This window comes from Oncorhynchus keta, unplaced genomic scaffold (assembly GCF_023373465.1).
Source record: "Oncorhynchus keta strain PuntledgeMale-10-30-2019 unplaced genomic scaffold, Oket_V2 Un_scaffold_3531_pilon_pilon, whole genome shotgun sequence".
In the NCBI taxonomy this organism is placed as follows: Eukaryota; Metazoa; Chordata; class Actinopteri; order Salmoniformes; family Salmonidae; genus Oncorhynchus; species Oncorhynchus keta.
Genome location: NW_026290920.1, coordinates 639,479 through 783,657, shown reverse-complemented (window position 1 = coordinate 783,657; position 144,179 = coordinate 639,479). Strand labels below are relative to the sequence as shown.

General features: G+C 43.2%; 4 protein-coding genes and 1 long non-coding RNA gene across 13 annotated transcripts; 2 read left to right on the top strand and 3 right to left on the bottom strand.

Annotated features, from left to right (window-relative positions):
• Nucleotides 1–4,811: 4,811 nt before the first annotated feature.
• On the top strand, nt 4,812–42,192 carry LOC118377706 (aggrecan core protein-like). 3 transcript variants are annotated; one of them, XM_052515952.1, is made up of 20 exons: nt 4,812–5,045; nt 13,624–13,733; nt 13,961–14,052; nt 14,993–15,284; nt 15,658–15,832; nt 16,985–17,112; nt 17,389–17,682; nt 18,583–19,059; nt 19,438–19,612; nt 20,145–20,272; nt 21,487–21,780; nt 23,083–23,181; nt 23,329–25,686; nt 25,939–26,052; nt 27,416–27,529; nt 39,349–39,507; nt 39,638–39,720; nt 40,011–40,155; nt 40,425–40,607; nt 40,955–42,192. In XM_052515952.1, the coding sequence occupies exons 2-20, from the start codon at nt 13,631–13,633 to the stop codon at nt 41,029–41,031; spliced, it is 5,490 nt and encodes a 1,829-aa protein (XP_052371912.1). In that variant the 5' UTR covers nt 4,812–5,045; nt 13,624–13,630; the 3' UTR covers nt 41,032–42,192. The 3 variants fall into 3 exon arrangements, with proteins under 3 accessions (XP_052371912.1, XP_052371911.1, XP_052371913.1); XM_052515951.1 differs by having other exon boundaries at nt 40,952–42,192; XM_052515953.1 differs by lacking the exon at nt 27,416–27,529 and having other exon boundaries at nt 40,952–42,192.
• Nucleotides 42,193–46,755: 4,563 nt separating this feature from the next.
• Nucleotides 46,756–72,275, bottom strand: LOC118375047 (hyaluronan and proteoglycan link protein 3-like). Of its 3 annotated transcripts, XM_052515930.1 has the most exons (9): nt 72,147–72,275; nt 61,087–61,227; nt 60,573–60,795; nt 59,350–59,495; nt 58,219–58,521; nt 57,488–57,766; nt 50,596–50,898; nt 47,755–48,033; nt 46,756–47,463 (listed from the first exon to the last, which is right to left on the bottom strand). In XM_052515930.1, coding segments are annotated over exons 1-9 (1,683 nt in total). In that variant the 5' UTR covers nt 72,148–72,275; the 3' UTR covers nt 46,756–47,455. The 3 variants fall into 3 exon arrangements, with proteins under 3 accessions (XP_052371890.1, XP_052371889.1, XP_052371891.1); XM_052515929.1 differs by having other exon boundaries at nt 46,756–48,033; nt 72,147–72,274; XM_052515931.1 differs by lacking the exon at nt 72,147–72,275 and adding an exon at nt 63,002–63,448 and having other exon boundaries at nt 46,756–48,033.
• LOC127928700 (uncharacterized) lies at nt 68,506–70,730 on the bottom strand. 4 transcript variants are annotated; one of them, XR_008131915.1, is made up of 7 exons: nt 70,567–70,730; nt 70,335–70,494; nt 70,176–70,295; nt 70,012–70,131; nt 69,715–69,914; nt 69,221–69,420; nt 68,506–69,141 (listed from the first exon to the last, which is right to left on the bottom strand). It is a non-coding gene; the product is annotated as an uncharacterized LOC127928700 (long non-coding RNA). The 4 variants fall into 4 exon arrangements; XR_008131916.1 differs by lacking the exons at nt 68,506–69,141; nt 70,012–70,131; nt 70,176–70,295 and having other exon boundaries at nt 69,163–69,420; XR_008131917.1 differs by lacking the exons at nt 68,506–69,141; nt 70,012–70,131; nt 70,176–70,295 and having other exon boundaries at nt 69,163–69,420; nt 69,715–69,954; nt 70,375–70,494.
• Nucleotides 72,276–75,769: 3,494 nt separating the features above from the next.
• Nucleotides 75,770–99,475, bottom strand: LOC118375045 (lactadherin-like). 2 transcript variants are annotated; one of them, XM_052515932.1, is made up of 10 exons: nt 99,290–99,475; nt 93,444–93,569; nt 92,684–92,815; nt 86,107–86,220; nt 85,739–85,920; nt 85,017–85,172; nt 84,624–84,768; nt 82,116–82,318; nt 80,272–80,427; nt 75,770–77,588 (listed from the first exon to the last, which is right to left on the bottom strand). In XM_052515932.1, exons 1-10 carry the CDS (start codon nt 99,366–99,368, stop codon nt 77,445–77,447), a joined length of 1,437 nt encoding a protein of 478 aa, XP_052371892.1. In that variant the 5' UTR covers nt 99,369–99,475; the 3' UTR covers nt 75,770–77,444. The 2 variants fall into 2 exon arrangements, with proteins under 2 accessions (XP_052371892.1, XP_052371893.1); XM_052515933.1 differs by having other exon boundaries at nt 82,116–82,300.
• A 1,654-nt stretch (nt 99,476–101,129) lies between these two features.
• LOC118375044 (monoacylglycerol lipase ABHD2) lies at nt 101,130–129,473 on the top strand. Its single transcript, XM_052515970.1, has 11 exons — nt 101,130–101,342; nt 103,021–103,110; nt 103,681–103,905; nt 111,129–111,304; nt 112,368–112,535; nt 113,702–113,885; nt 116,556–116,648; nt 117,125–117,223; nt 118,467–118,536; nt 118,758–118,842; nt 124,173–129,473. Exons 3-11 carry the CDS (start codon nt 103,688–103,690, stop codon nt 124,382–124,384), a joined length of 1,305 nt encoding a protein of 434 aa, XP_052371930.1. The 5' UTR covers nt 101,130–101,342; nt 103,021–103,110; nt 103,681–103,687; the 3' UTR covers nt 124,385–129,473.
• Nucleotides 129,474–144,179: the final 14,706 nt, after the last annotated feature.

Here is a 144,179-nt window from a genome sequence, read left to right as displayed (position 1 = left end):
TATCTTACCTCATTTGCTCACATCGTATATATACTTGTTTAAACTGTATTATTGACTGTATGTTTGTTTTACTCCATGTGTAACTCTGTGTCGTTGTATGTGTCGAACTGCTTTGCTTTATCTTGGCCAGGTCGCAATTGTAAATGAGAACTTGTTATCAACTTGCCTACCTGGTTAAATAAAGGTGAAATAAAATAAATACATTTAAAAAAGTGCCAATGTGACTGACTGGGTTTTAGCCCGTGTCTCCTGTACGCCACATGAGGCCAGTTTACGGATCACACCAGTGTGGGTCACCAGCCCTGAACTGGGATTGGACTAGTCTAATGTACTACATACAAATCATGGATGGACCACTGGAGACCCAGGGAAGGAACATCTGCCCTATTCAAATGATATTAGTGGTAGAAGACTACATATACTCAACGACAGCAGATAGATCTACTTGTTCATAAACCGTACAGTACTGACAACAAGCTACTGTACCTACTGTGGTTTGAATCACTGTCAATATGTTCTGTCTACCACTGAAACGTATAGCTTCTCCCAAGAAGGTGTCACTTAACAAAACCAAAGTCCACACGAGGAGTGCCTGCTGAGCCTTAATTAAACTGAAAGGTGTTACTGTTGTGGTTTAAACTATTAACATAATTCCATAATATTTCAGTTGAGTCCGTTTCCTCTCCAACCTTGCTTTCCAGACAGTAAAGCAAACAGCACAGGAGAGGGGGCAGTAGGTATGAGAGAGAAATGAGAGAGAAGGTGAGAGGGAGTAAGGGGGAAAGAGAGAGACATAGAGAGGAGAGGAGGGGAGGGGAGGGGGGGGGAGAATGACAAACTGGTCTGATTTACTGTACTCACTGTACCAGAGGGGCTTGTGAGGGAGCGTTGTGTGTTCTTCTCTCCTGCTCAGCAAGCTGCCTGGTGGCTCTGAAGAACGTGCTATTTTGCAGTGAAAAGAGCTTCTGAATGAGGGTAATGTCCACTGGTCCCAAAGGGTTTCATCTGAAGCTGCTACGTCAATCAACCCTGTGTCAACTGTTACAACAAACTCCTCTATCTGTCTATCTGATCAGTGACTGACTCTATGGCTGATTCTGCTGATAGTAACAGATAGGAGACCTGTTCTGTCAGGGCCTGGGGTAAATATAATCTTTAGGATTTTCTTCCACTACTATAGTATCGGGTATACAGTTAGACAAAAGGTTCCATAGGGTTCTTCGGGTGTCCCCATAAAAGCACCATTTGATTCCAGGTAGAACCCTTTTTAGTTCCAAGTTCCCTTTTGGAACCCAAAAAGCTTCTACATGGAACCAAAACGGGTTCCTCAAAGGGTTATCCTATGGGGACAGCCGAAGAACCCTATTAGGTTCTAGATAGCACCTTTTGTTCTAAGAGTGCAGGACATTGACCTGATTTTCCTCTATGCAATGTGTTTCTCTCAACAGTTCCTAAAACAGGGTTACATGTAGAACACATGATGTAAAAACAGTGTGTGACGTGGCTATGCCTCTCCACTCTGGACTAATTATGTTATTAAAACATAGTTAATCCCAGTGCAGTATATGTCCGTAATTGAAAGGAAAGTAATGGCGGTAACTGTCTAGAAGAAGGGGTCTCGTTGTAGCCTTTTTAAGTTCATGGTCACCACAAACCTTTGAGATGACCTCACAGTTGATATTATACCCATTGACAACAGGCCATGGAGGGTTTCAGTTCTAAAACAGTTTGTGAGGACTTATTTGTATTCACGAAGGTGTTGTTTCCAGGTGTAGCACTGCTTTTAAGAGGTCAGCATATTATTCCTCTGTCTGAGTCAGCTGCTTCTAACCATCACCTGTCCTCAACTGTGTATTTCCACCTCACTTTCCCTAAAGTGCCAGTTTGCCCACAACTCTGACTAATATTCCAATTACAACATGATATAAATGTACATATGACTAGTCCATTTACAGCACATGGAAAATGTGAATAATGCAACTGTAGCTAAGGTCAGTTAGTCGTACCTAGCTTAAGCTCGAGCACTGACGGCACAGTTCCTGAGACCTGAAGTAATTGAGCCCCGAGCCCGAACAATAGCAGCTGATGGGCAACATTTTTATAGTGGAAAAGCATTTTGCAAAGTGCAAAAATGACCATAGGCCTAAACCAAATTCAAATCTGGCAGCATCATTTAATTGTGAAACGGTACTTCAACAATGTGCCATATAATTAGACGTTTATTTATATATTGCTCAGTTTACTAAACTCCAGTTAAATAATCGCCTCCTTACAACCTTATAGCATACATTGTTGAAGAAAACGTTGAAATGTAATCAGAGTGTGAGATTATAATGAGGTTTACGGTACTGTTTGGACAGAAAGGTTTTGCCTGATTTGTAAAGGGTAAAACACAAACATTGCACAGAAGTGAGTGATTGAAGTCAGAGCATTTCACACAAACTTTTAAGAAGAGTAAAATGTCACCGTAGAGGGTGTATTTAAGAAATAAGGCCCAAGGGGGTGTGGTATATGGCCAATATACCATGGCTAAGGGCTGTTCTTAAGCACAATGCAACGTGGAGTGCCTGGATACAGGCCTTTGCTATGGTATATTGGCCATATATCACAAACCCCAGAGGTACCTTATTGCTATTATAAACTGGTTACCAATGTAATTAGAGCAATACAAATAAATGTTTTGGCATACCCGTGGTATACGGTCGGATATACCACGGCTGTCAGCCAATCAGCATTCAGGGATCGAACCGCCCGGTTTATCATTTCAAATAATGCCTACTTTCAGTATGACCGGTTACGGTTGGAGCTAGTCCCTTGGCGTTTTGTTTTTGTATAGGATGTCACGCTGCATGCTGAGCAAGTAGTACCTCCCCTAATCGGCTCATAGCGAGACTCGATCTCAGACTTGCAAACACACGTAACCGCCCTCCTGAAGCATTCCGACTATAAAAGGTCTTCTTCAATGGCACAAGCAGCAACACTGAGTTTCACACATCCCCATCTGCTACACTGTTCATTAGTGAATTACACACGGTATTCACACAGGAAAATAACTGTAGCAGTAAGGAGTCACATTAAGCATTTGAATCACAGTGAACTGTGTTGCTAACCCCTAATCAGAGCAGATGACACAGAAACCTAAATCTCATGGAATTATTGTAAATGCAGGTATTGTCTTTTCCTGTTTTTCCTTTTATTTGTGCATTCAGCTCTTCTTTTTATGTTCTGATGTGAACATTGTATTGGACAAAATCTAAGTCTGTCCCTTGGATTGGTGACACAGTGCGGACATACAGGCCCGCTGTGGGATACCAGAACCGCCCCTTACGAAGTTGTCTCCAGACACTGTTCAGCTTAAACACATGTGAGACAGATCGGCCGAACACACCCCTCCCCAAACCTTAAGTCACATTCAACATTTCCCTCATGCCTTGACTCCCTTCACCTCCTCTTGTGTGATGCTTTCTTACAGAAAGGGAAGCAGAAGGAAAGAGCAGGTAAGTGGGTGGGGCAGGAAACACTGTTCCCTTTTACACAGCCTCAGTCATACATGAACATGACACACCCTGTGGGTTGTTGGGAGGGCTGGCAATGTAGAGGCTGCTTCCTTTGGAGTCAGAAACCTAATTGGACAGGGTCCTCTGTGTTAGACTTGCCAGCAACTATGAAGGTTAAGAGACTTAATGAGAGCAAAAGACAGTAACAGAATAACCGTGGATGCAGGACAAAGGATGAAGCTGCCACATAATAAAATGGATCAATTTTGCACACAAGAAATAAGAATGTAAATGTACTCCTTAATAAGTCAAGTCCATTATTGAATGCAATATATTATCAGCATAACAATTAAGACCAGACAGAATGCTTCGGTGGATAAATCTTCACTTCATCTTCCATAACGTGTCATTTTTTGTAATTGTATGTGTTGCTATTTCCTGCCCCAGTGAGCATTCAGTGGTGCCACAGGAGGGAGTCTGGACCTGAAAGGGACTCTGTTTGACCCCCGTTTAGGGTTTTCTACTCTTTTATCAGCACGTTGGGATCCATTTTGATACCCCTGTGAAACAAGATATGAGTAATGAGAAACAGCGAGAAAAAAGGAAGTGGGTGATTTAGTCACATTAGGCCGGAGTTTGACCTTTCACCTCATTTATGCTGAGAGGAATGACATAATAGAGAGAAGGGGACACAAGATACATGTTTCTGCTATACATAAGAGGCAACAGAGCTATAACTGTAGCACTATGTACAGTACACCACATACATAATCCATCATTGACTTCTGTAGCTGCCAAAATGAATTGGGTTCCCAGAAACATCATCCAACCATTCCAAGCAGTGCCCTTTTCCATGCACCCAAGAGATGACATAGTTTTTTTCTCCATTTTACAAACCCAGATGGTTTACTGAGAACAAATATGAATAGGCCTACTATGGTGACAATTCCTCATCATAAGGAGTCAGTTGACCAAAATATAATCAGAGGGTTGGTGCCCTCTAAACTAGGTTAATTCAGGTGGTTGGCTCTGAAGTTGATACCTTCAAGTCTTTGAAATGCTATGGCCAAAACAAATGGTATGGAAATATGACTAGGCCTATATGAATAAATCACATAAATGTAACTCATGTCATTTGACCTATCTGGATCATTTGACTTGTGTCTGCCGTTACCTAATTTCACTGGGAACAAGAGTTTGGTGTCATGAGGTAGCAAGTTTGAATATGTTTTCTCCATCCTCCCCCTCACTCACTACATCACCCCCCTCCAGGTTTGTTACAGCTAAACCTGCTCTCGGTGTGAAAGTGGATTCTTTTCGCTCTCCACACTTGCGCGGCCCATCGTCCTCTACCGCTTGTGGGCTGTCACTGGGATTTTAAACTGGTACACGCGACCATCAACGGGACAAGAAACATTTACGATAGAAAACTCACTGAGAATAAACGTTCCTCGAAGAAATAAGAATTCCAGAATAATTTACATTTTCTGCAGGTGCAGTTTTTATCTTTGAGCTGACGGATCGCGGAGAGAGTCTGCATTTCTACAGGTGAACAAAACTTAATTATTTGGTTTGGGCTCATCAAATTGCAAACTTAGCTTTGTGCTGTAGTGTATTGTCCACGAGCGCACGTAATTCCTCATCTTCACACTACCTAAAATGACGCGCAAGTCGTGCGTGCCGATAATGCAACCTCCTAACCAAGATTAATCTACACATTAGCTATCTGTAAAGATGCCGCCCTACTCCCTCCTCTATGTTTAATATAACACACATACATTCATTATTCATTTCGGTTGCCTGACGTGAAGTTTGTTCTATAGAAAGTATTTGAATCTGATGTGTGCCACAGAATCTATTTGACTCTAGCCACAAAATTAAGGAAATTAGAAGGGGGGAGATTTTCGGTGTGCCGAAAGTACTATTATAACATAATAGTATTTCTTTTGGGGGTGCTTATATTTGTCCTGTTACACACAAATGTGTAATGGGAATGTGATTTTTTGCATATCCCAACCCCCCCTGAGACACCCTGAGGGAGTGGGGTCACAGCCAGGGATGCCATTGTACAGTCAAGGGCACAGCAACAGATTTATATATTTTTCTCCTTGTCAGCTCTGTTATTTGAATCAGCAACCTTTCGGTAAGTGGCCCAACACGTTAACCTCGAGGCTACTGCCAACCCTAAATGTGATAGATAGAGGAATCTAGTCCACTTCACTCACCTCAGCCCCACCTAACAGTTAGCCTAGCTAGCGACCTCGTCAAGAGGTTTGGACCTCTTAGTGTAACTTTTAAGGTGTTGGGACTGACAGTCAGAGGGACCTGTAGATGAGTCCCAGTCAGGGCTATTCACCACATTGGTGTCAGAAGTGGGATGGCACCTCGGTGCAGCCATCCAAAGCATGTCCCATCAGTATGGACATAAGGGACTTACAAGAGTGAAGCGTTGGTACACTCTTTCTGAAAGAAGGGTTATTCTGTATTGACCTCGTACAACACCTATCCTTTTTACATCAGCAGTTGTCAAAATGACAACGTGCTTTACAGATTCCCAGCCTAAAACCCCAATGAGCAGGCAATGCAGAGGCAGAAGCACAGTGGCTAGGAAAAAACTCCCAGTAAGGCAGTAACCTAGGAAGAAACCTAGAGAGGAACCAGGCTTTGAGGGGTGTCCACTGTCCAGTCCTCTTCTGGATGCCTAATGAGTGACTTTGTTCCAGGCATTCATGCCTCTTGGCATAATGATGAAGGTGTAGGACATAATACCATGCTGGTAGTGTCTATGCCTTGTTCCTGTTCCACACTACTGAGCTGAACCGTGCTGAGCCAAGCCAGACTGTGCTATCCTGGTTAAACATCCATCATAGTTGCTGGGACCGTGCTTGGCAGAACAATGTGAAAACGTGCCACAGCACAGTGCGGTTCAAGTCTCCATGATGGTGTGAAACAGGTAACAGTGCAAAAGAGCCTATAATGGGATGAGTATAAGCTAACCTTGCCTGGTACCTGCAGATTAGCCTCCATAATGCCAAAGCTTGAACACTGTCATGAGTTTCACCAATGATGGACACTGCTGTGCCAATGCTCGTCAATGTCCAAGCAGTCATCATCGACACAAACGCCAAATGAATTGACAAAATGCTCTCTAATGTGGTTTCTGTTAGATTCTAATTTACAAAAGATGTGTCCCTCTCGCTTTCAAAATCCTATATTCACTATGAGAGCTCTGATCCAATCAGTGTGTTAGTCAGCAGTAGCCATCACTTCCATTAGCTATGGACCCTAACTGCTGCCATCATGTCTTACACTGCTAGCTAACCTCTCTACCTGAATGTGAGCAGTGTTACCCTGCCACTGGTCTCTCAGTGGAATGGAAAAGGCCTCCAAGTGTTTACATTGGGCCTAATGTTGTCAGAGCTCCTATAATACCAGCTTCAGGGGGAACAGACCGGTTCTTATGGGCCCCAGCCTCACCGGGAATAGACCGTACCACAGCAGCTCAATGGAAACACTGTGGGGGTTAGCTGTTAGCACGGCGCTCAAATAACCTGGCGGCTAATGAACTGTCACTTTTTTTCTCCAAACAAGACGTTTTTAGTCCCTGTTCGCCTGAAACGCCCTGGTCCTGCCAGGTTTGAACATTGATTCCAGGGTTGGCTATGTCTTTCCATGCACGTACCAGTTAACTCTTTGCTAGTGGTTGGTTTTTAGATGTCTGATTCTGTTAAGGTTTATGGGGTTTGACAGTATTGAGAACAGCCATTCTCTTCATATTGACCCTACTACACTGATTCAAGGAAGCCAGCAATATGTTAAACAATGATTTAATTGTTATGCAGCTCAAGTTTTTCTAGAATGATGGAGCTTATATGATGACCTTGCCTCTTTTTGCACGTACTGTATTAGATCATAGAGGCAGAATGGAGACAGTAGTTACCTAACTTAATGGTGGGTGTTAGACAGGGTTTGAGATAGGGAGATAGTTGAGAAGGCTGAAAGGTTGAGGTGGACTAATGGATTGAACTCTCATCTCCAGGGGCCGTATGTGGGTTGGAGGTGTCAGTGATACCGCTAGATCAGCCTCCTGCACTACTGTCCCATAGTGTCTCTTAGAACTCCTCCGCACCACATGTATCATCATGTCACAGTAGAGTTTGCAGGGACGTGCAGAATCCATGGGCTCTGCCAGAGTGGGATCCCTCTCTACCTGACTGGACAAATCTTGGCTGTCGTCCTGGGAGGTTATCCCAGGACAGTGGTCTAATACTGTGATTATTCCTGTCCTGCTGAGAGGTTATCCCAGGACACTGGTCCAATACTGGTATTCTTCCTGCCCTGCTGAGAGGTTATCTCAGGACACTGGTCCAGTACGGGGACTATTTATTTCCTACTGAGAGGTTATCCCAGGACACTGGTCCAATACTGGGATTCTTCCTGTCCTGTTGAGAGGAGTATCTTCACACAGCATCTGAAATGGCTTCGTGCTGTTAGGAGTATCTTCACACAACATCTGAAATGGCTTCATGCTGTTAGGAGTATCTTCACACAACATCTGAAATGGCTTCGTGCTGTTAGGAGTATCTTCACACAACATCTGAAATGACTTCATGCTGTTAGGAGTATCTTCACACAACATCTGAAATGGCTTCATGCTGTTAGGAGCATCTTCACACAACATCTGAAATGGCTTCATGCTGTTAGGAGCATCTTCACACAACATCTGAAATGGCTTCGTGCTGTTAGGAGCATCTTCACACAACATCTGAAATGGCTTCATGCTGTTAGGAGTATCTTCACACAACATCTGAAATGGCTTCATGCTGTTAGGAGTATCTTCACACAACATCTGAAATGGCTTCATGCTGTTAGGAGTATCTTCACACAAGATCTGAAATGGCTTCATGCTGTTATGTTATGGCTATCTTCACACAACATCTGAAATGGCTTCATGCTGTTAGGAGTATCTTCACACAAGATCTGAAATGGCTTCATGCTGTTATGTTATGGCTATCTTCACACAACATCTGAAATGGCTTCGTGCTGTTAGGAGTATCTTCACACAACATCTGAAATGGCTTCATGCTGTTATGTTATGGCTATCTTCACACAACATCTGAAATGGCTTCATGCTGTTAGGAGTATCTTCACACAACATCTGAAATGGCTTCATGCTGTTAGGAGTATCTTCACACAACATCTGAAATAGCTTCATGCTGTTAGGAGTATCTTCACACAACATCTGAAATGGCTTCATGCTGTTATGTTATGGCTATCTTCACACAACATCTGAAATGGCTTCATGCTGTTAGGAGTATCTTCACACAACATCTGAAATGGCTTCATGCTGTTATGTTATGGCTATCTTCACACAACATCTGAAATGGCTTCATGCTGTTAGGAGTATCTTCACACAACATCTGAAATGGCTTCATGCTGTTAGGAGTATCTTCACACAACATCTGAAATGGCTTCATGCTGTTAGGAGTATCTTCACACAACATCTGAAATGGCTTCGTGCTGTTAGGAGTATCTTCACACAACATCTGAAATGGCTTCATGCTGTTAGGAGTATCTTCACACAACATCTGAAATGGCTTCATGCTGTTAGGAGTATCTTCACACAACATCTGAAATGGCTTCATGCTGTTAGGAGTATCTTCACACAACATCTGAAATGGCTTCATGCTGTTAGGAGTATCTTCACACAAGATCTGAAATGGCTTCATGCTGTTATGTTATGGCTATCTTCACACAACATCTGAAATGGCTTCATGCTGTTATGTTATGGCTATCTTCACACAAGGGGGTAAACACAGTTAGGTACTCAGAAAAGATGGAACAGTACGGAAATTGCATTTGCTTTTTGCTCAGAAAAGGACTTAATTCTGGCGTGACAATATAGCCTAGTGGTGGGCGATATGGACAGCAATCCATATGGGGATAAATTGCCTGAATTGATGCGATAACGATAAATAGAAATATAAGTTTATAACATTAATGTACACCATCGTTTTTTACTACTAGTTTGATGGTTGTATCCATCAATTGTCCCATTAACAATCACACATATTATCAAACTTATTAGTGTTATTAGTGTTCTGTCTGTTCGGTTATCGATCATTTTCAGTTTATTGTCCCAGATCTAATATATCCCCCCACCTGTAACCCGCTATAGATAGAATCAGTACCCTGTCTTCTTCTTATGTTAGGATACGTGTGGGAAACATGCTGTGTTAGTGGGTGTAACCATCCGGCATGGTCTGGTAATAGCATGGTGCTCACAGTGACCCCAGTGTTAGGTTAGAGTCTTAGGGTGCATCCCACATGGCACCCTATTCCCTATATAGTGCATTTATTTAGACTATTTTGACCTGGTCAAAAGTAGTGCACAATAAAGGGTATAGGGTATCATTTGGGATGAAGACTTACTGTCATGGCTCATTTACTGGTCACATCCCATCAAGAGAACAACTGTGATTATTTCATTACCATTAATCTCGGCAGCCAGAACCAAATAAACTACTGTTAAAGATGTCATGAGAGATTAGATCACCATAGCTTGCCACTAGATTTGGTTTATATTGAGTTATTTAACCTTTATATTCAGGTTTCTATTGTTGAGATAAAATATATTTAGCAAAAGTGACCTGGTCCAAATGGCCCTAAACCAGGAACCATATTCTGAATAAAAATATACATTGAAAATACATCATTATATACTTAAATCAGTGAGGGACTGAACCTCGGTGAGACATGCATACACACACATATGCACTCACACACACAAGCATGCACACACACACACGCAACCACTCACACACACAGACCCACACACACTGCTATTCTAGTCAGACTTATGTACTGACCAAATCATGAAAGACAAAACTATAACTGCTCTGGGTTTACCAAACTCATATTTTATTGGTCCATGTGTTTGTTACCATTGCACTCATTACTTTCCAGCCATTATGATGAGCCTGTCCTCCCCACTCCCCATTTCTCCCTCCTTCCAACATCCTCCATTGATCCTGCTCTGGGAAATTCACCCTGGTCGGGTATTGGAAGTTTTGAGCAAGAAGCCACCTCCCCTCTCTCTCTTCAGAAAAGTTGTAGTCTTTACTTAAAGAGGAGGGAGGGGCTGTTACTCAGAAATAACAGAATCGAGCTCCAACGCAATAACACAAAACCTGAACATTTACTTCTGAAATAACTGAGTAGCTCTTTGTTTATGGTGGGAGAACAGGGAGGTTGTGTATGAGTGTGAGTACATGTCTATATATCTGAGGATGTTACTAAGCATTTCTGTTGACTGCTTTTGTCCCTGGCCACCCCCTCCCTCCTGTTTAGAGGTTTGTGTTTTAGGCCTCCACCACACTGACAACGTTACTGCGTTTTGGTGCACCAGAAATACATTCATTTCCAATGGAACTCTGTGTTTGCCTCACAGCGTTGTGTTGCAGAGGCAGGTGCAGTGCGTTCTGTGTGCTGCATATGTTGGATCTATTGAACATATGCATTAAACTGTATGTTGAATGTTGAACTTATGTTTCACACATATCAGATGATGCTGCGTACTATTTTGTACAATCAGGCTGTCGGTGTGATCGAGGCGTTAACAACAGAACGGACTGCTGTGTGAGATGAGGAGTGACATTTGTAATGCTTTATTTCATGAGCTTGGAGTTGCAATACACTAACGCATATAACACTTACCACATATCAAACTCTTTGAATTACATGCAGAATTACAGGATGTTGATATTATCATGGTATTATTAGCCCTTACTTGTAGCAGTATCAATACTGATGTTACAATGCCTTTGCCTAAACAATTCACCTTCTAACTTTATACTGTCACAAATACTATTTGCTTTTTGCTTTTTTACAGTATATTAATTTGGTTGAATTTCATACAATGATGACTTATATGCTTATTTTATTTCTATGAAAACTGGGCAGAGTTCATCGGGGGGGTAACTGAGCTGCAGGCAGGGGGGCTTCATCCATCCAGCCCTTGTTTAAAGTTGGCTGTAACGAATAGGCCACTGTAACTTTATGTACACAGTTGTTAAACTATAGCCATTCATTCACTCTAACAATATATCCCTTTGTGCTTCCAATTCAATCATAATTAATTGTATAGTTTTGATACAACCTACGTAATGAAAGTGTTTATCTCAGTGAAGCTAGTAGTAGAGGACGGCGTTTCAGTGCTTCATTCATTCTGATGTCATTAATGCCCAGAGTGAACTGGTCTAAAAATGGATTTTAAAAAACAGGACTGGATTTACTGCAGGTATAATGGTGTACTGTACATGCCTTCCACACAGGCACCTCTGAGGTAATGGGTTTGTTTGGGAGGAGTTGGGAAACTAGTTCACAAATGTGTGGGCCTCTGTAGCTCAGTTGGTAGAGCATGGCACTTACACCGCTAGGATAGTGGATTCGATACCATCCGTACGTAAAGGTTATGCACGCATGACTGTAAGTCACTTTCGATAAGTGTCTGCTAAATGGCATATACAGGGCATTTGGAAAGTGTTCAGCCACCTTGACCTTTTTACACATTTTGTTACATTACAGCCTTATTCTAAAATGGATTAATAAAAACAAATCCTCATCAATCTACACACAAATACCTCATAATGACAAAGCAAAAACAGGTTTGTAGACATTTTTGCAAATGTATAATAAAATAAAAAAACAGAAATACCTTATTTACATAAGTATTCAGACCCTTTGACTCGAAATTGAGCTCAGGTGCATCCTGTTTCCATTGATCATCCTTGAGATGTTTCTACAACTTGATTGGAGTCCAACTGTGGTAAATGTAATTGATTGGACATGATTTGGAAAGGCACACACCTGTCTATATAATGTCCCACAGTTGACAGTGTATGTCAGAGCAAAATCCAAGACTTGAGTTTGGATGAATTGTCCGTAGAGCTTCGAGACAGGATTGTGTCGAGGAACAGATCTGGAGAAGGGTACCAAAAAATGTCAGCAGCATCAAAGGTCCCCAACAACACAGTGGCCTCCATCATTCCTAAGTGGAAGAAGTTTGGAAGCACCAAGACTCTTCCTAGAGCTGGCTGCCCGGCCAAACTGAGCAATCCAGGGAGAAGTGCCTTGGTCAGGGATGTGACCAAGAAACCGATGGAGCTCCAAAAGTTATTCTGCGGAGATGGGAGAACCTTCCAGAAGGACAACCATCTCTGCAGCACTCCACCAATCAGGACTTTATGGTAGAGTGGCCAGATGGAAGTGTTTTTTTACACTGGCCAGGGACTGGGGGAAAGGGACTGGGAAACTAGTCAGGATCGAGGGAAAGATGAACGGAGCAAAGTACAGAGAGTCTATGAATGTCCTTGAGTGGCCCAGCCAGAACCTGCACTTCAACCCGATCGAACATCTCTGGAGTGACCTTAAAATAGCTGTGCAGCAACACTCCCCATCCAACCTGACAGAGAGTATGAGAGGATCTGCAGAGAAGAATGGGAGAAACTCCCCAAATACAGGTGTACCAAGCTTGTAACGTCATACCCAAGAAGACTCGAGGCTGTAATTGCTGCCAAAGGTGCTTCAACAAAGTACTTAGTAAAGGGTCTGAATACTTATGTTTTAAAAAATTATACATTTGCAAAAATGTCTAAAAACCTGCTTTTGCTTTGTCATTATGGGGTATTGTGTGGAGATTGATGAGGTTCAAAAAACAATTTAATCCACTTTAGAATAAGGCTGTAACGTAACAAAATGTGGAAAACGTGAAGGGATCTGAATACGTTGCGAATGCAATGTATTACTATTGTATTATGATGATCTATTCTAGATGTAGTCAGTGGACTGGGGCCAGAACCTGAGGCAGCCTGAGTGCCTCTAGTTACATTAACAAGCCATTCTAGTAGAAGTCAGAGGCCAGGAGAGGTACAGAGGGTTTGTGTGGAAGTGATCCTTAATGGTCGACATTCTTAGACATAACTGGTCTGTCTTTGATTTTAAGGTCTTTTAATGAATTTGCATGAATTTAGGCCAATCAATGCCTTTGAATAACATGAACCTTAAACTACAATGTAACAGAACACTTCCCAGGGTGCATAGTCAGCGTTTCTTCTTTTGATTTCAGGTAAACTATGACCAGGTGGATTGTATTACTTTGTGTTTGTCTGTCCGTCACCTCGGCAACATTCAACAATTATCAGCAAATCAGCAGCTATGAGGAGCACTCCTTTCTGGGTATGTGGACATATTACTCCTCACTATACAGTGCATATGAAATGACATATTTATCTGTGTCTGGTTACATGGCTTTTTGTGTGTTCGTGTGACTGTGTCTTTACCTGTGTCTGGTTGTTAATCATTGTGTGTTAATCATTGTGTGTTTATATATATATATATATATATGTGCCTGTGTGTGTGTGTGTGTGTGTGTGTGTCCATCTCTCTGCCCTCTTCCCCTCCAGACCCTGAGGACACACTGAGTGTGAGCGTCCCCCTGGAGCTGCCTCAGCGCCCTCTACTGGGCAGCACCTTGGTACTACCCTGTTACTTCCAGGTGGGTCGGGCCTGGCACCAATATCAATACTACACAGTTATGAGAAATAAGGATGTTGGATTTAGCAATACATATCATATTATTTTTTATATTTTCATTTAAAATTAACAAGATTACTATCTCCTGTTTCAGGGACCCTCCCTCCACTGTTTTAACTCCCTCCACTGTTTTAATTCCCTTCACTGTTTTAACTCCCTCAACTGTTTTAACTCCCTTCACTGTTTTAACTCTCCACTGTTTTAACTCCCTTCACTGTTTTAACTCCCTCCACTGTTTTAACTCCCTCCACTGTTTTAACTCCCTCCACTGTTTTAACTCCCTCAACTGTTTTAACTCCCTCACTGTTTTAACTCCCTCCACTGTTTTAACTCCCTCACTGTTTTAACTCCCTCTACTGTTTTAACTCCCTTCACTGTTTTAACTCCCTCCACTCCACTCCCTCCACTGTTTTAACTCCCTCCACTCTTTTAACTCCCTCCACTGTTTTAACTCCCTTCACTGTTTTAACTCCCTCCACTGTTTTAACTCCCTCCACTGTTTTAACTCCCTCCACTGTTTTAACTCCATTCACTGTTTTAACTCCCTCCACTGTTTTAACTCTCTCCACTGTTTAAACTCCCTTCACTGTTTTAACTCCCTCCACTTTGTTTTGACTTGTTTTCATGTTTCTCATAATACTGTTTTATGTATCAACTCTTTTCACATATTTGAGTCCTGGTGAGGAGAAAAAACTCAGTTTGACAGGACTGCAGTTCAATTGACCAATGATGAGTTACAGTGATACAAAGTTCCATGATAAGAAACCTCATTGTAGTTCCACCATTATGTGACTTGATGTGTTTTATTTCAGAGTGGTCATCAACATAAAAATAGTATTTAATATTGTATTGTAATGTAATTATGTTTTTCTAATAAACTTGAACTTTAACCCTACTTCCAGGACCACACCGTCCACGACCCCGGCGCCCCCACCATTGCCCCCCTGTCCCACCGCATCAAATGGAGCCGCATCACCAAGGAGCGTGTCTCTGTCATCCTGGTGGCCATGGACGGAGAGGTCAAGGTGGAGGAGGACTATCTGGACCGGGTCCACATGGTGGGCTACCCCCAGACCCCCACTGACGCCAGCATCAAGATCACAGAGTTGAGGTCCAACGACACCGGCACCTACCGATGTGAGGTCCAGCACGGCATCGAGGACAACCATGACACTGTGGACGTCCTGGTTCAAGGTAGGGACAGAGGGTAGTGGGAGTGTGACGACCGCTTGCTGCCAAGGAATTCATCTTTGGATATTGCTCTCTTTGTAAACAAAGTTGGTGCTTAAAGCTACCCCTGTACACACGTGAGTTTATTTTGATCTTTTGATTTTAGGACATTAAACATTTTATTTGCCTAATACTAAGGATTTGTATGGTTTCATTAGTATTTTTGTTGTTGTTGCTATTCTATAATTTGCTCTCTGTACTTTATATGAACCATACTGACAACTTTGAAGCAAAATAAATCATGTATCTTTAAGCCACACAGATAGGCAGTAATCTAATTATTTTCTGGAGACATTAGTGGCTGCTCTGTCGCTGTTACACTGTTGTCTCTCTCCAGGTATCGTGTTTCACTACCGGGCCATCACGACACGCTACACTCTGACCTTTGAGAAGGCCAAGGCAGCCTGTATCCAGAACAGTGCTGTGATCGCGACCCCAGAGCAGCTCCAGGCCGCGTACGATGACGGCTTCCACCAGTGTGATGCCGGCTGGCTCTCTGACCAGACTGTCAGGTCAGCCTATATCCCTCTCCTGCATCTGCACTGATCTGAAATCAGTTGCTGTTTTCAGATCAGTGCCAAAAGCAGTGAAGTGAATGAAGTGACTGGAAATAACTGAACTGATTTCAGAACAAAGTGAAGGAGGGAGTCTATAAGGCTTGTCTTCAAATAGTGTTTGTTTTCTTTAAAATACTAAGTGAGCTTGAGTGAGCTTGCCTGACATAATGGAGCCAATGGAATAATCCCAAAAGTGCAAGCTCTACCTATCTGGCACTCCAACTAGGCTCAATCGAATGCTTTGAAAGACAACAATGGTCTAATTTTGAACCCATATCTGCAATCTATCCAATGTTTGAAAATAAGTTAAAATATCTTATTTAACAGTTTATAATGACTGTGCATACAGTTCTCTAAGCATCATGAGGTAATTTACTTCATATAGGAATTATAAATAGAGTTATACTTGACGGTTCGTATTTCAACATTGTCCATTTATGTAATGTTTACATTTTCACGTCAGTATTTGGTTTGATCCTCCATCTAAACACAGATGTCTGCCATACAGAACTTCCTGTAGAATGTTTGACAGCTGAGCCTCTGAACATGTCACTTCCTCTCGACACACAGCCTCTCTTGTCCTCCATGCATCCCTCCTTCCATCCCTGGCAAAAATCTAGAGGATTGTGTTTACCTTTCTCTGATCTCACCTGTATGTTTTTTTCAACACCTGAGAACGAAAGCCCTCATTCCATAAATCTCCTCTAGTTGATTTCTCAGAAGTACTAGAAAGTTTAGAGGAAAATTGTGGACCGGTTTCCCAGACACAGATTAAGCCTAGTCTGGGACTAAGAAGCTTTTTAAAGATTTTTAACCTTAAAAATATGTTAGAAATGATATGTTACCCAGAAAGGAAGACAAAGGCTCCGATTGAATCAATAAACTAACACGGCTCTGCCTCAACTGATTCACTCAGAATGTTGATGTTGTAATGGAGGTGTTTAAACCAACACACTGAATTGAATAGAATGTATTTGGATCAAAACATATACAACGAGATATACATCAGATCCCCACAGGATAGCACTTTAAAGTATCTCTCTGCAAGGTAGGCCTATCACTCTGCACTGGTATGGATTTTGCACTCATTTCTGTTTTCTGTGAAAGGTACCCAATCCATGATCCACGTGAGAATTGCTATGGCGACAAAGACGAGTTCCCCGGGGTGCGAACCTACGGAGTGAGAGATGTCAACGAGACTTACGACGTGTACTGTTTTGCCGAGAAGATGTCAGGTAACCAAGGAGACATCCCTGATCTTTTTTTCATAATGAGTGACAGGATGAGATCAGGACATGTTCACTTTGGAGAATACAGTCGTTTTCACAGACTCCTTTTTCTGACTGATGGGAAAATTGTGAACATTTTAATTGTGATTAATGTGGATTGCCTTAATCAATTAAATGAGTTACATTGACTCAAATATTGTTAACTACACAACTATCAACCTCAACTAACACTGAACATGTCACTATCTTACGTCCATCCTCCCCTGTACTCTCCTCTCCCAGGCAGTGTGTTCTACTCTGGCTCTGTGGCTAAGTTCACCTACTCTGAGGCTGAGGAACAGTGTAGTAAGCAGGGGGCCCTGTTGGCCACCACAGGACAGCTGTACCTGGCCTGGCAGGCTGGTCTGGATGTGTGCAATGCAGGCTGGCTAGGAGACAGGAGCGTCCGCTACCCCATCAATGTCCGGAGGCCGCAGTGCGGAGGGGGTCTGCTGGGGGTACGGACCGTGTACCTCCACGTCAACCAGACGGGGTACCCCCTCCCCGAATCCCGCTATGATGCCTACTGCTACACAGGTAGGTTGCATTTAGCCTGGTCCCAGATCTGTTTGTGTCGTCTTGGCATCTCCTATAGGAGTTGGCTATATAGCGCAAACAGAACTAGAACCAGGATAGGTTACACTGTGAATCAACCATAGACTGGAATGCGTTATCATTGGAATGAACCTGTTTTAGTGTCATATTAGTAAGCGTGTGTGTGCGTTTTAGTGTCACATTTGTTAGCGTGTGTGTGTGTGTTTTAGTGTCATATTTGTTAGCGTGTGTGTTTTAGTGTCATATTTGTAAGCGTGTGTGTGCCCGTTTTAGTGTCATATTTGTAAGCGTGTGTGTGTGTTTTAGCGTCATATTTGTTAGCGTGTGTGTTTTAGTGTCATATTTGTTAGCGTGTGTGTGTGCCCGTTTTAGTGTCATATTTGTAAGCGTGTGTGTGTGCGTTTTAGTGTCATATTTGTAAGTGTGTGTGTGTGTGTGTGTGTGTGTGTGTGTGTGTGTGTGTGTGTGTGTGTGTGTGTGTGTGTGTGTGTGTGTGTGTGTGTGTGTGTGTGTGTGTGTGCGTTTTAGTGTCATATTTGTAAGTGTGTGTGTGTGTGTGTGTGTGTGTGTGTGTGTGTGTGTGTGTGTGTGTGTGTGTGTGTGTGTGTGTGTGTGTGTGTGTGTGTGTGTGTGTGTGTGTGCGTGCGTTTTAGTGTCATACTTGTAAGTGTGTGTGTGTGTGCGTGCGTTTTAGTGTCATATTTGTGTCATATTTTTAAGCGTTTAATTGTTTCATATTTGTCAAATGGCTGAATTTGTTCAGGATAACAACAGTGTTAAGTGAAACAGTAAACAACCATTCTCACCACACGTTTCCTGTTGGAAACCGTTCCCAACAGTTTAGTGATCACGTGCATGAACCCTTTCTTCGGTCTCCTCTAGAAACGGACGAGGAGGGCTCAGGCATGGTGGTGCCCACCGAGGCGGGCAGCGGTGTGCTGAGCGTTGCCACAGTGACCCAGGGTCCTCCCGAGGTGTTCTTCAGGAACATGACCACAGAGAGTGAGGCGCTGGGCGAGGGCCTGGCCACCCAGAAACCCACTGGCGTGGACTTCACCTTCGGCACTGAGTTGCCCCTGCCACAGCCGCCCAGTGTCACCGAGCTGCCACAGCCGCCCAGTGTCACCGAGCTGCCCCTACCACAGCCGCCCAGTGTCACCGAGCTGCCCCTACCACAGCCGCCCAGTGTCACCGAGCTGCCCCTACCACAGCCGCCCAGTGTCACCGAGCTGCCCCTACCACAGCCGCCCAGTGGGACAGAGTTGGTTGTGGATGTGGTGGGGAGAGTAACGGCCAGGCCGGATGTGGGGAGTGAGATCGGCGAAGTGAGCAGATCAGGATATTTATTTTCTGCTACAGGTCAGTGACTGGATATCTGCTGGGTTTGACTGTAAATAGCAAACTTAGTCACTTTTCATGGGACCCTGTGTTGGGAAAGTTGTTTCTGGAACAACTGAGTGTACAAGCCCTACTTTCAATAGTACTGAGTGTTTGCATGTTGAAATGGAAAGAGAAGAATGGCAGTCATTGCTGAGGAGACTAGCAAGCTTTATTGGTTGACTGTGAGAGGATATTTGCAACGTGGTTTTTACAGCACACTCTGAAGAACACAACAAATAATTGATCAAAAAATCTGAATGATTACAAACTGTGAATAAAAACACACTGGGCTGATTAATGTGTTTGGTGCATGAGATCAACCACATTATATCAGCAACATTACCTCTCCATCTGTAGGCGTGGTGTTTCACTACCGTGCTGGATCTAGTCGCTACGCCTTCACCTTCGTGGAGGCCCAGCTTGCCTGTCAGAGTGTTGGAGCCTCCATCGCCACCCCAGAGCAGCTCCAGGCTGCCTATGAGGCTGGCTACAACCAGTGTGATGCAGGCTGGCTTCTGGATCAGACCGTCAGGTAGGCGGGAAGACACACACACACTTGTCTGTTTACATGGGCACACAAACATATTTAAAGACAGAACTACAGACAGATTAATACACACACACACACACACACACACACACACACACACACACACACACACACACACACACACACACACACACACACACACACACACACACACACACACACACACACACACACACACACACACACACACACACACACACACACACACACACACATACTAACTACAGGAGGCTGATGAGGGGAGGATGGCTCGTAATAATGGCTGGAATGGAGTCTGGAGTGGTATCAAAAATGTGTTTGATTTGTACGATTCCATTCCATTTATTCCATTCCAGCCATTACTATGAGCCATCCTCCCCAATGAAGGTGCTGCCAGCCGGCGGCCACCTGTACCACATGCAGATACTGTACTTGTTTCTAGTCCTTGTCACTGTTCTTTACCATCAGTACAGCAATCTTCTTCTTCATTATACTCCCATTCATGGCTGTGAATAAAGGTTGTTTTCATGCACAGGTATCCCATCGTGTCTCCTCTGGAGAAATGCTCTGGGGATCTGGAGACTTTACCAGGAGTGAGGACCTATGGACTGAGGCCCGCTGAGGAACACTACGATGTCTACTGCTACGTGGACAGACTCAGGGGTGAGAAAACACACTAGGTTTTGTTCACTCAATTTGCTCTTGAATCACTTTGTAACCCAGAGATGTCATACCTTGTGTCTATTTCTTGTCTGTCTATTGCAGTAGTAGTCTTTAAAGATAAGTCAAGAGGTTGGGCTAGTTTATTATATTTACACTGTCTTAACTATGTGGGAAATGAATGGCAATTGAAAAAGAGGTTTGACTTATCACAAACCACATCGCTGTGGGAGTTGTTTTGAGCACTGACTCGACTGTCCACGTCCTCTCTTCTCTTCTCTTGTCACCATCCTCTCATCCCTTAACCTGACTGTCCTCTTCTCACCATCCTCTCATCCCTTAACCTGACTGTCCTCTTCTCTTCATCCTCTCATCCCTTAACCTGACTGTCCTCTTCACCATCCTCTCATCCCTTAACCCGACTGTCCTCTTCTCACCATCCTCTCATCCCTTAACCTGACTGTCCTCTTCTCTTCATCCTCTCATCCCTTAACCTGACTGTCCTCTTCACCATCCTCTCATCCTTTAACCCGACTGTCCTCTTCTCACCATCCTCTCATCCCTTAACCTGACTGTCTTCTCTTCTCTTGTCACCATCCTCTCATCACTTAACCTGACTGTCTTCTCTTCTCTTCATCCTCTCACCCCTTAACCTGACTGTCTTCTCTTCTCTTCATCCTCTCATCCCTTAACCTGACTGTCTTCTCTTCTCTTCATCCTCTCATCCCTTAACCTGACTGTCCTCTTCTCACCATCCTCTCATCCCTTAACCTGACTGTCCTCTTCTCTTCATCCTCTCATCCCTTAACCTGACTGTCCTCTTCTCACCATCCTCTCATCCCTTAACCTGACTGTCCTCTTCTCTTCATCCTCTCATCCCTTAACCTGACTGTCCTCTTCACCATCCTCTCATCCCTTAACCTGACTGTCCTCTTCTCTTCATCCTCTCATCCCTTAACCTGACTGTCTTATCTTCTCACCATCCTCTCATCCCTTAACCCGACTGTCTTCTCTTATCTTGTCACCATCCTCTCATCCCTTAACCTGACTGTCTTCTCTTCACCCTCTCAACCCTTGACCATACTGTCTTCTCTTCTCACCATCCTCTCATACCTTAACCTGACTGTCCTCTTCTCACCATCCTCTCATCCGTTAACCTGACTGTCCTCTTCTCACCATCCTCTCATCCCTTAATCTGACTGTCCTCTCTTCTCTAGGTGATGTGTTCCATGCTGGCTCCAGTGAAGGCTTCACCTATGACGGTGCTCTGGCTCACTGTCAGGAGCTAAACGCTACCCTGGCCTCTACTGGCCAGCTCTACGCCGCCTGGAGACAAGGCTTGGATAAGTGCCGCGCAGGTTGGCTAATCGACCGGAGTGTCCGGTACCCCATCACCAACCCCCGGGCGGCGTGTGGTGCAGGGAAGGCAGGGGTGTACACAGTATACACCCACAACAACCAGACGGGATACCCAGACCTGTATTCCAGATATGACGCCTACTGCTTCAAAGGTTTGGACTGAAATGTGTTGAATCATACAGTGGGGAGACCCAGTATTTGATACACTGCCGATTTTGCAGGTTTTCCTACTTACAAACCATTTAGAGGTCTGTCATTTTTATCATAGGTACACTTCAACTGTGAAAGACGGAATCTAAAACAAAAATCCAGAAAATCACATTGTATGATTTTTAAGTAATTAATTTGCATTTTATTGCATGACATAAGTATTTGATCACCTACCAACCTGTAAGAATTCCGTCTCTCACAGACCTGTTAGTTTTCTTTAAGATGCCCTCCTGTTCTCCACTCATTACCTGTATTAACTGCACCTGTTTGAACTCATTACCTGTATAAAAGACACCTGTCCACACACTCAATCAAACAGACTCCAACCTCTCCACAATGGCCAAGACCAGAGGGCTGTGTAAGGGCATCAGATATAAAATTGTAGACCTGCACAAGACTGGGATGGGCTACAGGACAATAGGCAAGCAGCTTGGTGAGAAGGCAACAACTGTTGGCGCAATTATTAGAAAATGGAAGAAGTTCAAGATGACGGTCAATCACCCTCGGTCTGGGGCTCCATGCAAGATCTCACCTCGTGGGGCATCAATGATCATGAGGAAGGTGAGGGATCAGCCCAGAACTACACAGCAGGACCTGGTCAATGACCTGAAGAGAGCTGGGACCACAGTCTCAAAGAAAACCATTAGTAACACACTACGCCGTCATGGATTAAAATGCTGCAGCGCACGCAAGGTCCCCCTGCTCAAGCCAGCGCATGTCCAGGCCCATCTGAAGTTTGCCAATGACCATCTGGATGATCCAGAGGAGGAATGGGAGAAGGTCATGTGGTCTGATGAGACAAAAATAGAGCTTTTTGGTCTAAACTCCACTCGCTGTGTTTGGAGGAAGAAGAAGGATGAGTACAACCCCAAGAACACCATCCCAACTGTGAAGCATGGAGGTGGAAACATAATTCTTTGGGGATGCTTTTCTGCAAAGGGGACAGGACGACTGCACCATATTGAGGGGAGGATGGATGGGGCCATGTATCGCGAGATCTTGGCCAACAACCTCCTTCCCTCAGTAGGAGCATTGAAGATGGGTCGTGGCACCCTCTCACTCCGTCTTCACTCGCTCGCATTATCATTCACTCTCACTCAGTTGTTCGCTTGCATGGTCACTCACTCACCTTCTCTCACTCACCCACCCACCCACCCACTCACTCACTCACTCACTCACCACTCACTCACTCACTCACCACTCACTCACTCACTCACTCACTCAGATCTTTTTGTTTCCTGTAGTGGACATCTTGTTTGTCGCCAATGAAACTGGATTGAACATCACAGAGATAGAAGAGGCTTTGGTTAACCTCACATCCATCACTGATTTGCTGAGGCCTGGTAAGAGCCATAGTCACTTCACTTGCCTTTAATAAGCATTTTATGGAATTCTACACTGTATATACATTACTGAAATATGTAAATCACTTTTCTTTCTTTCTCTCTCGCTCTCTGTGTCTCTCTCTGACTCTCACTCTCTCTCCACAGTCCTGCCTTCCATCACTCCTCCCATCTCTGTGGAGTCCTCAGGCTCTGGTTCCGGGGCCTCTGGGGCGAGTGGATCCTCCGGAGATCTCTCTGGTGATCACTCCGGTGAACTGCCTCATTCCGGGGATCTGTCCGGGTCAGGTGATCTTTCAGGCAGCGGAAGCACAGAGATTCCCAGCGGATCATCTGGTCTGAGTAGTGGAGATGCGTCCGGCTCGGGGCTGAGTGGAGACGGATCAGGAATAACGGTCACTTCAGGGAGGGGCAGTGTTTTATCCGGTTTGGGCTCTGGGGGTCCTCAGGAGGCTGGAGAGGGAATAACGGTCACCTTCTCTTCAGGGAGTGGCAGCGTTTTATCCGGTTTGGGCTCTGGGGGTCCTCAGGAGGCTGGAGAGGGAATAACGGTCACCTTCTCTTCAGGGAGTGGCAGCGTTTTATCCGGTTTGGGCTCTGGGGGTCCTCAGGAGGCTGGAGAGGGAATCACTGGGATCCTCACCTTCCCCACGGAAATGGGATTGGGAATGTTCAGTGGCAGTGGGTTCCTGTCGGGATCGGGAAGTGGCTCCGGTGTCAGTTCTGAGGAGAGCGGCTCTTCGTCTGACAGCTCCAGCAGCTCTGGGGAAAGTGGGGAGTTGTCTGGAATGTCGTCCGGCTCCAGCTCTAGTTCCAGTGAGGAGTTTTCCGGATTTCCCTCAGGATTCTTTCCCTCAGGAGGCTCCAGTGGTCATTCGGGAGAGGAGTCGGGAAGCGGAGACACTCAGGTCCTGCTGATCGATGGTAAACTGGTGGAGGTTTCCACCTCTCACACACACAAAGAGAAGGAGCTGGGTGGAGGGGGCCTGGAATTCAGCGGTTCCGGATCTGACAGCAGTGGCTCAGGGTTCTTCCCGAGTGTGACCTTCTTGGGGTCAGGGTTTACCGACCTCACAGGGTCAGCCTCAGGGGAACAGGAGGCCTCGGGGTCTCTCCACTACGGCTCCGGAAGTGGTGATATCAGCGGTTCGGCCTCGGGCAGCAGTGGCTCAGGGCTCTTCCCGAGTGTGACCTTCTTGGGGTCAGGGTTTACCGACCTCACAGGGTCAGCCTCAGGGGAACAGGAGGCCTCGGGGTCTCTCCACTACGGCTCCGGAAGTGGTGATATCAGCGGTTCGGCCTCGGGCAGCAGCAGCAGCTCAGGGTTCTTCCCGGGTGTGACCTTCTTGGGGTCAGGGTTTACTGACCTTACGGGGTCAGCCTCAGGGGAACAGGAGGCCTCGGGGTCTCTCCACTACGGCTCCAGAAGTGGTGATAACAGCGGTTCGGACTCAGGCAGCAGTGGCTCAGGGTCCTTCCCGGGTGTGACCTTCTTGGGGTCAGGGTTTACCGACCTCACAGGGTCAGCCTCAGGGGAACAGGAGGCCTCGGGGTCTCTCCACTACGGCTCCGGAAGTGGTGATATCAGCAGTTCGGACTCAGGCAGCAGTGGCTCAGGGTTCTTCCCGAGTGTGACCTTCTTGGGGTCAGGGTTTACCGACCTCACGGGGTCAGCCTCAGGAGAACAGGAGGCCTCGGGGTCTCTCCATTACAGCTCCGGAAGTGGTGATATCAGCGGTTCGGCCTCGGGCAGCAGCGGCTCAGGGTTCTTCCCGGGTGTGACCTTCTTGGGGTCAGGGTTTACTGACCTTACGGGGTCAGCCTCAGGGGAACAGGAGGCCTCGGGGTCTCTCCTCTACGGCTCCAGAAGTGGTGATAACAGTGGTTCGGACTCGGGCAGCAGTGGCTCAGGGTCCTTCCCGGGTGTGACCATCTTGGGGTCAGGGTTTACTGACCTCACAGGGTCAGCCTCAGGGGAACAGGAGGCCTCGGGGTCTCTCCACTACGGAAACGGAGTGGGAAGAGGTGGATACGCATCAGGGTTCGGAACGTCGGGCTTCCCATCCGGGGACATGTCTGGAATCTCCAGATCCTCCACCAGCGATGAGGAGGACAGCTCTGTCACCTTCCTGACTAATGACGTCATTACAGAGGTTTCCAAGGCGACCACGGTTTCCATGGAGCTGGGGGCTGGGCCAGTGCAGTTCAGCGGGCAGGGAAGTGGGTCCCACACATGGAGCGGTGCTGACCACCCAACCCAGGCTAGCGGTGTCTCATCTGGGGCACACTCTGGAGATCTGCTCCCTGCGGTGCTGTCCTCTCCGCCCAGCAACAGGGAGCTTATGGAGGGCACAGAAGGGCCAGAGGAGGCCATGGCTGAGCTGGGGGAGACCACCAGAGAGTTTTACGTGACCTTTGCCCCCGACCTTGCTCCTGCCGGATTGGCTGCCCCAGCCATCTCCCTGCAGACCCCTGCCGTCATGGAGAAGCCATCCTCAGAGGAGGGTGAGTCAGCACACTTTCAGTCGACTCCATGTTCATTGCTATGGACAGTTAAAAGAATGTTTGTTTGGCTGTTACGTTGTCGAGCCAACAGACTTATTTAAATTATTTAAAGTGGCATGGTGTTTTTATTGAACAGGCCAATCAGAAAGGTCACCCTATTCCCTATATAGTGCACTAAATAAGGAGTATGGTGCCATTTTGGTGCTAAGGTACACACTGTATTATATTCATCCTAATTGTATTCATGCTTAGGTATCCCTGACCCATGTGACCCTAACCCGTGTGGTGCTGGGTCATGCTCAGTGGAGGATGGTGTTGGGTTGTGCCAGTGTCCGCCCGGGAAAGTGGGAGAAGGGTGCCAGTATGGTGAGTCCTGATGCAGGGGTATCATTATCTCTCATTATCTCTCATAAGACGTCGTCGTTCCTTCGTTCCTAGCAAGGTCTTCGTTCCTAACTCTCTGCGCATCTCTCTTTCTGATCCATTCTGACTCCCTCATAAGTGTTGTAAATGTTTTACTGGAAAGTAACACACCTTAGTAAAGAAAGTTTCTAACAATGCTTTTCTCATCTCTCTACTGTATGCCTGGACATCGGTCCCTCTGTCATGATTAGGGTTGCGAAATTCCGGGAATGGTTTTTCTGAAATCCTGTTTGGAGGATTCCCAGAATCAGAAGGGAATAAGCAGGAAATCCAGAATCCAGGATTTCTGGGAAACCAGGGAATTTATTGAAAGTTCCTGGAATTTTGCAACCCTCTGTCCCGATGCTGCTATTTGATACTGTACATATTCAGACATTTAGCAATATTCTATAGGCTGTATTTGTTATATTTTTTAGATGTGATTCACTAATACTAACAATGCATTTTGTTCCCACTTTTTCCTGTCTGTATATTTTGTGTTGTAGTGTGATGTTTTCTCCTGTTTTGCCTGCACCTGGTTTTGGGTCTCTCGTTCGTGTTTGTCAGACAGTCGCGGGGTCTTTGGCGTGTATGTGTGTATCGTGTCCTTGCCTCGAGATCTCAGGATCTCTCCACCATACTTCTTGATCATGTTTCACTCCATCCTGTGTTGTTTTTGTTCTGCTGTTGCCTAGGCTACAGTAAGCCTACCCAACTGGCAAAACCGGTTGAAAGGACGTCATAATGATGCCATTTCAGACAGATTTGTCTGCTGGTTCTATTCTCTTTCCTACTGCATGCCTGCTAACCCCTGGTACACCTACCAACATCCTGGTGCATACTGGGTACATGCTGGGTACATGCTGGGTACATACTTGGAACTTCTGCCTCTATGAATCTGAACACAAAGCTGCCCTAAGAATTAGAATTATCTAGTCATTCTATTTCTATGCGTCTGCCACCCAACAAGTAGCTGATCCAGACTTAACCTTACTTCAGATCTTAATACATTTATATGATAAAGTATCTTTCTTCTAAAGTGTATGAATCAGAAGTTCAACATTTATGAAAAAAAGTAGTCAAATATTGTGGTCTAAAGAAAGGTTAACATGTACAGGAATGAACATCATTAAGATGATTATTCATCTTCCTTTCAATGATGATCTGACACAGTAAGGCTGGAGTCTGAATCACCATGTTGCAGCATCTCAGACTGTTCCGATTCCATGACTTCCAAGATGTTGTTACCCAGCTCCCCCCTGCCAAGGCAACTGCCCCTTCACCCCCTGAGGCACCAGTCTCACCCCGCCCCCCCCCTTTTTTGCAGAGGTTGATGTGTGCCATTCCAACCCTTGTGCCAATGGAGCCACCTGTGTGGAAAATGCAGACTCTTACAAATGCTTATGCCTGCCCAGCTACGGAGGGGACCGCTGCGAGATTGGTACGAGGTCGGCTTCAGCTAATGTTTACTAACCAACAACAACCTCTCAAAAACAACAGGAGTCATAAGGATGCAAAGGAAACTGTTATCGCTGGCAGCTTGCATCATAGCAGGGCTTCGTTCAGGAGGACAAATGGCCGAAAACGTTTTTAAATGGAAAACCCCAATTAGGGTTATCATCAGCCAAGTTTGGGTATACTTCCTATATTTCAAAAACGTTTTCTCCTGTTTTGTGCATGCTGAACGTGACCCAGGTGTGGCAGTGAATTCTTCTGTCTGCTCCAGAATAAGTTGATTGTATCCACAGATCTAGGATCAGCTTTCCTTTTGCCAAAACCTTACCATTAGGGGATCAAACGCAAAACTGACATTAGATCCTTGTGAGCAAACATTTTAGCGGCCCCCTTCTTGACAGAGGAGATCATTAAAAAAATCTACAATTAATTTCCTGCAATTCTACACATTTTGCTATGGGGTGTATAGAAAATGTTTGAGTTTTAAAGCAAGTTTGCTGAAATTCTGCGCCTTTTGCCATGGGGCGGAGAGACTAATTAGCAGTTTTACAGCAACTTTCCTGCAATTGTACACATTTTGCCATAGGGTAGAGAGAAATGTTTGCAGTTTTTAATATGATATTTCAGTGAGAGTGACTAACAAAATCAATGGGGGAGCCTCGGTCTGTAATTCAACTATGATTACTACAAGTTTAGATAGCTGGCTGGATTAATTGACCAATAAAATGGTTTGTCTCACACGGGCTAACAAGAGAAACTGTTGCAGCCACATGCAGAAATGGCACCTTGTGTATTCTTTTATTTTACATTTTTTTTACCCCTTTATTTCTCCCCAATTTTGTGGTTTCCAATTGGTAGTTACAGTCTTGTCTCATCGCTGCAACTCACGTACGGACTCGGGAGAGGCGAAGGTCGAGAGCCATGCGTCCTCCGAAACACAACCCAACCAAGCCGCACTGCTTCTTGACACAATGCACATCCAACCCGGAAGCCAGCCGCACCAATGTGTCGGAGGAAACACCATACACCTGGCGACCCGGTCAGCGTGCACTGCGCCCAGCCCACCACAGGAGTCGCTAGTGCGCCTGCCAGCCAAGCCCTCCCTAGCCTCGATGACACTGGGCCAATTGTGCAATGCCCCACGACAGAGCCTGGGGTCGAACCCAGAATCTCTGGTGGCACAGCTAGCACTGCAATGCAGTTCCTTAGTCCACTGCGCCACCCGGGAAGCGCACCTTGTGTATTCTAAGTGTCAACAGTAAGTTAAGACTGATCCGCGGGTGTAAAGTGGTATAGGGGCATCCGTAGTCTAGGGGCAATGTCATCATACTTCTCCCTGTCCTTTACTCAGGACTGTGCTTATATATGGTGGGTGGATTTTCTCAGCCAGGTCTACACACAAAACAAGAGGTTCTGTATAATGCCAAATAAGGGTTATTTGGCTTGCAACCATAGTGGATCCCTTTTTGGTGCTATATATAACCTTTTTTTGAAGGTTCTATAAAAAAACATGCACATAAGGTTCTAAATGGAACCTTTATGGTGCTATAAAAATCATTTCCCCAAGGTTCTATAAAGGATCTATATAGCACCAATAAAGGGTTCCGCTATGGTTAAACCGCCTTTTTGGGGCCACATAGAACCCCATTTTTATGGTTCTTTATAGGACCTTGATGGAGAATAGTTCTATAAAGAACCTTTGTTAGTCTAAAAGGTTCTTTGTAGATCCTTTTGAAGAACCATACATGTTGTTTTATAATATTGTTGAAATTCCTTCTGCGTTATTATTGTTTTAGCTGACACGTTGAGGTAGGTGTTCTAGCTCTGGGAGTCACTAAGGAGAGAATTGACAACCACCTATTTAATAAGTAGTCAAATGTTCTCAATTGACACAAGGTCATTGTCTTTTACAAGACACTGTCACTGGCCATAGTCATATTTAACATGTAATAGCATAACACAACAGATTAGATCAACTGGAATGACACTCACTCACATTTGTACAAAAAGCTATGCGCAAGCCACGCCCCAAAATATTCTAATTAATACATTTTAATTTTCGCAAAACTGCAAAGAACCATTGAAGGGCTCAAATGGTTCTTTGAGTCATTATGGTTCCACATAGAACCATCACCCTTCCCAAAGAACCCTTGAGGAACCTTCTTTTCTTAGTGTGTAGTTCTATTGCTGCTCCTAGCAAGCAGGTGTACGGAAGTAGCTGAAGTAGCCATTTTGTGAAATTGTTTAGTCATGTAGGTGTGGTGAAGGAATGAATGAAGCCTTGAACATTACAGTGAAGGGGAAGAAGGTATTCACCATGTTCTGTAAGCAAGTATACAGAGTACATTTCCCTACCGCAACTCTCATTAACTGTTGGGAGAGACTCACTACAGAAACTCTCATTAACTGTTGGGAGAGACTCACTACAGAAACTCTCATTAACTGTTGGGAGAGACTCACTACAGAAACTCTCATTAACTGTTGGGAGAGACTCACTACAGTAACTCTCATTAACTATTGGGAGAGACTCACTACAGAAACTCTCATTAACTGTTGGGAGAGACTCACTACAGTAACTCTCATTAACTATTGGGAGAGACTCACTACAGAAACTCTCATTAACTGTTGGGAGAGAAACTCACTGTTGGGAGAGACTCACAGAAACTCTCATTAACTGTTGGGAGAGACTCACTACAGAAACTCTCATTAACTGTTGGGAGAGACTCACTACAGAAACTCTCATTAACTGTTGGGAGAGACTCACTACAGAAACTCTCATTAACTGTTGGGAGAGACTCACTACAGAAACTCTCATTAACTGTTGGGAGAGACTCACTACAGAAACTCTCATTAACTGTTGGGAGAGACTCACTACAGAAACTCTCATTAACTGTTGGGAGAGACTCACTACAGAAACTCTCATTAACTGTTGGGAGAGACTCACTACAGAAACTCTCATTAACTGTTGGGAGAGACTCATTAACTGTTGGGAGAGACAGAAACTCTCATTAACTGTTGGGAGAGACTCACTACAGAAACTCTCATTAACTGTTGGGAGAGACTCACTACAGAAACTCTCATTAACTGTTGGGAGAGACTCACTACAGAAACTCTCATTAACTGTTGGGAGAGACTCACTACAGAAACTCTCATTAACTGTTGGGAGAGACTCACTACAGAAACTCTCATTAACTGTTGGGAGAGACTCACTACAGAAACTCTCATTAACTGTTGGGAGATACTCACTACAGAAACTCTCATTAACTGTTGGGAGAGACTCACTACAGAAACTCTCATTAACTGTTGGGAGAGACTCACTACAGAAACTCTCATTAACTGTTGGGAGAGACTCACTACAGAAACTCTCATTAACTGTTGGGAGATACTCACTACAGAAACTCTCATTAACTGTTGGGAGAGACTCACTACAGAAACTCTCATTAACTGTTGGGAGAGACTCACTACAGAAACTCTCATTAACTGTTGGGAGACTACTCTCATTAACACTACAGAAACTCTCATTAACTGTTGGGAGAGACTCACTACAGAAACTCTCATTAACTGTTGGGAGAGACTCACTACAGAAACTCTCATTAACTGTTGGGAGAGACTCACTACAGTAACTCTCATTAACTATTGGGAGAGACTCACTACAGAAACTCTCATTAACTGTTGGGAGAGACTCACTACAGAAACTCTCATTAACTGTTGGGAGAGACTCACTACAGAAACTCTCATTAACTGTTGGGAGAGACTCACTACAGAAACTCTCATTAACTGTTGGGAGAGACTCACTACAGAAACTCTCATTAACTGTTGGGAGAGACTCACTACAGAAACTCTCATTAACTGTTGGGAGAGACTCACTACAGAAACTCTCATTAACTGTTGGGAGATACTCACTACAGAAACTCTCATTAACTGTTGGGAGAGACTCAGAAACTCTCATTAACTGTTGGGAGAAACTCTCATTAACTGTTGGGAGAGACTCACTACAGAAACTCTCATTAACTGTTGGGAGAGACTCACTACAGAAACTCTCATTAACTGTTGGGAGAGACTCACTACAGAAACTCTTATTAACTGTTGGGAGAGACTCACTACAGAAACTCTCATTAACTGTTGGGAGAGACTCACTACAGAAACTCTCATTAACTGTTGGGAGAGACTCACTACAGAAACTCTCATTAACTGTTGGGAGAGACTCACTACAGAAACTCTCATTAACTGTTGGGAGAGACTCACTACAGAAACTCTCATTAACTGTTGGGAGAGACTCACTACAGAAACTCACTACAGAAACTCTCATTAACTGTTGGGAGATACTCACTACAGAAACTCTCATTAACTGTTGGGAGAGACTCACTACAGAAACTCTCATTAACTGTTGGGAGAGACTCACTACAGAAACTCTCATTAACTGTTGGGAGAGACTCACTACAGAAACTCTCATTAACTGTTGGGAGATACTCACTACAGAAACTCAGAAACTCTCATTAACTGTTGGGAGAGACTCACTACAGAAACTCTCATTAACTGTTGGGAGAGACTCACTACAGAAACTCTCATTAACTGTTGGGAGATACTCACTACAGAAACTCTCATTAACTGTTGGGAGAGACTCACTACAGAAACTCTCATTAACTGTTGGGAGAGACTCACTACAGAAACTCTCATTAACTGTTGGGAGAGACTCACTACAGAAACTCTCATTAACTGTTGGGAGAGACTCACTACAGAAACTCTCATTAACTGTTGGGAGAGACTCACTACTCACTAGAAACTCTCATTAACTGTTGGGAGACTCACTCACTGTTGGGACAGAAACTCTCATTAACTGTTGGGAGATACTCACTACAGAAACTCTCATTAACTGTTGGGAGAGACTCACTACAGAAACTCTCATTAACTGTTGGGAGATACTCACTACAGAAACTCTCATTAACTGTTGGGAGATACTCACTACAGAAACTCTCATTAACTGTTGGGAGAGACTCACTACAGAAACTCTCATTAACTGTTGGGAGATACTCACTACAGAAACTCTCATTAACTGTTGGGAGAGACTCACTACAGAAACTCTCATTAACTGTTGGGAGAGACTCACTACAGAAACTCTCATTAACTGTTGGGAGATACTCACTACAGAAACTCTCATTAACTGTTGGGAGATACTCACTACAGAAACTCTCATTAACTGTTGGGAGATACTCACTACAGAAACTCTCATTAACTGTTGGGAGAGACTCACTACAGAAACTCTCATTAACTGTTGGGAGAGACTCACTACAGAAACTCTCATTAACTGTTGGGAGATACTCACTACAGAAACTCTCATTAACTGTTGGGAGAGACTCACTACAGAAACTCTCATTAACTGTTGGGAGAGACTCACTACAGAAACTCTCATTAACTGTTGGGAGAGACTCACTACAGAAACTCTCATTAACTGTTGGGAGATACTCACTCTCATTAACTGTTGGGAGAAAAACTCTCATTAACTGTTGGGAGATACTCACTACAGAAACTCTCATTAACTGTTGGGAGATACTCACTACAGAAACTCCCATTAACTGTTGGGAGAGACTCACTACAGTAACTCTCATTAACTGTTGGGAGAGACTCACTACAGAAACTCTCATTAACTGTTGGGAGATACTCACTACAGAAACTCTCATTAACTGTTGGGAGATACTCACTACAGAAACTCTCATTAACTGTTGGGAGAGACTCACTACAGAAACTCTCATTAACTGTTGGGAGATACTCACTACAGAAACTCTCATTAACTGTTGGGAGATACTCACTACAGAAACTCTCATTAACTGTTGGGAGATACTCACTACAGAAACTCTCATTAACTGTTGGGAGATACTCACTACAGAAACTCTCATTAACTGTTGGGAGAGACTCACTACAGAAACTCTCATTAACTGTTGGGAGAGACTCACTACAGAAACTCTCATTAACTGTTGGGAGATACTCACTACAGAAACTCTCATTAACTGTTGGGAGAGACTCACTACAGAAACTCTCATTAACTGTTGGGAGATACTCACTACAGAAACTCTCATTAACTGTTGGGAGAGACTCACTACAGAAACTCTCATTAACTGTTGGGAGAGACTCACTACAGAAACTCTCATTAACTGTTGGGAGATACTCACTACAGAAACTCTCATTAACTGTTGGGAGATACTCACTACAGAAACTCTCATTAACTGTTGGGAGATACTCACTACAGAAACTCTCATTAACTGTTGGGAGATACTCAACTGTTGGGACAGAAACTCTCATTAACTGTTGGGAGATACTCACTACAGAAACTCTCATTAACTGTTGGGAGATACTCACTACAGAAACTCTCATTAACTGTTGGGAGATACTCACTACAGAAACTCTCATTAACTGTTGGGAGATACTCACTACAGAAACTCTCATTAACTGTTGGGAGAGACTCACTACAGAAACTCTCATTAACTGTTGGGAGATACTCACTACAGAAACTCTCATTAACTGTTGGGAGAGACTCACTACAGAAACTCTCATTAACTGTTGGGAGAGACTCACTACAGTAACTCTCATTAACTGTTGGGAGATACTCACTACAGAAACTCTCATTAACTGTTGGGAGAGACTCACTACAGAAACTCTCATTAACTGTTGGGAGAGACTCACTACAGTAACTCTCATTAACTGTTGGGAGATACTCACTACAGAAACTCTCATTAACTGTTGGGAGAGACTCACTACAGAAACTCTCATTAACTGTTGGGAGAGACTCACTACAGAAACTCTCATTAACTGTTGGGAGATACTCACTACAGAAACTCTCATTAACTGTTGGGAGAGACTCACTACAGAAACTCTCATTAACTGTTGGGAGAGACTCACTACAGAAACTCTCATTAACTGTTGGGAGAGACTCACTACAGAAACTCTCATTAACTGTTGGGAGAGACTCACTACAGAAACTCTCATTAACTGTTGGGAGAGACTCACTACAGAAACTCTCATTAACTGTTGGGAGAGACTCACTACAGAAACTCTCATTAACTGTTGGGAGATACTCACTACAGAAACTCTCATTAACTGTTGGGAGATACTCACTACAGAAACTCTCATTAACTGTTGGGAGAGACTCACTACAGAAACTCTCATTAACTGTTGGGAGAGACTCACTACAGAAACTCTCATTAACTGTTGGGAGAGACTCACTACAGAAACTCTCATTAACTGTTGGGAGAGACTCACTACAGAAACTCTCATTAACTGTTGGGAGAGACTCACTACAGAAACTCTCATTAACTGTTGGGAGAGACTCACTACAGAAACTCTCATTAACTGTTGGGAGAGACTCACTACAGAAACTCTCATTAACTGTTGGGAGAGACTCACTACAGAAACTCTCATTAACTGTTGGGAGAGACTCACTACAGAAACTCTCATTAACTGTTGGGAGATTACTCACTACAGAAACTCTCATTAACTGTTGGGAGAGACTCACTACAGAAACTCTCATTAACTGTTGGGAGATACTCACTACAGAAACTCTCATTAACTGTTGGGAGAGACTCACTACAGAAACTCTCATTAACTGTTGGGAGAGACTCACTACAGAAACTCTCATTAACTGTTGGGAGATACTCACTACAGAAACTCTCATTAACTGTTGGGAGATACTCACTACAGAAACTCTCATTAACTGTTGGGAGATACTCACTACAGAAACTCCCATTAACTGTTGGGAGAGACTCACTACAGAAACTCTCATTAACTGTTGGGAGAGACTCACTACAGAAACTCTCATTAACTGTTGGGAGAGACTCACTACAGAAACTCTCATTAACTGTTGGGAGAGACTCACTACAGAAACTCTCATTAACTGTTGGGAGATACTCACTACAGAAACTCTCATTAACTGTTGGGAGAGACTCACTACAGAAACTCTCATTAACTGTTGGGAGATACTACAGAAACATTAACTGTTGGGAGAGACAGAAACTCTCATTAACTGTTGGGAGAGACTCACTACAGAAACTCTCATTAACTGTTGGGAGATACTCACTACAGAAACTCTCATTAACTGTTGGGAGATACTCACTACAGAAACTCTCATTAACTGTTGGGAGATACTCACTACAGAAACTCTCATTAACTGTTGGGAGAGACTCACTACAGAAACTCTCATTAACTGTTGGGAGAGACTCACTACAGAAACTCTCATTAACTGTTGGGAGATACTCACTACAGAAACTCTCATTAACTGTTGGGAGATCTCACTCTCACTACAGAAACTCTCATTAACTGTTGGGAGAGACTCACTACAGAAACTCTCATTAACTGTTGGGAGATACTCACTACAGAAACTCTCATTAACTGTTGGGAGATACTCACTACAGAAACTCTCATTAACTGTTGGGAGAGACTCACTACAGAAACTCTCATTAACTGTTGGGAGAGACTCACTACAGAAACTCTCATTAACTGTTGGGAGAGACTCACTACAGAAACTCTCATTAACTGTTGGGAGATACTCACTACAGAAACTCTCATTAACTGTTGGGAGATACTCACTACAGAAACTCTCATTAACTGTTGGGAGAGACTCACTACAGAAACTCTCATTAACTGTTGGGAGAGACTCACTACAGAAACTCTCATTAACTGTTGGGAGATACTCACTACAGAAACTCTCATTAACTGTTGGGAGATACTCACTACAGAAACTCTCATTAACTGTTGGGAGATACTCACTACAGAAACTCTCATTAACTGTTGGGAGAGACTCACTACAGAAACTCTCATTAACTGTTGGGAGAGACTCACTACAGTAACTCTCATTAACTGTTGGGAGATACTCACTACATAAACTCTCATGAACTGTTGGGAGATACTCACTACAGAAACTCTCATTAACTGTTGGGAGAGACTCACTACAGAAACTCTCATTAACTGTTGGGAGAGACTCACTACAGTAACTCTCATTAACTGTTGGGAGAGACTCACTACAGAAACTCTCATTAACTGTTGGGAGATCACTACAGAAACTCTCATTAACAGAAACTCACTCTCTCATTAACTGTTGGGAGAGACTCACTACAGAAACTCTCATTAACTGTTGGGAGAGACTCACTACAGAAACTCTCATTAACTGTTGGGAGAGACTCACTACAGAAACTCTCATTAACTGTTGGGAGAGACTCACTACAGAAACTCTCATTAACTGTTGGGAGAGACTCACTACAGAAACTCTCATTAACTGTTGGGAGATACTCACTACAGAAACTCTCATTAACTGTTGGGAGAGACTCACTACAGAAACTCTCATTAACTGTTGGGAGAGACTCACTACAGACTCACTACAAACTCTCATTAACTGTTGGGAGATACTCACTACAGAAACTCTCATTAACTGTTGGGAGAAACTCTCATTAACTGACTCACTACAGAAACTCTCATTAACTGTTGGGAGAGACTCACTACAGAAACTCTCATTAACTGTTGGGAGAGACTCACTACAGTAACTCTCATTAACTGTTGGGAGAGACTCACTACAGAAACTCTCATTAACTGTTGGGAGATACTCACTACAGAAACTCTCATTAACTGTTGGGAGAGACTCACTACAGAAACTCTCATTAACTGTTGGGAGAGACTCACTACAGAAACTCTCATTAACTGTTGGGAGATACTCACTACAGAAACTCTCATTAACTGTTGGGAGAGACTCACTACAGAAACTCTCATTAACTGTTGGGAGAGACTCACTACAGAAACTCTCATTAACTGTTGGGAGAGACTCACTACAGAAACTCTCATTAACTGTTGGGAGATACTCACTACAGAAACTCTCATTAACTGTTGGGAGAGACTCACTACAGAAACTCTCATTAACTGTTGGGAGAGACTCACTACAGAAACTCTCATTAACTGTTGGGAGATACTCACTACAGAAACTCTCATTAACTGTTGGGAGAGACTCACTACAGAAACTCTCATTAACTGTTGGGAGAGACTCACTACAGAAACTCTCATTAACTGTTGGGAGAGACTCACTACAGAAACTCTCATTAACTGTTGGGAGACTCACTACAGAAACTCTCATTAACTGTTGGGAGACTCACAGAAACTCTCATTAACTGTTGGGAGAGACTCACTAACAGAAACTCTCATTAACTGTTGGGAGAGACTCACTACAGAAACTCTCATTAACTGTTGGGAGAGACTCACTACAGAAACTCTCATTAACTGTTGGGAGAGACTCACTACAGAAACTCTCATTAACTGTTGGGAGAGACTCACTACAGAAACTCTCATTAACTGTTGGGAGAGACTCACTACAGAAACTCTCATTAACTGTTGGGAGAGACTCACTACAGTAACTCTCATTAACTGTTGGGAGAGACTCACTACAGTAACTCTCATTAACTGTTGGGAGAGACTCACTACAGTAACTCTCATTAACTGTTGGGAGAGACTCACTACAGTAACTCTCATTAACTGTTGGGAGAGACTCACTACAGAAACTCTCATTAACTGTTGGGAGATACTCACTACAGAAACTCTCATTAACTGTTGGGAGAGACTCACTACAGAAACTCTCATTAACTGTTGGGAGAGACTCACTACAGAAACTCTCATTAACTGTTGGGAGATACTCACTACAGAAACTCTCATTAACTGTTGGGAGAGACTCACTACAGAAACTCTCATTAACTGTTGGGAGAGACTCACTACAGAAACTCTCATTAACTGTTGGGAGATACTCACTACAGAAACTCTCATTAACTGTTGGGAGAGACTCACTACAGAAACTCTCATTAACTGTTGGGAGAGACTCACTACAGAAACTCTCATTAACTGTTGGGAGATACTCACTACAGAAACTCTCATTAACTGTTGGGAGAGACTCACTACAGAAACTCTCATTAACTGTTGGGAGAGACTCACTACAGAAACTCTCATTAACTGTTGGGAGATACTCACTACAGAAACTCTCATTAACTGTTGGGAGAGACTCACTACAGAAACTCTCATTAACTGTTGGGAGATACTCACTACAGAAACTCTCATTAACTGTTGGGAGATACTCACTACAGAAACTCTCATTAACTGTTGGGAGAGACTCACTACAGAAACTCTCATTAACTGTTGGGAGAGACTCACTACAGAAACTCTCATTAACTGTTGGGAGATACTCACTACAGAAACTCTCATTAACTGTTGGGAGAGACTCACTACAGAAACTCTCATTAACTGTTGGGAGAGACTCACTACAGAAACTCTCATTAACTGTTGGGAGAGACTCACTACAGAAACTCTCATTAACTGTTGGGAGAGACTCACTACAGAAACTCTCATTAACTGTTGGGAGAGACTCACTACAGAAACTCTCATTAACTGTTGGGAGATACTCACTACAGAAACTCTCATTAACTGTTGGGAGAGACTCACTACAGAAACTGAAAGTGTTGCCAGTCTTCTCAAGCAGTGAATCAAGTTGATAGTTAATAGGTCCTGGAAAATGCAGTATTTTCACCAATGTGCAGTAATATTTATCACACCATAGGTTGGACTGAAAGAAATCAATGATTATGGTTGGACTAATAATGGAGCATAGAAAAATGGCAGCAGTTCTAGAACAAACACAGCCTCCATAAAACCTCTATGGTGTCATATGTGGTGTTGATCAGTATTCCCTCCTATCTAATGTAAATGTATTTGAGTGTCTGTAATAAACCGGGCTTCTCCGGGGTCTGGTAGCCTCTGTCTCATTATCGCCCCCTGCTGTTGACGACACAGACGAGCAGGATTGTGAGGAGGGGTGGACTAAGTTTCAGGGCAACTGTTACCTGCACTTCCCCGAGAGAGAGACCTGGCTGCAGGCCGAGCAGCGCTGCCGAGACCTCAGCGCTCACCTGGTCAGCATCATCACCCCAGAGGAACAGCACTTCGTCAACTGTGAGTAAAGGCCTGTGTGAGAGAGAGAGAGAGAGAGAGAGAGAGAGAGAGAGAGAGAGAGAGAGAGAGAGAGAGAGAGAGAGAGAGAGAGAGAGAGAGAATATCCCTTCACTCTTTCCCCCCCCTCTAGCCAACGGCCAGGACTACCAGTGGATTGGGCTCAATGACAAGACCGTGGAGAATGACTTCCGCTGGATAGATGGCACACCACTGGTGAGTCAGGCAGACAGACGCAGTACAGAGAAAGTGGGTTAGCACAGAACTTAGTCCCCACTCAGAGTGCTCTCCCCCAGTGGTTCCCAACATTTCCTTTCCCGGGACCACCAGATCACCAAATGTTGCCTACCACTGTTCATGCTGTACCTGTATATTCTGATCTGCATGCCATAGACTACTTACTTACTCTCCTGATTTCTGAGTTTTCTACATTGAAAACAAGAAACCAACCGAAACATAAATGGTCTTTGTAACTTCCTACCAATGTTGCTCTCTACTCCCCTCAGCAATTTGAGAACTGGCGGCCGAACCAGCCGGATAACTACTTTAACTCTGGAGAAGACTGTGTGGTGATGATCTGGCACGAGAACGGCCAATGGAACGACGTTCCCTGCAACTACCACCTGCCCTTCACCTGCAAGACTGGCCCAGGTACGTATGGGTCAGGGGTTAGGGTTCAAGAATTGTGTTCTAGAGTCTGGATGGGCACTGGTAAATGTTTTCTTAAAAACTCATTTTACTGTACCTTCGCCATCATTATGTGTGGTTATCTTATACCTGTGTTGGTGTTCATTCATGTTTTATAAACTCGTTAGGCAGGTACCCTTCAAAATAAATTGCTACCAATAAATATCATCAGTTGTAATTTGATGGATTGATTAATTTGTCGATTGATTGATTTACTGATCATTGTTCCCCAGTCTACTGTGGCGCACCGCCAGAGGTGGAGAATGCCAAGATGTTTGGCAGCAGGCGGGAGCAGTATACGGTGGGGTCCATCATCCGCTACCAGTGTAACCCAGGCCTCCTACAGCGCCACCTGCCTGTGGTGCGCTGCATGGCAGACGGACAGTGGGAGAAGCCACAGGTGGAATGCCTGGGCGGTGAGTAGTGCACACTCTTTTACTCTTTCAACACTCTATAAACATACCTGTAGGTTAGTCCCACATTGACACACTTCCAATTCTCGTTAAGAACTCTGCTATTGAAATGATCGTTAGAAAGGTGGAAATCGAGGTTCCTTGTAGGTTGATGAAAATGTCACTGTATTTTTCAGTGAAGCTTTGCATTATTGTAATTTTGTCTGATGCTATGAAATTACTTTTGAATCATTGAAGGTAATGTATGAATCATTGGAGGTAATGTATGAATCATTGAAGGTAATGTATGAATCATTGGAGGTAATGTATGAATCTATGAAGGTAATGTTTGTTTCTCTTGCCAACAGCAGTGCCCTCCCCCAGTAACAGAATACAGCGCAGATCGATCAGAAGACGAGGAGAATCAACCAGCAGCAAACGTCACTAAGCAGGGAAGATTAAGGGAGATCTCTTGAAGATAATTATTTTATAAGAACATTTACAGAACACAGAAGCCATTTTCTAACTTACTAACGAGGTTTGAATGTTTGAAGTACCCACCTTGTACATAAGACCAAATCAACTTTGAGCAGTAACATTGTCTTTTCAGTTTGTCACTCTGACTATTTAAAAAAAAGTATAAATTAAGCCATTATGTAATTGTATGTTTTTGTCATTCTTGTCCCAAAATAATGACATGTTTTCATTATATATAAGAGTTGTTTATTGTTTGGAGTTTTATTATTATTATTAATATAATTGTTGGTTTTGGTGGATTGTGATGCCGTTGATAAGGCGTGAGTTGTTGCTAAAATACTTTGTCCATGTCGCTAACCAGACTGGATTATGGGAGACATGGTGTAGGGTGAAGTTTCCGCTAGACACTGATCTTGGGTCAGTTTTACTTTTCCTCCACAAATGGTTAAGATTAGGGTTGGTGGAGGGGAAGCTGATCCTAACTCTGTACCTAGGGAAAACTTCACCCCGGAGCATGTACTCATAGACAGTGCATCAATCAGACTCTAGTCTGTTCTAGATCTTTGCCAAACCAGACAGTGTGTGTTAGACTGTACCACCCAGAGGTAAACACCCAATCTGGCCAGCCGGTATTTAGTGGGGGTTTGGCACGTTGCTATGAGCCAAGCAGAGGCTTGGTGAAATTCACCCATGAGGAGATACTAGACAGTCAGAAGTATGTTTGTATTCTGGAGGTGCCTACGTAATATACACTCACTATGGGAGATGCATATAGGTCTAATAATCCATGAAGGACTGTGAATTTGATAGAAAAAGTCTATTGAGTTACTTTTGAGCGCTGTTAGCCTAGCAATGTTAGCATAGCAATGTTAGCCTAGCAATGTTAGCATAGCAATGTTAGCCTAGCAATGTCCGGTAGCAAGATGAAGTAAAGGGGATGAGATCTTGTGCATGTATCTACCAAACAAGCATTTATGAGTCACCAAATTCTCACCTATCTTTAAAATAGTAGATGCTAAAGGGGAAAACAATATCTATAATTGTCAGATGTCTTCATACATCAAAAGTGGTGTTGTGTCAAACCGAGAAATATTTTACGCTTCAATGAATAAAAATGTCTGACGAGTTTTGATTTTGGGGTGAACGATCGCTTTCACCTTTTACTGCAGTGGGCTAAATCAGAGTCACATAAATCTACTTTGAAACAAAAGTATCCACCTCACACACATGGTTATGGGCTTAAAAGAAATAAGACACCTGTACCATGTCACATAGAACATGTCATAGTTGAAATGTATTAAATGTTGAGTTTGAATCCCAATATTACACTTTATATACATCACAGAAAACTGAAATATAACAAAACCGTCTGACATAGAAAAAATTTGTTCAAAATAATGCTTATTAATTATGAAATTATGAAAAATATGAATAACATTCCACCCATGAGGCCACTAGGTCATTTGACTGCAGGAAAGGGCTATGGGAGGGGATAATAAGGGAGATATTATTTATTTAATCTCTAAGTCATAAAGAGAACGCTAGCGAAGCCGACACAGCAGGCTACTGTGTCTGTCTGTATTTCAAACCTACATCAGTTGTTTAGAGCAGAAGGGAGACAGAGTGCCTGATGTGAATAATACACAGCAATGATAGAATCTCTGCCTGCCACACTGGAGAGGCAACATCATGCGATCTACTGAGGCTGCCCTAAAATAAGAGTGAAAGAGGACTCAACTTCTCAAATAAGAGAGAGAGGACTCAACTTCTCAAATAAGAGAGAGAGGACTCAACTTCTCAAATAAGAGAGAGAGGACTCAATTTCTCAAATAAGAGAGAGAGGACTCAACTTCTCAAATAAGAGAGAGAGGACTCAACTTCTTAAATAAGAGAGAGAGGACTCAACTTCTCAAATAAGAGAGAGAGGACTCAACTTCTTAAATAAGAGAGAGAGGACTCAACTTCTTAAATCAAATCAAATCAAATCAAATTTATTTGTCACATACACATGGTTAGCAGATGTTAATGCGAGTGTAGCGAAATGCTTGTGCTTCTAGTTCCGACAATGCAGTGATAACCAAATAAGAGAGAGAGAGGACTCAACTTCTTAAATAAGAGAGAGAGAGAGAGGACTCAACTTCTCTCTCAGGTTCAGTAGTGACACGATAGAGTAAAAAAACAACAGGCTTGGGGTCAATGCCATTTAAATTTCAGTCAGTTAATTCATTGAAGTTCACTGTATTTATTTCCTGAGGGGATTGGAATTGAATCGGAATCGACCCCTTGGTTTGTCAACAATGTTGTTGGCCTAAGCAGGACCAAACGGATGAATGTCATTGGTCGGTTTGACACTTTCGTCGTCTCACACAAGGCTATGCAGTGCATAGCAACTCCATGGGATCAGTTTTATTAACAACTGCAGTAGCTTTCAGATCAAATGTTTCTCTTCATTGTCTGTTTTGTTTCACAGAAAAACCTCAGCGGACACATTTATTTCTACTCCAGATCCATCGCCATTTTAATCGCTTGTAGTCCTTCAGTTTTGTATTGTATGCATAACCTGCTGTTATATCTGATGAAGATATAGATGCTTCATTCATTGTTTATGTTTACAGGAGGCTGTGCCTCCTCCTTCAACACGCCGTCATATGTCTTGCCGGCCAAAAGCTTCACCTGCAAATCATAAACCATATACCAATCAAAGAGATGATGGAGAGGTTCCACAAAGAACAGGCTTAAAGCAATTCTATACCTGGAACTTCTGATGACAGAAGTGTCATTTAAAGTTACACACACCATTATGTTTTACTGTACCCCTGCAGGGCTGAAAGTATTAAGAGCTTTTCGAAGATAATAACACAATGCCAGGTCTAGTGTATAGAATCAAAAGGACATAAATGCCTCCTGGCTTTGCTGAGGGATGATTGTCTCCAAAGCAGCTGAAGCAACTTGACAAAGGGGCGTAGAGCAGTGTTTAGCAACCTTTTACTACCAGTGATTGGCAAACTATGACACCCTTAACAACTAACCGCCTGAGGGACCTGTCAGTAACATCCCTGGGAAAGGTGCCGGTCCACGGACCAGAGGTTGAGAAACACTGGTGTAGAGCACTCCTGCAACTCCCCCGACCCTGCCATCTGTTTAGGGTTGTGTCCTGTAGGCACAAAACAGGAGCAAAATGTTCTGAAATGGAGCACGGGATCAGTTACCTGAACACTTCTCCTGTTTTCTTCTGTTTCCCACTAGGCACTAACTGGTTGAATCAACGTTGTTTCCATGTCATTTTAACAGCAAAGATCTGATGACATTGAATCAATGTGGAGAACTGATTGGATTTGCAAAAAGTGATCAATGTAAAGGATTTCGGGTATAATTGTATTTTTTTTCACCTAACTTTTATCCTAAATCCAATGAGAAGGTTTGCATGTTTGTTGATTTTACTTTGAGTTCACGTTAGTTGACAGTCAAAACTATATGTTGACGTCTGTGTCCAGTGGGTTGCGTGAGAGCGACTGACCCTGTGCATGAACAGGCCCAATAAACCACACACTGAGAACATCATGAGTAGAGGTGTAGAGGTTCTAGTCTTATGGAGCTGGACAGAATGTACCCAAATGTGCCTGAAATGAACTGTTTGTCTTCCAATGTCTGTATTCAACATTTGTTCCAAAACATGCCAAATAAAGATACTTTACTTGTTACTTTCTCTTGATTTCATTCACTTTCTGTGTGTGGAGCATGTTCAACAGTGAAACATTAATGTTGAAATGGATAGTTTATTGGTATGCTCTTTTAGGTCAGAGTGTTTAACAGGATTGACACAATCAATCTGGGAGTGTCTCCCAAACATTCTAGGTAGAGGCAACAAAAGCCTTCTTTCACCTCCCATCAGTCTCAGTCGACTCACTGTTTCTGAGGCAGCTGGTTCAGTATAAACAGGTATGACTTAGAGTCATGAGGAATAATCAAATTATGGTACATTTCTATTTGCCAACAGGGTGGGTTGCTGTCAGTTTAGCCCTGTGAGTGTGACTGAATAGAGGCCTGTTTGTGGTCCCCTCTCTGCCTTGCCTACTCCCTCCCTCTCTCTTTCCCTCCTTCCCTCCCTCCCTCCCCCAGACTGACTGTCTCTCTGTCTGGCCACACCGGTTCACCTCCGTCGCCCAGAACTCCTGGCTGTGTGCTCTTTCTCTCTCCCATCTCTCTCTTTTTCTGTTTGTCTCTCTCACCCACTCATAGTCACTCTGTCTTCCACACTTTCTCTCCCATACTCTCTCCAACACACTCTCTCTCTTCTCGTCCACTGTCACTATCTTACAATCTCTCTCTTGCCTGTTGCACCCTCTGTTGGTAGTTCCATGAAGCTGATCGGTTGGAAATATTGAGATAGAAAGAGAGCCCATTAGCGCTTTGACAGCATAGGCAACACCAGGTGTAGACCTTACACACTTATGTGAGAATGCTATTCATTGACTACAGCTCAGCGTTCAACATCATAGTGCCCTCAAAGCTCATCACTAAGCTAAGGACCCTGGGACTAAACACCTCCCTCTGCAACTGGATCCTGCTACTTCCTGACGGGCCGTCCCCAGGTGGTAAGGGTAGGTAACAACACATCCGCCACACTGATCCTCAACACGGGGCCCCCTCCGGTGTGTGTGCTCAGTCCCCTCCTGTACTCCCTGTTCACTCATGACTGCACGGCCAGGCACGACTCCAACACCATCATTAAGTGTTCTTATGACACAACAGTGGTCGGCCTGATCACCGACAACAATGAGACAGATTATAGGGAGGAGGTCAGCGACCTGACCTTGTGGTGCAAGGACAACAACTTCTCCCTCAATGTGATCAAGACAAAGGAGATGATTGTGGACTACAGGAAAAGGAGGACCGAGCACGCTCCCATTCTCATCGACTTACAAGCCCTTAACCACAATGCAGTTTTAAGAAAATATCTAAAAAAAAGACAAGAATAACAAATAATTAAAGAGCAGTAGTAAATAACAATAGCTGGGCTATATGAAAGGGGTACCAGTACAGAGTCAATGTGTCAATGTGCGGGGGCACCGGTGTCGAGGTAATTGAGATAATATGTACACGTAGGTAGAGTTTTAAACTGGCTATATATAGATAATAACAGAGAGTATGAGAGTTATTTTCACCATCATTTGCAAATAAATTCATTAAAAATCCTACAATGTGATTTTCTGGATTTTTTTCTCATTTTGTCTGTCATAGTTGAAGTGTACCTATGATGACAATTACAGGCCTCTCTCATCTTTTTAAGTGGGAGAACTTGCACAATTTAGTGGCTGACTAAATACTTTTTTGCTCCACTGTAGATAGTGTGGCCTATAGCTTATCATGAGATACTCTACCTCAGGTGAGTAAAACCTTGAGGAAGACAAGGGCAGATTAGCCATTCGTTGCCTGATCCTCACAAGGCATCCTGATCTCTTTCCGCGAAACCTACGTTTCCTTTTCCAGCTAATCACAGGGATCTGGGCCTGGTCGGGTGTCTGTAGTTTATCCCTCGCGTCCGACTCATTGAAGAAGAACTCCTCATCCAATTTGAGGTGAGTAATCCAAGTTTTGATGTCCAGAAGCTCTTTTCGGTCATAAGAGACGGTAGCAGCAACATTATGTACAAAACAAGTTACAAACAATGCAAAAAAACAAACAAAACAGCATGGTTGGATAAGATGGCAGCTCTTGGATTGAATTGAATGGTTTTAAAAACACAAACAAACCAAGCAAACCTCGCACAATCATTAACACATTAATCAAAAGCCTCTTAAAAGGTAGACAATTTATTTAACAAAAATATCAGCTGAGATCAGCTCCTATGTCGTACAGGAAAATGTTTACAAAGAGAGAACAGTAAATGCATACAATACAGGAAGTTGAACTAACAATACACATAATATTACAGTTGAAGCTGAGGTCCGGGTTTAACTACAGGCTCATTCACACATAGTGAGGGATCACATTATAGGCTACAACAAGATGTAGGTGGGTCCATAATGTACTACAGTTGTGTAGGTATAGTATTCATACATTATATTACAATATAACACATCTATCAACAGTCATAGATATGCATACTGTAAAGATCTGGTAGATGTTTTAATACTAACTAGTGTACTTCAATGATAATCTGAGGACAACCACTGGAATTTAGCTCAGGTATGATGGTGCATTGCATCTGACTGTTGTTCATTCAATCTCTAGATTATATCTGTCCCTATCAAATAACGCCAAAAAAACAGAGCAAGGAAATCTCAAGTCCTTGAATGGTGGACTACGGCAAATGTTCCTGATCTCGTTGACCACAGGCTAGATGCAGTGAGTATTTGATCCTGTGTGAGCAATGCATGTTCACCATGGTGCTGCTAACCTGCTGGTGTAAATAACAAGGGTGGCTGCTCATAAGGAGGACCATAGTAAACATGTACAGCCCCTAAGTACAGACAGATAATTCTCCCAGTTGTTAATAGCAGGCCCCAGCTACATTAGAAATTCTCACAAAATCACGCGATAACGCAACCTTCGCATCCTAATATAGTAATTCTAGAATTTCTATTCATGAGATACACCTATTCATTTCTGGATTGTGATCTGTTACCATACTAGAAGAGATGTGAGATTGGTGATATGTAGATGTATCACATCTATCAGATTTACTGCATACCTGCACTGTAGCAGTACACCCCATGCTTCTGGTATGGAGGGGGGAACCCAAAGCTGCGCACCCCTGGTTCCAGGGGGCCACAGTTGCGGCTGGGTTTGGTGATGGGGTAGCGCAGGCTCCCATCGGCGAGCCATCCGGCATCACAGTGGTTCAGGCCCATGAACCTCCAGGCGACATAGAGCTGGCCCACCTTGGCTATCTGGGCCCCGTCGTTGAAGCACGCCTGCTGGGCCTCAGTGAGGTTGACCTTCTGGGGGTGCTGGAGGTAGTAGACCTTACCTGGAGAAGAGAAAGGGAAACTGTATTGTCTACCCATCCAAATCCAAGTTTAGCATATCTAAATACTCTTAGAAAAAAAGGTGTTATCTAGAACCTAAAATTGTTCTTCAGCTGTCCCCATAGGAGAACCCTTTGAAAAACCCTTTTGGGTTCCATGTAGGACCCTTTCACAGAGGATTCTACATGAAACCAAAAATGGTTCTACCTGGAACCAAAAATGGTTCTACCTGGAACCTAAAAGGCTTTTCCTATTGGGACAGCCGAAGAACCCTTTTGGAACCTTTTTTCCTAAGAGTGTACACATCCAGTTACCCAGTGTTGATCTTTCTCTATGGGATGTACACATCCAGTTACACAGTGTTGATCTTTCTCTATGGGATGTACACATCCAGTTACACAGTGTTGATCTTTCTCTATGGGATGTACACATCCAGTTACACAGTGTTGATCTTTCTCTATGGGATGTACACATCCAGTTACACAGTGTTGATCTTTCTCTATGGGATGTACACATCCAGTTACCCAGTGTTGATCTTTCTCTATGGGATGTACACATCCAGTTACACAGTGTTGATCTTTCTCTATGGGATGTACACATCCAGTTACACAGTGTTCTTTCTCTATGGATCTTTCTCTATGGGATGTACACATCCAGTTACACAGTGTTGATCTTTCTCTATGGGATGTACACATCCAGTTACACAGTGTTGATCTTTCTCTATGGGATGTACACATCCAGTTACACAGTGTTGATCTTTCTCTATGGGATGTTTAGAGACATCCCGTTACACAGTGTTGATCTTTCTCTATGGGATGTACACATCCAGTTACACAGTGTTGATCTTTCTCTATGGGATGTACACATCCAGTTACACAGTGTTGATCTTTCTCTATGGGATGTACACATCCAGTTACACAGTGTTGATCTTTCTCTATGGGATGTACACATCCAGTTCCACAGTGTTGATCTTTCTCTATGGGATGTACACATCCAGTTCCACAGTGTTGATCTTTCTCTATGGGATGTACACATCCAGTTACACAGTGTTGATCTTTCTCTATGGGATGTACACATCCAGTTACACAGTGTTGATCTTTCTCTATGGGATGTACACATCCAGTTACACAGTGTTGATCTTTCTCTATGGGATGTACACATCCAGTTACACAGTGTTGATCTTTCTCTATGGGATGCAGAGACATCCCGTTCCACAGTGTTGATCTTTCTCTATGGGATGTACACATCCAGTTACACAGTGTTGATCTTTCTCTATGGGATGTACACATCCAGTTACACAGTGTTGATCTTTCTCTATGGGATGTACACATCCAGTTACACAGTGTTGATCTTTCTCTATGGGATGTACACATCCAGTTACCCAGTGTTGATCTTTCTCTATGGGATGTACACATCCAGTTACACAGTGTTGATCTTTCTCTATGGGATGTACACATCCAGTTACACAGTGTTGATCTTTCTCTATGGGATGTACACATCCAGTTACCCAGTGTTGATCTTTCTCTATGGGATGTACACATCCAGTTACACAGTGTTGATCTTTCTCTATGGGATGTACACATCCAGTTACACAGTGTTGATCTTTCTCTATGGGATGTACACATCCAGTTACACAGTGTTGATCTTTCTCTATGGGATGTACACATCCAGTTACACAGTGTTGATCTTTCTCTATGGGATGTAGACATCCCGTTCCACAGTGTTGATCTTTCTCTATGGGATGTACACATTCAGTTACACAGTGTTGATCTTTCTCTATGGGATGTAGACATCCAGTTACACAGTGTTGATCTTTCTCTATGGGATGGACACATCCAGTTACACAGTGTTGATCTTTCTCTATGGATGGACACATCCAGTTACACAGTGTTGATCTTTCTCTATGGGATGTAGACATCCCGTTCCACAGTGTTGATCTTTCTCTATGGGATGTAGACATCCCGTTCCACAGTGTTGATCTTTCTCTATGGGATGTAGACATCCAGTTCCACAGTGTTGATCTTTCTCTATGGGATGTAGACATCCAGTTACACAGTGTTGATCTTTCTCTATGGGAGGTAGACATCCCGTTCCACAGTGTTGATCTTTCTCTATGGGATGTAGACATTCAGTTACACAGTGTTGATCTTTCTCTATGGGATGTAGACATCCCGTTCCACAGTGTTGATCTTTCTCTATGGATGTACACATCTAGTTCCACAGTGTTGATCTTTCTCTATGGGATGTAGACATCCAGTTACACAGTGTTGATCTTTCTCTATGGGATGTAGACATCCCGTTCCACAGTGTTGATCTTTCTCTATGGGATGTACACATCCAGTTACACAGTGTTGATCTTTCTCTATGGGATGTACACATCCAGTTCCACAGTGTTGATCTTTCTCTATGGGATGTACACATCCAGTTCCACAGTGTTGATCTTTCTCTATGGGATGTACACATCCAGTTCCACAGTGTTGATCTTTCTCTATGGGATGTACACATCCAGTTACACAGTGTTGATCTTTCTCTATGGGATGTACAGAAGTCTAAACATCTCTCACCTCGGAGGGGGGAGGAGGAGCAAAACACATCGTAGCGGTGGAGGTGTGGGTGGCGACTACCGTAACTCCTAACCCCGGGGGAGAGGCCCAGTCCCCCACAGGGCCTTCGGGGCTTGGTGATGGGGTACTGCACTGTCCCGTCAGCCAGCCAGCCTGCGTTGCACCAGTTCAGACCCTCCTCCCAGGCCTGGAACAACTGCTCGAAGGTGGCCAGAGTGGAGTCCTGCTCCTGGCAGACTTGCTGAGCATCATGGTAGGTCAGATTGTAGCGCCCGTGAGGAGGCTGGTAGGGAAACACCACAACTGGAGGGGAGCAAGAGATATGTAATGACTGTAATGTAATTCTATTTTTCAGCCAAACAACAGCCCTGCCACTGGAATTGCAATAAGGCTGAGGGATAGGACTGGAGCAATGTAACCACAGGTGCAAAGGCAGACAGTCCATGAGATCTAACTGATAGTTTTAACCATGTTTTGAAGCGATACATTGTTTGTTTACAAAGACAAGGTTTACAAACAACGGAGTAAAACAACATATTCTGGGTTTGTGATGGGGTAAAGCAGTTGTACATGGCTCATTAGGAATTGCTTGTGTACGAGTGGCTCTGTTTTATAAAGTTGTTGGTCACCTTTCCAAGTGTGTTGCATTATGGGGATAAAAATTGTCAGATTTGCACTTCCATGTTGACCAACTTTGACGCAATTAATGTACACAGTGGATATATAGAAATTAAGGGGTTATTTGAGGCTCTCCCTCACTAATTGGCCAAGGCTTTCGACTCTGTCAATCACCGTATTCTTATCGGCAGACTCAACAGCCCTGGTTCCTCAAATGACTGCCTCGCCTGGTTCACCAACTACTTCTCAGATAAAGTTCAGTGTGTCAAATCAGAGGGCCTGTTGTCCCGACCTGTGGCAGTCTCTATGGGGGTACCACAGGGTTCAATTCTCGGGCTGACTATTTTCTATGTATATATCAACGATGTCGCTCTTGCTGCGGGTGATTCCCTGACCCACCTCTACGCAGAGAGGTATACTGTATTCTGTATACATCTGGCCCTTCTTTGGACACTGTGTTAACAAACCTACAAACGAGCTTCAATGCCATACAACACTCCTTCTGTGGCCTCCAACTGCTCTTAAATGCTAGTAAAACCAAATGCATGTTTTTCAACCGTTCCCTGCCCACACCCGCCCACCCGACTAGCATCACTACTCTGGACGGTTCTGACTTAGAATATGTGGACAACTACAAATACCTAGGTGTCTGGCTAGACTGTAAACTCTCTTTCCAGACTCATATTAAACATCTCCAATCCAAAATTACATCTAGAATTGGCTTCCTATTTCACAACAAAGCCTCCTTCACTCATTCTGCCAAACATACCCTCGTAAAACTGACTATCCTACCGATCCTCGACTTCGGCGATGTCATTTACAAAATAGCCTCCAATACCCTACTCAATAAAATGCTGAGGTAGATGCAGTCTATCACAGTGCCATCCGTTTTGTCACCAATGCCCCTTATACCACCCACCACTGCGACCTGTATGCTTTAGTCGGCTGGCCCTCGCTACATATTCATCGCCAGACCCACTGGCTCCAGGTCATCTATAAATCTATGCTAGGTAAAGCTCCGCCTTATGTCAGCTCACTGGTCATGATAACAACACCCACCCGTAGCACGAGCTCCAGCAGGTATATCTCACTGGTCATCCCCAAAGCCAACACCTGTTTTGGCCGCCTTTCCTTCCAGTTCTCTGCTGCCAATGACTGGAACGATTTGCAAAAATCGCTGAAGCTGGAGACTTATATTTCCCTCACTAACTTTAAACATCAGCTATCTGAGCAGCTAACCGATCACTGCAGCTGTACATAGTCCATCTGTAAATAGCCCACCCAATCTACCTACCTCATCCCCATGTTGTTTTTATTGACTTTTCTGCTCCTTTACACACCAGTATTTCCACTTGCACATCATCATCTGCTCATCTATCACTCCAGTGTTAATTTGCTAAATTGTAATTACTTCACTACTATGGCCTATTTATTGCCTTACCTTCTCACACCATTTGCACACACTGTAAATAGACTTTCTTTTTTTCTATTGTGTTATTGACTGTACTGACTGCTTGTTTATTCCATGTGTAACTCTGTGTTGTTGTTTGTGTCGCACTGCTTTGCTTTATCTTGGCCAGGTCGCAGTTGTAAATGAGAACTTCTTCTCAACTAGCTTACCTGGTTAAATAAATAAATAAAATCATGTATTAAAGTTGTTAATAGCAATGCTTGAACAGATGGATGCTGAGGTAGAGCAGGACACAAAGTGTTAGACCTGGATTCAATCCCATCCTGGGTTATAGGCATAGGCATTGCGCTTTTTAAAGGCAATTTACGATTGAGCTGACATTTACAGTGTTTATCGTGAATGGGATCTTCGCAAACGTGGGAACATTGCCTTTAAAAGCCTCAACTATAACCCGCAATTGCATTGAATCCCAACCTTAACGTTTTTCTGAACATGTTAAAAACTTCATGACAAAACATGCTAATTATAATCTGGTGATGTGCTCATTGACGTAAATGAAACATTGCCAAAACTCACAAAGAACTGGACACTTTCACGTAAGGAGAACAGTAAAACATAACATTCCACAAAGGTTTCAGACATAGGAATTGTTAGCTGGGTTGTGTGTGTGTCAGAGGAGGCGGATGGGAGGAGCTATAGGAGGATGGGCTCATTGTAATTGGCTGGAATCAATGGAATTGTATCAAACACATCAAACATATGGAAACCACGTTTGACTCTGTTCCATTGATTCCATTCCAGTCATTACAATGATCCCGTCCTCCTATAGCTCCTCCCACCAGCTTCCTCTGGTGTGAGTGTAACGGAGGTAAGATTGTGCTGTTAGCTCACTCTGCAGCATGAAATGTCACCAATAGTGCCATTGAATTGGATATTTTTTTGTTGTGGCACAACTGGTTTGTAGGTTGTCAAGCAGGGTGGTCACCTGTGTTGGTGAGGCAGAGGGCGCAAGATCAAGTACTGGTAATGATGTTGTGAGCGAGGAAGCAACACTGCTAAGCCTGGTACATGTGCAAGGATTTAATGTTTGAATTGAACTGAACGTTATAAAAACACAAACAAACCAAGCATGCGTCCAAAGTACGCAACATCATTAACACATGAAACAACTGTTGACTATTTATTTTACAAAAATAAGTTAGTATACGTGTCCGTTATCGTCTAAAACCATGTTAAAACCCATCACCTACATAATCAAACCAGCCAACCAAGTGAGGTACAGGCCATACAGTATAAAAGATAAGTACTTGTTTTTGAGATAAACATAATAACAGCTTATAAATCATCACAGAACTGGTTATTCTTGATAATGAATGAATTACCTATTAATTCTGAGTTCAGCTCCTATGTCATACACAAATATGTTTACAAAGAGAGTACAGCAGATAAATACAATACATGAAGTATAAATACAAATATGCATAATATTGCAGTTGAAGCTGAGGTCAGAGTTTAAATACAGATTCATTCATACTTAGTGATGGATCACATTATAGCCTACAGCAAGATTTAGGTGGGTCCAGAATTATTGGTAAAACATATCAATATTATAATAATATTATTATTAAGTATAATATTCATACATGACATTAGAGGATCAGTCATAGATTAATTCAAGGACCACTTCACAGTTTAACTTCATATTTGTTACATCCAGCACCATACCAGTGTCTGCATATGTGAAATGGTTTTGTAGTCAACAAGGGGTGTGCTCGTAAATTCACTCTGGAGTGCTAGAGAGCGCTCGGTCGTTTGTAAGTGCTCTGGGCGTCTGTCAGATTGTCCATTCGTAAATTCAGTGTTTCGCTCTTGGAGCGTTCAGAGCGAACACTGGATACTCTGGCCAAGGAGTAGGGTTGTTCTGAGCGTTCAGAGCGAACACTGGATACTCTGGCCAAGGAGTAGGGTTGTTCTGAGCGTTCAGAGCGAACACTGGATACTCTGGCCAAGGAGTAGCTAACACTGGTTGGCCAAGGAGTTCTGAGCGTTGTAGGGTTGTTCTGAGCGTTCAGAGCGAACACTGGATACTCTGGCCAAGGAGTAGGGTTGTTCTCTGAGCGTTTGTTCAGAGCGAACACTGGATACTCTGGCCAAGGAGTAGGGTTGTTCTGAGCGTTCAGAGCGAACACTGGATACTCTGGCCAAGGAGTAGGGTTGTTCTGAGCGTTCAGAGCGAACACTGGATACTCTGGCCAAGGAGTAGGGTTGTTCTGAGCGTTCAGAGCGAACACTGGATACTCTGGCCAAGGAGTAGGGTTGTTCTGAGCGTTCAGAGCGAACACTGGATACTCTGGCCAAGGAGTAGGGTTGTTCTGAGCGTTCAGAGCGAACACTGGATACTCTGGCCAAGGAGTAGGGTTGTTCTGAGCGTTCAGAGCGAACACTGGATACTCTGGCCAAGGAGTAGGGTTGTTCTGAGCGTTCAGAGCGAACACTGGATACTCTGGCCAAGGAGTAGGGTTGTTCTGAGCGTTCAGAGCGAACACTGGATACTCTGGCCAAGGAGTAGGGTTGTTCTGAGCGTTCAGAGCGAACACTGGATACTCTGGCCAAGGAGTAGGGTTGTTCTGAGCGTTCAGAGCGAACACTGGATACTCTGGCCAAGGAGTAGGGTTGTTCTGAGCGTTCAGAGCGAACACTGGATACTCTGGCCAAGGAGTAGGGTTGTTCTGAGCCAAGGAGGATAGGGTTGTTCTGAGCGTTCAGAGCGAACACTGGATACTCTGGCCAAGGAGTAGGGTTGTTCTGAGCGTTCAGAGCGAACACTGGCCATACTCTGGCCAAGGAGGATAGGGTTGTTCTGAGCGTTCAGAGCGAACACTGGATACTCTGGCCAAGGAGTAGGGTTGTTCTGAGCGTGGATCAGAGCTGAACACTGGATACTCTGGCCAAGGAGTAGGGTTGTTCTGAGCCAAGGAGTTTGTTCTGAGAGTTCAGAACACTGGATACTCTGGCCAAGGAGTAGGGTTGTTCTGAGCGTTCAGAGCGAACACTGGATACTCTGGCCAAGGAGTAGGGTTGTTCTCTGGCCAAGGGCCAGGAGTAGGGTTGTTCTGAGCGTTCAGAGCGAACACTGGATACTCTGGCCAAGGAGTAGGGTTGTTCTGAGCGTTCAGAGCGAACACTGGATACTCTGGCCAAGGAGTAGGGTTGTTCTGAGCGTTCAGAGCGAACACTGGATACTCTGGCCAAGGAGTAGGGTTGTTCTGACTGGATACTCTGGCCAAGGAGTAGGGTTGTTCTGAGCGTTCAGAGCGAACTGGATACTCTGGCCATAGGGTTGTTCTCTGGCCAACACTGGATACTCTGGCCAGGAGTAGGGTTGTTCTGAGCGTTCAGAGCGAACACTGGATACTCTGGCCAAGGAGTAGGGTTGTTCTGAGCGTTCAGAGCGAACACTGGATACTCTGGCCAAGGAGTAGGGTTGTTCTGAGAGTTCAGAGCGAACACTGGATACTCTGGCCAAGGAGTAGGGTTGTTCTGAGCGTTCAGAGCGAACACTGGATACTCTGGCCAAGGAGTAGGGTTGTTCTGAGCGTTCAGAGGCGAACACTGGATACTCTGGCCAAGGAGTAGGGTTGTTCTGAGCGTTCAGAGCGAACACTGGATACTCTGGCCACTGAGCGTTCAGAGCGATGGCGTTCACTCTGGCCAAGGAGTAGGGTTGTTCTGAGCGTTCAGAGCGAACACTGGATACTCTGGCCAAGGAGTAGGGTTGTTCTGAGCGTTCAGAGCGAACACTGGATACTCTGGCCAAGGAGTAGGGTTGTTCTGAGCGTTCAGAGCGAACACTGGATACTCTGGCCAAGGAGTAGGGTTGTTCTGAGCGTTCTGGCCTCACAACAGCAGTCAAGCACCCAAGCTAACTGGCTAAAGTTAGCTAGCTTGCTAGCTACTTCCAGACATAAATGAGAGAATACTTCCCTCTGACCATGTTATCCAGAGTTTTGGTGACTAACTGTGCTGCTGGCAACAGTTTAATTATGCTTTTTTTTTTACCAATGTTTACTGACACCGGCCATATTCAACAGGTGTTGAGAGTTCGCAAATTCATCAGTTATTCTGCGCTCTGTCACACTCAGACGATAGTGCTCTGAAATCGGAGTAGATAGCCAGAGTGAATTTACGAACGCACCCAAGGTAGAAGAAAATTACGCCTGGTGATGTCAAGAAGACTGGAAAGTCATTGTATGAAAGTCTTTGTTTTAATTTGAAAATGACAGATGATATCACTGGGAGTCATTTGGTTACAACCCTTTCTTCCATCTTTTTGACTACAAAACATTGAGACGCTCCATTTCCATATGTAGACTGGTATTGTCCTAGACATAATGAATATGAGGTAAAACTTCTATAAAAAAGATACCCTTTACCATAAAGAGAAAGGACATCCCAATCCAGGGAGAAGTCATTGAACAAAATGTTCCTTTTGTTACAGTTAGTGGCTAACCCTGTGTGGAACATGCATGTTGTTCACCATGGTGTTGCTAACCTGCTTGTCTAAATCACAAGGGAGGCTGACAGACTAGCGAGGTCTTTAACCCTGAAACACAACCATCAGGCCATCGTATCCCAGTATTATTATTTTTTGTCAAGCCTTCACCACAGTAGAGGCCCTCACACACCATACCACAACTTTACATCATAACACAGCCCTCTCACCATAGCATCTTGAATTTCTATGCATGTCAACATTCATTCATGTGGATTTCGGTTTGTTCCACTACCTACTATGAGAGATGTAAATGGTATGACCTAAGGTTGGTATGTACTTTTACCACGTATATCAGATTTACCGCGTACCTGCACTGTAGCAGTACACTCCGTGCTTGTGGTGCGGTGGGGCAAACCCAAAGCTGCGCACCCCTGGTTCCATGGGGCCACAGTTGCGGCGGGGGTTGTTGATGGGGTAGCGCAGGCTCCCGTCAGCAAGCCATCCGGCATCACAGCGGTCCAGGCCCATGAACTTCCAGGCTGCGTAGAGCTGGCCCACCTTGGCAATCTGGGCCCCGTCGTTGAAGCACGCCTGCTGGGCCTCAGTGAGGTTGACCTTCTGGGGGAGCTGGAGGTAGTAGACCTTACCTGGAGAAGAGGACATGGCAGAGACCGGAGGTGGATAAGGTGATCAATTCAAAGTTATGCATCTAAGGGAGCTCACTGAAAGTTCACCACAAAATGAAAGTTACTGTAAGAGTCAATTGCAGATTTCTTCAAATACATATAAAATAATGTTACACAGTAAATGGACTGTGCTTGACACTAGTTGTAGGGTGAATTATCTCTATATCTGCACCTGTATAGTGTGTACCTGTATAGTGTGTACCTGTATAGTGTGTACCTGTATAGTGTGTACCTGTACAGTGTGTACACCTGTATAGTGTGTGTGTGTGTGTGTGTGTGTGTGTGTGTGTGTGTGTGTGTGTGTGTGTGTGTGTGTGTGTGTGTGTGTGTGTGTGTGTGTGTGTGTGTGTGTGTGTGTGTGTGTGTGTGTGTGTGTGTGTGTGTGTGTGTGTGTGTGTGTGTGTGTGTCTCACCTCGGAGGGAGGAGGAGAAACAGAAGGCGTCGTAGCGGTGGAGGTGGCGGTGGCGTCTGCCGTAGCTCCTAACCCCGGGGGCGAGGCCCAGCCCCCCACAGGGGCTCCGGGACTTGGTGATGGGGTACTGCACTGTACCATCAGCCAGCCAGCCTGCGTTGCACCAGTCCAGCCCCTCCTCCCAGGCCTGGAACAACTGCTCGAAGGTGGCCAGAGTGGAGTCCTGCTCCTGGCAGACTTGCTGAGCATCATGGTAGGTCAGATTGTAGCGCCCGTGAGGAGGCTGGTAGGGAAACACCACACCTGGAGGGGAGCAAGAGATATGTAATGACTTTTAAGGCACAATCCTTCATTAGTTTCTCAGCCAAACAGCAGCCTTACTTGGTTGGCCTAACTTAGTTGAAGCTGAGGGATGGGGCTGGACCAATGTAACACTTCGACCCATAGAGGGAACCTCAGATGTAGTGCATGACAGTACATGACATCAATAACAATGGCTAAGGCAGATGAACAGTACTAAACACATACATTATATTTTTCAAGAATAAATTGATAGGCTTTATAATATATAATTCATTTAAATGACCACATAATAGCTGTAAATATTGCAGATTGCACCTTAATGTCACGCCTTGGTCTTAGTATTTTGTGTTTTCTTTAATTATTTGGTCAGGCCAGGGTGTGACATGGGTTTATGTTGTTGTATTTCGTATTGGGGTTTTTGTATTATTGGGATTGCGGCTGAGTAGGGGTGTTGTATAGGCTTGGCTGCCTGAGGCGGTTCTCAATCAGTCAGGTGATTCTCGTTGTCTCTGATTGGGAACCGTATTTAGGTAGCCTGGTTTCGCTTTGTATTTCGTGGGTGATTGTTCCTGTCTCTGTGTAGTTTCACCAGATAGGCTGTAATAGGTTTCACGTTCCGTTTGTTGTTTTGTATTTTGTAATAGTTATTTCATGTGTCGCTTTTTCCAATAAAGTCATGAGTAACCACCACGCTGCATTTCGGTCCGACTCTCTTTCTACAAACGAAAAACGCCGTTACACTTAATTGTGTGTGAGTACAGTAGTGATGGGAGGGGCTGGATGACACTCACAAATGAGGTTGTTATGCTGCACTATAATATATTCTACCTCGTAGCTCGAGGTTAACAGTGGCGCTCTTGTCCTCCAGCCCGTCGATGACCTCACAGCGGTAACGACCCGTGTCATTGAGCTGGAGTTCAGTCATGACCAGCGAAGCATCTCCTGGTGAGTCCTGTCTGAGATGCACCCGGTCCCTGAGAGATAAATAGAGGACTTTGTTATCATCGATGTGTTCAACAGAAGTATAAATATTTTTGTACAGGCAAACTCAAAATGATCCATTGTATCACAACAGTTGTGTGAAATGCATTTTTCCTCATCTATACAGCCCAGAGTGTCAGTGGTGTAAAGTAACAAAATAAAAACACTTTGAAGTATTACCTATGTAGTTTTTGGGGTATCTGCACTTTAGTTGAATATTCATATGTTTGTAAACTTTAACTCCACTTCATTCCTAAAGAAAATACACTTTTTATTCCCATACATTTTTCCTGACACCCCAAAGTGCTTGTTACATTGAAACGCTCAGGCAGGACAGCAAAAAGTGTCCAATTCACACACGTATCAATATAACACACCACCACCCCCATGTCTGCTCTGGTGGACTAAACTCATGTTGCGTTGGCCAATTGTGTCTGAGTTTTGGAGTGTGTCCCTGGCTGTCTTTAAATCAAGAATCTGACAGTCTGATTTGCGTAATATAAGAAATGTAATTTAAAGCATTCACATTGACTTTTGATACTTATGTATATTTAAGACCAGATACTTTTGGACTTTAACTCCAGTAGTATTTTACTGGGTGGCTTTAAAAAAATGATTGAGTCATTTACAACCTCATGCTAATCACATTAACCTACGTTAGCTCAACGGTCCCGCAGGGGACCCACCAATCCTGAAGAAGTTTTAAGATAGTTTTACTTAAGTATGACAATTGGGTACTTTTTCCACCTCTGCCGAGTGTGAATTAAGCCTTTTTTTAAATGTAACCTTTATTTATACAGTGAAGTCCCATTTCGACAGATGTCTCTTTGCGAGGAAGCCCTGAATTCACAAAAATGCAGGACAAGAAATGCAAGGTACATAATAAGGAATTTGTGACACAATTATAACAATGTATGAAATTAAAGGAATACAAAATTTAAAACAATGAAACTATAAAAATCAAAGGTGGGAGCTTAAGAACTACAGTATATAAATAAAAACACTCACTATACACAAATGATCATAATGGTTTTAGAATGAACCACCTGCATTAAGAATAGCTAGCGTACCTGAAATCCCCAAAGCTGTGAATGCGGGGCCCGATGGCCACTAGAACGTCTGTCTCATGGCCCCCCACAATGGGCAGCCAGGACCACTTCACCCGCACCCTCCTGGGGGAGCTCAATTCTGGCTCGTACCAGTATCGGCAGGATAGGGTTGTGTTACTCCCCCGCAAAGCGAACACAGAGGGCTGGGAGGAGTCCACATGGAGCTTTACACCGTTAAAGTGGACTAGAAAGGAAAATACACACGAAACAGCAGTTAGTCAGACTTCATTTGGGTCTGTGCAACCCCCCCTGAGAGTTTGAATTGATAAGCCATTTCTGGGTCGTGTTCATTAGGCACCAAGGGACTGAAAGAGGGAGGAACTACCTGGACTTGCTCAATAAGAAAGGCTCACTATCATTTTCAATTGCAAAACATTTGTGTGTATGTTACATGGAAGGTGGATGCATTGCCCCTACCTAAGGCATGTACTCATGTTCAACTCTTCATTCATAAAACATAAGTGTATGCTCCTACTCTCTCCATTGCCGTTTCTGTTGAGAATGTCTTGGTAGAAGAATCTGTTGGAGGAGTATCCGAGGGCGGGCAAGCAGGAGAGGAGCAGCTGCAGCAATATCACCAACAGGGGGCGAGGGTGAGCCACCATCATCCTTGTCACTGAACCATAGAGGATACAAGCAAATATAAGGATCTGGGGTATGAGTATAGTGTCTTTAGCCTAATTATAATACTCTCCCTTCTCCCCGAAGTGTGCACTTGTTCACTCCCCTCATGGATATAAAAGGACTGGACTGATATCTGTTCAGCCAATTCAACCACCGTTTCAATTATTTTAAATCCTTGAGTGGGAGCGAACCAGTGCACAATGCAGGGAGAAGGTACAAAAATGGAGTTGGGATGGTGTCTTGACTGGATCCCCTTCCCAGTGGTTCCCATATGGTGGGACGGGACCCAGAGGAGGGTCACAGATAATTCCCTCTGGGTAGCGGCTAAACACTGGGGCCTGTTCAGACACATTGATTTAGATTATGTGGTGGGTCTAAGAGCTGTAAAGGGTGTGGGAACCACTGACTTTGACTGACCCCAATCTCAGTTAGCACTAGCTTCTCCCTCCCCTGCTGCTGGCCTATCTCCCTAGCCCTCATACTATTACGTTCCACTTGCATATTAACAGTAGTCGTAGCTATAAACTGCCAATAGGTGGCAGTATCATATCATGTTTCGTATGGCAAATCTGCAACTCACAAAATACTTTTAAAAAATGTGAAGTTTATGTCACTGTTTGAGCATTGCAATGGTTGTAGATTAACATTTTTGTTTTGTTTTATTTAGTACTTAGTAAACATTGGCTCCTAGTCCAAAACTGATGTGAAAACAACATCTTAATTTAGCAATAATTTGTCTGTGCTCTTGCTCCAGATGTCGGTGCTTCTGACCCAAATACAGTCAAAATGCATAATACAATTAAATCCATCTCAAACATTTTACTGCAGTTCTTTGCCCTGAATACTAGATCTGGAAGACAATTTAATTGAATGCACACACTGTATATATATTTTTTCTATAGTGTTATTGACTGAACGTTTGTTTATTCCATGTATAACTCTGTGTTGCTGTTTGTGTCGCACTGCTTTGCTTTATATTAGCCAGGTTGCAGTTGTAAATGAGAACTTGTTCTCAACTGGCCTACCTGGTTAAATAGAGGTGAAATAAAAATAAAATAATACAAATGCACGATTAATTCAGGATTATCTGTAATACACTCACTAGGGAGGGTAGCCTAGTTAGAGCGTTGTACTAGTAACCGCAAGGTTGCAAGTTCAAACCCCCGAGCTGAAAGGTACAAATCTGTCGTTCTGCCCCTGAACAGGCAGTTAACTGTTCCTTGGCCGTCATTGAAAATAAGAATTTGTTCTAAACTGACTTGCCTGGTTAAATAAAGGTAAAACAAAATGTCTATAGTCCTGTTATTTTCTCAGAGGTTTGCCATGGAGTGGAGGGTCGTGTTTGTAGGTTATTACATTTCAATGTGTTTTACAGATTATTAAAAAACAAAACTTTTGGTCAAAAAAAACAGCACTCAAAATATTCAATAGGAAACAATACATGTGTTTTGATTCAACATCTCAATTAGACTTCTTGATCATCATAGTCTTTGATTATAATATAGAAACCTATAGAGGCGATATGCACCGTAATAGTCCATTTCCCAGAAAGTCGGTAAGGAATATGATACTGCCTCCTGTTCTGAACACCTGACATTTACTTACACATAGAGACGATTCCAGTAAAACAATTTATCAAACTACGTAGCGGCGATACGAGTAATACAATTTATCAACCTGAATCAGAATAATCTTTTTCAACCTGATACCGTTAATTTGTCATCTGTTTTATGATATTCTTCATGTGGTGATGATTATTTACTTACAGTTTAACAACTAGCTGGTATAATGCCGCGTGACTTTTCTTCGAGTTTTTATTAAACCCCAAAATATTATGTCAAAGAAAAGCGAGAGATGCAGCTTCTTCTGGTGGATGTTCAGCAGAAAAAAGTCGTAAGTATGCGGAGTTCTTGGACTGTCCTCAGAAAAGATACCCGCCTGTGGTTATAGTGGCACTATGGATTCTGACCCCAATGATGACACAAAAACCATATCCAAGTACTTGGCTTCAAAAGAATACATGAAAATAATCCACAAGTTGTCCCAAAAACCTTGAGTAATTTACGGTTGTGTGAATGTATTAGAAACAAAGCAAAACCGATCCATCAGACCATTTGTTTTCATTATAAACGGATCCAATGCATAATTACCAGGTCAGCAGAAATAATGACGGACATGCTCTAATACACTGCATGAATTGAGTCCCTTTCCCCAGAGTCTCTCAAACTTTAAAGGGGCAATCTGCGATTGCTACATACATTTGTTGACATTTAAATAATGATATATAGAGTGAGCTCAAAGTATTAGGGCAGTGACACCTTTTTGTTGTTTTGCCTCTGTACTGCAGAACTTTGGCTTTTCAACGATAACAGCACGTTTTCGACATAGTCCCCCATTTTAGGAGACCAAACGTATTTTGACAAATTAACTTACAGTAGTATATGTATTAAATTTGTCGAAAGTGTAGTGTTTGGTCCCATATTCCTAGCACGTAATGACTACATGAAGCTTGTAACTTTAGACATTTGTTAGATGCATTTGCTGTTTGTTTTGGTTGTGTTTACGATTATTTTGTGTCCAATAGAAAGTAATGGTAAATAATTTATTGCGTCATTTTGGAGTCACTTTTATTGTAAATAAGAATAGAATATGTTTCTAAACACTTCTACATTAATGTGGATGCTACCATTATTACAGATAATCCTGAATGAATCGTGCATTTTTATTATTTTATTTTTAATTTCACCTTTATTTAACCAGGTAGGCCAGTTGAGAACAAGTTCTCATTTACAACTGCAACCTGGCTAATATAAAGCAAAGCAGTGCGACACAAACAGCAACACAGAGTTATACATGGAATAAATAAACGTTCAGTCAATAACACTATAGAAAAAATATATATACAGTGTGTGCAAATGAGGTAAGATTAGGGGGGTAAGGCAATACATAGGCCATAGTGGCGAAGTAATTACAATTTAGCAATTAAACACTGGAGTGATAGATGTGCAGAAGATGAATGTGCAAGTAGAGATACTGTGCGATCTTCTAACCCACAATAAGTAAATGTACTGCTGTCTGTATCGGTGGCTGACGGTTTATGTTTAGACCGACACTGTTTAGCAATATAATCTTGCGATGCTGTATTTTGTTTATCTCAGGGATTGACCCAGGATGACACTTCATTGCGCAATATGTTTAAATGGCCATTTATTCTGTTTTGGTTTATTAGATGCTAAATTAACACTTTATTTGCGGGAGCCTCCTCAGTTCATATGTTAGTAGAAGTTAGTGAGAGGTGAACGTATAGTTTTTTATTATTATTTTATTTTTGCCTCTCGTTAGAGGTCGCGCTGTGCATTTTTGGCATCAACCAGACAATGTGTTTATTATTTGTATTTTATCAAAGTTGGGGGACAGGGTGGAGCGTAAGGGTGCTTGCCGGGGGGGAGGAGTCGGTTGGATACTGCTCTGGTGTAGGTGCTACATATGCTGATCGTAATGGTTTGGTGGGCTTTCTTACCTTTTTATTGAGTTACATGTTATGCAGGCCACCATATGAACTACAAACGAGAGGAGGGCGGGGCTTACATTTACTTCCTGGAATGTCAAGGGTTTAAACGAACCAATTAAGAGAGGCAAGGTCCTAGCCCACTTGAAAGCACTCTCGTCTGATATTATATTTTTGCAAGAAACCCACCTGAAAAACAATTCTCATAGCAGACTTAAATGTAGGTGGGTGGAGCAAGTGTATCACTCTAACTGCTCTGCCAAAACAAGAGGCAGCGATTCTGGTACGGAAAGGAATTCCCTTTCTACATAAAACCACCATTGCGGATAAAGAGGGTCGTTATGTGATCGTAATAGGAGAACTCCACTCTACTTCTGTAACTCTACTAAATAACTATGGGCCAAACATTGATAACCCCTCTTTTTCAAAAGAGTCCTTGCCCTGATTCCAGATATCTCTCAGACTAATCTGGTCATTGGAGGGGACCTTAACTGTGTGCTAGACCAATATTTGGATAGATGCTCTACCCGGTGAACCCCTACCTCCTATTCAAGTGAATTCTTGAATACCTACATAAAAATCTAATTTATTAGATATATGGAGGATCTCTAACCCTACGGGTAGGGAATACTCCTTTTACTCTCATGTTCACAATGTTTATACCCGAATTGACTACTTTTTGGTTGATGCGAAATTACTCCCCTATACCTGTAATGTGAGGTATCAGGATTTTTTTATCTCTGACCACAGTCCACTCACCTTCTCCCTGAGATTGGGTGACATTGTATCAAACGAGAGGGTCTGGAGGTTTGAATCCTCCGTTTCTCACAGAACCAACATTCTGTGAACATCTTAAAGACCAAATTACATTTTTCTTTGATACCAACAACACAGAGACTTCCCCAGCATTATTGTGGGAAACACTGAAGGCTTATCTGAGAGGCTGTATCATCTCCTTTCAGGCTGCCAGGAGTAGGCAAAACAGGGGAAAAAATGTAGAATTGAAGGGACAAATTCACTTACTGGATAGGGAGAATGCTAGCCATCCATCCATGGAGAACCATAAAATAATGACTTGAATATAATCAGATTCTCTCAGCTAAAATTGCTAAATCTTTTCTCTATGCCAACCAAAAATATTTTGAGTTTGGTGACAAACCACAGAAATTACTCGGCAGACAACTTCAAAAAAATGTGAGTGACTGAATGATTCACAAAGTTAAATCTGCATCTGGGGAATTACTCTCTTCCCCTAAAGGCATCAATGACAGATTCCGTCAGTTTTACGAGACTCTATATACATCTAAAGCAGATCCTAACCCCTTAATTATGCAAAAGGAAGATTCCAACTTCCTGAATAAGGAAATATCTCTTGGGGAAATTTGAGAAACAATTAAATCTCTAAAGAGTGGCAGGACCCCGGGCCCAGATGGATACCCTGGTGAATTCTATAAAAGATGTTGGTTCAGGCCAATGAGGATGGAGCTCTCCCACCTACTTTGGATGAGGCGTTCATTACAGTTATACATAAGAAGGGTAAACATCCAGAAGAGGTAGGGTCATATAGACCAATATCTCTCCTTAATACAGACCAAAAGATTATAGCAAAAACTCTGGCTAACAGGATTAGCACTTTAATGGGCAAATTGGTCCATTCGGACCAGTCCAGCTTTATCCCTAACAGAAACTCATTCTTCAATCTCAGGTGCCTCTTCAACATGATGTATTCTCAGAGGTTACCCAACGTGGACCTTGCCGTTATATCTCTTGATGCCGAAAAGGCCTTTGGCCAAGTTGAGTGGTCCTATCTATTCAAGATCCTACAGAAATGGAATATTGGAGATGGGTTCATAAATTGGATCCAGCTTTAATATAGGAACCCTTGTGCGAGAATACTCACTAACCAATCATTGTCGCCCCTATTTAACCTTTGTAGAGGGACAAGGCAGGGTTGTGCGCTGTCACCTATGCTCTTTGTTCTAATGATTGAACCTCTCGCTCAGGCGATCAGATCTCATGCAGCAATACACGCCTGTAATACTAAAGATACTCTAAATAAGATTTCCCTATACGCAGATGACATTCTCCTCTATGTAACAGAACCCCAAGCTAGTATTCCAGCTATTCTTGATGTGATTAATTTGTTTGGTACCTTCTCGGGATGCAGAATAAATTGGAACAAGAGCGAATTAATACCCATACGGTTGCAAAACACCTCTTGGTTAGAACATCTTCCAGTTAAGTTATCTTCAGAAAAATGTACCTACCTAGGAATTGTAGTTACCAAACAAAACTCCTCACTATTTAAAGAGAATTTCCCCTCTCTGAGGCAAAAACTCAAGGCAAACATACAATTTTGGAGAACTCTCCCAATTTCTCTGCTCTGAAGAATTAATGTCATTAAAATGGTCTTCCTCCCACAACTGCTCTACCTATTCCAGAACATCCCAGTATTCATACCTAAATCCTTTCATAAACAACTGGACTCAATTATCAATCCATTCATCTGGGATTATAAAACACACAGGATAGGTAAAAACACCTCTGTAAATCCAAGATGGAAGGAGGATTGTGTCTCCCAAATTCTATATTTGACTATTGGGCTGCTAACCTCCTGGCGCTGTTACGTTTCTGCTGGATGACACACTTCCGCCATCCAGCTGGCTTAGTATGGAGCGTGAGGACGGACCCCTTCTCTATTGGCGCTGTGATTTTGTCGCCTGTCAATCTGGAGATGTCACTTTATAGTAACAATCCTATTATACATAGCACAGTCCAAATCTGGAAGCAAATTAAAGTCCACTTTGACCTTAGATCAATATCCTTCATGATCCCTGTTGCGAGGAATCCCTCCTTTGCCCCCTCTAACCTTGATAACACCTTTGAGTGATGGGGAGAGTTGGGGATAAATACCATAGGGGATCTATACATAGAAGGGACTTTTGCCTCCTTTGAGTTGCTGAGGGAAATGTATAATCTTCCCAGAAGTAACTTTTTCAGATACCTACAGATTAGAGACTATGTTAGAAAATACCTCCCAACATTTGGGAATGCTAAACCATCCATGACAGATGTATAAAAATACCCCACCTCAGACAAACTGATATCTTGTCTATATGACGCTTCTCAATCTGTTAGCACACCTTCTATAGATGCCATTAAGGCAAAATGGGAGGAAGAACTAGGGACTGACATTTCGGTGGCAGACTGGGAAGAGAGCTTGGAGTATATCCACACCTGCTCCATTAACTCCAGACATCGTCTCATACAATTCAAGGTATTACACAGATTACACTATTCCAAAACTAAACTGCATAGGATATTTCCTGATACATCCCCTATGTGTGATAAATGTCAGGCTGCGCAGGGTACACCACTCCACTGCTTTGCCCTATGCTCTAACTTGTATGGTTATTGGTGTGGAATTTTTAAGATCCTCTCTGAAGTTCTGGAGACTTCAATTGACCCAGACCCGCTTTTGATAATCCTGGGAGTGTCTGATTCCCTAAACGGATTAACCAACCCCCCAAAACAACAACTTTAAAATGTAATTTCGGCAAAAAATGCATCTTGTTGTTTTGGAAAAGGAAGGAAGCTCCCTCTACCAAATTATGTCTCAGCGATTTGGCAAACACTGTACACTTAGAAAGAATGAGATATATTCTGAACAATAAGTGATCAACATTTGATCAAATCTGGCAGCCTTTCCTCTCCTACTTGGTCCAGTCGGCGCTGTGAATGTATACATTTGAACGTACTCTCAATTGTAATATTTTAATCTACCTTTTGTCACGTCTGCTCCCGCTCTTCTCCCCCCTGGTGCTTGAGGACACCAGGCTGCCCTTCATTGCACACTCCTGCCATCTATTACGCACACCTGCCTTCCCTCGTCACATGCATCAGTGTTAGTGGACTCACCTGGACTCACTCATCACCTGTTCATTTCCATTTGTCAGTTCCTCATCACCTGTTCATTTCCATTTGTCAGTTCCTCATCACCTGTTTATTTCCTCCTCTATATTTGTCAGTTCCTCATCACGTGTTTATTTCCTCCACTATATTTGTCAGTTCCTCATCACCTGTTCATTTCCATTTGTCAGTTCCTCATCACCTGTTTATTTCCATTTGTCAGTTCCTCATCACCTGTTTATTTCCATTTGTCAGTTCCTCATCACCTGTTCATTTCCATTTGTCAGTTCCTCATCACCTGTTTATTTCCTCCACTATATTTGTCAGTTCCTCATCACCTGTTTATTCCTCCTCTATATTTGTCAGTTCCTCATCACCTGTTCATTTCCATTTGTCAGTTCCTCATCACCTGTTTATTTCCTCCCCTATATTTGTCAGTTCCTCATCACCTGTTTATTTCCTCCTCTATATTTGTCAGTTCCTCATCACCTGTTTATTTCCTCCCTATATTTGTCAGTTCCTCATCACCTGTTTATTTCCTCCACTATATTTGTCAGTTCCTCATCACCTGTTTATTTCCTCCCCTATATTTGTCAGTTCCTCATCACCTGTTTATTTCCTCCCCTATATTTGTCAGTTCCTCATCACCTGTTTATTTCCTCCTCTATATTTGTCAGTTCCTCATCACCTGTTTATTTCCTCCTCTATATTTGTCAGTTCCTCATCACCTGTTTATTTCCTCCTCTATATTTGTCAGTTCCTCATCACCTGTTTATTTCCTCCCCTATATTTGTCAGTTCCTCATCACCTGTTTATTTCCTCCTCTATATTTGTCAGTTCCTCATCACCTGTTTATTTTGTCCTCCTCTATATTTGTCAGTTCCTCATCACCTTTTTATTTCCTCCTCTATTTTGTCAGTTCCTCATCACCTGTTTATTTCCTCCCTATATTTGTCAGTTCCTCATCACCTGTTTATTTCCTCCCCTATATTTGTCAGTTCCTCATCACCTGTTTATTTCCTCCTCTATTTGTCAGTTCCTCATTTGTCAGTTCCTCATCACCTGTTTATTTCCTCCTCTATATTTGTCAGTTCCTCATCACCTGTTTATTTCCTCCTCTATATTTGTCAGTTCCTCATCACCTGTTTATTTCCTCCTCTATATTTGTCAGTTCCTCATCACCTGTTTATTTCCTCCTCTATATTTGTCAGTTCCTCATCACCTGTTTATTTCCTCCTCTATATTTGTCAGTTCCTCATCACCTGTTTATTTCCTCCACTATATTTGTCAGTTCCTCATCACCTGTTTATTTCCTCCCTCATCACCTGTTTATTTCTATATTTGTCAGTTCCTCATCACCTGTTTATTTCCTCCTCTATATTTGTCAGTTCCTCATCACCTGTTTATTTCCTCCACTATATTTGTCAGTTCCTCATCACCTGTTTATTTCCTCCACTATATTTGTCAGTTCCTCATCACCTGTTTATTTCCTCCCTCTATATTTGTCAGTTTGTCCTCATCACCTGTTTATTTCCTCCCCTATATTTGTCAGTTCCTCATCACCTGTTTATTTCCTCCTCTATATTTGTCAGTTCCTCATCACCTGTTTATTTCCTCCTCTATATTTGTCAGTTCCTCATCACCTGTTTATTTCCTCCCTATATTTGTCAGTTCCTCATCACCTGTTTATTTCCTCCTCTATATTTGTCAGTTCCTCATCACCTGTTTATTTCCTCCACTATATTTGTCAGTTCCTCATCACCTGTTTATTTCCTCCCCTATATTTGTCAGTTCCTCATCACCTGTTTATTTCCTCCTCTATATTTGTCAGTTCCTCATCACCTGTTTATTTCCTCCTCTATATTTGTCAGTTCCTCATCACCTGTTCATTTCCATTTGTCTGTTCCTCATCACCTGTTTATTTCCTCCCCTATATTTGTCAGTTCCTCATCACCTGTTTATTTCCTCCCCTATATTTGTCAGTTCCTCATCACCTGTTTATTTCCTCCTCTATATTTGTCAGTTCCTCATCACCTGTTTATTTCCTCCACTATATTTGTCAGTTCCTCATCACCTGTTTATTTCCTCCCCTATATTTGTCAGTTCCTCATTTCCTCCCTATATTTGTCAGTTCCTCATCACCTGTTTATTTCCTCCCCTATATTTGTCAGTTCCTCATCACCTGTTTATTTCCTCCCCTATATTTGTCAGTTCCTCATCCCCTGTTTATTACCTCCTCTATATTTGTCAGTCCCTCATCACCTGTTTATTTCCTCCCCTATATTTGTCAGTTCCTCATCGCCTGTTTATTTCCGCCCCTATATTTGTCAGTTCCTCATCACCTGTTTATTTCCTCCCCTATATTTGTCAGTTCCCTGCTCTGTTCCCCACTGCTGCATTGATTGTTGTTGTCTTTAGTATTAGTTTGCTGAAGCTCTTCCTGTTTCGTTCCATGTCCGTTATTTATTAAATGTTTTCCTCCCCGTACCTGCTTCGTCTCTCCTCTTTCTCTCTACCTGTCCTTGTTCTGTATGTCTTATTTTGTATTATTTGCTTTGTACCCAGAACTCTGGGTCTTGTTGTTTCTGTCTGTTCTTTTATGTTTAGATTAGAATTGCATACTTGTCTTTTATTCCTATACACCATTCTTGTGTGTGTTCAATAAAAAATATTTGAATGAGATACTGGGGTGCAAAGGAGCAAAACAATACAAATACAAAATGGGGATGAGGTAGTTGGATGGGCTATTTACAGGTGCAATGATCTGTGAGCTGCTCTGACAGCTGATCCTTAAATAAATTAATAAATATTAGTGAGATGCACACATATATCCCCCCCCACCTCTCCCCAAATGCTAACCTCCCCTGTTATTGTAATAATGAGAGGTTAGCAAGTCTTGGGGGTATCATATTTGTGCATCTGTAACTTTCTCACTCATCATTATTCACCATTCAGGATTATCCGTAATCATGGTAACATCCACATTAGTGTAGAAGTGTTTAGAAACATATTCTATTCTTATTTACAATACAAGTGACTACAAAATGACACAATACATTATTTACCATTACATTTCTATTGGGCACAAAATAATCGTAAACACAACTAAAAAAACAGGAAATGCATCCAACAAATTTGTAGAGTCACAATCTTAATGTAGTCATTGTGTGCCATGAATATGAGACCAAATACTTCACCTTTTACTACTTTAATACACATAAGTGAATTTTGGTATCCTAAAATGGGGGGACTATGTACAAAAAGTGCTGTAATTTTTCTATGGTTCACCCAATATGGATGGAAATACCCTTAAAGTTGACAGTCTGCATTTTAACCTCATAGTCCAGAGCCAAAACAACAGAAAATGTGTCACAGTCCCAATACTGTACCTATTGAATACTGAAGAATATAACTTATAAATGCCTCCTGAGTTTAGTTCAACTGTTGCACCCCCATCAGAACCCAAAATGAAAATGTAAGCTTGTTTTACTTACTCTCTTTCTGTTGACTTCTGCCTGCTGTGTAGTTATGGGGCCCCTCTCATTACAGAATCCCTATCTTCTATCACTACCCCAACCATAACAAATGAGCTCATCTTGGCCAGCTGTTGGGGGAGTAAAGGGTTGGTTTGCAGCCTGCAGAGAGAGAACAGAGAGGGTTAGACTCTCTTCTGATCCATCTATCCTAAACACACACTGTAAAGCAGATGTTATTCATCCGAGATGCATGGAGCACTCCAGCTGGCAACGGTTGTTTCTGGGTGCAACCTGTGCAACCTTTTACGGTGCACTTGCACTGTGTCCACATACACGTGTTCGTGCACATACACAGACATGCACACGCAAACACACGCAGACGCACACACACTCTCTGTCTCTCCTCTTGCCAAACACACACACATCACACATTTGTTTTAATATCTTTGTGTGTATCAAACAGTTGATTCCCATTCAAAATCCTATTTTCCCTAACCCTTTAGGCATCCGCTTGCTCCCCATCTGAAACAGTTGGAAACTCTTTGTGCATATAGTGCCTTCAGAAAGTATTCATGACTTATTCCACATTTTGTTGTGTTACAGCCTGAATTTTTATCACCCATCTACACACAATACCCCATAATGACAGTGAAAACATGTTTATATAAATGTTAGCAAATTTATTGAAAATGAAATACATAAATATCTAATTTACATAAGTATTCACACCCCTTTGCTATGACAGTCAGAGCAGAAACTACACCATGAAGTCCAAGGAACTGTCTGTCGATCTCTGAGGTAGAATTGTGATGAGGCATATATCTGGGGAAGGGTAGAAAACTATTTCTGGAATGTTGAAAGTTTCCAAGAGCACAGTGGTCTCTATCATGTGGAAATGGAAAAAAAGTATAGAACTACCCAGACTCTGCCTAGAGCTGGGCGTCCAACCAAACTGAGCAACCGGGCAAGAAGGACCTTGGTCAGTGAGGTGATCAAGAACCAAATGACCACTCTGACAGAACTACAGAGTTCCTTAGCTGAGATGGGAGAACCTGCCAAAAGGACAACAGTCTCTACAGCCCTTCGCAAATCTGGGTTTTATGGGAGAGTGGCCAGACAAAAGCCACTCCTGAGAAAAAGGTACATGACAGCACACCTGGAGTTTGCAAAAAGGCACATGTACGACTCAGAGCATAAGCAAAAGATTCTGTGGTATGATGATACAAAAATGTAACGTTTTGCCCTGAATGGAAAGTGTTATGTCTGGAGAAAACCAGGCACAGCTCATCACCCGTCTAACATCATCCCTACCATGAAGCATGATGGTGGAAGCGTTTCAGCGGCAGGGACTAGGAGACTGGTAAGGATGAAGGGAACAATGAAGGGAGCAAAATTCAGGCAAATCCTTGATGAGAACCTGCTTTAGAGTGCAAAAGACCTTAGACCGGGGGTGAAGATTTACGTTCCAATAGGAAAATGACCCCAAGCATACAGCCAAAGCAATGCTGGAATTTCTTCAGAAGAATAATGTCAAAGTCCTTGAGTGGCCCAGCCAAAGCCCAGACTTGAGTCACATTGAAAATCTGTGGAAAGACTTGAAGATTGCTGTTCATAGCCACTCCACATCTAATTTAACAGAGCTTGAGAAAATCTGGGAGAAATGGGAGAAAATCCAGATGTGCAAAGCTGATACTGACATACCCTAGATGTGCAAAGCTGATACTGACATACCCAAGATGTGCAAAGCTGATACTGACATACCCAAGATGTGCAAAGCTGATACTGACATACCCAAGATGTGCAAAGCTGATACTGACATACCCAAGATGTGCAAAGTTGATACTGACATACCCAAGATGTGCAAAGCTGATACTGACATACCCAAGATGTGCAAAGCTGATACTGACATACCCAAGATGTGCAAAGCTGATACTGACATACCCAAGATGTGCAAAGCTGTAATCAGACCAAAGGTGCTTTTACAAAATATTGACTCAGGGTGATACAGACATTACTGTATTGATTAATACTTTCTGAAGGCACTGTATATTATTACATTTTGTGACGTTTTTGTTCGTTTTGTTCTTCGGCAAGGTTTTTTTTGGCCGCTCGTGAACATAGAGCTTCTTTTCAAGGAAAGACAATGTTCAGAGCCTACGGCCCTTCGTCGGTCATTGGTCAACAGTAGGGATTCTTCAATGAAGTGTTTGTTGTCATTCAATTATAGATGACTCGTTTTCATGCACATTTTTACACTTGAGAAATACTGCACCAAACATCTTATTTAGATGTGACATTTTGTGACTAAGATTTTGTGACAAGGATAGTAAAACCACACACACACAGTGCTAATATATAGTCAGAGTGTAGTTGAAAGCCTTGGCCAGGGGCAAGACATACCAGCCTGTGTGAATAGTAGAGAGATGAGGAGCTAAGAGGGTCTGATTACTACGTATTGCCCAGCCAGGAGAGTCCTTTATTGGGTCATAGGTGCCCCGTCCCAAATGGCACCCTATTCCCTATATAGTGCACTACTTTTAACCAGAGCCCTATGTGCCCTGGTCAAAAGGTACCATATTTAGATGGGTGCCATTTGGGACACAGCCAGGGAATGTTTGGATGGGAAAGACACAGACAGGACTATGGTCTGACCCACAATGGAAATCCCTCAGGGGTCTCAGTGTTACAACAGAGCGGTCATCAATGGCTTGTATCCCAAAAAGCACCCTATTCCCTATTTAGTGCACTACTTTTGAGCAGGGACCCATAGGGCTTGGGTCAAAAGGCATTAGGGTGCCATTTAGGACAAACACATGGGTTGTCTTCTGTGGTTCACACTGGACTGGCCAGACTACTTCCTAGTCCCAACATGTATGGGACACCAAAATGGACTAGACATCGAATTTTCCTTCAAAAAGGTTGAGATGATTTAGTCTAGCCTTAATGACAGTGTTTCATGAATTATTGTGCCATTGTGCAGTTGGGAAGTTGGGAACAGAGCATTATTTCTAGACAGTCATCACGCCCAAAGAGTCAACTAAATTACTGTAGTTTATACTGACGCTGGCTGTAAACACGTTTATTGCAACTATGAAGTTTAAGAGTGTCTGTTATTTTATAAAAGCAATTCAGATTATATGCACTAACATACACAGCCCCATTAACAAGCCCCCATGATGTCACTTAATAATCAGGTCCCACTTCTGCTGGAACCAACTTTTTTCTGTCCTTGCTATCCATGACACGCCCGTCCTGACAGTATGATCAGACAGGTCAGGCAGGAGAATGGGGCTCCACTGCAGAACTAGGGGGAACACAAAGTTCTGCTCTGTAACGTCCTGGCAGTGGCATGGTCACAAATTGAAGAGGAAGAAACAGTGGGAGGGAGAGAGAGGGAGGGAAAAGGAGAAGGGGAAGTAGTAGAGGGACAAAGAGAAATGAGAGAGAGAGCAAGAGTGAGAGATAAAGAGAGAGAGAATATGCCTGTCACTGAGAGTTAGGCAGAAGGGCGAAATTACAAAGGGACACTTTTTGTGCTTCTAACTAAGTTGATGCTATTACTGTAAGACTGATATCAATGTTTACCCATGCAATGTCTTATGTAATGGACATTCTTTTCAATCAAAATGTTTAACACAGAATGTTTTTCAACTTTTTTTAATTAGTGATGTCTGTTGAAGACCAACATATTTGATTTCTTAAAAAGAAAAAAATTCAAACCACAACAGAGTCCAATAATTTCTACTCACTCAATCATTTCTACGTGTCTCTTGTCTGTACGATTTCATTTCTGCTAATATGGGGAAAAAGCCGTTTCAGGCCGACTTGGAATGCAAGATTATTATTAGAACATAAACAAATCTGCTAAATTGGCAAAAAAACTTAAGTCATGGATCAAGTGTGAAAGGTACACCATCATACTGAACAATCCTTTGCAGCTTTTAGTTTCAATTTAAAAAACAATGCCCTTCCTTCAATTAATATACAGTATAGGTAATGTACAGTACAATAATTCCATTGTCAGTTAACAAATTTGTTAATTTATTATGTCCAGCTATTTCCCAAAAAGTATATTGCACACAGGCCCTGCTTCAATATACTACTAAGTGCTCATATCACCAGCTGACGTGTCTACTCTCCCTTCGATACAATCACATCTATATTATGGTAGACCAGGGGTCTTTAACTCCAGGTCTGGGGCCACATCAGGACTGCAAGCTGCTTTTTTGTGGTCCTCGACAGAGCCTTTTGTTTACTGTAAATCACAGTGGAGGCTGCTGAGGGGAAGACAGCTCATAATAATGTCTGGAATGGAGCGAATGGAATGGCATCAAACACATAGAAACCATGTGTTTGATACCATTCCATTAATTCTGCAACAGCCATTACTACGAGCCCATCCTCCCCAATTAAGGTGCCACCAACCTCCTGTGTTAAATCAGTGGTATTCAAACTTTTTCAGCAGGTAACCCATTTTTTTGGCAGAATTTCTGGTGACCCCAACCCAAATCTAAAAACACAACCTACATCAACAAATTACTTTCAATTCATTGTCATCTCTCTAATAAAAATTAAGAGAACCAATATTTCTCAAAAATGTATATTGTCCCATACAATAATCTGTTGGCTACTCTTCATTTTTTAGGTCTTTAAGTCCACGCCGACTGGGATAGGATGTTATTTTTATTTGGCGACCCTGACTCTGAATACCACTGCTGTAAATAGAAGGCTCTCACCCTGAATACATAATGTCAAAGAGCACGGCGGGACAAGCAGCTGCTAGGTCGGCTGGCAAAGTGACATCACACAGAACTGTGAGTGTTTGGAACGTGTTGGAACTGGCAGCGCTGGGGGAAGGGTTTGTCCGACATGTTCGCTATACTGTGCTACTTTTGACCACAGCACATGTACTGCCAAAAGGTCAACAATTGTGCACTACATTGGGAATAGGCTGTCATTTCAGACATACTCTAATTCTTCAAAGAGAATGTGAGAGCCCATATATTTAGAATTGACACTGGGCCACAGTCACTGTGGAAAGGATCAAAAACAAATTGGAATTGATCAGTTTTAGCTGAAGAATAAAACATCTGAAAAATATTTGTAGAAATACAAGCTGTAGAGCAGACTTAATCTGGAAAATAGTCTATTGATGCAAAGTTCTGGAACGTTAGAACCTGACACATTCTCCCAAATGTACATTCTATACATTAGATTTCTATGTCCTGGTGTAGAGGAAGGTGTGACTGATTCCAGTGTGGACAGATACGTTATGGAGACTGGGTGGAGCACTGGTGGATTATGGGTAATGTAGTTCTAGTAGTCACAGCCCAGCAGCTCCATGCGCAGGGTGATGCGCTCTTGCCACTCCCAGGGCACAACGCGCAGGTAGCGGGCGTAGAACGGAGGCTCAAACAGGTTCTTCTTATGCATGTTGTTGTCAATGTTGCCTTGGAAAATCTGTCAGGGAACACACACACATCAATGGTCAATGGTTAACTACCATATCTGTTGAATGGTGTGAATAATTCTACATCTGAACAAATATGTCTGTATTTAAATATGCATGTTGAAAGGGACTCATGAAATGTCTTTTTTTGCATTATACACAGTGTGCGGGAGTCCTTCTCAAGGTTCACTTCAGTTGTTCAATCTCCTACCCAGCTGTGTTAAGACATTACTTCATGTGTGTAACAGTTATTGTTCAGATAAACTTCAATATTCACCCTATTCATTGAAACGGTCAGCTTTAATGGTTCTACTGAACGGGAGGAGAGATCTAATATGAACCCATATGTAAAGGTCAAAGGTCAATGTCTCAGGCCTCCCATCAAGGATTGTAAATTGGTCTGAACTATGACCTCATTCATGATGACACAACTCCCCTCCCAGTCCCTCTGAGGAAGCCCCTGGCTACGTCACATAATGTCAAGGGTCTACACTCAATGAAAAGATGGGTTGTTTATTGGTCTAAACTATGACCTCATTCATGATGACACAACTCCCCTCCCAGTCCCTCTGAGGAAGCCCCTGGCTACGTCACATAATGTCAAGGGTCTACACTCAATGAAAAGATGGGTTGTTTATTGGTCTAAACTATGACCTCATTCATGATGACACAACTCCCCCCAGTCCCAGTCCCTCTGAGGAAGCCCCTGGCTACGTCACATAATGTCAAGGGTCAACACTCATGTCAAGGGTCTACACTCAATGAAAAGATGGGTTGTTTATTGGTCTAAACTATGACCTCATTCATGATGACACAACTCCCTCCCAGTCCCTCTGAGGAAGCCCCTGGCTACGTCACATAATGTCAAGGGTCTACACTCAATGAAAAGATGGGTTGTTTATTGGTCTAAACTATGACCTCATTCATGATGACACAACTCCCCTCCCAGTCCCTCTGAGGAAGCCCCTGGCTACGTCACATAATGTCAAGGGTCTACACTCAATGAAAAGATGGGTTGTTTATTGGTCTAAACTATGACCTCATTCATGATGACACAACTCCCCTCCCAGTCCCTCTGAGGAAGCCCCTGGCTACGTCACATAATGTCAAGGGTCTACACTCAATGAAAAGATGGGTTGTTTATTGGTCTAAACTATGACCTCATTCATGATGACACAACTCCCCTCCCAGTCCCTCTGAGGAAGCCCCTGGCTACGTCACATAATGTCAAGGGTCTACACTCAATGAAAAGATGGGTTGTTTATTGGTCTAAACTATGACCTCATTCATGATGACACAACTCCCCTCCCAGTCCCTCTGAGGAAGCCCCTGGCTACGTCACATAATGTCAAGGGTCTACACTCAATGAAAAGATGGGTTGTTTATTGGTCTAAACTATGACCTCATTCATGATGACACAACTCCCCTCCCAGTCCCTCTGAGGAAGCCCCTGGCTACGTCACATAATGTCAAGGGTCTACACTCAATGAAAAGATGGGTTGTTTATTGGTCTAAACTATGACCTCATTCATGATGACACAACTCCCCTCCCAGTCCCTCTGAGGAAGCCCCTGGCTACGTCACATAATGTCAAGGGTCTACACTCAATGAAAAGATGGGTTGTTTATTGGTCTAAACTATGACCTCATTCATGATGACACAACTCCCCTCCCAGTCCCTCTGAGGAAGCCCCTGGCTACGTCACATAATGTCAAGGGTCTACACTCAATGAAAAGATGGGTTGTTTATTGGTCTAAACTATGACCTCATTCATGATGACACAACTCCCCTCCCAGTCCCTCTGAGGAAGCCCTGGCTACGTCACATAATGTCAAGGGTCTACACTCAATGAAAAGATGGGTTGTTTATTGGTCTAAACTATGACCTCATTCATGATGACACAACTCCCCTCCCAGTCCCTCTGAGGAAGCCCCTGGCTACGTCACATAATGTCAAGGGTCTACACTCAATGAAAAGATGGGTTGTTTATTGGTCTGAACTATGACCTCATTCATGATGACACAACTCCCCTCCCAGTCCCTCTGAGGAAGCCCCTGGCTACGTCACATAATGTCAAGGGTCTACACTCAATGAAAAGATGGGTTGTTTATTCGTCCCTGATGGTCATTGAATTATTCAGCGTAGGCCCCCAATGAAAATGTAAACAGCCCCTTGCTTGCAGCACTCCCATGGGGGTGAAGATTGGCCTCTCCTATTCCACACAGAGAGGGGGGCTACAGGGGTGAGTGTCACTAGCACTGTTCCAGCCAGGGACAAAACAGGAAGTAAAGAGATCATTCACACAGAGGACCAGGGGATACACTCCACACACAGAGTGGGGGTCCGGAGAGGGGGTCCGTAAATTGGCACGGGAAACGCAGTCAGGTCCCAACTCATGTCAACAAACTGTGCAGAGGTTTGCAAAACCCCTTATCCCTACTATCGAAATCAAATAGTCAGGGTAAAAATGATTATAGTATGTCTGTGTCTCTTTACTTTTAAATGGCGTCCTCTCCTTTCCTTTATGAACATTGAAATGGCTGGGTAGACTTATATCATCTAACAGATAAGATCAGTGGCGATGAAGGAGAGGAGACAAGGAAAGGAAACCAATTAAGCGTATCAGAACTATGGGGAGCCCCAATATATGGGAGTGTCATAATGAGAATACGTTGTGAGCAGTGGTTCACAGACCTTCTCTGTGTTGGTGTTCTCATCCTTCACCAGGTTCCAGGTCTGTCCGTCGTCGCTATAGGCCACTTTGAAGGCGGACACAAACTGCACCACCCCAAAGTCCTTGGCCCCCTGGGTGATGATGCCTGTCAGATGCTTGGTCTTTTCCAGGTCAACCTGGGACAGGATCATGGAGGACAAGACAGTAACATATAGACCAGATTAATGATAATACCTTCAACTCAATGAACCCTGTATTTTGGTATTTAAGAAGTAGCTCTTTTCCCAAGGTCAAATAAAATCACTAAATGTGTCTTGGCTACAGAAGAAAAACCACAGTAGAAAAGAGAAGGATGGTTCACACACATTCAGTTCAGGTGAAAAAAGGAAAAGGTTTATTCCATTTCAAACGTTTCGTCCATCTGACCTTCATCAGTGTCATAAAAACCTACAATACTACAAGGTAGACTCCCCTCACAGCAATGTCTTCACTTTTCAGAATAAGAAGTGTGTGAGCAGGGTGAAGTTTATAAACAAAGATACTACGTCAACATATGTCAGACTCCTATCCCTGATGTCGGTTTTCCCACACAATGTGCCCAATATTGAATAGCTGTTTCATCATATAAAATAGTATGAACCAAGAACAGATGTCAGAATCCCACAAGTATGATAAAAATTATCCATTACTTTTTGTGTTACAAATCATATTAGGAAGAGAATGTGATCCTTCCTCTAAGCACTGTTTCCATTGATATTTAGATGGTATTCACAGAGAAATTATGCGGTAACAATCTATACACTCTGGTACGTACTACAACAAATTCAACACAACTGGGAACTACCTGGTAGCTAAAAGTTCTCATCCTAAAGACACAAACAAGTAACTCATAGGTTATTACTGTATGAATACCATTTTACCAACTTCCAAGTAATTACCATGTCATTTCTAAACCGTCAAATAAAGTGCTACCCGAAATCCTTTGTTAAAGTAGACAGTTTAAAATGGCAATGTGGGATTGGTACATACATGTACTTACACTACTGTTCAAAAGTTTGGGATCACTTAGAAATGTCCTTGTTTTCCATGAAAACATACATGAAATGAGTTGCAAAATGAATAGGAAATATAGGTCAAGATGTTGACAAGGTTATAAATAATGATTTTTCATTGAAATAATAATTGTGGTCTTCAAACTTTGCTTTTGTCAAAAAAATCCTCCATTTTGCAGACCTTTGGCATTGTAGTTGTCAATTTGTTGAGGTAATCTGAAGAGATTGCGGGTACTATTTAATGAGTACTATTTAATGAAGCTGCCAGTTGAGGACTTGTGAGGCGTCTGTTTCTCAAAATAGACGCTCTAATGTACTTGTGCTCTTGCTCAGTTGTGCACCGGGGCCTCCCACTCCTCTTTCTATTCTGGTTAAAGCCAGTCTGCGCTGTTCTGTGAAGGGAGTAGAACACAGTGTTGTACCAGATCTATTCCATGCTGATTTCTCGCATGGAATAGCCTTCAAAAACAAGGCCATTACTAAGTGACCCCAGACTTTTGAATGGTAGTGTATATAGCTAGCTATTGGTTCTTAAAGAATAGATGTTTAGATGCTTTACTCCATCAGAATCCAAAATACTGTTTTACTCCATTGTTTGTAAACAATATAATTTTAAACAAACACTAACTTCAAAATATGGTTAAAAATATGCTTTTGAGCTCATGGATGTTCAGTCTTTGCATCCATAGCTCTGTCTATGAATTTGAGTGTGGTTACATTTCTCCAGGCCCCATCCCTCAGCTGTTTACCAAAACAAGTGGTTTGTTTTTGGAATCCATATTGCCCCTTTAAAAGAGGAGAGTCCGTCTCACCTGTAGCCACTCTGAGCGGTTGTTAGTGGCGGGGGACCAGGCGTTGGTCTTGCCCTGTTTGTCTAGCCGGGCGAACTGTGGGTGCCAGGTGAAGGCATCAATGCCCCAGGTGCGGAAGGCACTGGACGCCGAGAGCTGTCCATCAGAGACAAGGCGGGACTTCATGCCCATTGGCTCAGAGCAACCTGTCGTGTTGGAATATACTGTAAACGAAACAGCAGAGAGACAATGATAGACAGGAAAGGAGTAGAGTTGAAACACAGAGAACCAATAGAGAAAAACCAATGATCACACCAAAGTGAAGAACCACCCACTCAGTGGAGTACATTACAAGGAGCCCGTCCTCCTAATTTATCCCTCCACCAACCAACACTACAGCTCAAGGCATGGAGATTAGCCACTTACTGATTGATCGATTGATTTGACAACATGATATAAACAGTGTAGGACAGATAGCATGATATAAACAGTGTAGGACAGACAGCATGACATAAACAGTGTAGGACAGATAACATGACATAAACAGTGTAGGACAGATAACATGATATAAACAGTGTAGGACAGATAACATGATATAAACAGTGTAGGACAGATAACATGATATAAACAGTGTAGGACAGATAGCATGACATAAACAGTGTAGGACAGATAACATGATATAAACAGTGTAGGACAGATAGCATGACATAAACAGTGTAGGACAGATAGCATGACATAAACAGTGTAGGACAGATAACATGATATAAACAGTGTAGGACAGATAGCATGATATAAACAGTGTAGGACAGATAGCATGATATAAAAACAGTGTAGGACAGATAGCATGACATAAACAGTGTAGGACAGACAACATGATATAAACATGAGGACATAAAAACAGTGTAGGACAGACAACATGATATAAACAGTGTAGGACAGATAACATGACATAAACAGTGTAGGACAGACAACATGAGATAATAAACAGTGACATAAACAGTGTAGGACAGATAGCATGACATAAACAGTGTAGGACAGATAGCATGACATAAACAGTGTAGGACAGATAACATGACATAAACAGTGTAGGACAGATAACATGACATAAACAGTGTAGGACAGATAGCATGACATAAACAGTGTAGGACAGATAGCATGACATAAACAGTGTAGGACAGATAGCATGACATAAACAGTGTAGGACAGATAACATGACATAAACAGTGTAGGACAGATAGCATGACATAAACAGTGTAGGACAGATAGCATGACATAAACAGTGTAGGACAGATAGCATGACATAAACAGTGTAGGACAGATAGCATGACATAAACAGTGTAGGACAGACAGCATGACATAAACAGTGTAGGACAGATAACATGACATAAACAGTGTAGGACAGATAGCATGACATAAACAGTGTAGGACAGATAGCATGACATAAACAGTGTAGGACAGATAGCATGACATAAACAGTGTAGGACAGACAGCATGACATAAACAGTGTAGGACAGATAGCATGACATAAACAGTGTAGGACAGATAGCATGACATAAACAGTGTAGGACAGATAACATGACATAAACAGTGTAGGACAGATAGCATGACATAAACAGTGTAGGACAGATAACATGACATAAACAGTGTAGGACAGATAGCATGACATAAACAGTGTAGGACAGATAACATGACATAAACAGTGTAGGACAGATAACATGACATAAACAGTGTAGGACAGATAACATGACATAAACAGTGTAGGACAGACAGCATGACATGAAAAGTACCAGACAGATATTTATAATAAACAAATAACATTTGTATAAAGGAGGCATTGAAATGAATAGGAAAGGAGGCAGGGAATAGGAAAATAATGGGGAATAGGAAAAGTGAGTGAAGCCCAATAGCCTTACTAGCAGCAAGTAAATTTGAACTGTAGCTCTATATACACTGAGTAATAGGGTGGGGCTGGAAACACATATGGACATAGTGTGCGAGTGTGTGTGAGTGTATGGGTGGTGCTTTTGTCAGGAACTCCGTCCCCATTGTTGCACTGCATGGGTCTCCCTCTGAATGCTGTCCAAACCATTACCCTACAGTATGTGGTCTAAACATAACTAAATCTAGACTCATGTTAGGACATCTAAACAACCCTCTTACCGTCAGCAAGCTGGACAGAAGAGCCACAGTGTCAACACAAGGAGACCGCATGTACCCAACTTAATGCCTTTTACTTGGTGGGCTTGTAACTATTCTCAAGGTCTATTTGTGGTTCAGGCAGAGGACTCTGAATGGGGTTTTATATACAGCTGCATGTCAATAGTCTGGAGTGGCTTCCTCTCTTTATCTCCCTGTTACCATCTGATGTAAAAAACAAGACACCAAATGGCCAGATCACATTTCTATCACCTGTCCTGAGTTTCCAGATCGATGCAGACGGAGACGAGGAGGAAAGGAAGACAATTAAAACTATTGAGATGCAGTCTAGTCGTCTTTCCACTATTTCCCCGTGTAGAGGTGTCTGTTTACCATTGAGCTCACAGCCCACCAGCTCCATACGCAGGGTGCAGGCCTTGCGACACACCACAGGAATGACGCGGATAAACTGGGCCACGATGGGAGGGTCAAACAGGTTGGTCTTGGTGCTGTCATTATCAATGTTACCCACAAACACCTGTGGCACAGGGCACAGAAGTGATGTCACCAAGTTGTTACAGGCATTCATGTGGGAGCAACTGTTCAGGTCCAAGTAAAACATGCCAGTAGGAACAGATCTAGGAACAGCTTAAACCTCCCACAATTCTGACCTTAACCATAAGTTATTGTAGACTCTAGGAAATGGGACAACTGTTTAAATTAACTTACACTGAGTCACTAACTATAAATGAATATTACTATGGTAAACTCATATTGTAAAGTCACCTTGTCCTTCCTCTGTCCTGCTGGTCTGTAGGGGGTGTAGGTCTTACCATCAAAGCTGGAAGACACTTTAAAGACCTTAATGTACTCAGCTATGCCCATTCGACTGGCACCCTGGGTGATGATGCCAGTTAGGCGCATCTTCTTTTGCATGTTGATCTAGAGTCAGAGGTCAGAGAGAGGTCAGACAGGGGTCAAACCACTAATCATCCTCCCCACCGGGATTTAGATGATACACTGTTAGAAAAAAGGGTTCCAAAAGGTTTCTACAGTTGTCCCCATAGGAACAATGTTTCTGTTCCAGCTAGAAAGGATTCTACATAGAACCCAGAAGGGTTATTGCTGGAACCAAAAAGGGTTCTTCAAAGGGTTCTCCTATGGGGACAGCCAAAGAACACTTATGTTCTAGATGGCACCTTTCTTCCTGAGAGTACAGTGTATGTCTGTTTATATGGGTACTATGGGTACTATGCTTAGACTTTACTAGAGCTGTGTAGCATCATTCAGACACATCTAAAAAAGTGTTTCATTTCTTTTCCATGACAATGTCCATAGAGAGGCCAGATCGGGTGACTTCATCAAGTAGAAAAGCATGTTGAAAAGCCAAAGTTTAGTCTGGACCCATGAGGTGCTGGCCACAGTCCACCAGTGGGTTATGACCTACCATGTGACAACACGATTACCACAACAAGTGATTATTTACTAAACTGACTTGGTTCTCTAACCTCCATCCAGGGGTTCTTGTCATGGTTGGCGGCGGTCCAGGCGTTGACCATGCCCTGGTTGTTGAGCCGGGCCAGTTCTGGACCCCAGCGCTGAAGACCCATAATGCCATAGTGTACAGAGGAGGCCGAGATCTGAGACTCTACGATTTCTCCTCCCTCCAACCCCATCAGAGATATACAACCTGGAACAAACACATACATATGTTATATTGTCTTATATAGGAGACAGAAACAGGTTATAATCTCTAATATGGACATACTGGTTGTGACTTAAAGTACAAAGAGAGACAGTTCATAATGTGTAACACACAGAGTAGTAGACATGTTTCAGTCTCTCCTATGCAGCGGTTCCCCTGCCCTATACTTACGGAGCTGGCATTGCTTTCCAACGTAGGGTGAAGGGCACAGGCAGGTGTAGTCACCATCCAGATCTCGACACATCCCACCGTTCTTACATGGCTGCTTCTCACAGTCATTCACATCTAGACAGGACAAGCACAAGAGATAGACACAGTTACATAGAAATTGGGTATTTTAAATGTTTATTTATTTATTTCACCTTTATTTAACCAGGTAAGCTAGTTGAGAACAAGTTCTCATTTGCAACTGCGACCTGGCCAAGATAAAGCATAACAGTGTGAACAGACAACACAGAGTTACACATGGAGTAAACAATTAACAAGTCAATAACACAGTAGAAAAAAAGGGGAGTCTATATACAATGTGTGCAAAAGGCATGAGGAGGTAGGCGAATAATTACAATATTGCAGATTAACACTGGAGTGATAAATGATCAGATGATCATGTACAGGTAGAGATATTGGTGTGCAAAAGAGCAGAAAAGTAAATAAATAAAAACTGTGGGGATGAGGTAGGTGAAAATGGGTGGGCTATTTACCAATAGACTATGTACAGCTGCAGCGATCGGTTAGCTGCTCAGATAGCTGATGTTTGAAGTTGGTGAGGGAGATAAAAGTCTCCAACTTCAGCGATTTTTGCAATTCGTTCCAGTCACAGGCAGCAGAGTACTGGAACGAAAGGCGGCCGAATGAGGTGTTGGCATCCTAATAAACCTGGCACCCTGGGTGATGATGCATCCTAATAAACGAATGAGGTGGTATGTCATCCTAATAAACCCTGTCCTAACATAGCAATCTGACACGGGACTTCATAATGTCACATAATAAACCTTGTCCTAACATAGGAATCTGACATGGGACTTCATAATGTCACATATTAAACCTTGTCCTAACATAGGAATCTGACATGGGACTTCATAATGTCACATAATAAACCTTGTCCTAACATAGGAATCTGACATGGGACTTCATAATGACACATAATAAACCTTGTCCTAACATAGGAATCTGACATGGGACTTCATAATGACACATAATAAACCTTGTCCTAACATAGGAATCTGACATGGGACTTCATAATGTCACATAATAAACCTTGTCCTAACATAGGAATCTGACATGGGACTTCATAATGTCACATAATAAACCTTGTCCTAACATAGGAATCTGACATGGGACTTCATAATGACACATAATACCTTTCTGGATGGATGTTTTTCAGGAAGACATCAAGAAAGACTAAACATTGTTGCCCTTATCTGGTCATATAACTAGATTTGCTCTATACAACCGGACCATAACGATTGAAAATACATCAGAATGAACCAGTTCTGCCCACTGGGTCTGACATCTAAAACCCTCCCTGGACCTGAGCAGGAGAGAACACAGTCCCTGATGGCTAAATGCAGTACACTTGTACCCCAAAGGTAAGTCAGATATAGCCCAGTGGTAAGACTACCTGGCATGCAGGCTAATCAGCCAGGTGGGTGAACCTTGAAGCACCACAATACCACCAGTGGGCCTCCATAATGCCTCTCTGCAGGTGTGTTCTCTAAGAAACAGGGGTGATGACAGGGGCACAGCTGGGGGCAACTTTGGGGCCAGGCATCATAAATGACCACAGGTGAAGGGCAGGGTTGTGGTTTTGGGTGTGTTCTATATTGTGCCTGCAGGGTGAGGTGACCTGGGAGTAGTCTATGGTAGTCTGTCCACTGCTGCAGCTCTTCCTAGTCCCCACCAGGGGGCTGAGTTGTATTATAAATAGCATGGACTAAAACTGGGCTGTATTCATTAGTCCACACCATAGCAAACCATAGCAAAATGGTGTGCAACAGAAAACACTGGTAGGTCCCCTGTTTGCTTCTTATTGAACAAAATGATTCAACAAAGTCATTGGCGTCAGGGGAATTTTATAAGTGATTATTGTTATCAGATAAAACAGTATATCCCAAATGGTGGGTCGGTACCCGTTAGCGAGGCATTACTGATTCGTTCTAGGGTGTGGACCTTCGAAAAATCTGCTTTGTTCGTTCATTCAGTGCCCGTGGGTCACAGGAAAATTCCAAAATGGTTTGGTGGGTCATCGGACAGAAATATTTGGTAACCACAGAGCTAGAACATCTTGATATTGTAATTACTCATCCCGGGAATTTAAAAATAGGCCATAAACAGTAAACACAGTGGTTGAAAACGGTGTTTATAGCAGTCTAAGTGTCCCTGGGAGCCACTTCCAGGTTGTAATCTAGGGGGCAGACAGCACTTTAACACTACATCTTCTGTTTAGCTACTGTTCCCGTTAACTCTAAGAGGATTGGTCCCAACTCTAAAACCCATTCCGCTCAACGGCGTGACAACACACACACCCACGCTGAGAAATACAAGCACACACCCACGGGCATGCACATACACAGAAAACACACACACGCACCGCACCCTCCAGTCATTCTGAGAATCTACTCGGTAAATAACATCTCTGACCTTGATTAGGTAGATTAAATGCCGTAGGTGTATCTTTAGACTATGTGTGTGTGTGTGTGTGTGTGTGTGTGTGTGTGTCCATGTCTGTGCCAATGACAGACAGGGACACTGACAGAAGGTCAAGAGTGGTAACAAGACAGTACCCGGATCCACCCTACCTACAGGCCTATACAATCTATGACGTCTGGTAGAACAAGAACAAATGTGGGTGGTGACAACCAAACAGCAATAACACTGGTGGTCAGACTAGCAGTTAGAGGTTATAAATATGCTATGAATCATCTACAGTTTTGTAGTCGCATCAGCACGCCTGGTTTTTCAATCAGATTCTGGACTTTCAATGGAAAACTTGGACAAACCAAGGAAATGAATGGAAAGGACAAGGGTTATAGTGGCATTAGCCTCCTAGATCCTAATCTGGAATGTGAAAAGTCTTGTACCAGTCCATGCATGAATATCAGTTTGTTTTAATGAGATGGCAACTACTGACCCAACTAGCACTGAGGCTCTCAATAGCTAGGCCTACTGTGTAGACAGCAGGACTGGCAGAGCTCCCCTCGCTCTGCTAAAGCCTTCTGAGATTAGAGTGGACCATGGCTAATTGCTGTAAAGGTGCCTCAGAGGGAGAGTTCCTGGCTGGCTAGGGGGGTATTAGAGAAAACCTGGTAGAAGCTTGTATACACAAAACATGCAACTTAGAAAAAATCAATTGAACATAAATGATTTTTCAACAGTCTTGAAGGAGTTTCAACACACAGTACGCAGAGCAGTTGTTGGCTGCTTTTCCTTCACTCTGCGGTCCAACTTATCCCAAACCATCTCAATTGGGTTGAGGTCGGGTGATTGTGGAGAACCGGTCACTCCATCCCTCTCCTTCTTTGTCAAATAGCCATTACACAGCCTGGAGGTGTGTTTGGGGACATTGTCCTGTTGAAAAACAAATGATAGTCCCACCAAGCGCATCCCAGATGGGATGGTGTATCACTGTGGAAGCCATGCTGGTTAAGTGTGCCTTGAATTCTAAATAAATCACAGACAGTGTCACCAGCAAAGCACCACCACACCGTTACACCTCCATGCTTCACGGTGGGATATAATCAGTTCACCTACTCTGCGTCTCACAAAGACACGGTGGTTGGAAGCAAAAATCTCAAATTTGGACTCATCAGACCAAAGGACAGATTTACACAGATCTAATGTCCATTGCTCGTGTTTCTTGGCCCAAGCAAGTCTATTCTTCTTATTGGTGTCCTTTAGCAGTGGTTTCTTTGCAGCAATACGACCATGAAGACCTGATTCACACAGTCTCCATTGAAAAGTTGTTGAGATGTCTGTTACTTGAATTCTGTGAAGCATTTACTTGCACTGCAGTCTGAGGTGCAGTTAACTCTAACGAACTTAACTCTGTAGCAGAGGTCTTCCTTTCCTGTGACGGTCGTCATGAGAGACAGTTTTATCAAAGCACTTTAAGAAATTATCCGGATTGACTGACCTTCATTTCTTAAAGTAATGATGGACTGTCATTTCTCTTTGCTTATTTGAGTTGTTGCCATAATATGGACTTGGTCCTTTACCAAATAGGGCTATCTTCTTTATACCAACCACACCTTGTCACAATACAACTGATTGGCTCAAACACATTAAGAAGGAAAGACATTCCACAAATTAACTTTAACAAGGCGCACCTGTTAATTGAAATGCATTCCACGTGATCACAAAGCTGGTTGAGAGAATGCCAAAGAGTGTGGAAAGCTATCATCAAGGCAAAGAGTGGCTACTTTGAAGCATCTCAAATATATTTAGATTTGTTTAACACTTTTTTGGTTACTAAAATGATTCCATATGTGTTATTTCATAGTTGTGATGTCTTCACTATTATTCTACAATGTAGTAAAATAGTAAAAATAAAGAAAAACCCTGGAAGGAGTAGGTGTCCAAAGGTGTGTGTCTCTCACTCACACACACACACACACACACACACACACACACACACACACACACACACACACACACACACACACACACACACACACACACACACACACACACACACACACACACACAGTATTTAAAGCCCATCCATCAGCAGCCCACGCTTCACCACATTGTGGGTGTGTCCCTGGGATGCACTGCAGGCAGAGTTACTTCTCCTCATCATAGAAGGGTTTAGGACACTCATTCTTAGGTTTTTGTTATCAAAATAAATGTTTTAAATGTCATCATAATGACATCACTGTTTTAAAGGGGCAATCTGCAGTTTCGATACAATAACAAAGCCACCCAGCTGCTGTTTTGGTTAACAGCTGAGGGAAGGGGCTGGAGAAATCAACATATTTCTAATTCATGGACAGAGCTATGGATACAAGGACTGCCCATACATGATCTCAAAATGATAGTTTTAACAATGTTTTTAGGCTATACAGTTTTTGACTGCAATTACATTGTTTATAAACAAAGGAATAAAACAAGTTTATATTTGGGGTTCTAATAGGGTACGGCAGTTGATCTAAACTCATGAGAAATGGGTATGTTTAATTCATTTTAAAAGTCTAAAGATGGATGTATTTAATACAGATTTCCCCTTTAATGTCATGTTACTGTTATATCATAGTGTGAAGCCAAAGGGACAATTCTATATCATGTGGATAATACAGTTGTTTTAATCCATTCTGCTCCATGTAAGCACTTACTAAACGTTCCTTTGGATATGAGTGTCTGCTAATGATATGAGTGTCTGCTAATGATATGAGTGTCTGCTAATGATATGAGTGTCTGCTAATGATATGAGTGTCTGCTAATGATATTTGTCTGCTAATGATATGAGTAAATGATATTTTTCTGCTAATGATATGAGTGTCTGCTAATGATATGAGTGTCTGCTAATGATATGAGTGTCTGCTAATGATATGAGTGTCTGCTAATGAACATCTGTCTGCCTAATGATATGAGTGTCTGCTAATGATATGAGTGTCTGCTAATGATATGAGTGTCTGCTAATGATATGTCAGTGTCTGCTAATGATATGAGTGTCTGCTAATGATATGAGTGTCTGCTAATGATATGAGTGTCTGCTAATGATATGAGTGTCTGCTAATGATGAGTGTCTGCTAATGATATGAGTGTCTGCTAATGATATGAGTGTCTGCTAATGATATGAGTGTCTGCTAATGATATGAGTGTCTGCTAATGATATGAGTGTCTGCTAATGATATGAGTGTCTGCTAATGATATGAGTGTCTGCTAATGATATGAGTGTCTGCTAATGATATGAGTGTCTGCTAATGATATGAGTGTCTGCTATGAGTGTCTGCTAATGATATGAGTGTCTGCTAATGATATGAGTGTCTGCTAATGATATGAGTGTCTGCTAATGTTTTTTCTGTACTACTCACATATTTAAAACTTTTTTTTTTAAGTAAGGACCAGATTGGACCCCCAGTGAAGGTTAAAGAGCTAAATCGCAACTTCTTCAAAAGCTGAGATCACACTGAACATCTTATGCCTTCCAAGCAGGAGATTAAAAGGAGATTCATATCCACGATTCACCCAGTCATGCTGCATTTAGTCAAAATGGCTGAAAAACGCCTTTTCACTCTAAGACACTTGGCTGGGTTGCCATTTCCTCATTAGCTAACAGCCCTCCAACGAGCTGAATGAAAGTCTTTCATGAATCATGAGCTCACCACAATGCTTTCTTACACTCATGCACAGAGTGGAAAATGTCTCAGGCTTTTCCAACTTTTACACCCATTAATGTTAATAATGCCTCAACACGACCTGCCATGACACACCATTCAGTCTGTCAGTTTGTTGTTTTGACCGGAATGGTGGAAGTTAGGATTGGGGTAGTGGACCCTACCCAAGCCAACTTCTGGTTCTCCTCACCTAAAACAATTTGGCGTTAAATGTTTCTGATTTAAAAATGTACCTTAAGACAACAATCTAGGGGAAACGCTGAGTAGCACAGACATGTTGGCCATGTTTGGCTACTTCCATATTACTTTCACCAATCCAACCAACCAATTCAGATCTGGGATTACTTGAAGGAAGGAAAGCCCGGGTCGGCAGGGAGAATTAGAACAGGTACAGTCACAAGTAAGGAACTTACTGATCTGGCAGTGCACGCCCTCGAAGCCAGGCTGGCATTTACACACGTACTCGCTGAACACGTCTCCTCGTCTGGTCGGAGTGATGACCTCACACGACCCATCATTCCTGCAGGGGTTGGGAATGCACGGACCTAAGGTAGGATTGACCAATTATAAAGACGGGACACACTCAAGGGAAAAAAATCAAGAATATGCTTTCATTTAATGAAAAACAGTCAGGTTTGACGAACAGAAATGGAAGCCAGCGCCTGGGTGCCAGTCCAAGAAATTAGCTTTGCTTCTAAAAATGAAGTGACAAGACCAAAATCTCAGTATACTGAGTATATTGAATTGTCCCATTTGAAACTCAAAGCTTTTTAAATACGTCCACCTGCCTTGACCAGTCTCCTCCTTACCAGTCTCATTGACCTGCCTTGACCATATTTGGCTAGCGCTACTCCTCCTTACCAGTCTCATTGACCTGCCTTGACCATATTTGGCTAGCCTTACTCCTCCTTACCAGTCTCATTGACCTGCCTTGACCATATTTGGCTGGCTCTACTCCTCCTTACCAGTCTCATTGACCTGCCTTGACCATATTTGGCTAGCTCTACTCCTCCTTACCAGTCTCATTGACCTGCCTTGACCATATTTGGCTAGCGCTACTCCTCCTTACCAGTCTCATTGACCTGCCTTGACCATATTTGGCTAGCGCTACTCCTCCTTACCAGTCTCATTGACCTGCCTTGACCATATTTGGCTAGCTCTACTCCTCCTTACCAGTCTCATTGAGGTGGCAGGTGTCTCCAGTAAAAGCATCAGCACAGATACAGATGAATGGGTCCTCCCCCACCCCGGTCACACACGTCCCTCCGTTATGGCAGAGATTCACTTCACAGTAATCTCCTGGAAGACGGGGAGCGAGAGAGAGACATGGAGAGGGGGGGAAGAGACAGTGGTAAAGAGAGGAAGAGAATAAAATGAGGTGAGAGAGAGGAATGTCACAGGGTGGCCACATAAAGGCACGATATGGAGCCTCCATGCACCTGCCATGTTTTAGACAGTTTGACAATCTCTGTGTCAAAAGGCAGTTATACCTCACCTCAATGGCCTCTCCATTACATGTGATCAAGCATATCTTACATCACAGCAAGAAAAGTTGGAGGGTTGATAAGGGACGTCCCTGGACTCCTGGCCCTGTATTCACAAAGCATCTCACAGTAGGAGTGCTGCTCTAGGGTCAGTATATGCTTTCATATCATAATGAATAAGATGACACAGGCAGGGAAGACCTGATATTAGGTCAACACTCCTACTCTGAGACACTTTGTGAATACAGGCACTGGCACTCTAACGAGAGTAATTTCCCTCCATGAACACAAAGGAGATGTGGTGATGCTGAGGGCCCATGTTAGCTGGGAGGTCATAGAGGGCCTAAGTGCTGACTCACAGAGCACAGGAAGGAGAGGACAGAAACATCCAGAGGGAGACAGGTGGTTTTATGGTTCCACTAAGCCAAGAGTGACCTTACAGTCCTCCATGACATACCAGCATACTATTCCAGTTCATAAAACAGAATCATAGTTGCTTTACAATGGGTAGGTTCAATGACATACAGGAGTTTGAAGAGGTGAGCTGAGAATGGTCATTAGAGTTGACAATCATGAACAAGCTCCCTGCCTGAGAAAAATAGTTGGTGTGCTCCCTGTCAAGTATTGCTAAGTAGCTTATTATAGAGTTACAGGTATACTTGATGTACTTACCCTCTTGGTACAATGTAATTACTAAGTATTTTAGATACCCAGGTCTATGTAATGTAGAGGGCTGCATGGTGGGGATCTCACTCCTCTCACCATTCACCTGGGCTGTTCTATTCATCAGTGGGTTTAACAGCCTCTGTCAACCTTTTGTAGTGAGCATACTGGCTTTACTACCAACCGACAACAGGCACGTTACAGCATGAACACCAGCGTGAAAACACTTCCTTTGAGGAGCTGACAAAGGGTTGAGAGAAAGTGTTGTGTTGAAAGTGTACGAGGCATTTCAAGTTAAAGGCATTTCATGATTTTGTGGAGATTCCTATAAAAGGTGATATCTAGAACCTTAAAGAGTTCTTTGACTGACCCCATAGGAGAACCATTTTTGGTTCCAGGTAGAACCCATTTGGTTCCAGGTAGAACCCTTTTGTAGAACCCTTTCCACAGAGGGTTCTACCTGGAACCCAAAAATTAATCTGCTGATTACACTCAGGAAAGTGAGGGGATGGAAAGGGGAACAGAAGTGACACCTGTCTTTGAGTTTATGGTTCATGACAATAAAACATAACTGGTATCAACCAGTTTCATTTTCTTTCACCAACTGTCAGCTATTCAAGTGGAATGTGACCCTCGTGTTGTGTACAAGCATTTCGCTACACCTGCAATAACAATGAGGTGCGTGGGTGCAAAATAACTTATGTTCTGCTTTTCCTGCTGCTTGGATACTAAGAAACACATTTAAACACAGAGAAAGATCAATCTCGGAACCCAGAACCTAAACTTGAGTGCAGGCTGGTCAGCTACAGTATGTAAACAGTCTGTCATGGGAACTAGCCACAGATTATTGCTCTGGGTCCAGACAGACACACTGACATGTTAAATGGACTGTGCATTTCATTCTCACCTCCCCCTGTGCTTTACTTCACTAACAGAATGTGTTTGTCTTCCAAACTAAAAGAATGCAGGATTCCCTAGATTATAAACAGATCAGGAATATACTGTACCTCGAAGTGGATTCCCATTTTCCTCATTTCAGGAATGACCAAAACTTACAAAACACATCAAATCTAATTTGATTGGTCACATACACATATTTAGCGGATGTTATTGCGGATGTAGCGAAATGCTTGTACACAACACCAGGGTCGCGTTCCACTGCTCAGACTTTGCATGCATCAACCAATGGTTTCTGCGAGCCAGGACACTTCATTGACTGTGTCATCGACTGACAGATGGATGTGGTTAACTGATAGGTAACATACCTATACAGACGTTGTAAGATCTGACATTGTGTAAGCAGTGGAATGCGACTTAGGTGTGTCGAGGGTCAGGGGGCTTGAGCCAGGTATACCACCTAAACCTAACACACAACATGAACAGGTGGTCGAGGTAAAAATTCCTGGTGCACAAATAAGAGTGACTATACAGAGCTCATTCTATCACCAAAGTGAAACTGGTTCTCTAAATTCTCTGAAAATAATTATAAGTATTCCAAGAGATGTTGCAAATAAACATGTTTTGTTGTACAGTGATGCGGATATAATTGAGCACATTGTTGCCTAAGCTTACAGGTAGACCTTTCATTACAGTAGCCATACACCTGTACACTCTTAGAAAAAAAAGGTTCCAAAAGGGTTATTTTTCCGTCCCCATAGGAGACCCCTTTTTGGTTCCAGGTAGAACTCTTTTGGGTTCCATGTAGAATCCTTTGTGTAAAGGGTTCTACATGGAATGAAAATGGGTTCTACCTGGAACCAAATGGGTTCTACCTGGAACCAAAAAGGGTTCTTTAAACAGTTCTATGGGGACAGCTGAAGAACCCTTTTAGGTTGTAGATAGCAAGTGGAGGGTTGCCGGGTAGAATCACAGGCCCGACAGTAAAAATCTGGTGAGAATTGAATATCCTAGTTGCCATCTGCTCCAGGGGTGCTGCGCAGTGGCTGACCCTGTGCTTCCAACCCTTCTGTGTGTGCATTGGGGTGGGTTGAGTAACAAAAATACATTTCTGTTCTCCAAAAAGAAAATGGACATTAAGTGTGGTTCCTCTTCTTCCTTTTCAACCTACTATGAATTAGAGTAAACATGCCTCTTACAGGAATCACTAGTTGTGATCGTAGACAATAAACATAAGACTGTGCTGCTAACCATATCTTTACATTTAAGTACAGGGTTGACAGTCTATCATCAAAAATCACATGGCAACAATATGTCTGAGTCAGGCGTTCAATTATATACATTGACTCTAAAAATACCAGACAGGACTGAAATAATACCGTTCACACTTTTGAAGCACCAACTTTGATGATCTTTTAGGTTTATGGGGGTTGTCATCACTAGAACCATGGTCTGAACAACTGCACTCACCTAGACCATTTAAGAGAGGTAGTGCCCTCTGGATCGAGGAATTGTCTGAGGCAAAGAGTAGCAATCTTCACTATCTAAGCTCTAGTGATATATTTTCAGTGGTGATATGTGATACATGTTTAAAATATGATTTACACAATTAAATGAAAGCAGAGCTTGAAAAGTGTATTTGAGAGTGAGAAAGAAAATCACTTGACTGAAAGCACACTTCAAATGTAATTCTTAACTGAGCAATGCAAATTTATTCATGATGAGTTAAATGATAAACGAATCATTGATCATAGAAACTGACATCCCTTCATTTTACAGACCTAACTACACAAAAAAAGTAATGACAAGAAAAGGACTGTTTCCTGATTAAAAAGAGTGTGCCAATAACTTTTTTCCCTCCCATTACGTTTATCCCTTGCTGTCTCTGCCGGTTCCCCTCTCTCCACTGGGATTCTCTGCCTCTAACCCTATTACAGGGGTTGAGTCACTGGCTTACTGGTGCTCTTCCATGCTGTCCCTAGGAGGGGTGCGTCACTTGAGTGGGTTGAGTCACTGACGTGGTGTTCCTGTTTGGGTTGGCCCCCTTGGGTTGTGCCGTGACGGAGATCTTTGTGGGCTATACTCGGCCTTGTCTCAGGATGGTAAGTTGGTGGTTGAAGATATCCCTCTAGTGGTGTGGGGGCTGTGCTTTGGCAAAGTGGGTGGGGTTATATCCTGCCTGTTTGGTCCTGTCCGGGGGTATCATCGGATGGGGCCACAGTGTCTCCTGACCCCTCCTGTCTCAGCCTCCGGTGTTTATGCTGCAGTAGTTTGTGTCGGGGGGCTAGGGTCAGTTTGTTATATCTGGAGTATTTCTCCTGTCTTATTTTTATTTCACCTTTATTTAACCAGGCAAGTCAGTTAAGAACAAATTCTTATTTTCAATGACAGCCTAGGAACAGTGGGTTAACTGCCTGTTCAGGGGCAGAACGACAGATTTGTACCTTGACCCCTAGGACCATGCCTCAGGACTACCTGGCATGATGACTCCTTGCTGTCCCCAGTCCACCTGGCCGTGCTGCTGCTCCAGTTTCAACTGTTCTGCCTGCGGCTATGGAAACCTGACCTGTTCACTGGACGTGATACCTGTCCCAGACCTGCTGTTTTCAACTCTCTAGAGACAGCAGGAGTGGTAGAGATACTCTCAATGATCGGCTATGAAAAGCCAACTGACATTTACTCCTGAGGTGCTGACCTGTTGCACCCTCGACAACTACTGTGATTATTATTATTTGACCATGCTGGTAATTTATGAACATTTGAACACCTTGGCCATGTTCTGTTATAATCTCCACCCAGCACAGCCAGAAGAGGACTGGCCACCCCTCATAGCCTGGTTCCTCTCAAGGTTTCTTCCTAGGTTTTGGCCTTTCTATGGAGTTTTTCCTAGCCACCGTGCTTCTACACCTGCATTGCTTGCTGTTTGGGGTTTTAGGCTGGGTTTCTGTACAGCACTTTGAGATATTAGCTGATGTAAGAAGGGCTTTATAAATACATTTGATTTGATCATCCAGCCCACATTTGGATGTCCAGCTCCTGTGACATTTAACCTTTTCACTAAGACCTACAGGTGAAAAGTTGGGACATTGCGTTGTAAATGTCTGATGCAAGAGGTATGGGCCAGAGCAGTCAACACAAGAGAGCTGGACATGAGAGTGACAGGCAAAAATCAGCCGTTATATCTGGCATTAATGAAGTGTTGGCCTACAGAGTTACTTTGCTTAGTTATTTTACAGTGAAAAATAGTCATCTGAATAAAATCAATACAGGTAAATGATAGAAATATGAACACCTGTGAGTAACCAGTAGGTGTGTAATGGAAGAAGGATGTCAGAAACGTGTTGTAACTCAAACATACTGTTGGTTGAAACAGTGTACTGTACAGTAAGTGTATACTTTATGTTTGTAAAATAATTTGTATCTAATACGAGAGTAGAGGGCTTTATGTTTCTAGAACCTTAGCTGGCGACTTAGGCTGTTTTGGCTGCCAGAGCCAGTCTACCTCTGAATGTAACATATAAAGTCCTTGCACGTTAAAGGGACAATCTGGAGTTAATACATCCATTTTTTTGATCCGTTAAATTAATGACATATAGCCATTGATTATTGAAGAATATAATTTATAAATGCTTCATGAACTTCATCAGAACCCAAAATATAAGCTTGTTTTACTCCAATGTTTGTAAACAAAGTCAATGTAAATATACACTGTAGGTCTATAGCGTCAAAACATGGATAAAACTATCATTCTGATCTCACGGATGGTCAGTCCTCATGGATGGTTAGTCTATCTGTGAATTTTGGAATGGTTATATTTCTCAAGCCACATCTTTCAGCTGTTTACCAAAACAAGTAGCGGGTCAGTCGCTTTGTTATTGTTTGAATTCCGGATTGTCCCTTTGAAGGATTAGACTTTAACAGTAGATTCTTGCGATAGGGTTGGATGAATTAACCAACTAAATAAACGGGACTCACCTTTCACTGAGCAGACCGCAGCGATAAGGACACAAGCGCAAATAAATGTCAAAGGGCACAAAAACCCGTGACGTTTCATGTTGATTTCTCGAGAATTCCCCACTCTTTCCGAGAGTAGACCAGATGGATAATATAATACCGTGATACCGCTAGTTTCCCGGCTGAGATTGACAGGGAAGGTAGGCGGGTTCTAAATTAGCGGGTTCCATGGATGAATGCGCGGGTGGGCGCGTCGGAGGCTGTGGTAGATCCCTAAACCTTGTACTGTAAAATTAGTGTTAACATTTGTGTTTCACTTTATATATATTTTTTACAAACACTTTGGAATAGACATATGTACTTAGAGAACTGACTATGTTGTTGAAGTCTGGCTATAGTATTTGAACAATGGTAGGTTAACATTTTTCGCTATATGTAACTAATTTACCCTTTATAGTGGGTACCTTTACCCTTCCCTCTGCAGATCTGGACCTGGGGGGTTTGATGTCCACATTTGGAGTTTTATCGCTTCCTAGTGGACGTTTTCCCCAATTAAATAGAACATATTGTGGCTATGGTCAAACCATAGAGATAGATAGAGGACTCTATAGTGCCCAAAAGCACGTTTTAGCATGGGCAGCGCCATTGAGCGCCATTTTGAAGTAGTGTACTGGGTAGGGACTTCCGATGGGTTAATTAAGAAAGGATCACATAATTCCATCCGGGTCATCACAATTAATTATACTTGTGAGCAAACATTCCATAACTACAGGTGGCAGTAAAACTCAAACCATGGCTTATATACCTGTTCAAACAACACACTCCAGGTGGCAGTATGCACCCTTTCAGTTTGCTTGCCAACTCATAGAAGTAATAGAAGAAGGAAATGGACTACTTCAAAATGTGTCCTCTAACTCGGGGTTTACAAACTTTTTCACTCAGGACCCTCTTCCAGAATTGGAGAACACCCCACCCCCATGTGTGTGCACCACGCCTATTTATATGAGAACAAGCCCTGTTCATGTGACAAATTGCTCACACCCTCTTGTTGGTGTTGAGGAACAAAATTATTTCCTGCAATTACACACATTTTGTCACGGGGTGCATCAGTTTTTTCAGTTTTAAAGCTAATTTCCTTGCAATTCTAAAGATTTTGCCATGTCTAGTGTGTATTTATGTGATATTTGAGTGACTGAACATTACAACAAAATCTATGGGCTAAAAACCTAGCTGAAAAACATTAGCTGACATGGGCTTGTTGATCTGGACATTTCTGGAAAGTTATACATAACTCTCTAAGGTATGTAATAACATGACAAGAGAAAAACTGATGATGCACTACACAATTTAAAAATGTTACATCCTGGGGGCGCGCCCCACAGTGTGGGAACCACTACTGTAACTATCTCTATGGGTCAAACTTACATCAATTAATTACAGTAATTACAGATCAAAAGCCTACGTTACATCAATTGATTGATGTAACATAACTGTTATTTGGAGGCATCCTCATGCTTCTTGCACATTCTAAGAAAGACTATATGCTATTGATCATTTGATCATTTGGTTTTAATGGATTATATGAGACCCAATTATATTGGTTTATACATTGACGCACGACGCTCCACACGTTTCAGCAATAGGTTGTGATCATTGAGCTAGCTATATATTAAATTACGGATGAATATGTAAAGCATGTTATTTTCCTGAATATATTTTGGGGGATACAGTTATATTCATTTTCTTTAGCCAATCGCTGTAAAGAAACTGGAGCCGCGCTGTGTAAGAGATGGGGAAAATACGTCAGGGAAATTACGTATCTGCATTTGTAACCCAATAGAATAAGGGGAATCATATGCAAATGAGATAGGAATAGGAAGTGAATTCCGAGATGTCAGTCTAGCGGTAGCTATATGTTAATGCATGTCCATCGACAGAGAGGGAAATAATTGAAAAGACGGACCGTAAATTATTTCGAGATAAATATAGAAACATCCTTATGGAAAGACACGGATTAAGACACAAAGGAGAAAAGGAAAAGACTGGACACGGTGTAGGAGAGGACGGTAACGAGGTTAGTTTGCCAGCTATTTCTGTCTGTTACGATTAGGTACGGGGCGCAAGGAGCTGTGTTGTTTTCGTCGTTTTAGCTAGCTGAACACACCACTATCGAACTAAGCAAGGTATGCTAACTACCTAACAAATGTCATTTTCCATTTGAACACATACCTTGCTTAGTTCGCTAGCTGTATGTTGGTTTGACATACTGCGAGAGAGGTTGTCAACATTCATTCCACCACTAGCTCGTGGATGCGCGAAAAGCAGGGATGGTGAGTTGGGGCCCTTTGCCAAATAGCATCGAGCTAACGTTACAATACTAGTCCTCTATTACTTGTTTACTATATGATTTACTTATGTCGACAAAAACATTTTTATTTTACGAAAGCCATCTAAAATATTGCTGTGTCCAGCATTACCTGTCGGTGGCAAAGTCGTTGATAGAAAAAGCAGCGGGGACTGCATGGTGCGTACTGTGTGTAGCTAGCTGGTGGTGGGTTTCCCTTGACTAGGCTTGACTTGCTGCGCACCATGATAATCTGCATTTACTGAGATGGCTAACAAAATTAGCTTGCTAGGTAATTGTTTTCTCATGCAGTGTGTTCCTATTCCATCACACACTTAGGCAAATTATTCCTACACCTGCCTACCAATACACATGTGGTCCATGTGATGATAACTAAAACAGGAGAGTTAAATTTGGGGTAAACCATCGCTCTGCATTCTCACTCATGCCTAGCTGCAAGTGTTCGCTACTGTGACAGACAGATTAAAGAGTATGGTGATATGGGGCTGAGCCCGTGGTGGTTTCCCTAATCTCTCAACTACGCAGCTCTGGAATGTTATTGTATCTCATGGTGGCAGGGCAGGCGTTGATTCTTAGCACAGCCTATTGAGGCACCTGCTCCCAAATGATTTAAGGCTACATCAGTGATCATGCTGGATGACTGACTGGCCTTCCCACATCAGAGGCAATCTGCAGTTTACATGAAACAACAACAAAGCTGCCACCCATCACTTGTTTTAGTAAAATGCGGAGGGATGGGGTTTGAGAAATGTAATAACACTCAAATTCATAGACAGAGCTATGGATGCAAGCTCTGAGCATCCATGAAATCAAATTATGGTTTCAACCCCCCCAACCCCTGTAGTTACTGCAGTTGTTATTAGGACATAACTAATGCATTCTAGATGGTATGGAGGAGAACATACCAAATGGCACCCTATTCCCTATATAGGCCTAGTGCACACAGCCTTAGAAAGGATTCATAGAAGTGCTCGGCCTGCTGACCTTAGTGGCCATGGCTAATGTAATGGATTCTTATCAGATAGTGTTCTTTCTGATTGGAGAGCGCAGTAATTCCATGCTCTACAGGGAATTCCATTTGGAGCAGTGGAGGACAGCGGGGATCACTGTTAGTAATGGGGTTGTTAGGATTGATCACTGCACATTCTCTTGTTAACCAAGGAGACAAATTAACTTTGTCACATCGTCACAAATGACTGGTTTGAGGTCAGTGCTTAATATTGAAGAGGAACTACAGGGATTGTAGAACCATGTTAAAGGAAAGTCTAGTTTGGAGATATGAAGAGGCACAATTTCTCTGATGTTCTGTTGGGTTGTCTTGACAGATCGTGCAAATTCATAACACCTGTTTTAAAACATGAAATAAAAGTGTTTGTTTTTCTTCCAGATTTGACCACGTCACTGTGACTCTGTCACTGCACAAATAAAGGCTGTTGGACAGAGTGGATCATCTTTTCATTGAATTTAAACCTAAATTGTAAGTAAATAATTGTTTGATAGAATTGCTCAACTCTTTCCTATCCATGTTCTGAAGTTTGTTTTATCTAAACTACCTCATCATCTGACTCATATTTATATACCACAAGTTCCTCTTTTTGGACTGTAAACCAGCCTACCTCTTTCTCCTCCATCTCTTTTTGTTTTGGCCAGTCTGTTTACCATCATTGGCTTTGTTAATTTTCTGCTTCTGTCATTGCTGCTTGCAGGCAGCTGAAACATATTTAGCTGTTGCTAGGCTACATGCCTTGAATTCCTCTTTTTGACAGAGAAATAGCTAGACTACTTTGTGCCCTTTGTTTCTTCCATGGTCCACACTGTTTACTGCTACTGATTAAGTTTGGTGAACAAGATGTAAGTTTAAAGTGACATTAATGTAGTTTTGTTGTCCAGGGTACAGTTAATCAGTGGACTCCTGAGCATGGCTGATGTAGGCTAGTTGATTTAATGTGTTCCGTGTAGCAGGATCATCCGTACTAGCTGTATTTGTTCTAAGTGGAGTATTTACAGTCTAACGCTTTGTTTACTTCTCTGTGTTTGTCTCTCTCAGAGGCACTATGGCCACCCAAGACTCAGGCTACTATGACTACACCATCGTCGCCCCGGAGATGCCGGCCATGTTCGACGGCATGAAGCTGGCAGCGGTCGCCACGGTGCTGTACGTCATCGTCCGCTGCCTGAACCTCAAGAGTCCCACCGCCGCTCCTGACATCACCTACCAGGACACGCCCCTGAACCGCTTCCTGCTCAAGTCCTGCCCCATCCTGACCAAAGAGTGAGTGACCTTTCTGCCTGTGGTTCAGTCTGGCCGTGTTCTGCGACCATACAGGACACTAGTCTAGTGCAGGTCTTTACCCACAATATATCTTAATGCTGAGTGCCAAGCAGAGACCCATCAGGTCTCATTTTTCAAGTCTTTGGTATGACTTGACCGGGGGAACCCAACCTTCCAGTCTCAGGGCGGACACTCTAACCCAAGGCCACAGGTATTTTATAGCTTATTGGGGTCCTATGATTTGTTCAGGGAGTTTTCAGTAGCCTGTAATTGGACCACTGCACCCATGATCGCCTTGCTGTGACCGCACCAACACTTCTGTTGTCACTCTACACTATAGCCTACATGTAGTCCCACATTCCAAAGAACTCCTGTGTGTTGTGTAAAAAACGATACTCCTGTATGACTAGAGGTTTCTCTGAATGTGTGGCATGGTTCAGAGCCAGTACTCTACTCTACTGGCCTAATAGTCCTGTCTTAAGGGAGTCTGAAGCCCAGTGGGAGACTGGAGGCTTCCCTCAGCTGCTGTCTCATTATGTAAGCCTCTGTTACTTCATCTCAAATCTCTGGCCACGAGTGCTCCCCTTACGGCTCCGGTCAAGACTAGTGCACGTAGGGAGTTGGGATGCAGATACTTTTTATCCAAACAGACTGTAGTTTGAGGTTTGTGTGTGTTCATGTGCACTGTTTGCTATTGTTTGACAGTCTGTCTGTGTGTTTTAAGACTGGTGTGTTTTTAGCCATGACTAACGGACCTGGAATGTTCCAGACTTCCTCATGGAGGGATGCCCAGTTAAACATTTGCCGTCAGTTCATTTTATCTAGTCATAGACTTAATAAGTATGTGATAAGACAATTTGTTTAGCTCCAACTCTTGCAAATTTTATCATTTAAAGGTTCATAATACTAATCAGTAGGTGAATTGCTTCTTAATTAAATACATTTTAATCTTAATTTTGCACTATATCCCTCCACTGGGCTGTACTCAGTCAAAAGCTAGCCAAGACAGAATGTGTGTAAAAGGATATTGGGCTAGTAGGGCTGTCTTTCATTCATCAATTGCTCCTTGGCACTGTTTATGCTGACTAATGGTCCAAGACGGTTTGTGTAACTCCTAGTGACACCCAGTCGAGTTGCATAACACTGTTTCCAGCACGGTGACCACGGACAGATCAATCATGGAGAAGGAGAGAGGTACACAGTGGAGGAAATATGAGACGGGGGGCAACGACTCTGTTCAAAGCAGTCCATGCATTCCATCTGTCATTGTATTCTAGAAAATAAGGGCGCAGCTGAAATATTTTATTCAATTTAGCCTACGAAGAGTTTGGGAATAGCCTAAGTAGTTTGAGAGTTCGCCTCTGAAAGGGCAGGTCCTGCACTGGAGTGATGTGCAGCAGAGCCATTCTTCTCTGATGCCGAGTGAAGCCAGGATTCCATGATCAGAGGTCTACTTGGCCTTTTATCTCAATCTGTCCCGGGTGGCTTTGTGTACAGGAAACCAGCCCTGTAAAGGGGCATTGTGGGATTGGTACATCCGTTTTTGAATGTTTAAATTAATGATATGTAGCTATTGTTTTTTTGAAGAATATCATTTATGAATGCCTCGAAGAGCTTAGGTTTTGTTTAGCTCCAACTCTTACCCCATGATTTTACCCCCAAAAAGTGTTGTGGTTACCCCTTCAGGCAGTAGATCAGAGGGATGTGTATTGCATCATATCAAAAGGCGAGTTATTAAATCAGACCTATAGAACAGACCTGTGACTTTAATCGGTACCTCAGACAACTAAGGGTGTTGTCTATCTATCAGCCCACGCTGGCTTCTGTTTCCTTTGCTTTGGTCTGCTGCTGACTGTCAAGGGCAACAGCAGGTTACAGTGCACATACTCGTGCACATAGACATGCACGAGGACACAAACTTGCGCACAGACATGTAGCTACATGCGTGTGGACACAGGTTTGCTGGAATGTCTTGACTGGAGCACCCAGACCTACACCACTCTAAAGTGTAGGCAATATGACAGACTGATTTCATTCACACAGTAGATAAGTGTAGCTTTCACCAGTCATGTCAGATGAGTAATTTCAACAGTATTGGGCCATAGCCTTTGCTTGTAGTCTTAGCTGGTCTGTTGCCCTCCCCCCCCTCGCCTGCCTGCCTGGACTCCTCCCCTTGTCCTCTTAGTCCTCCTGTGACAACATTACATCATCCCTGCCAGTCGAGGATAATTCGCAGAGCGAGAATGTTCTGGGGAATCAAACCTGACCAAGACTTTAGTGTTTTAGTCTATATCGGGGATATTTAAATCAGCCTGGAGGTCCAGAGTACTCCTGCTTCCTGTTCTACTTCGTGCTACCTCCCTAACTCTACCTACGTCAGAGTTGATAATGATGTTTACACAGGGGTTGGAGGTCTTATCTGTAATATTAGTAATGGTGTGGGGAAGCATCAGCGGTCATTGTGTGTTTTGAGATGAGCGTTATGTAAGGGAAGTAATATCCAGGTGCTCAGACTGCTCTAATGACAGTGAAGGAAGATGAGATTGAGGGGGTTGTGTAACTGTTGATTTAGCAACAGACTTTGCTCGCTGACGATATTTACTGTACCAGTGTGTACACTCCCCACCCATGTGTGTGGACCATCAGTCCATCCTTTGACTGGGAGAGGATCACCCTGACCTTGGTTATCTCTGACCTTGGTTATCTCTGCAAACAGCCTCACAGCTGCCTAGCTATTTGCTCCAGTCAGGGAGCTGCCTAGCTATTTGCTCCGGTCAGGGAGCTGCCTAGCTATTTGCTCCGGTCAGGGAGCTGCCTAGCTATTTGCTCCGGTCAGGGAGCTGCCTAGCTATTTGCTCCGGTCAGGGAGCTGCCTAGCTATTTGCTCCGGTCAGGGAGCTGCCTAGCTATTTGCTCCGGTCAGGGAGCTGCCTAGCTATTTGCTCCGGTCAGGGAGCTGCCTAGCTATTTGCTCCGGTCAGGGAGCTGCCTAGCTATTTGCTCCGGTCGGGAGCTGCCTAGCTATTTGCTCCGGTCGGGGAGCTGCCTAGCTATTTGCTCCGGTCGGGAGCTGCCTAGCTATTTGCTCCGGTGGGGGAGCTGCCTAGCTATTTGCTCCGGTTGGGGAGCTGCCTAGCTATTTGCTCGGTGGGGGAGCTGCCTAGCTATTTGCTCCCGGTCAGGGAGCTGCCTAGCTATTTGCTCCCGTCAGGGAGCTGCCTAGCTATTTGCTCCCTCCGTCAGGGAGCTGCCTAGCTATTTGCTCCGGTCGGGGAGCTGCCTAGCTATTTGCTCCGGTCGGGGAGCTGCCTAGCTATTTGCTCCGGTGCCTAGCTATTTGGGAGCTGCCTAGCTATTTGCTCCGGTCGGGAGCTGCCTAGCTATTTGCTCCGGTCGGGGAGCTGCCTAGCTATTTGCTCCGGTCGGGGAGCTGCCTAGCTATTTGCTCCCGGTCGGGAGCTGCCTAGCTATTTGCTCCCGGTCGGGGAGCTGCCTAGCTATTTGCTCCGGTCGGGGAGCTGCCTAGCTATTTGCTCCGGTCGGGGAGCTGCCTAGCTATTTGCTCCGGTCGGGGAGCTGCCTAGCTATTTGCTCCCGGTCAGGGAGCTGCCTAGCTATTTGCTCCCGGTCAGGGAGCTGCCTAGCTATTTGCTCCCGGTCAGGGAGCTGCCTAGCTATTTGCTCCCGGTCAGGGAGCTGCCTAGCTATTTGCTCCCGGTCAGGGAGCTGCCTAGCTATTTGCTCCCGGTCAGGGAGCTGCCTAGCTATTTGCTCCCGGTCAGGGAGCTGCCTAGCTATTTGCTCCCGGTCAGGGAGCTGCCTAGCTATTTGCTCCCGGTCAGGGAGCTGCCTAGCTATTTGCTCCAGCTGTACCTTAAACTATGGGATAGCATAATGTGTCAGTGTTTTGCATAAATCACTAAATATTGTTATGACCTAGTTCTATTTATCTCAATTTCATCACAGGGACATTACATCTTAAGGCCAGAGTGAGTAGGCCAAAGCTACATTTGAGGACATTGCAATTGTCAACATCGATCTCCTTCTTTTGTTATCGTGGCTGCTCATCAATAAACAGACTTAAAATGGAAACCACTACTTGTTTTTGGCCATTTGCCAAGGGTTTCCTGCTAAATGTTCGGTGTACTTCTGTGCTAAACTCAGTGTGCGGATGTGAGATGGTAGATTGTATGACCTGTGATATGACTAGCCCAGCTCATGTCTCACTGCAGTGCTAGCAGCAGATAGATCCACTTTGATCTCCTGCAGGGTTGGATCCTTACCTACGTCTACTCCCATACAGATACAGTACCAGGGCAGATGCATTATCAAGGATGGTCAGCTTCGTGTGTGTTCTACTTAGGAATGTGAATCTCTTCCCTGTCTCCCGCTGTGTGTAAATGTTGTTCCAAAGCACTGTGACTGAAAGTCAACACAGCAAATAAACCACCTGCCTTTTTGCCCTTGTTGTCTGTGCCTAACCACGTTTGGGCTGTTGTCATGCTGTGCTGTTGCCACTTTGTTGTTGTCGTGTTGCTACTGTGTTTTCATATTGTTATTGTGCTGCTGCCATGTCATGTTGCTACTGTGTTGAGCTGCTGCCCCTGTGTTGTTGTCGTGTTGAGCTGCTGCCCCTGTGTTGTTGCCGTGTTGTGCTGCTGCCATGTCATGTTGCTACTGTGTTGAGCTGCTGCCCCTGTGTTGTTGTTGTGCTGCTGCCATGTCATGTTGCTACTGTGTTGAGCTGCTGCCCCTGTGTTGTTGTCGTGTTGAGCTGCTGCCCCTGGTTGTTGTCGTGTTGTGCTGCTGCCATGTCATGTTGCTACTGTGTTGAGCTGCTGCCCCTGTGTTGTTGTCGTGTTGTGCTGCTGCCATGTCATGTTGCTACTGTGTTGAGCTGCTGCCCCTGTGTTGTTGTCGTGTTGTGCTGCTGCCATGTCATGTTGCTACTGTGTTGAGCTGCTGCCCCTGTGTTGTTGTCGTGTTGTGCTGCTGCCATGTCATGTTGCTACTGTGTTGAGCTGCTGCCCCTGTGTTGTTGTCGTGTTGTGCTGCTGCCATGTCATGTTGCTACTGTGTTGAGCTGCTGCCCCTGTGTTGTTGTCGTGTTGTGCTGCTGCCATGTCATGTTGCTACTGTGTTTGAGCTGCTGCCCCTGTGTTGTCGTGTTGAGCTGCTGCCCCTGTGTTGTCGTGTTGTGCTGCTGCCATGTCATGTTGCTACTGTGTTGAGCTGCTGCCCCTGTGTTGTTGTCGTGTTGTGCTGCTGCCATGTCATGTTGCTACTGTGTTTGAGCTGCTGCCCCTGTGTTGTCGTGTTGAGCTGCTGCCCCTGTGTTGTCGTGTTGTGCTGCTGCCATGTCATGTTGCTACTGTGTTGAGCTGCTGCCCCTGTGTTGTTGTCGTGTTGTGCTGCTGCCATGTCATGTTGCTACTGTGTTGAGCTGCTGCCCCTGTGTTGTTGTCGTGTTGTGCTGCTGCCATGTCATGTTGCTACTGTGTTGAGCTGCTGCCCCTGTGTTGTTGTCGTTTTGTGCTGCTGCCATGTCATGTTGCTACTGTGTTGAGCTGCTGCCCTTGTGTTGTTGTCGTGTTGTGCTGCTGCCATGTCATGTTGCTACTGTGTTGAGCTGCTGCCCCTGTGTTGTCGTGTTGTGCTGCTGCCATGTCATGTTGCTACTGTGTTGAGCTGCTGCCCCTGTGTTGTTGTCGTGTTGTGCTGCTGCCATGTCATGTTGCTAGTGTGTTGAGCTGCTGCCCCTGTGTTGTTGTCGTGTTGTGCTGCTGCCATGTCATGTTGCTACTGTGTTGAGCTGCTGCCCCTGTGTTGTTGTCGTGTTGTGCTGCTGCCATGTCATGTTGCTACTGTGTTGAGCTGCTGCCCCTGTGTTGTTGTCGTATTGTGCTGCTGCCATGTCATGTTGCTAATGTGTTGAGCTGCTGCCCCTGTGTTGTTGTCGTGTTGTGCTGCTGCCATGTCATGTTGCTACTGTGTTGAGCTGCTGCCCCTGTGTTGTTGTCGTGTTGAGCTGCTGCCCCTGTGTTGTTGTCGTGTTGTGCTGCTGCCATGTCATGTTGCTACTGTGTTGAGCCGCTGCCTCTGTGTTGTTGTCGTGTTGTGCTGCTGCCATGTCATGTTGCTACTGTGTTGAGCTGCTGCCCCTGTGTTGTTGTCGTGTTGTGCTGCTGCCATGTCATGTTGCTACTGTGTTGAGCTGCTGCCCCTGTGTTGTTGTGCTGCTGCCATGTCATGTTGCTACTGTGTTGAGCTGCTGCCCCTGTGTTGTTGTCGTGTTGTGCTGCTGCCATGTCATGTTGCTACTGTGTTGAGCTGCTGCCCCTGTGTTGTTGTCGTGTTGTGCTGCTGCCCCTGTGTTGTCGTGTTGTGCTGCTGCCATGTCATGTTGCTACTGTGTTGAGCTGCTGCCCCTGTGTTGTTGTCGTGTTGTGCTGCTGCCATGTCATGTTGCTACTGTGTTGAGCTGCTGCCCCTGTGTTGTTGTCGTGTTGTGCTGCTGCCATGTCATGTTGCTACTGTGTTGAGCTGCTGCTTTGTTCATGTTGTGTTGTGCTGCTGCCATGTCATGTTGCTACTGTGTTGAGCTGCTGCTTTGTTCATGTTGTGTTGTTGTCTTAGGTCTCTTTTTTTATGTAGTGTTGGTGTCTCTTTTGTCATGAAGTGTGTTTTGTCCTACCTTTTAAAACTGGTTTTATCCCAGCCCCGTTCCCCACAGGAGGCCTTTTTGCCACTTAGTAGACCTTCATGGTAAATAACAATGAGTTCCTAATTAACTTGCCTAGTTAAAGGTTTAATACAGGTAAAAGTGTATACTACATTAGCTGACTGACCGAAATAAGACGACTGTAAGCGAGAACAAGTCATCAAGTAAAGTTATTCTATTACTGCAAGGGACATCCTAATGCTGTTGTGTGCTTGTGTCTTACAGAAACCTCATATGGACACTGTTGCACATTCCACACATGTTTCTGTGCACAGATCTCGAGTTAGCATGGCATTGTAGAGTGTACTGTATGTGTGCGATTTAGGCTACTAGCCTATGTGATATAGCTCCTAGGGCCTATACCAATAATTACAATGTATTTTATTACCTGCAAATAAACCTTTCATCTTTTGATTAAAGTAAATTAAGTAAGTAAGCCTTGGACAAAGTAAGCCTTGTCTGAGCCAGAACAGCCCATAGTGAATCTCTGTGTGTTTTGCAGGTACATTCCGCCCCTGCTGTGGGGTAAAAGTGGCCACCTACAGACAGCACTGTATGGCAAGATGGGGCGGGTGAGCTGCCCTCACCCCATAGGCCTCAGGAAGTACTTACCCATGCAGGATGGGGCCACCGCCACCTTTGACCTCTTCGAGCCCATGGGGGACCACCGGACAGGAGGTGGGCTATTTCAATCATTCATGGATCATTTATCAAGAATGGAGAATCTCTATTGGCACAGGACTCACAAAAACAAAAACATCCCCCTCAATTGAGATGTGCTTGCCTTACCTTTTCTATGCCTACATTAACTGGTTGAGAAACATTGTCATTTACAACAATGACCAAGGAGAGAAGTGCAATGGGAAGGAAAGCTGTTGAATGAGCTCATTGGAAGCATGAGAGCAAATTCATCAGCCCAATGTTGTGCTATGGACCTGTCCTATGTACGGTATCGGCCCTGTCTGGGCTCAGTTTGTCAGGGCGGTTTTGACGCCTTTGGTCCATTGACTTGTTTACCCTGTGGTTCCATTTCCTGTTCTGTAGGTGATTATTATGTCAGTGTTGTTGAGGACACAGATTTACAGACCGTGACTCTTGGTAAACTCTACTATCTTTACTTTCGGCTAAGGTGATGAGATCATGGGCTGCGACCCAAATGGTACCCTATTCCCTATTTTGACCAGACTATTGGCCATGGTCAAAGTAGTGTACTGAATAGGGTGCCATTTGTGACGTAGATCATTTGTTTTGACCTCTGAGTTGAGATGTAGTAGTTTGTAATGGTCACTAGTTTGCGTTGCCATATGGAAGGAAGCATGTTGCTTTACTTCACACATCCACTTTGTTTCCTGTTCTAATTGTGATGTTGCCAGTGGCTTCTGTCTGTGTTGTCTGTTTTATCTTATAGTTATTAAAACATATAGATTTGTATCCCTTTTGCCTCTTGTCACGCCGTCATTGTAAATAACAATTTGTTCTTAATTGATTAGCCTGTTAAATAAAGGTAATAAAGAGCCTCGGGTAACTAGGCTACTTATTGTTTTATTATTTGAGTGACTGGGACATCTCATCCTATAGAGGTTTTATTGAGGCACCATACTGTCTCTGTTTGCTACCTGTCATATTTACGTACCACACCGTGCAATGATCGGCCCATGAGGACGTGTAATCTTGCCTTTACATATTTTCATTTGCAAACGGCTCACTGATCCATCTGTCCGTATGTTTGCTATTCCAACAGATGACGTCACCATGGTGATATGCCCGGGGATCGGTAACCATAGCGAGAAGCACTACATCCGCACCTTTGTGGGTCACTCTCAGAAGGAGGGTTACAGGTGTGCTGTGCTCAATCACCTGGGTGCTCTGCCCAACATCGAGCTCACCTCACCTCGCATGTTCACCTACGGTGAGGACTACACAGGCGTGTACAAACACACACATGCTCCTAATAAAACACACGCATGCTCCTAATAAAACACACACATGCTCCTAATAAAACACACACATGCTCCTAATAAAACACACACATGCTCCTAATAAAACACACACATGCTCCTAATAAAACACACACATGCTCCTAATAAAACACACACATGCTCCTAATAAAACACACACATGCTCCTAATAAAACACACACATGCTCCTAATAAAACACACACATGCTCCTAATAAAACACACACATGCTCCTAATAAAACACACACATGCTCCTAATAAAACACACACATGCTCCTAATAAAACACACACATGCTCCTAATAAAACACACACATGCTCCTAATAAAACACACACATGCTCCTAATAAAACGCACGCATGCTCCTAATAAAACGCACGCATGCTCCTAATAAAACGCACGCATGCTCCTAATAAAACGCACGCATGCTCCTAATAAAACGCACGCATGCTCCTAATAAAACGCACGCATGCTCCTAATAAAACGCACGCATGCTCCTAATAAAACGCACGCATGCTCCTAATAAAACGCACGCATGCTCCTAATAAAACGCACGCATGCTCCTAATAAAACGCACGCATGCTCCTAATAAAACGCACACATGCTCCTAATAAAACGCACACATGCTCCTAATAAAACGCACACATGCTCCTAATAAAACGCACACATGCTCCTAATAAAACGCACACATGCTCCTAATAAAACGCACACATGCTCCTAATAAAACGCACACATGCTCCTAATAAAACGCACACATGCTCCTAATAAAACGCACACATGCTCCTAATAAAACGCACACACGCTCCTAATAAAACGCACACACGCTCCTAATAAAACGCACACACGCTCCTAATAAAACGCACACACGCTCCTAATAAAACGCACACACGCTCCTAATAAAACGCACACACACGCTCCTAATAAAACGCACACACGCTCCTAATAAAACGCACACAAAAGCAACAACAAGAAGTTATAGGTGAAAGACAGGTTTTCACCACACCACCCTCATTTCAGATCAGTGACCATGAATTATGCTACCAAGGAAATGAACCAACTCAAAGCCTCAGTATGTAATGTCTTTGCTCTGGTCCGTGTCCGTGTGCTTGTTCTGGTAGGTTGCACGTGGGAGTTTGCGTCCATGGTGGGTTACATCAAGAAGATGTTCCCTCACACCCACCTCATAGTGGTGGGCTTCAGCCTGGGAGGCAACATTGTGTGCAAGTTCCTGGGAGAGAACCGGACCAATCAGGAGAGAGTGCTGTGCTGCGTCAGCGTCTGCCAGGGATACAGTGCACTCAGGTGGGCTACGGTCTTAAGGCTTATTTAAACCCTGTTCAAGTATGCAAAAGCAACATGTAAGAGCTGCTCAAAATGGCTATCCAGTGTTCATCCGTGGAGTTACAAATTGCAGTGCTGCACACGTTTGTATATTATAATTGCTACGCGAGGACGCAGAATGGACATTTTGCCTAACTAATGGTGTTTGTTGTATTACATACTAAATGCCCTTTTTACACACAGCTGTATACTAGGTCAATGAAGGTGTCATAAACATCAAAATATAAACAGTGGAGACACATTGTCTTTTTTAGAGGCAGTGTTATGCTTGTTAGCAATGAGCTGTAACGCTAACTTAGTGTAAATAAGTGTTTTGCCCCAACTTAGTGAAGTTAGCTAGCTGGTGTTTCTATTTACTGTGCAGTTAGTTAGCATCCATTGCTACTCATTTGCAAGATATGGTAAAACAGCTGTCAAAAATGACATACTGTTCAGTTGTGTTTTACCAATGGCGAAGGCGCATAAAGATGAAGGAATTCAGATATGTCTTAGTTTGAGCACTATCCACTGAGTTTGTAAACTACTTTTTATTTTTCATTTGACCTTTATTTAACTAGGCAAGTCAGTTAAGAACAAATTCTTATTTTCAATAATGGCCTAGGAACAGTGGGTTAACTCCTGTTCAGGGGCAGAACGACAGATTTGTACCTTGTCAGCTCGGGGATTTGAACTTGCAACCTTCCGGTTACTAGTCCAATGCTCTAACCACTAGGCTACCCTGCCGCCCCTACGGCACGCGACGTGGTTCAATGTGCCAGTAAATAAGCACAATTAACTTTTTTGTTTTTTCAAATTGCCACTGTCTTGGTGCTAGAATTAGAATCATGTATACTGTGCTAATGCCAATAGAATAAATTAGTAACAGAGAGCAATGTACAATATGGCAAACTTAGCAAGCGAGGCGTTTTATGGTAATTACATGGGGGGCCGTCATCTTTTATGCACCTTTGTGACGTAATCTACTTTCCAAGTGTATTGCTTTGAATACAAGTGCTCTGTCTGTCCTACTTCTGAGCCTTGGTTCTCTGTAAAAGGAGGTTCACTCAGATGGAATTGACTTTGTCCAGCAGCTTTCTGTCTGACAAGATGGCAACAAGGCTGAGAGTAGCTGGGATCCTGTTTTTTCTCCAGCATCATTGATCATTTCCTGTAGTTTGGCTTTATCTGTGATCTCAGTGGACTGGTGACTAACACAACAAAGACTGAGGACAGATGCCCTGCCTTTTATCCTTGCCTGGGTGCCGGTCTGTCTCCGCTGTAGACAACTGGTTGTTGCCTTGCCAAGTCTTTTGAGGTAGGCAAAGATGTAGGCTCCAGTACAGTAGTTCTGTGTTATTGAGTACTGAAACAGACTCATACTGTTGGCTGCTCCGTTAACCTGGGTGGTTAGTTTTCATGCACCATGCAGTTCTTCCATGGAGGTTGTTTCAGTGTTTTCCCTTCTGTCTTAGTCCCTGTAATCTATTTGATGACACTTGGGTCTAAAGCAGACTGCCTGTTATCATAATGAGCATAGACTTTGTAAACACTTGAGCTTTTGTCGTGACGGGGAAAACTTTTTATCGCGATACAGTGACTGAAAACGCACTGGTGTTTCTAGATGTGGTATTGCACAAGCTCTGGGATGGAGTAGATGGAACTCTGTGAAACGTGTGGTGTTTCTGAACCACACCTTTGAGTTTGAAACGTGGCCAACGTCTCTTGGCAGGAACACTCCACTCTGTCCAGAGAGTAAACAGTGTGTTCGTGTGTGTGTCAGGACCAGGCAGACTGGCCTTTTGTGAAATGGGAGTAGTCTTTATACCTCTGTTTTATTTTCCATTCCTGTCTATGTCATAGCTAAAGCCTTGTCTTTTGTCATTGCCCATGCCATCTGTTGAATGGGATTGTTATGCCTGCTGCGTAGTTCTCACTATATATGCTACCTCTGTAGTATTTCTCATCGGGGTTGGGTGGGTAGGTTACTTTCTAAATGTCATTTGTTAGTTACTAGTTACCTGTCAAATTGTAATCAGTAATGTAATCTGATTACTTTAAGTTACTTTTCTGATTACTTCCCCCTTAAGAGGCATTAGAAGAAGACAAAAAGGATCCATCAAACACATTTAGTGTGTCATCATAGAGGTCTCTGAACTTATGGTCAGGCAAAAAAATCAGATTTAGCCTACATGTAACTGATAACATGTAATCAGTTACTCCTCAACCTTGTTTCACATGTGCACTAGCAGATATGAAGTTGGACTAGCTAATTCCTAGATGGGTACTGCTAGCTTGTTGCTACCTAGTTATTAGCTTGTTGCTAGCTAGTTATTAGCTTGTTGGAGTACTGCTAGCTTGTTGATAGCTAGTTGCTAGCTAGGTAGTGTTGGTGAGTTCATAGTGCAGTAAGAGATCGTTCTGCGGATTTAACGTGTGGGGTGATGGTTAGCATATCAGCTTCAAGAGTACAAAGTGTTGTTGGCAGCAGGTTTTTTGTTGTCCTGCATTGGCCTACATTGATGAAACCTGTGTTTCATGCTTTAGCCAACTTTTGAGTTGGTTGTCAGGCCAAACTGATATAAACATGACGACAATATAATTAGTTCTCTCTCTACACACAACTGACTTCTGTGTGTGTGTGTGTGTGTACAGGGCCCAGGAGACGTTCCTACAGTGGGACCAGTGCAGACGCTTCTACAACTTCCTCATGGCCGACAACATGAAGAAGATCATCCTTTCACACAGGTACTCAGCCCTGTTCCAATACTTAGCACATTCACACTGGTAGCACATTCACACTGGTAGGCCCAGTCCCAAAGAAACCCCTAGCCCCTACCCTAGGGCCATGACACTTCTCATATATCTGAAATGGACAAATTACTGTAAAAGCCATATGGTGGAAACTCCATGTGGTGATTGGGAGCTTTCATCACATGATAACACTCATTCAAGCCCTGCTGGGGCCACCCATAGGAAATCAAATGGTCTGATATATGGCTTATATTATTTAAGATCTATGACAAATGGATTGGACTTAACTCAGTCACAACCCAGCAGATCAGTAAAGGCAAACTATTGAGGCAAACTATTTAACTAATGAAATGGAGGCAATTAGCGATGGCACGGAAATTCCTGGTATAGGTATAGATTTTTACTGAGAATAACTAGTGTTGTCACGTGATTCAACGCCATGTCTCAACATTTTGTGTGCGTGTTTACAGGGGCAGTCTGTTTGGAAGTGCAACGAAGATGGAGGATGCAGACCTGAGCCGGCTCTACACGGCCACCTCCCTCATGCAGATCGATGAAACCATCATGAGGTATAGGACATGCTGAAAATAACCTAGAATTAAATCAGTGTTTCGCTTTCCCCCCAATACATTTGAGTAAAATACACTAAATAGAATCTAATAAGGAACACATGCTAAAATGACACACAATGCAATTATTCCTGTGAGCAACCGGTCTCACATTGACCCCCTGTGAAATCAGTGTTGAGTCCTCAACACTACAATATTTAGAACTGATTTCACAGGGGGTCAATGTGAGATTTATGGCTGTATGTTTAAAATAGACTGTCAACACTCAATAATTTTATCAAAATAGTTTAACCTGCTTTTTTGCAATAATCACTGATCTGGCTTTCAAATCTGTCTATGAAAATGTCCTTTTTTTAAACAAACTTAACCAGAACCAGGCACAATGTACATTCACTAATAATGACTAACTTAAGGTAGCAGGCATAGATAATGAACACAGGTCAACCTCTCAAGCCCACCTTCTAATGAGTAGCCAGCTAATTTTTATATTTCAAGTTTAGCCAACTTGGGTGTATTTGCTTGCTAACATGGTATAACAGTTGAACTGTTCTGAATACAACCTCCTGTCCATCTCCACTTGTTTGAACAAACTGTTCACTTTGTTTAGATATTGAAATCAAGTGAGAACGACTTGCCAATTCCGGATATTAATGTGTATTTTTATGCTCATTGCACATTTATAAAACACCTACTGGACAGTTGGCACATAACAGTATGTGGCTAAAATGCTGACAAGAACTGAGCAGACATTTGCCCAAGTCGTTGATACTCACGTCTGTAAGGTCTGCTCTGTTCTACATGTTGGGAGTTGAGACATGAAAAGGTTATCATTAGAATGGTTTAGTTAAATGCAGATAGAGATTTTAAACTGCTCGTTGTCAGAGAGGAAGAAGTGCTCTTTAGTCTTTGTTGTGGTGAGTGTCAGGGGGAGGGGCCTGGTGTCTGTGCCAGTGGGAAGGTGCACAGTGAACACAACAGAAGGAGCAAAGGAAACGAGAAAAAAGACAGTTAAAAAAAAAATACATTTTTTTTACCTTGATTCTTGCAATACAGGCATTTTGAACATTGTTCTAAAACATTAATTTGCTATATCGCCCAGCCCTAAGAAAGGCCTCTGAGTATCTTGCTGTGCATGGTTCATAGGGATGTGCTCACCCACATAGTATGTCACTTAATAATCCCTCTCCAGTTTCCACAGCATGCTGCTTTGTTTTGTGACCTGTCACCCCTCCTGTCTCTGCAGGAAGTTCCACGGGCACAACTCCCTCAAAGAATACTACGAGAAGGAGAGCTGTGTGCATTATATTCACAATGTAGGTTGATACTCTTTATCCCTACTTCTCTCTCTCCTGTGTGAATTAAGAATACTTTTCTAAACATGTATGTGTGTATGAATATCAGACATGTACTAAAGGAAGTGCTTAGAACAGTGTGAGGTCTTTGGAGAGCTCATGATTTAAGCTTGTGTCTAAGTGGACTCTTATTGGGCCTGTGTATTGCATACAGTATATCTAATTATGGTTGTATTTTATAGGTTGACGTGCCACTTCTGCTGGTCAACTCTGCAGACGATCCTCTGGTGCACGGGTCTCTGCTCACCATCCCTCGCACACTGGCAGGTAACAAACACCTGCATTAGTACACACACGCGCGCATGCACACACACACACACACACACACACACTTTCTCTACTCAGAGCTGGTCCCTACAGAGACACAGGGCCATTCGGCTCGAACCGCCCTACCCGGTCCCCCAGGACACCTTTTCCCCAGAGATAAACATGTGCATGTGTAATTCCCCACTTGAAAACATGTCATCTATACTTGGACTGTCTGTGTCCTGCTTCTGTTATAATGCAATGTCATTATAGTTAACACAGACAAAGACGTTTGTACAACATGTTGATCATGTTGTTTATAGTTCCAACTAATGGTTACAACAGATGTTTGTACAACATGTCGATCGTGGCATTTCTAGTTACAACAGATGTTTGTACAACATGCCTTTATGCAGAGCAGCAAAGCTACATTAAAGTAATTGTGTGCTGAAGTTCCGTTTTGTTTAGCTATTGAGAAGAGGCATCCAGAGAATCCGATCATGCAACTACTCCATAAGAAGTTAGCCAGTACTGTAACAGTGAGAAAAACACATGGCTAAAATTAACTTGGTGTTTGGTGTCAGCAAGCCACTTTGAAAAGTCACTTTTTAATGTCCAGAACAGTATGTGCACATGTTATTTGTGTACTAACACAAGGGAAATCATTAGAAGTCTACTGTGTTTTCACCAGTTCAACACCTGGTACAAAGTTCTCCCTTACTTTGTATCTGAAACAGCAGAGCTTGAATAAGCAGATGAATCCTGTAAGTCCCACACCCAGGCCAGGGAGGGGGCGGTATGTACAACTAGGTGTGTTGGGAATGTCTGACTGATTTAACACTGGCTCTAACTCAAACACACTCACACACACACACACGCACACGGTAGTGTATCACACAGATGAGAGCCTCTGTCTCCTCATGTGCTCGTGACTTAGACTCTAGACACCGCTAGGCCTTACCTTTTTAGATATGCAAACTAAAGTCTGGCATTTTTTTCAACACTAACTGATTCTAATGATAGAACACCAATCATGGTAACCTATCATTTTAAAATAGAACACTGAGAATAGCGGCCAATCAGCTCAATCCTCAAGGGTTTACTGGGTTGATCAAATGGAGCAGTAAAGGAAAGCATGCTATTTATGGAAACAACCACCTCAGCACTACCAACTAGTCACCATTTGTTGGATTATATTAGATCCATGGACTGGACAGTACTCTAGCCAGTTCTCATCTCTCACGGGATTTATGGAACAGCCCATTGCTCTCTATCCCTCTCCCTTGGCCCTTACCCTTTAATGTAAGCATGTCTGAAGGTTCTGGTTGGGTATAAGCTGTGTAGTGGTAGAGCTTCCACAATATTGCTTCCCATCTTACAGATCTGCAAACATTGAAGGGGTAGGTCTAAAGACAAGTTCCCTACTGAAATGATCACGTTTCCTCAAAGTGGTGCTGAATGTGTGGTGGTGATGTGTCCTGTTATTTATAGAGTCCCAGAGCTGGGATGGAGGGGAACACTAGCTCACTGGCTTGTTGTGTCCTGCACTACACAGAGATGCAGGGTGGAGATATAGGAGATTCTCAGCTGGTGCCCTGCCTCACTCTCTGATAGGGGAAATCAGCTGTTGCCCTGCCTCACTCTCTGATAGGGGAAATCAGCTGGTGCCCTGCCTCACTCTCTGATAGGGGAAATCAGCTGGTGCCCTGCCTCACTCTCTGATAGGGGAAATCAGCTGGTGCCCTGCCTCACTCTCTGATAGGGGAAATCAGCTGGTGCCCTGCCTCACTCTCTGATAGGGGAAATCAGCTGGCCCTGCCTCACTCTCTGATAGGGGAAATCAGCTGGTGCCCTGCCTCACTCTCTGATAGGGGAAATCAGCTGTTGCCCTGCCTCACTCTCTGATAGGGGAAATCAGCTGGTGCCCTGCCTCACTCTCTGATAGGGGAAATCAGCTGGTGCCCTGCCTCACTCTCTGATAGGGGAAATCAGCTGTTGCCCTGCCTCACTCTCTGATAGGGGAAATCAGCTGTTGCCCTGCCTCACTCTCTGATAGGGGAAATCAGCTGGTGCCCTGCCTCACTCTCTCTGATAGGGGCTGTTGCCCTGCCTAAATCAGCTGCCTTGCCCTGCCTCACTCTCTGATAGGGGAAATCAGCTGGTGCCCTGCCTCACTCTCTGATAGGGGAAATCAGCTGATAGGGGCTGTTGCCCTGCCTCAAATCAGCTGGTGCCTCACTCTCTGATAGGGGAAATCAGCTGTTGCCCTGCCTCACTCTCTGATAGGGGAAATCAGCTGTTGCCCTGCCTCACTCTCTGATAGGGGAAATCAGCTGGTGCCCTGCCTCACTCTCCGATAGGGGAAATCAGCTGGTGCCCTGCCTAACTCTCCGATAGGGGAAATCAGCTGGTGCCCTGCCTAACTCTCCGATAGGGGAAATCAGCTGGTGCCCTGCCTCACTCTCTGATAGGGGAAATCAGCTGGTGCCCTGCCTCACTCTCTGATAGGGGAAATCAGCTGGTGCCCTGCCTCACTCTCTGAAAGGGGAAATCAGCTGTTGCCCTGCCTCACTCTCTGATAGGGGAAATCAGCTGTTGCCCTGCCTCACTCTCTGATAGGGGAAATCAGCTGTTGCCCTGCCTCACTCTCTGATAGGGGAAATCAGCTGTTGCCCTGCCTCACTCTCTGATAGGGGAAATCAGCTGTTGCCCTGCCTCACTCTCTGATAGGGGAAATCAGCTGTTGCCCTGCCTCACTCTCTGATAGGGGAAATCAGCTGTTGCCCTGCCTAACTCTCTGATAGGGGAAATCAGCTGGTGCCCTGCCTCACTCTCTGATAGGGGAAATCAGCTGGTGCCCTGCCTCACTCTCTGATAGGGGAAATCAGCTGGTGCCCTGCCTCACTCTCTGATAGGTGGAAATCAGCTGGTGGTTCGGTCCCCTTTGCCCTAGAAGAGTCAGGCTGACTCACACTGGCCACAGGAAGCCTGGAAACATGTGAAAGCTGTCGTATAACTAATGTGGTCACCTCACCTGGAATCAAACTTTAAGCTGCATAGTAGTTGGCACATGTCATTAGGACTGTGGCGGACAAATCCGGCCAACAATCTTTTAGTTGGAACCTCAGTCAGGAGTCTTGTGCGTAGTGCTTAACCCAGAGTTAAAGTCCATTTCATTTTAGGATTTAAATGGCATCCTATTCAAATGCAGAATACGACAGTATTATTATTACTTAAGTGTGTAGTTTAGATGAATTAGGCTTCTGCTTTGCTCATACTTATCTTCCATGTCACAAAATGGAAGCTGCATATTAGACATCATTTCTGTTTTAAAGCAAGCTTCAACTTTTCCCTGCGTCTAGTTCATGGTCCTTTTTAAAACGCTATTAAACAATTGATAGGACCTCTTCCCAAAAGATGCAGCCAGCCAAACTGAATGGTTTATTATGAATGTGTTCCTACATCAAACCCTCTTCAGGGTTCAGCCTAATGGAAAGCTGGTATGTCCTTTTTGAATTGTTTATAAATATGAGTCATTTCCTAGAGTCACCTAGGCTATTATAACCTCTGGTAGATGTTAGCAGATAGTGTATGGTTGGTACAAGCCCTGTGGGATGACACTCACCAGGCGGACGCTGCAGTTTGTCGTGGAAATTTCCTCTATTTACCAAATCATGAGCGCAAACCACACACAAGTCAAGAGTTAGTTATCAAAGTCCATCTTTAATTATATGAGCTCTATCACAACCCTGTGACTCTCAGATCAATTCCGTGTCTATCAATGAATTCTCTGAGAGCTCCCTCTACATTGCAACTGAGATCCTTTAATAGCAAAGAACACACATAGTCAGACAGCATAGACATAATAAATCATTCAGCTCTGTCTCCTTACTCAAACCCAGAACCATAAACCAATCCTCCATATCAACAGGCATATATCAAATTGTCATTTAGATAAAACCAATCCTGGACAAGCTCACGGGGAGCATAGAATGATTCCAGACACTGCCATCCTCCTCTCCCCGATGGGAAAAGTAGGGAGTGACTGGCACACAGACACAGTGGAGCAAAAGATATGTTTACACATGATGACACTTTGACCTCTCCCCTCTCTGCGGCCCACGCAACTTAGTCTTGACATAGAACAGATAACTGCCAATGGCCACCACTATAGTACAACAAAATACATTCTTATGAGAAATAACTCATAAGCATATCATGAAAATAAAACATCTTATCTATGTTACCCACCAATTCTGATTCTTCCCCAACAAGTTTCCCCCACTAACCCAGTTAGAGCTGGAGAAATGAGGGCTCCATGTCTGGATGCCACACTAGTGTTCTGTTCAGGGTTGGGGTCCAAGTGATTTCAATTGTGGGAAAAAAAACTTTAAAGTATATGGTTTCTACTTTTCTGTTTTAATTTAGAAGTAATGGAAAATAGGGGTCCATTTTTATTATTGAATTGGAATATCAATTTACTTCCTTAATCAGCCCGACCCTGATTCTGTTCTACCAGTTGTAACTGGTAGGCAGCAGCTGGGGAATACCTGTAATACTGTTGTTACCCGCTACCTGCTCAGTCATTTCATAAAAGGTTCTGTCGTGCTATTTTAATCTGTTATTTACAACGTTCTAACAGTTTATTTCAAGTTCATATATGAACACTAACCTCACTAAATAGGTTATAAATAGGCTGTACTGTACAGCCTATAATCAGTGACTTGTCCCATTTTGGTTGACGTGCACCTCCCAGTGGATTGGGTTGAACAATTGGTGTTTCAACAAAAACCTCAACCGAACGGTATGAAGTAGCTCGGCTACAGAGTCATGAGTTAATTGTTCTAGTTGGTCAATCCTGATATTACATGTTTATTGCCTTTATCAAGGCTCTATCTTTCATCAGGGTTATTGAGCTACCTGGTGATAGTGATCGATGTTAATGCACTGGACCCTGCTCTCCTTCCTCTCCCTGTCCTCCTAGACGCCTGACTCAAGATCTCTGCCCCTTTACAGGATGACGCCATTTTACGACCTTAGTGTAACATTGTGTGCTGTTCTGTAAAATGACAGAATTTATGGCATCATTCCTGACATAACTGTCACTAAACAATGACTCCCATGTGGTTCCGGGGGCTGGTCCGGTGGTTGTGCTGCCGACCCGGATCACATGCCCCTGGAGGCAGTGGTTCCATCTCCCGTTCCTCCACTTGCTTTCTGTACTGTATCCCTCATCTCATTTCTCTCATACATTTCTATCCATTTGTCTATCAACTAAAAACAATCTGTTTTAAAAGATGCTACTATCTTCTAATTCTACCCCCTCCCTTTCTGTTCCCTATCCCCTCCAGAGAAGAAGCAGAATGTCATCTTCGCCCTGACACTGCACGGGGGGCACCTGGGCTTCTTTGAGGGGGCCGTGCTCGTCCCCCAGCCCCTCACCTGGATGGACAAGGTGATCGTGGGTTACGCCAACGCCATGTGCCAATGGGAAAAACAGAAACCGCCATGCCAAAAAAGCGGGAACCTGAATACATCCTGTCCTGAAGAGAAGGCAGCGTAAACTTTAACTTCCTGAACTCCTCTCTCGCTCACCTCTGACCCCCCTCCCCACTCACTGAGGAGAAACCTTAACCAAACCTGAACTACTACTCTCTCTCTCCTCTCACGCCTCTTCTCGGGCTACTGTCTCAACACTCTCCTCCTCCCGGGTACCCCTATTCCCTCAGCCTCTACTCCTCCTGCTGCCCCCCTCTAACCAAAACCACCTTACACGTGAAGGAACTAAAACGACTAAATGCCTTTGTGCTTTGTCTCTGAGGGGAACTAGTGGAGTGGAGAGGAACAACTACTTTTGTCCTTACGTATACATTACCAAGAGAGATCCCTGAGATCCAACCATGGAGACTTTGACCAAATATTCACTTTAAAAAAGGGATAAAACAAACTGGCATCCGACAAGTAGAGAAAAAGAGAGGGAGAGAGAGAGCGACATGGTAGATGTGTAGTCGTAGAGAAAAGGAGCACAGAAGAAACCTCCTAGTACTATCTCTGAGGACTAATGAAGCTGCAGTGACTGTACGCTACAGTGCGCTCACTGCTGACGACTGCCAAGGCTTTAGCCTAGTTTGCCGTCTTAAACCAACACCGCCTCTTTATACAATGTATGTTACTCGCAAATAATGTATAAAAAGCCAGTTTAGTTTAGCAGGCCGTGTGTGCTGAGAAGGAGAGCTGCGGGATAGCTCTGTTAGTATGTGACCTTTTCTATTAGGTTGGTCTGATTCTCTGTTCTGTCTGTTTTAGTCCTAAATATGTTTTCTTGGTGAATAGCAGCCCTTTTTGGAAGGTATACGAATATGGAATAGTTTATTATTATTATTATACAATTATTTTCAGATCACGAGTCCCCCATAAAATGAGTATCTATTTCGCACTTGATTCCATGTAGAATCAAGGGGTATGTCTCACAATGCACCCTAGTTCCTATGGTGAAATATAGTGGACCTGGTCAAAAGTAGAGCACTACAAAGGGAATAGGGTGCCTTTTGGGATGCATCCAAGATCTCACTCGCCCCTCAGTGGTATTAAGCAGTGGAGGTAGGTTTTTACCTAGCGGACCTGACCTGTGGTCAATCTCAATGAGATCCATGCACATTCCTACTGTCTCGTTGTTCTATCACCTTTATTCAATGCACTTTATACGTTGTATGTCACATTTCTTTATTCAACCGTTTTGTTATTCTTTCTTTTATGGGACTAGCGGAAGACAAGGGTTTAGAAACTTTTTTGTTTTGCGTAACGTTTAGTTCAGTGACACTAACGAACGAACGGGAGGGAGAGAGGTTGATAACTCTTCAAGTTAGACGGCCCAAATGATCCCCACGTTCACTAAACCCTACAGTCTATAACCTCCCAGTAGAGGATTTTTGTACTTAAAAATAAGACACTTTTTCCAAAATAGTGCCCTACATGTTAGTACACTATGTAGGGAAGAGTGTCATTTGAGATTAGCCCTCAGGGTGAGTCTTCCTTGGCTGTCTGTCCTGTGCAGTCAACCTACTGAGCCTTACTACTAACCCTAACCTACTCAGTCCTATACCCTTGATCAGCTCCAGGTCTTCTAAAGCATGACTGACTATAGAATCATTCCCTTACACAGAGTAGCCCACTGCCAATACACAGACACTCCAGTGTCAGACACTCGTATGGAAATGGACCTAGCAGCTGAGACTCAATATCACTAAAATACATTTTCACAACGTAGATAACTTGCTGTGATTACTGGTTTATCACATCTGATGTTGAACCTTTCATTGGCGAGGGCACTGTACAGACATGAACATACACTCATGTAGATGACTGGTATTATAGACCATGTGTTCATGGGACCTGAGCTGTGAGGTGTGCTGAGTAGGATGGCCATAATCATTGTGTTAATGACTTCCAACAGACTCCATTTTGTTGAACCAAAAGTCATCACAGAAAAGTTATTTTTTAGTTGACCAGTGGTAGAATACTGATAGAATATTGGTGGCAGTGTTGAGGTCGACCAGAGAGGAAGTTTATTATACATGGGAATGGCCCAACTTTGTTGCTAGGGAACATTATCTTTCAAAGGGGGAGAGAACTACTTTCCATTTAGTTTTGTCAGGACAGAAGGTCTTAGCACACACGTTTGTGTTTGAAGGAATGCTGGAATGTTAATGCTGAAAGATGCTGAGGTGTATGAGAACGATGTGTAGGTGAGAATCTGAGGTTTGCAAAGACTCAACCCCGAACTCAAGGGGGAGTGGTGCAAAAGATCAAGTTTAGATGTTATAGCTGAGACGCCATAGCTTTCCGTGTTTCCTCTTCTTCTTATATATAATGGCCGTGCATTTCCCCTTCAAAGCCTGCAGAGGCAGCCATTCTGGTGGTGTGTTGTCATGACATGTCCAGTCCAGAGGTCCAGCCAAGTGAACTGTATGGAGGTAAAGCTGGTGATTCACTGTACATTAGTGTTATGTCCCAAATGGCACCATATTCCCTATATAGTGCACTACTTTTACCCTGAGCCCTATGGACTCTGGCCAAAAGTAGTGCACTATATAAGGATTAGGGTGCCATTTGGGATACTATCCAGGCGTATCAGTCTCACCCAACCCATACCTTCTGTGTAGCATAATGAGCTCTTTCAACATCACCTCATGCCAGTCATTTGGCTGGGTGGGTTCTTTCAGCCTTGTAAACCGTCACTCCCTTCTCGAACTTCACCTCAGTCAACTGGCATCCAAACACAAGGGTGCCATCTGCAGGCTTGGAGAGCAAACTACAACTTCTGTCTTAAATCCAGCCAGTAGGTTACTGTACTGTAGTCCTTTAGACATTATTGATGTTAACTCAGTGAGACAAGATTTTAATACAGCTGTTGAACTGATGTTTGTTACCAATTTTTAAGGACACTTCACAGTTTTAGTTCAAAGTTTATTGAAAATGAATTAGTCAGTGACTCGTCCAGTCTAACCGATAGTCATGTGGTTCTGAGATATCCCAGCGAGTAAGATCTGAGTCTTGATACACCAGCATAACAAGCCGTCTTTGCTATGACTCCACACCAACAGGGTGTGTTCTGTCTAGAAATCCACTTATCACCTAACTTTGCACAGAAATGCAGGTTTGGATTGTATCTCTTCAAACTACTTACAGAATTCAACCTTTAGTTTGTTTTTCAGATGTATTTTTTAAATGTTTTGTATTTTGTATTGTTACGGTGACTTATTATTTTGTTGTATGTGCAGATCAGAGTGAGTGTATATGAATGAATGTAGGTGTGTATGATGAGTCCTAACACCATCTCTGGTTTGGAAAACCAAAACACGTCTTCAATGTTTAAAGATACAAATGAATTAAATGTATACATAGTTCGGTCGTTCCACCAATTCAGTGCCTTTTTAGAATTCAGCTGGTAACATTCTCTCAAAGTGCACATGTTCAACTTAATTAAAAACACTTCCCATCTCAAGAGGTTCAATAAAAATGTGACTATATTAAGTGTGAAGTAAAGTAATTAATAGGGTTGGTGATCATAAATCCCATTGTGATGGAGGGAATGGGAGGGAGCCTGTTGTGTACAACCGGGAGGGGCATTTTATTGCAACCTTTTAAAAAATGAAAGTGCAAACATTTGTAGCCTGTCTATATATGGAGTAACAGGGTTGTTCTGCTCGACCCACTCCGTTTCCCACCACAAAACACCAGAACCAGCTCACCTGCTTTTACACTGTGATTTGACTACTAGATATTAATTTCTTTAGGTTATTATTATAGTTTCACCATTTTAAATGAGAGTTCAGTTTACATAAGTAACAGAGTTCATCTTAAAATGTAGAGACTTTGTTTCCCTTGAAATGAATTACTCATCACATGAAATAAATGACAATCTTCAGAAATAACTGCCAGAGCAACTAAATAACTAGGGCTTTACAATGGAGAAATGTTGAACTTCAGTGGGTTAAAATGTTCATGTTCATGGAGGGACATGTCAATGCGGATTTGTTTTGTGCACTTTAGGAAGTCTATTCATATAAAAATTGGATTTATTGAATTCTCCATGTGATCTATATTAAAGGGCACTTCAATGAATGTAACAGGCTTTTAAAATGCAATATTGTTACACAATTTCTACTTCAAATATCAAAGGGATGCAAAAGGCAGTCATTTGGTGAAACGACCCAGTTATATGTTACTGTATGACGGGGACCAGGGGACATTTATAAAAGATTAAGGCAATAATCAATAGGGATTTGTTTCTATCAAGGTGTAAATGCAAACGTGAGGGAAAGATGAGTACAAAATGAAAGTGGGAGAACAATCTTATTTCTGCAGTTTTGTTTCGACATAGATAATGGGCTCCAATCCATGTCCGATGTTCTGAGCTGTTTATTTTAGGATTGATATGAAACAATGTATTAATCTTAACTTCTGCTTGTTGACCCTAATTGTGTAAGTGTGACTGACTATGGTCTTGCACGTCCTGCTTTTGAGAAACAACCCTTTGAGACTGGATGAGGTCACCAGACTGAGATCAGAGGCCAAATGTAATTAATGTCTCAGAGTAGGAGTGCTGATCTAGGAACAGTTTTGGCTTTTAGATCAAAATACATAATTGGCTGTATGGACATTTGGGACCTAGATCAGCACTCCTACATCCCCAGGGGTTTATTCCATGGGCTGAAATGTCCAGAACGATGCTCATAGAAAAGTAGTGCATAGAACCAACATGGTTCTCGATTCCACAAGAAAGAAAGCTCTGTAAATGCTATGCAATCCATTTCTATCTGACACGTTCTGACCATGCCGCGCTGGTGAGCACACCTAGATATGGGGAATGGAGCCCTTTCCACCAATAAGAACACAGTGATCCATGACATCAACAAATGTTCACTTTAACATTCTAGAGCTTTATTCTTGTGTTTACAATCCGTTTCATTGTACGAAGATGTTAGCTGTTTTGGAAGGGTGGTGGATGTGGAAATGTAATTTTGGTGCACTGATATAATCATACAGTATGACATTATGAGTTCAGATCACTGGTGTGTTTTTGTAAAGAAAACCAATAAAACAAATATGGTTGTGTTCCAAAAATAAATTATTTTATTGTAAAAAAAGTATTTTTTTCTTGTTATTGAATGATTGATCTCATGTTCAGTGCCTTCAGAAAGTATTCACACCCCTTAACCTTACACATATTTTGTTGTTACAAAGTGGAATTAAAATGGATGTAATTGTATTTTTTTGTGTCAATGATCTAAACAAAATACTAACAATGAAAAATAACAACATATCTTTATTAGATAAGTATTAAACTTGGTAACAATTGACAACCAGCATCATGACATAAAATGTTAATTAAACTGTCATGACAAATATTGTGTTATGTTATGGCTGGTTTTGACACCCACATAAGAGTGTCAACCTACCACCGAAGGCAAACATTCCATTCCACCATAGCCTACTTGTCAACAGTATGTTTTTTATATAACATTTTCTGAAATGTACCATATTAAATTATTGTAATTATGCACACATTGATGTCAGACATTGATGCACCTACCCCAATGCTCTGTTGTTGATGACTGGGACGAAGGCAGGAGCAGGATGAGACTCCCTCTTTTTGACTGATGCCTGACATAAGGGCATGTAGGTGACAGGCCAATCTGGTTTATATGATTCTGATGCTCATAATGCTTCATTACAGTGTCAAAGTGTATTTTCTACAAGTTATTTAAAATGTTATGAAAACATGACTGTAAAGAATTCATTACAACAAAGGACTTAAGAAACAAACTTTCAAAGAAAGTAAACTTCTTGGCAAGGAAAAATACATTTGAATAAATGTGGGTTTTGACACCCTTATGTAGGTGTCATAACCAGCCATAGAATAACACAATATATATATATATTTTACTTTAGTTTATTTAATAAATATATACAGTGCATTTGGAAAGTATTCAGACCCCTTTACTTTTCCCACATTTTGTTAAATACAGCCTTATTCTAAAATTGATTCAATTGTTTTTTTCCCCATCAATCTACACACAAAACCCCATAAGGACAAAGCAAAAACAAGATTTAGACATTTTTGCAAATGTATTAAAAATAAGCAAATCACATTTACATAAGTATTCAGACCCGTTGTTACTCAGTACTTTGTTGAAACACCTTTGGCAGCGGTTACAGCCTTGAGTCTTGGGTGTGATGATACAAGCTTGGCACACCTGTATTTGGGTAGTTTCTCCCATTCTCCTCTGCAGATCATCTTAAGCTCCGTCAGGTTGGATGGGGAGTGTTGCTGCATAGCTATTTTCAGGTCTCTCCAGAGATGTTCAAGTCCGGGCTCTGGCTGGGCCACTCAAGGACATTTAGAGACTTGTCCCGGAGCCACTCCTGCGTTGTCTTGGCTGTGTGCTTAGGGTTGTTGTCCTGTTGGAAGGTGAACCTTCGCCCTAGTCTGAGGTCCTGAGAGCTCTGGAACAGGTTTTCATCAAATCAAATTTGATCAAGGATCTCTCTGTACTTTGCTCCGTTCATCTTTGCCTTGATCCTGACTAGTCTCCCAGTCAGTCCCTGACGGTGAAAAACATCCCCACAGCATGATGCTGGCACCCCCATGCTTCACCGTAGGGATGGTGCCAGGTTTCCTCCAGACGTGATGCTTGGCATTCAGACTAAAGAAATCTTGGTTTCATCAGACCAGAGAATCTTGTTTCTCATGGTCTGAGAGTTTTTAGGTGCCTTTTGGCAAACTCCAAGCAGACTGTCATGAGTCTCATAGTAAAGGGTATGAATACTTATGTAAATAAGGTCTTTCTGTTTTAGTTTTTTTTTATACATTTGCAAAAATGTAAATAACTTTTTGCTTTTTTTATTATGGAGTATTGTGTGTATTTTTTATTTAATACATTTTAGAATAAAGCTGTAACTTGACAAAAGTCAAGGGGTCTGAATACTTTCCGAAGGTACTGTATGTGCATGTATACAGTGGGGCAAAAAAGTATTTAGCCAGCCACCAATTGTGCAAGTTCTCCCACTTAAAAAGATGAGAGAGGCCTGTAATTTTCATCATTGGTACACTTCAACTATGACAGACAAAATGAGAAGAAAACAATCCAGAAAATCACATTGTAGGATTTTTAATGAATTGATTTGCAAATTATGGTGGAAAATAAGTATTTGGTCAATAACAAAAGTTTATCTCAATACTTTGTTATATACCCTTTGTTGGCAATGACAGAGGTCAAACGTTTTCTGTAAGTCTTCACAAGGTTTTCACACAATGTTGCTGGTATTTTGGCCCATTCCTCCATGCAGATCTCCTCTAGAGCAGTGATGTTTTGGGGCTGTTGCTGGGCAACACAGACTTTCAACTCCCTCCAAAGATTTTCTATGGGGTTGAGATCTGGAGACTGGCTTGGCCACTCCAGGACCTTGAAATGCTTCTTACGAAGCCACTCCTTCGTTGCCCGGGCGGTGTGTTTGGGATCATTGTCATGCTGAAAGACCCAGCCACGTTTCATCTTCAATGCCCTTGCTGATGGTAGGCTTTGTTACTTTGGTCCCAGCTCTGTGCAGGCCATTCACTAGGTCCCCCTGTGTGGTTCTGGGATTTTTACTCACCGTTCTTGTGATCATTTTGACCACACAGGGTGAGTGAGATCTTGCGTGGAGCCCCAGACTGAGGGAGATTATCAGTGGTCTTGTATGTCTTCCATTTCCTAATAATTGCTCCCACAGTTGATTTCTTCAAACTAAGCTGCTTACCTATTGCAGATTGAGTCTTCCCAGCCTGGTGCAGGTCTACAATTTTGTTTCTGGTGTCCTTTGACAGCTATTTGTTCTTGGCCATAGTGGAGTTTGGAGTGTGACTGTTTGAGGTTGTGGACAGGTGTCTTTTATACAAGTTCAAACAGGTGCCATTAATACAGGTAACGAGTGGAGGACAGAGGAGCCTCTTAAAGAAGAAGTTAAAAAGATGAGAGAGGTCTGTGAAAACCAGAAATATTGCTTGCTTGTGTACAGGTCTGTGAGAGCCAGAAATCTTGCTTGTTTGTAGGTGACCAAATACTTATTTTCCACCATAAATTCATAAAAAATCCTACAATGTGATTTTCAGGATTTTTTTTTCTCATTTTGTCTGTCATAGTTGAAGTGTACCTATGATGAAAATGCCTCTCTCAGGCCTCTCTACAGGCCTCTCTCAGCTTTTTAAGTGGGAGAACTTGCACAATTGGTGGCTGACTAAATACTTTTTTGCCCCAGTGTATATACACTGCTCAAAAAATAAAGGGAACACTTAAACAACACAATGTAACTCTAAGTCAGTCACACATCTGTGAAATCAAACTGTCCACTTAGGAAGCAACACTGATTGACAATAAATTTCACATGCTGTTGTGCAAATGGAATAGACAACAGGTGGAAATTATAGGCAATTAGCAAGACACCCCCAATAAAGGAGTGGTTCTGCAGGTGATAACCACAGACCACTTCTCAGTTCCTATGCTTTCTGGCTGATGTTTTGGTCACTTTTGAATGCTGGCGGTGCTTTCACTCTAGTGGTAGCATGAGACGGAGTCTACAACCCACACAAGTGGCAGGTAGTGCAGCTCATCCAGGATGGCACATCAATGCGAGCTGTGGCAAGAAGGTTTGCTATGTCTGTCAGCGTAGTGTCCAGAGCATGGAGGTGCTACCAGGAGACAGGCCAGTACATCAGGAGACGCGGAGGAGGCCGTAGGAGGGCAACAACTCAGCAGCAGGACCGCTACCTCCACCTCCATGTGCTCGCCAGAGGTAGCCTGACTGCCATTAGGTACCGAGATGAGATCCTCAGACCCCTTGTGAGACCATATGCTGGTGCGGTTGGCCCTGGGTTCCTCCTAATGCAAGACAATGCTAGACCTCATGTGGCTGGAGTGTGTCAGCAGTTCCTGCAAGAGGAAGGCATTGATGCTATGGACTGACCCGCCCGTTCCCCAGACCTGAATCCAATTGAGCACATCTGGGACATCATGTCTCGCTCCATCCATCAACACCACGTTGCACCACAGACTGTCCAGGAGTTGGCGGGTGCTTTAGTCCAGGTCTGGGAGGAGATCCCTCAGGAGACCATCCGCCACCTCATCAGGAACATGCCCAGGCGTTGTAGGGAGGTCATACAGGCACGTGGAGGCCACACACACTACTGAGCCTAATTTTGACTTGTTTTTAAGGACATTACATCAAAGTTGGATCAGCCTGTAGTTTGGTTTTCCACTTTAATTTTGAGTGTGACTCCAAATCCAGACCTCCATGGGTTGATAAATTTGATTTCCATTGATCATTTTTGTGTGATTTTGTAAAGAAAAAAGTATTTAATAAGAATATTTCATTAATTGAGATCTAGGATGTGTTATTTTAGTGTTCCCTTTATTTTTTTGAGCAGTGTATATATATATCAACTATATTTCCTTAGAACTGCATAGTTGTTTAAGGGCTTGTAAGTAAGCATTTCACGGTAAGGTCTACATCTGTTGTATTCAGCGCATGTGACACATTTTAACAGGTGTAAATATAACACCATCATGACCCATATGACATTATGACAAAAGCGTTATGACGCTGGGTTTCAAGTAAAGTGTTAACCAAATGTTTACTCTGGAACTTATTTAGTCTTGCCCTAACAAACGGGTTGAATACTTATTGACTCAAGACATTTCAGCTTTTCATATTTAATGAATAAAAAAAATGTAAATCTAAATAATGGAGTACAGTGTGTTAGGCCAGTGACAAAAGCATCTCACTTTAATCCATTTGAAATTCAGACTGTAACACAACAAAATGTGGAAAAGTCAAGGGGTGTGAATCCTTTTTCAAGGCTCTGCCTGGCTCACCAGCCCTGTGTCAACTTCCAGCTTAAAGGTTTTCACTGTTTCTAGAGAAATATTTAGAAACAGACATTGGGTGACACTCAGACAGTACGGTTAATGATCACAGGCCATTTTGGTTTTTAAAACGTTTCTGTATGTAGACTGTAGAGGAGCAAGGCACAGATGTATAGAGGACTCTAGTGTCCAAAATGCCAGTTTTACCATGAACAGCTGCATTAAGGACTTTCACCATTTTGAAGGAGTAAAGTAGTGCAATTTGGTCCTGGACTTCCTGACGGGCTGACCCCGGTGGTGAAGGTAGGTCCTACACTCCAGTCACCTATGACTGCGTGGCCATGCACGTCTCCAACACAATCAGAACGTTTGCAGATGACACAACAGTGGTAGGACTGATGACCAAAATCAATGAGAGCCTATAGGGAGGAGGTGAAGTGGTGCCAGGAAAATAACCTCTCCCTCAACGTCAGAACGAAGGTGCTGATCATGGACTTCAGGAGAGAGTAGAGAGCAAGCCCCCATCCACACTGACAGGTCGGCAGTGGATAGGGTGAAAACTTCAAGTTCCTCAGCCTACACAAGAAATTTGGCTTGGCCCCTAAGACTCCCACAAACTTCTACAGATGCATCATTGAGAGCATCCTGTCGGGCTGTATCACCACCTGGTACGGGAATTTGCCTACAACTGCAGGGCTCTCCAGAGTCACACTGCCTGCCCTCCAGGACATTTACAGCACCCGGTGTAACAGGACGGCCAATAAGATCATCAAGGACCTCAGCCACCTAAGCTACGGCCTGTTCCCCCCGCTACCATCTACAAGGCGAAGACAGTACAGGTGCATCAAAGCTGGAACCAAGAGACTGAAAAACAGCTTCTATCTCCCGGCAATCAGACTGTTAAATAGTCACCATTAGGCTTCCGCCCAGTACTCTGCCCTGAACTTAGCCACTTTTACTAGCCGGCTACCACCCGGTACTCTTCCCTGCACCTTAGAAACTGCTGCCTTATCTACATAGTCATTGAACACTGGTCACTTTAATTATGTTTACATACTGTTTTTACCCACTTTCATACTGTATGTATATACTGTATTCTAGTCATGGCTCATCCTATATAACTACTGCTGTACACACATTTTCTATTCATATACTGGCCTTACTGTCTATGCACTGTCTATGCACTGTCTATGCACTGTCTATGGTTGCAAAGGGTTGGAAACTTTCCGGTACATTTCCAGAATTCTTCCATGGGAATTTTGCTTAAATTCATCAAAATAGTTAGCTTATAACAGTGAACCTTTTTTGTGGGATACACATAAAGCAATTCTAGGTCTTGGGATATATTTTGGTTAAACTATTCCCAATTCAATGGAATTGCAACCCTCTGCATGCACAGTGCATTCTTCCATCACATGTACAGCTGATTCTCAAGATCTTGCACATCAATGAGATGCTATTGAGCCCACACTACTACACAGTCTGAGCCAAGGACTACATGCTTTCTGGTAAGTTTAGATTACAATACTGGGTGGGGTGAATATATTTTATATGACATTATTTTTTGTTAACCAGTAAATAGTAGCCTACAGCAAAGTGTGTTTAAAGAATTTCTAACTTGTTAACAATTTCTGCTAGTTAATCTTTGCTAACATGTGGGTTTTAGCTTGCTTGAGCCTGCTAACTGAGGAGTGTTAATTCACCTGTTTCCATACATGTTTCATTTTAAAACATTTATCTTACAAAGGAGTTGTTTAATCTAACTGCTTAACTATTTATCTGTACATAAATTATTTTATTTTTTTGTTTATAAAAAAAAATGCTAATCTTTACAGGAAAATGCCACAGGCACAATCTAATGTGTGGAGACATTTCACTGCAGTTAATGTAGAAGGAAAAGCTGTGTACATTTGCATATATGTGAAGAATGCAACAAAGATGCAGAATCATCTGGTCAAGTGTATAAAGTTCCCTCAGTGCTCACAACAAGCAACCTTTGACAAAAGTCCCTCTAATCTATTCAAGGTGAAAACGATGAATCAGACACCTTATCGATAGCAACAGCTCATGGTCCTCCTGGAATCAGACGTGTTTTGACTCAATAGAGGAACGTAGTCAGAGAAATGCTGATGAATGTCTTGCTCGAGCTGTGTATGCAACTGGTTCACCTCTGATGCTCACAGGCAATGTGTATTGGAAGAGATTTCTGAATGTTCTTCGCCCAGCATACACCCCTCCAACCAGACATGCTTTATCTACTAATTTGGTGGATGCAGAATTCAACAGAGTTCAAATGAAGGTCAAGCAAATCATAGAGAAGGCAGGCTGTACTGCAGTCATCTCTGATGAGAGGTTGAATGTTCGTGGGCAAGGAATAATTAACTACATCATTTCCACCCCTCATCCAGTATTCTACAAGAGCACAGACACAAGGGACAACAGACACACCGGTCTCTACACTGGAGATGAGAGAAACAGGTCCTTGTTTGGGAACACACACACCAAAGCACGCAACAGGCTGACCAATACAAGGGTTGAAAAATTGGTGGCCACCTGGGCAAATTTGAGGCTTTTTGAGCCTGACAACGAGCCATCCTCAACAAGGTTGGAAAGTGACAGTGAAGATGAGACCTCAGAGTCTGATGTTCAAGAGGTGGACATTAAGGAGGTCCAGGGAGAAGACATGGAAGCCTGAGAGGAAGACAACCAAAGCTTTAGTTTACTTAGTAGACTATAATTTTAAAGATGTATGTTGAAAACTTTTTGGGGAGATGCGATGGTGTAACCATTCTCGTCATCTGAGGAAGAGTAGTCAAGATCGGACCAATGCGCAGCGTGGTATGTGTCCATGTTAATATTTAATAAATCAACTGCACACTGAATAACAAAACAACAACGTGAAAGACAGAAACGAAACAGTTCTGTAAGGTGCAGACACACAACAGAAAATAATCACCCACAAAGTGGGAAAAGGCCACCTAAGTATGATTCTCAATCAGAGACAACGAACGACACCTGCCTCTGATTGAGAACCATAAAAGGCCAAACACGTAGAAAATATAACATAGAAAAAAGAACATAGACAACCCACCCCAACTCACGCCCTGACCAACCTAACACAAAGACATAAAGAAGAAACCAGGGTCAGAACGTGACAGATGGATCATTCAATATTTCCTTTATTTTGTTGTCCAGTGAAATCATCCCAAGTGAAGAGTCAACTCATTTAATTAAAGTTCAGTTCGTAACTAAATCGTTTTAAACATTTATTTTGGAAGGATTTAATCATTTGCAAATATGTCTAATTATGATAAGATAAAAGGTTTATGTTTCTGTCTCCATATGATATGGTAAATATATCCAATGCAAAAAAAACAATTACATTTAATTGGTATTAATATTAATTTGCATATATTTCCATTAATTCCCATATATTCCTGTTAATTCCCATATATTCCTGTTAATTCCCATATATTCTTGTTAAGTCCCACAGAAAGTTTCCACCTCTGAATATTCCACAAAATGTGCAACCCTAACACCATCATATACGTACACTGAGTGTACAAAACATTACAAACACCTAATATTGAGTTGCACCCCCTTTTTTCAGAACAGCCTCAATTCGTCGGGACATGGAGTCTACAAGGTTTCGAAAGTGTTCCACAGGGATGCAGGTCCATGTTGACTCCAATGCTTCCCACAGTTGTGTCAAGTTGGCTGGAGGTCCTTTGGGTGGTGGACCATTCTTGAATACACACTGGAAACTGCTGAGCGTGAAAGACCCAGCAGCGTTGCAGTTCTTGACACAAACTGGTGCACCTGACACCTACTACCATAACCCGTTCAAAGGCACAAACTGGTGCACCTGACACCTACTACCATACCCCGTTCAAAGGCACTAACTGGTGCACCTGACACCTACTACCATAACCCGTTCAAAGGCACAAACTGGTGCACCTGACACCTACTACCATACCCCGTTCAAAGGCACTAACTGGTGCACCTGACACCTACTACCATACCCCGTTCAAAGGCACTTCAATATTTTGCCTTGTCCATTCACCCTCTCAATGGCAAGCACACATACACAATCCATCTCTCAATTTTCTCAAGGCTTAAAAATCCTTCCTTAACCTGTCTTCTTCCCTTCACTGATTAAAGTGGATTTAACAAGTGACATCAATAAGGGATCACAGCTTTCACCTGGATTCATCTGGTCAGTCTATGTCATGGAAAGAGGAGGTGTTCTTAATGTTTTGTGCACTCGTGTATATATTTATATTCCGGCCTCTGACATTCCTCATTCTGATATTTCTTAATTCCTTTCTCTTAATGTTTTGGATTTGTGTGCATTGTTTTGTGTTGTTAGGTATTACTGAACTGTTGGAGCTAGAAACATAAGCATTTCGCTGCACCTGCGTGTGTAAGCAACCAATAACATTTTATTTTATTTGAACTGGGTGGGACTTCCTATGGTTTAAGGAAGGATCAAACAATTCCATCCACGTCATCAGGAGGGATCAGCCAATTAATTATACTTGTTCAAACACACTCCAGATGGCAGTGGTTCAGCAGCGCCACCTGCCGACAGAAAAGAACAGCAGTCGTGAATAAATAAAGATGTAACATCAGTATGTCACCAGCAGGGGTCAGGAGAGGCTAAGGGAGGCAGCGTAGGCTGAGGGGAGAGAGAAAGAAAAAGAGAGAAAGATAGGAGGGGGGGTTAATGCAGCAGGTGTTATGGTCTCACAGTTTTAAATGTCACAGACATCTCTTATTTCGCTATCTGTTTAACGACCCTGCTCTGTTAGTCCTTTACACAATCACAGCAGTACACAGAGGAGGGAGGGGAGAGGGGAGGTAGAGGAGAGAGAGAGAACAGCTGTCTTTGCATCTTTATGCTTCTAAACAGACAGAGATGGACTGAAAAGGACACAATACCCTGTCTTCCTCTGTGATGTCTCTGTTTTCTACCCTTATATTTTCTTGACCCTCCTCTAGCTTGGAGCTGACATAGTGTGTCAAGTTTCAATGTCACGTGCACAAGTACAGTGAAATGCCTTTCTTGCAGCTCTAACCCCCAAAATGCTGTAATCAATAACAATGTAATAGTCAAAATAACAAGGTAGAACAAAAACACACAAGATAAGAAATAGGAAGAACACGATAAAGTAAGTAAGCTAACTATAGTGAACAGTGATGAAAGTGATCCTGTCACAGTAATGAGGATACAGGTGTATCAGCCCAGATCGACTCTTCTGTTTACAAACATATGTCATAATCAATACAGATGACTGGAGAGGAGATCCTTTCTAAACGCAGGAGGCTATTTAGTGATCATATTCATTGATTGTTTCATTTCTGGTGTTATGCGACTTTAATTCTACATATAAACCTCTAGACAAGATGGTGCCGAAGAGGATGGCTGACGTTTTACATGCTCGTAACCAACTGTGTTATTTAGTTCGTTTTTTTGAGTTGTTTGTAACTGATTTTGTAACTGATTTTGTACATTATGTTGCTGCTACCGTCTCTTATGACCAGAAATAACCTCTGGACATCAGAACAGCGATTACTCACCACGAACTGGAAGAACATTTTCCTTTAACAAGGATATACTGCTTTCCCAGGAACAGGCCCAAATCCCTGTAATTTGCGTGAAGAAAAGGCGGAGGCCATCCGTCCTACTGTCTAAGGTGCAATCATTGGAAAATAAAATTGATAAAAGTTAAATAAAAGAGATTATCCTACCAACGGGACATTAAAAACGGTAATATCTTGTGTTTCACTGAGTCGTGGCTGAACGACGACATGGACAATATACATCTGGCGGGATTTTCCATGCACTGGCAGAACAGAGAAGCTACGTCTGGTAGGGATGGGGGGTGGGCGTGGGGGTGTGTGTCTTTTTGTCAACAACAGCTAGTGTGCGATGTCTAATATTAAAGAAGTCTCGAGGTATTGCTTGCCTGAGGTAGAGTACCTTATGATAAGCTGTAGACCACACTATCTACCTAGAGAGTTCTCATCTGTATTATTCGTAGCCATCTATTTACCACCACAGACCGATGCTGGCACTATGACCGCACTCAACCAAACAAGAAAATGCTCATCCAGAAGTGCCGTTTCTAGTGGCCGGGGACTTTAATGCAGGCAAACTTAAATCAGTTTTACCACATTTTTACCTGCATGTCACATGTCAAATCTAATCAAAGTTTATTTGTTACGTGCGCTGAATACAACAGGTGTAGGTAGACCATACAGTGAAATGTTTACTTACAGGCTCTAATCAATAGTGCAAAAAAGGTATTTGGTGAACAATAAGTAAGTAAAGAAATAAAACAACAGTAAAAAGACAGGCTATATACAGTATCGAGGCTATAAAAGTAGCGAGGCTACATACAGACACTGGTTAGTCAGGCTGACTGAGGTAGTATGTACATGTAGATATGGTTAAAGTGACTATGCATATATGATGAACAGAGAGTAGCAGTAGTGTAAAAGAGGGGGTGGTGGGTGGTGGGTGGGACACCAGAGGGAAAATAATTATGTACCAGCTTCACTCCACATACAGAGATGCATACGAAGCTCTCCCTCTTTTTTAAAATTGTATTTTTACCTTTATTTAACTAGGCAAGTCAGTTAAGAACAAATTCTTATTTTCAATGATGGCCTAGGAACAGTGGGTTAACTGCTTGTTCAGGGGCAGAACGACAGATTTGTACCTCGTCAGCTCGGGGGTTTGAACTAGTCCAACGCTCTAACCACTAGGCTACCCTGCCGCCCCTCGTCCTCCATTTGGCAAATCTGACCATAATTATATCCTCTTGATTCCTTCTTACAAGCAAAAACTATAGCAGGAAGTACCAGTGACTCGCTCAATAAAAAAGTGGTCAGATGATGCAGATGCTACGCTACAGGACTGTTTTGCTAGAACAGACTGGAATATGTTCCAGGATTCATCCAATGGCATTGAGGAGTACACCACCTCAGTCATCGGCTTCATCAATAAGTGCATCGACGATGTCGTCCCCACAGTGCCCGTACTTACATATCCCAACCACAAGCAACATCCGCATCGAGCTATGGGCTAGACCTGCCGCTTTCAAGTAGCGGGACACTAATCCGGACGCTTATAAGAAATCCCGCTATGCCCTCAGACGAACCATCAAACAAGAAAAGCGTCAATACAGGATTAAGATTAATAAACAGGCTCTGACGCTCGTCGGATGTGGCAGGGCTTGAAAACTATTACGGACTACAAAGGGAAACCCAGACGTGAGCTGAGAGCCTACCAGATGAGCTACATGCCTTTTATGCTTGCTTCGAGGCAAGCAACACTGAAGCATGCACGAGAGCACCAGCTGTTCTGGATGACTTTGTGATAACGCTCTCGGTGGCCGATGTAAGCAAGACCTTTAGACAGGTCAATATTCACAAAGCAGCGGGGCAGATGGATTACCAGGACGTGAACTCAAAGCATGTGCGGACCAACTGGTAAGTGTCTTCACTGACATATTCAACCTCTCCCTGACCGAGTCTGTAATACCTACATGTTTCAAGCAGACCACCATAGCCCCTGTGCCCAAGGAAGCGAAGGTAACCTGCCTAAAATATTACCGCCCTGTAGCACTCACGTCGGTAGCCATGAAGTGCTTTGAAAGGCTGGTCATGGCTCACATCAACAGCATCCACCTGGACACCTTAGACCCATTCCAATTCGCATACCACCCCAACAGATCCCAATCTCAATCGCACTCCACACTGCCCTTTCCCACCTGGACAAAAGGAACACCTATGTGAGAATGATGTTCATTGACTACAGCTCAGCGTTCAACACCATAGTGCCCACGAAGCTCATCACTAAGCTAAGGACCCTGGGACTAAACACCTCCCTCTGCAACTGGATCCTGGACTTCCTGACGGGCTGAACCTAGGTGGTAAGGGTAGGCAACAACATGTCTGCCACACTTATCCTCAACCCTGGGGCCACTCAGGGGTGTGTACTTAGTCCCCTCCACGACTACGTTGCCAAACACGACTGCAACTCTCTCATTAAGTTTGCTGACGACACAACAGGGGTAGGCCTGATCACTGACAACTATGAGACATCCTATAGGGAGGAGGTCAGAGAACTGGCAGTGCGGTGCCAGGACAACAACCCTTCCCTCAATGTGGGAAGACAAAGGAGCTGATCGCGGACTACTGGAAAAGGTGGGCCGTACAGGCTACCATTGACATCGACGAGGCTGTAGTGGAGCGAGTTGAGAGTTTCAAGTTCCTTAGTGTCCACATCGCCAACGAACTATCATGGTCCAAATACACCAAGACAGTCATGAAGGGGGCACGACAGAACCTTTTCCCCTCAGGAGACTGAAAAGATTTGGTATGGGTCCCCAGATCCTAAAGAAGTTCTACAGCTGCACTATGGAGAACATCCTGACCGGTTGCCTCACTGCCTGGTATGGCAATTGCTCGGCATCTGACCGTAAGGCGCTACAGAGGGTAGTGCGTACGGCCCAGTACATCACTGGGGCCAAGCTTCCTGCCATCCAGGGCCTATATAATAGGCGGTGTCAGAGGAAAGCCCATAAAATTGTCAGAGACTCCAGTCACCCAAGTCATAGGCTGTTTTGAGAGAAATAAGCTTCATGTGCATATGGGACATTTCTGGGAAAAATATAAAAGCAACAATAAAAGATCCCAGAAATGTCCCATATGCACATGAAGCTTATTTCTCTCAAAATGTGTGCAAAAATGTTTTTACATCTCTGTTAGTGAGCATTTCTCCTTTGCCAAGATAATCCATCCACCTGACAGGTGTGGCATATCAAAAAGCTGATTAAACAGCATGATCATCACACAGGTGCACCTTATGCTGGGGACAATAAAAGGCCACTCTAAAATGTACAGTTTTGTCACACAACACAATGCCACAGATGTCTTAAGGTTTGAGGAAGCGTGCAATTGAATTGCTGACTGCAGGAATGTCCACCAGAGCTGTTGCCAGAGAATTTAATGTTAATTTCTCTACCTACCGCCTCCAACGTCATTCTAGAGAATTTGGCAGTATGTCCAACCGGCTTCACAACCGCAGACCACATGTAACTACACCAGCCCAGGACCTCCACATCAGCAGCCACCCGGAGATCAGCCACCCGGAGACCAGCCACCCGGAGCAGCCACCCGGAGACCAGCCACCCGGACAGCTTATGAAACGGAGGAGGATTTCTGTATGTAATAAAGCCATTTGTGGGGAAAAACTCATTCTGATTGGCTGGGCCTGGCTCCCCAGTGGGTGGGCCTATGCCCTCCCAGGCCCACCGTTGGCTGCGCCCCTGCTCAGTCATGTGAAATCCATAGATTAGGGCCTAGTGAATGTATTTACATTGACTGATTTCCTTACATGAACTGTAACTCAGTAAAATTGTTAAAATTGTTGCGTTTATATTTTTTTCAGTATATCTATACGGTCAGTTCCAAAACCATATTCACAATGCGCAGGGATACTGGATCGATATAGGTAGATACGTATAGGGGTAAGGTGACAAGGCATCAGGATATATGATAAACAGAGTAGCAGCAACGCAAATGAAGGTTGTATGTGAGTGGATGTGCGTGCGTTTAGAGTCAGTATAAATGTATCTGCAGATTATGTGTGTGTGAGCAAATGATGGAGTGAGTGTTTGTATGTGTGTTGCAGTATCAGTGTGTGTAGAGTGTTGGGCCCTGTGAGTGCATAAAGACAGCGCAAAAATACAAATAAAATACAAAGATCAACTCAGTCTGTGTAACCATTTTGTTAGCCATTTAGTTATCTATTTAGTTAGCTATTTAGCAGTCTTATGACATGGGGGTAGAAGCTGTTCAGGAGCCTGTTGGTGTCAGACTTGATGCACCGGTACCGCTTGCTGTGCGGAAGCAGAGAGAACAGTCTATGGCTTGCTTGATTGG

Bases quoted from the DNA above. Each gene is read 5' to 3' on its own strand.
- LOC118375044 (XM_052515970.1), top strand. From the start codon at position 103,688: ATGGCCACCCAAGACTCAGGCTACTATGACTACACCATCGTCGCCCCG. The intron at 116,649-117,124 runs GTACTCAGCCCT...GCGTGTTTACAG, and splicing joins AAGATCATCCTTTCACACAG to GGGCAGTCTGTTTGGAAGTG. The intron at 117,224-118,466 runs GTATAGGACATG...CTGTCTCTGCAG, and splicing joins ATCGATGAAACCATCATGAG to GAAGTTCCACGGGCACAACT.
- LOC118377706 (XM_052515951.1), top strand. From the start codon at position 13,631: ATGACCAGGTGGATTGTATTACTTTGTGTTTGTCTGTCCGTCACCTCG. The intron at 17,113-17,388 runs GTAACCAAGGAG...CTCCTCTCCCAG, and splicing joins TTTTGCCGAGAAGATGTCAG to GCAGTGTGTTCTACTCTGGC. The intron at 17,683-18,582 runs GTAGGTTGCATT...GGTCTCCTCTAG, and splicing joins TGATGCCTACTGCTACACAG to AAACGGACGAGGAGGGCTCA.
- LOC118375047 (XM_052515929.1), bottom strand. The intron at 60,796-61,086 runs GTAGGAGCATAC...TTTCCTTTCTAG, and splicing joins CAGAAACGGCAATGGAGAGA to TCCACTTTAACGGTGTAAAG. The intron at 50,899-57,487 runs GTACGCGGTAAA...GCTCCCCTCCAG, and splicing joins AGTGTACTGCTACAGTGCAG to TTGTGGTGTTTCCCTACCAG.
- LOC118375045 (XM_052515932.1), bottom strand. From the start codon at position 99,368: ATGAAACGTCACGGGTTTTTGTGCCCTTTGACATTTATTTGCGCTTGT. The intron at 92,816-93,443 runs GTAAGGAGGAGT...ATCCTACCTTAG, and splicing joins CTGCCACCTCAATGAGACTG to GTCCGTGCATTCCCAACCCC. The intron at 84,769-85,016 runs GTGACTTTACAA...CCTGTGCCACAG, and splicing joins CAGGACAGAGGAAGGACAAG to GTGTTTGTGGGTAACATTGA.